Source organism: Opisthocomus hoazin, chromosome 6, assembly GCF_030867145.1.
Source record: "Opisthocomus hoazin isolate bOpiHoa1 chromosome 6, bOpiHoa1.hap1, whole genome shotgun sequence".
NCBI classification, from domain to species: domain Eukaryota; kingdom Metazoa; phylum Chordata; class Aves; order Opisthocomiformes; family Opisthocomidae; genus Opisthocomus; species Opisthocomus hoazin.
In genome coordinates, this window is record NC_134419.1 from 22723539 (window position 1) to 22867717 (window position 144179).

Here is a 144179-nt window from a genome sequence, read left to right on the forward strand (position 1 = left end):
CCTTTTTTGTCTGCAATTCCTCCCCCACCTTTGCTCACAACGAACTATCATGCCTGAGGAAGGGTACCACGAGCAATAATCCCTTATCCAAGCTAACAATTTAACTAACTTCATAACTGATACTGCAAAACCTTGTTCTTTCAAAATTCTCTGTAAAATCTCTTGATGGAGCTTTTGCTCCTTTGAAGCTGACTGTCCCGTCTTACCATTTCTGCAGCTGCTCACCTCCATCATTCCAGCAAAGGGTGATGACTCCTTTGTGTGTGCGCACGCATGCATGTCTCCCCTCTTGGTCCCAGCTGTGGTTCACCACCAGCAATAACCTCCAGTTTTGTCTGTCTTCATGTCCGAATATCTTTGTGTCCAAGTACCCATGCTCAGGCACCATTTGTGGTAAATGATTACATGGACCCCAATCTGTGCTTGATCAGAATGGATTTATTGCTCAAGTCAATACCTTATATACTAATACAATAGTTACTAGACCAAATCAGCTTTGGGTTCGTGGCTTTGCGGACGCCAGTTCACGGTTGCTGTTTTCCAGGATCTTATGCAGCTGGATGTGCTAAAACAGCTTATCTCATGAGAACAGCAAAGGGAGGAAAAGGATGCGCCTATACTTCAAGGTCATGCGAGAGCGCTGCTCTGTCTCAAGTTATACCATTTCCCAAACACGCTCATCCACCCATGGCACTGCTTATACAGACCAGAAACAATGGGGCTATGCACTTGCCTTGCCACCACAAAGTTCAAACATAGCCTATGGGTCTCTCCTGGAGGCCTGCTGGAGCACTGCCCCAGAAATGCAAATGTCTCTAGATAACTCCTACAAAGAACGGGCTAGCCTTGAAAGCCCTTACTCATTCTCATCTGCCCATGACACTGCTTACATAGGCCCACATACAATGGGGCTCCACGCTTGCCTTGCTGCTTCTACATTCAAACATAGAATCTGGGTCTCTCCCGTAAGCCTGCTGGAGCCGTGAGCCAGTGCGCAAATGTCACCAGATAGCTCCCACACAGAAGGTGCTATCCTTGAATGCTCTTGCTCACCCTCTTCTCCAATGGCACTACTTCCACCAGAACAGAAAGACAGGGGCTCTGCACTTGCCTTGCATCCTCAAACTTCAAACACAGCATCTCTTTCTCTTCTGCATGTGTCCTGGAACCCTGCCCCTCAAGTGCAAATGCCTCCGGATAGCTCCCGCACAGCAGGGGCTAGCCTTGAAAGCTCTTGCTCTCCCTAATCTGCCCATGGCACTGCTTGCACAGGTGCACAAACAATGGGGCTCCACGCTTGCCTTGCCACCTCAAACTTCAAATGTAGCATCTGGGTCTATTTGGGATATGTGCTGTACCCCTGCCCGAAAAGTGTAAATGTCTCCAAACAGGTCCCACATAGAAGGGGCTAGCCATGAAAGCTTTTCCTCTCGCTCATCTGCCCATGGCACTGCTTGCACATGCCACAAGCACTTGGAGTCCGTGCTTGCCTTGCCACCTCAAACTTCAAACATACCATCTGCGTCTACCCTGGAAGCCTGCCGAAGCCCTGCCCAGAAAGTGCAAACATATCCAGATAGCTCCCACACAGAAGGTGTTATCCTTGAAAGCTCTTGCTCACCCTCATCTACCCATGGCACTGCTTGCACAGGCCCACAAACAATGGGGCTATGCACTTGCCTTGCAACCTCAAACGTCAAACATAGCATCTGGGTCTCTGCCGGACACCTGTTGTAGCCCTGCCCCAAAAGTGCAAACGTCTCCACATAGGTCCCACACAGAAGGGGCTACCCTTGAAAGCTCTTGCTCAGCCTCATACGCCCATGGCACTGCTTGCACAGGCACAAAGAGTCCGAGGCTGTGCACTTGCCCTGCCACCTCAAACTTGAAACACAGCATGTGGGTCTATTCCGGGCACCTGCTGGAGCCCTGCTTTAAAAGTGCAAATGTCTCCAGATAGCTCCCACATAGAAGCTGCCGTGTTTGAAAGTTCTTGCTGACCCTCATCTCCCCGTGGCACTGCTCAAACAGGCCCACAAAGAATTGGACTCCACACTTGCCTTGCCACCTTAAACTTCAAATATACACCTGGCTCTCTCCCGGAAGCCTGCTGTAGTCCTGCCCTAGAAGTGCAAACGTCTCCAGGTAGCTCCCACATAGAAGGGTCTAGCCTAGAAAACTTTTGCTCAGCCTCATCTGCCCATGGCACTGCTTGCACTGGCCCACAAAGACTGGTGCTCCACGCTTGCTTTGCCATGTATACTTTCAAGTACACCATTTCTGTCTTCCCTGAATTCCCCTCGGAGCAGAGCTCCAAAATTGTGATCTTCCACATATGGGCCCCCTATACCATGTGCCAACAAAAAAACCTTTTGCTGGCCCTCATCTTCCCTTCACACGCTTTCACATGCCCACAGTTACTGGGGCTCCACACTTGCCTTGCCACTTAAACCTTCCACCCCAATATCTTTCACTCTGTGCACAGTCCAGCCCTGTAATCTTGAACTATAATCAATTTTAAATGCTCTTCCAAAACATTTTTTTAATCAGTCGGCGTGTTGTAGACCTAGTGTATGACTGATGTATGAAAAGCTGAAGTAAAGATTTAAAAAGTGAAATTTAACTTCTGAAATGAAAAAAAGCATGGCTCTTTAAATTTTAAGAAAGTTTCTTCCAATTTTGACAGGTGACTCATAAGGGTAAACATAATGTACTCCTCTCATCAGCTTTTTTTTGTAATTAATGAAGAACTGACAAATATTACTAAAATTTTAATTTCTGCTTTTTCAGAAAAGGTAGAATCTTTTCTCATACTCCACAGTGATTACTTTTTCAGGCAACATAGAATGCAAATTTCAAGGTTTTTACATACACATAGAAAGTAAAAGAATTACTCAAAAATACTTGCAAAAAAAGTCTTCAGAAGCCTATGTATAAAGGTTACCAAAGGCAACAGGTTTTTCAACACTATTTTCAGCTTATGAAAAGACAGTATGCATACTGAATGTTTACTTTCTTCACAGAATATTTGCACTTGTTATCTCAGTCATTGCTCCTGATCACTTCCACAAAATAATCTCACGAGAATCTAACTCTTCCAACAGATTGTAGATGGCCCAAAAATTACATGTTGCTTCTTCATACATGATATGCATTTATTCACTGTCAAACAATTCTTCAGAAACGTTTTTTAAAACTGCCCTACATTACATAATAAAAAGTTGGCTTTATTTCTCTCTTGAAGAAAAAAATAAGAATATAAAAATAAGTATTGTTTACAACTTTCTTCCTTGAGGGTTTTATTTAAATATTTTTTCTTTGCAGTCATCAGTGGCAAATGCTGACACCACCGCCTAAGTGTTTAACCAGGTGGCTATTAACTGGATTTTCAGAGGTCTAAAGCAATCAGTTTCTTCTGGAATCAAATTCAGGCCACAGCTTTCTTCTTTTCATGTAAACAACTCGGGTATTTCCATGCTCTAAGAGTAACTCTAATGTATTTTAAGCCATTATAAACTGTTGGTGTATTTTTTACTCCATTCTTCCTGGCATACAGACATTGATATCTCAAAATTACATACTACAACCCTGACAATGCTGTAGTATTTATGTAGTTTCATCAGCTCCTCTCATTTCCATGATTGAAAATGGAAAGTGTGATTGTAACAGAACATTAGTTGCATGTCTGTTAAAAAAAAAAAAAAAGAGAAAGCTGAAGAGGATTCAACATTCCAAGAAAAACCACATTGATTCAGCTCAAGTAATTAGAAGATGTAGACAATTTATCAAAAAGAGGGAGGAAAAGTACAATCAAACTGAGCCAGATTCACACTTCCTGCTGTGGCCGTATATATATTGCTTGTGTTGTTACTCAGGCATTAGACACTGTCTAATAACAATTAACACTGCTGATATGTGAAACGTCACTGGCATTCACTGACATGATTGAAAAACTTTAGTCAGGATTAGTTTCAGGTTCTCTCCAGATCGAGGAAAATATTTATGGGTCACACTGTGTCCTGGTTTTGGTTAAAACAGAACCGATTATCTTTTAGTGAATTTTCCTTACAGCTAAGTTCTTCTAAGTAACTGCATTTTTCTGAAGCCAAGTCCAGTCTGGGACTTCCTGGTGCCTGCCTGGCAGCCACTGCTGGGACACCAGCCTCCATGGCACCCAACTCCAGGAAAACTCAGTATTGATTTTCTATACTTTGGTTTATTTATTATTAGTAAAGCTGTTTTCATTTCCAACTTGTAAGTCTCTCTCCTTTTTTCTCCTTCTCCCTTCCCCTGGTGCGGAGGGTGAGTGTTAATAGCATCTGCCACTCAGTTTATTGCTGCCCTGCTCTAAACAGTGACACACTGACTTGTTTTAAGATCACAGGAAAGGACAATTAGATGTAGTGTTTTCATAGACACAGTTTCTATTCTATTTACTAATATGAAGCTCTGGTCTTCATGAAACAAAAAAAGCAACCAACCAGAAAAACCCAAATAAATCCCAAAGTAACAACCAAAACAACCCAAGCCCAAGCAACCCAACCCCACAAACCTCTTAAAAGAAGAAAACCTTGAGAATTAAGAAAATTCCTGTTGAAGACCCAGAAGTACGTGGCATACTGGTACGAATGCTTTAGAACAGTATCTGTGAAATCACTTATACTAACAGGTAACTAAAAACACATAGGTTATTTAATTATAAATGCCTTCATTAATGCTTATTTAACAAAAAAAATCAGTTAAATGAATTTTAAAGATGTATTAGTTGCAGTTACACAAAGATGAACACTTGCAAAAAAATTTGTACATTATGTTCCAAATAGAAATTATTTGTAATTGTATTTGACACAATAGATCAGAACTTAGATAGGCTGTTTTCAGTCCAGTAAAGCTGGCAAAAATCTGTCCTTCAGTTGGTTTCAGATTTGACCCAAAATTGCTGAGATTTAAGTGTTCTCCCACATCCAACTATTGTTGTGGAAAACAAAAAGGAAATAAAAAGAGATACAAGTGAGAGAAAGAAGAGAATAAAGAGAGAAAAGAGAGAAACAGAAGAGTCAGTACAGTAAAATTCATCTGGAAGTACTAGAAGTATGAGCTTATTCATGTTTCTTCACAATATATAAATGAAAGTATAAAAAAACCATGGGTATGCATGGTGTACCAAGTACCCCCTAATGTGATCAGATAAATTGCCCTGCCATTCACATTACTTTTATCAATACAGCTAGACAATCAAAATACCACTATTATGTTTAGAAGCCAGATATATTTAAGTCCTTTTGTACTGGCACTAATTACCTGCATAGTTATGTGGCAGTAAGTAGATGTGAATCCCTGGGGCCAAAGCCTTGACTCTGCCTTAAAATAAAATGCCAGTTTGCTGCTACTTAAGATCTGCAACATTGTTCAGCTGGGTAGCATCATCATCAGAAAAGTAAAAACAAACTAGAGGTATATTTCTCAAATTAGTATTATTAGTCCAGGTAAGTACTTGTAGCTGGAGCCACCGGCAATTTCAAAGACAGCATAGGCTTCAAGAAGAATGACAATCTTCTCCGGCAGAGCTGGAGCTGAACTTGGCAAGGGATGCGAAAAATAACAAGAAGGGCTTCTACAGGTATGTCAGCCGGAAATAGATGGTCAAAGAAAGCGTACCCCCGCTCAGGAGCGAGACCGGCAAACTGGTAACAGCAGATGAGGAGAAAGCTGACGTACTCAACAACTTTTTTGCCTCAGTCTTCACTGCCAACCTCTCTCCTCACCCCTCCCGAGTCGATGGATAGCATGAAGGAGACCAGGAGGGTAAAATCCCTCCAGCTGTAAGGGAAGACCAAGTTTGGGACCTCCTGAGGAACCTAAACGTACAGAAGTCCATGGGACCTGATGAGATCATCCCAGAGTCCTGAGGGAACTGGCTGATGTAGTTGCCAAGCCACTCTCCATGATATTTGAAATGTCATGGCAGTCAGGGGAAGTTCCCAGTGACTGGAAAAAGGGAAACATTGTGCCCCTTTTCAAAAAGGGTAGAAAGGAAGACCCTCGGAACTACTGACCTGTCAGCCTCACCTCTGTGCCTGGGAAGATCATGGAACAGATCCTCCTAGAAGATATGCTAAGGCACATGGAGGCCAGGGAGGTGATTCGAGACAGCCAGCATGGCTTCACCAAGGGCAAGTCCTGCCTCACCAACCTAGTGGCTTTCTATGATGGTGTAACAAGAAGAGTGGACAAGGGAAAACCAATGGACATCATCTATCTGGATTTTTGTAAAGCCTTTGACACGGTCCCCCACAACATCCTTCTCTCCAAATTGGAGAGCCATGGATTTGATGGGTGGACTGCTTGGTGGATAAGGAATTGGTTGGATGGTCGCAGCCAAAGGGTAGTGGTCAACAGCTCAATGTCCGGATGGAGACCAGTGACGACTGGAGTCCCTCAGGGATCCATACTGGGACCGGTGCTGTTCAATATATTTATCAATGACATGGACAGCGACATTGAGTGTACCCTCAGCAAGTTTGCAGATGACACCAACCTGAGTGGTACGGTTGAGACACCAGAAGGACGGGATGCCATCCAGAGGGACCTGGACAAGCTGGAGAGGTGGGCCTGTGTGAACCTCATGAGGTTCAACAAGGCCAAGTGCAAGGTCCTACACCTGGGTCAGGGTAATCCCCGCTATCAATACAGGCTGGGGGATGAAAGGATCGAGAGCAGCCCTGCCGAGAGGGAACTGGGGGTACTGATAGACGAAAGGCTGGACATGAGCCAGCAGGTCGAGAGAGGTGATTCTGCCCCTCTACTCTGCTCTGGTGAGACCTCACCTGGAGTACTGCACTCAGCTCTGGAGCCCTTAGCACAAGAAGGACATGGAAGCGTTGGAGCGGGTCCAAAGGAGGGCTACAAAAATGATCCGAGGGCTGGAGCACCTCTCCTATGAGGACAGGCTGAGAGAGTTGGGCTTGTTCAGCCTGGAGAAGAGAAGGCTGCGGGGAGACCTGATTGCAGCCTTTCAGTACTTCAAGGGAGCCTATAGGAAAGATGGGGACAATGTTTTTAGTAGAGACAACAGTGACAGGACAAGGGGTAATGGTTTTAAACTAAAACAGGGTAGGTTTAGGCTGGATATGAGGAAGAAATTCTTTACAATGAGGGTGGTGAAACACTGGAACAGGTCACAGAGAGGTAGTGGACGCCCCATCCCTGGAAACATTCAAGACCAGGTTGGACAGGGCTCTGAGCAACCTGATCTAGTTAGTGGTGTCCCTGCTCGCTGCAGGGGGGTTGGACTAGATGACCTCTAGGCGTCCCTTCCGACCCAAAACTTTCTATGATTCTATGAATCCCAGGTAGACAACTATGGACACATGGCATACTGCGGAAACTTCAGGTTCACAGTGCTTGGTTTGTTGTGCTTTTACCCTGAGAACTGAAGAGTAACTGCACAGGCTGTCACTCATAAGCTCTGCAAACATACCTCCTGGGAAAACTCTCACAATGCCTCCAACTCAAATAGGCAGACATTTTCTGCTGATAACCGCAAGCCAAATTCCCACTGCAGCAGTACTGCTAGCAACTGCATCAGACCAGTCAGCACTGCATGCTCCACTGATTTTACCATTTCTGATCAGTGCTGCTTTGTAGAAGTCCTGTAGCTCTGTTCCTTCTGGTTTCAAAGAAGGACTCATGAAATAAAATGGCATCAGGAAGACAAACAGGAATTGAGAGTCCCTGGATCCAAACCCAAGAGCTGCAAGATAGTAAATCCCAATGATAACTTAAGACAGGTGTCTCGATTTAAATCGCTTTCACAGGTCTTGATCACTGCTAGCTCAAGTACATAATATGGATCAAATTACATCCAAGTCAGAAAGGCCTATTTATTGAAAAATAAAAGCACAGTCCTCAAATCACTGCACCTGTAAGAGATCCTGGCTTGGGCTGGTCTTTTGCACAAGCTATATCAAAATGTTACCTACCTTCATTTTAGTTAAGGTGGCCCTCTCCACTTTCAGGTCAAATATTGCTTCTCAAATACGTGGATTTTGCCTACAAGTAAACCATTTTTCCACTCTATTTCCCAAAAGTGGCAGAGGAATAGAACACTGCCCTTGCAGCCTCTCTGCCCAAGAACATACTTGTTTCAGAAACTCACAGGCTGAAAATTAAAAATTTATGAAGCCAAAAGAAGCCTTCTAGTGGCAAATAAGGTAAAATAAAGTTGTCCTCATTGTTTCAATAGAATCTATGCAATTCCCTGGCAGACTACAAAGACAGTTCTCTAATCTACTAGCCAGGGTATTTCTTAAATAGCCAACATAATTTTGCTCTATTAAATGAGTGCTCGGTATTTTAGTTTTACACCGCAATGGAATGAACTTGTCAAAGCATAAACTCTGCTTCAAGCTCAAATTTAAAATCATGTAACAAAAATATCAGCAGACAATACCTGAACAACCTCAGTATTAAAAGATTTGGAATACTAAGTATCATGATGATAAAGGAAAGACTAATGATTCAGAAATCAATACAGAAGAGCAGCGAAGAAGAAAAAATTGAAGTTTGTTATTTTTGCTTCTTTGAGTACTCCAAAATGAAGTGTATTGTTAGAAATTCAAGCACTGTTTGTTTTCTTCTGGAGGTTTAAAAAAAAAAAATCCTAACATTTAATATCATGCCTAGATGACCTGCATTACACAGAATCAAAAAAGGCACAAATTTAAATTTATTTCTACCTTCACATCACTTCGTGATCATGGATGAGTCACACTTAACATTCTTCCTATTTTTGGGCTACGAAATCCCTCATTCATACAAAGTATCCCTTAGTCTGAAAACGAAACACGGAGGAACCCAAACACTCTTCAATTGTCAGTGAACATGCAGGGAAAAGCTGACACCCAATACAAAGGAATTAATCGAGAATTTATTCCAGATGGTTCTCCTCACTTGGCATACAAGTCATCAGAATAATCAAATAGACTCGGACTTTAATGGTATGGTTTTTTTCTGTAGTGCATTTTGGTTTTTGCTTCTAACAACCTGCTTAAAAAAAAAAGTCTGCCAGATGAAATGTTCAGCACAAACTGTAATCCTTACTATCTGTAGAAAATACGACTTAAAAAAGGACACTATCAGGTAATTCTTGTTTTAAATGTTTACACTTATAAAAATGCTTTGGAAGCTTGAAACTGAAATCCTTTGTAATAATTTTCTTCTTCCTACCTCCCTCTTTACATCTTAAATGCCTTTATTAGACCAAGACTATCAGAAATGATAGAATGCAGTTGCTGATTAAGAACATTAAAAAGACCACAAATGGATAAATTGTGGGCTTTAAAAAAAAGGAAGCTTACATGGATTTTTTTTTTTTAAACAAATAGAATGCATAGATGGCTATGGTACTCATCTGTCAACCATTACAGTGTCCACCTGAGGTAGCCTTTCTAAAGAATTACTAAACAAGCCCAAACATAATCTAAATCTTTGCATCAAAACCACTATCTCCTTGAAAGTCTACTCTCAATTTAATGCCAGTGGTAATCGACAACATAATACACTTCAAAAGCTTTTGAAAAAAGAGCAGGTACAGCGGACATAAATGTTAGTTCTAAATCTGCAGCCCTCAATGTACATTGTATGCACATAAATATCTTGGCTATAATACACATTCAAGATCCAACTCTAAAATCCATTCTATTCTGTAAAGCACAGCCATGCCAACTTTGGAATACAAACCATAATTTCACGTCTCCAAAATGAAAATAGAATTAGTGGCAGTTTATTGCCTCATACAAATTTAACCAACATGGCAACCATGCCAAAGGAATTAAAACATTTTCAGGACATATGTACAGACTGTACATTTCAGAAACATCTGAGCAATAAAACTGCAAGAGCAATCTCTGCAGTACGAATTAAACTAAACAAATGGTTTGAAACCGTCAATGCATTGAATGGGTTTACAAAGGCACTTCCCTACCCAAAAATAGGAAATGACAATCTGAAGCCTAGAGGGAGGTTGGAGAAGAGTGCTCATCAACTACTGCACAATCTCAACTTTAAGAAAAAATAAGCAGGATTTAATCAAACATTTATAGGATTCAATGTGATCCACTTCTGAAAGAGTTCACACAGTCTCATCTTTGTTTTTATGTTGCTTTTCTTGGCTCTCTCGTTCTGTACTTTGGCTCCTTCGACGGTCATGTTTGTCCGAATGGTCCTTGCTATCACTGTGATCATGTTTGTGGGAACGTTCTTTGCTTCTGCTACGCTTGCGCGATTTCTCTTTGCTGGGACTCTGGTCTCGTTTTCTGGACTTCTCAATACTACCTGTTCTTCCTCTGCTTCGGCTTCTACTTCGTTTATTTGACTTCTCTTTACTTTCATTTTTATGTTTACTTGACTTCTCTTTGCTCCTGCTTCTGCTGCGCCTACCTGTATTCTTACTTCGGCTCCTACTCCTATGCTTTCTTTCTCGGCTTCGACTTCTACTATGTTTTCTCTCTTTTTTAGAATCCCGCCTGTCATCCCGGTGCTTCTTGTCATCCTTGTCATCCTTGTGTCTTCTCTCTTCTATGTCACCCTTACTTTTCCTTTCTTTTGATCTTTCCCTAGATCGATCTTTTTCCCTCTCACTACCTCTTTCCTTATCATAATCTCTCTCTTTTTTCCGGCTCCGTTCATTTTCTTTCTCTCGCTCCCTATCCCTGTCTCTTCTATCTCCTTTCCTGTCACGACTTCGACTGCGGCTTCTGTATCTCTCCCGGCTTCTGCTTCGCCTCCGTTCTAGTGTGCGATCAGTACTTCGAGACCTCCGCCTTTCTTTTTCTCTCTCCTTAGCTTCACGTTCTAATCTCTGCCGTTCTCTTTCTCTTTCTAGCTCTCTATCAAAACTAGATGATCCATGGCCTTCCCGATGATGACTTCTGCTTCTGGATCTTCTGGGAGACCTCCTGGGACTGACGGATCTTCTTGGGGACCTTTTAAAATAAAAGATACTCAATATGAAACACAACCTTTTCAAGCTAAGGGACCCTCTTTACTTTCCAATTTATACTTCATGCAAACAGTCTTTATTTAATCTTTAATACCAAATACCACCTGATTATTTTAATCCATTAGCATCCATAACTGTTTTACCTGTTGCTTTAAAACCTATCTCCGTGAAAAAACAACACATTTCTGTAATAAGCAGTTCAACATTGAACTATTAAGATTCATTTTCAAAGTAACGTGTATATGACCTTGAACGTCTACGTTCTGCATGCCGGTCTATTTCTTCCATCCCCTCCTTGCCATCTTTCTTGATTTTTCTAGGTCTGCTTTTAATTTGCTGGTCAATAGTTTTCTGGACTGGCACAGGGATTCTTGGAAACAACGTGGAAAACCATTCAAGCTTAGTGAGGAAGGAACGAAGCATCTCCCCAATGGTCATAATGCAACCCCCACCTGCCTTCACATCCAGGTCCTAAAAAATACAAGCAAAAAATAACCTGATGGTCAAAAATATTTTTTACTGATTTTCAAAAAAAATGCTGCTACATTACTGCCCTCTTGAAGTCTATGATTATGAAAGTTTACTTGTCTCATATTCTAACATATTTCCTTAGAAAAATTCAAACTCTGCAACCTTGGATTTGGCAGTATGTTAGATAGGGAATGGGACTTAATATATATGCATGCAGGCACATACTTAATCCTGCAGCCATCTGGATGGTAAGGGACTGTCAATGAAGAGATTAACGCGAAATCCCCTTACACAGTCTGATTATATGGTATGATCTTGTATTTTATTTAAATGCCACAAAGTTCAGAAGTCCTCTCAAACTACATTTAATACTCCATTTTGTGGATGTACAACTGTGTACTATCATACCCAACCCTGTGGCCTAAATCATTTAAGAACTACATCATTGCCTATCTAAAAATGATCATAGAAAAACCTCCAGTACAAAATGGCATCCTAACAGAATTGGAAGCAATAGCAAACCAACTGCCATGAAGCAGTGAGGTTTCTAATTTAGAAACATGTAAAAAAATAAATAAATGAACAAATAATTGGAAACGCATAATCCATGATGACCATTGTCTCTGAAAAGGGTCATTACCGCATGAAGGCCTTCTTGCTATGCCCTCTCACAGCTCAGGACATGTTAGTCAGCTATTGTCAGTCCCAAACCTACAGTGCAAGCACACAAGGAAAGTGAGATTTGTTATCTAAACAGGAAGAGAAAATCTAAATGTAAAACTGCTTGCACTCACACACATTTAAGTGTTCAGATATACAGTTTTTCCAAATATAATCGCTGCAGAGATCTAAAGAAGAAAAAAAGGAGTTAAACGTAGCACCTGGAGAGTATGTACAGTTAAACAAAATAAACATAAGCAGCATTTTGAAAAGTAACTCTGTATCCTGGGAAGTTTTTCACAGCAGCATGACAAAAGATGAAACTCTTCCACATATTAAAGAACTGGAGAAAAAAAAAATCCTGTAGGTTTAAATGATTGCATATATATAAATTTGCTTCATCCTATTGAGCTTGACCAAGACTGGTAAGAAACTTAAGACAAGCAGCCCCAAGCACTTTTTCCCCACATAACACAAAGCTAGTGAAAGTGGCTGGGAAAGAAACACTAATTCTAAAAATATATTTAGAGATTTCAAACAACAATAAACAAATATATGCTGATAACCAGTATCTGCAAGAACTGAAATACATGAACTAAAAAAGGTGCTTTGAATAACAAACCAGTTAAGACCCACACAGTGAATTGCACTTGTGATCGCTTTACTGTCCTGGGAACAAAGTTGGTTGCGGTACCCTGAAAATGAAGCCACTTCAATCCTCCTCATAAGTTACAGTGCAACACTGTAGTGAAGAGTTCATATTAACTAGCATCACCTGGGAGGGAAGGAGGATACCACAGTGATGCAATGAAGATTTAAATGTTTTGATTTTTGTTACAAATGTACAATAATACAGGTTTACCTGAAACAACAGCTGTCTCCTTTGCAGTGTTTCTGATATTTAGCATGAAAGAAGCTGTTTAAAATAAATACACTGCATTGCAGTCGGATACAGGTATAATGAACACTATTTTTAATGCAAGTATTCAGACTTCATTTGCAACTACAACATTTGAAATTTCTTGAAGTAGATGCCTACTGTGACACTGAAGAGGGAAGTGATCCTTCTTGTCCCATTCTTAAATCTATGATATAATTTAAAACCTGTTCAATAAATACAAATTGCAACAGTATGTAGCAGACTGTACATTCAAGTTCATAGACCAAAAAAACTCACACACCAGCTCCTACTCTGTTTCTCCAGACAGTAAATCAGGACTATGGTACCAAAGGTATTCTCCTATCTGACTGCGTAACAATGCAGCCTCTTTACCGAACTTCTTCGGTTAGCAACTCATGTTTCTGTCTTTGCCCCATTAGTAAAGACATTAAGGTTAGTAGAAACAATGCCATCTTACACCGTAATTAGGCTGTTTGTTTCCCCTCTGAAGAAATCCTGGGTTTAGTTATTCCAGGACATGAATAACAGCCACAGAGATTTTTTCATAATATTTTCAAGGTGAATGCTGGTTTCTACTATATACTTCCCACTCTTCTACGTATGCATCGGTTCGCCCTGTCCCAGTAATAAATGCAAATTTAGCACTCAGGACTTACTATACCTTGCTTAAAAATAATTCTCCTTCTAAATACTGCACTCACGCAGCCTGCTGTCTGCATTCTGATTTAATAAACTTGTTTCACACCGCTTTGTAATATTTGACACAGTAACATCCTAACCAATGGAAAATTCTGTTATATCTTTGAAATCTATGAAAAATGACCCGGGTCCCAGCTCAGACCTGCTTCCTACACCTAATAAATAAAAGTATAAGAACATAACACTGCAGCATTCAAACTACAGAAAAGTTTATCAAATAGCATTTAAACCAAAAGTAGTAACATGAAAAGAAACAAAAGAAAACAAATTATTACCCTCGCCGACATACCTCTTCATCATCAAGAAAGGCTTCAAACCAGTCCCACAGATCTGTTGGTGGTTGTGTGTACCTTTAAGTACAAAAAGAATGTAAAATTTTAATACAGCTTTCTGCATATTAAATTAGTCATGAGTTGTTTATATTGACACTTACCTAATATACATAAATCCAAGAGCCCTAATATATGGAGAGTCAGTATGAGTTATAAGGCCCATCACTTGCTTACGAGTGAGTTTCAGTGTAAATAATTTGTAGAGCAGACAAAAGGCAGTAGACACAATTCCTCCAGTTCCAACACCCCGCACCTTTCAAAAGAAAACAGTTAGGTGACAATGCAGGAAGTCACAAAGACATTATCCCAAATCTACAAAAGAATATACGAACTAACACAGGATAAAATCTAAATCTACAAACAGACCTAGGTGGAAAAAGTAACACTACTTGCATCCACAGCTCTGGAAGCAAGGGGAATATACCAACTCTCTAATAAATACTTTTATATCCATTGACTGAGACAACATACATCAAGTTTTAGCTATGCTTGGGTAATTTATTTACCCAATAGAAAAATTTAAGCAGGCACGTACTTCTACTTACCCCTCCACACATCCCTGTCTGGCCTGCCGTTTTTCTGCTCCCCTTCTCCCATGGTTCAACGTGCGTAACCTGAAAGGATAGAGTGGGGGGAGGAAAGAAAGAAAATAACAATTACAACCTCCATAATGTTTAGCTGCCTATACTGATACCTGTGAATGTAACAAAGGTAACACGTAAGGGATGTAGATAAAAGGTATCACTTCAGGACATCAGAATCATTGCACTACCAAAGCAAGTCTTGGTTCTTTGTGAATAATTTGGACAGTTGTAAGATAAAAGACTCCCAAATAATTCCTTTAGGCGGCTGGGCTTTGGGAGAGCAGGTATGCAAACTACAGAGATAAGGAGGCTGCAAGATGATCTCAAGACCCCCAACGACTGAAGGACATTATCATCTACTAATGAGTTCTTGGAAAAACCAGTACTATGATAAGCATTTCTTGGAAATGTAATTAATATGTATGTTAACACAGCATAAATACTTACTAACTGTGTCTCTTCGGTGCACATGTTTGGAGGAGAGATCCCCCCGTGTGCCCGGCACCGTAATAAAGAATATCTACTTAATAGCCTTCCGACTATTGAGTCTTCAACTCTGGCTTTTCACGGCATCAATACAAACCTAATTTAAACAATGGATATCCTAAATCAATATTAAATAGCTTGTATTCTCCTACCAAACTCAAGATCAAGTCTGCTTTGTCATAAAAGCAAAGCATTTGGCTCTTTAAATTACCATATTAAGAAACTACAGCCAAAATCACAGATGTAGTTAAAAAAAAAGACACACAAAAACACTAAAGCAAGGAGCCATGCTTATTCTGTACTCCCAAGTACTTTCAAATACTTTAGGGCTAAACCCCATCATTACTATTTTCTATGGTGACTAAACAATTAGTCACCACAGAAAACTTTATTTAAACTGTCTCTTAACAAATTTAGTGATACCTGGAGATGACAGCTACAGAAGTCAAAATCTAAAGTCTTGTATTCGTAAATCTTATTTACGCAGTGAGCTTAGCTAGAGACTTCTTCTGAATATCACCTACAACTGGGACAAAAGAAAGATGTATATAAAGTATAGTATTTTAATCTAAAAAGCCAGTGTTTTTTCTTGTAGACTGAAGTGATGTTCTCAGATAAAATGGTTCCTAAGTACGAGTAAAGCTTGCCCAATTCAAATCTTTTGAGATGTACGTAGAGATGACCGCATGAACATAGTTAAGCAACACCATTCCTTTAAATTTGACAACAAGAATCGTAAACAAGAACCATAAAACTGCCTAAGCTACATCTGAAATAGTGAAATTCAGAGAAGTAACATCTGGCTCAAAAAACAAGTATATTTCCTAAACAAGTCAACTTAAAAAAAAAAATAAGTAAAAGCAAGACAAAAAAAGATACAATGGTGTTACACTGGATTGGGGATAACAGTTTGTGGCCAAGTTGTACTGTAGCTCACAAATTAAAATTCTTTAATAATACATGAAGCAAAACTAATTATGCACACAATCACATGAAATCAGAGACAAACTAATGGCTGAAGTTGCAGTCTTATCCAAATAGGAAAGATGAGAGATGCCAACATTTTAGAATTCAAAATCCACTATGACTTCCTGTATTATTAGCATAATATGAGATGTTCACAAATACTACATAAATAATACTGCACATCCTTCTGATTATTTACTGTTTTGCCTCTCCCAGCAAATGAAAAGTATTTCTTAGTCAAAGGATCGAGTATGACACTATCACAATGGCAGTCTTCACGTCTTTTTTAATTATGGCTACACTTACTGCCCACAATCAATACAAACATGCTCTTTTTGACAGGTATCAATAAAAAGCCCTGAAAACGATACTCATTTCAGAAAGCAATATTTAAAGCTTTGATCCTAGAAAGACTGCTGCATGTGCTTAACTTCTTGGAAGCACATAGATAAAATGAAGTTGAGGACATGCACATGGTGCTGACATCAGGGATAAAGAAAGAGGAAGTCATTCCCTTCACAGATACAGAACTGAAACAGGAAACCAGAACAAGTGAATTAATTCAAATATCTAGACAGAATCCATATCTTCAAAGATGGTCCCTGCCTATACAACTTAAGATCAGCTTTCCTGAGAATGCAGCACCCAGCATTCTTAATTTCTTAAATGAGCCACTTATTTTCATTCCCAAAGACAAATACACCCAAAAATAGACCTGCTATGGTGGGTTACGCTCTCATGCCAAAAAAAAAAGAAAAAAAAAAAAAAGCCAGCAATTTCTCAGTAATCTTAAAACTAAGTATCAATGAAGTACCTTAACCACCAGGTTAAGTTATCTTCTCCTTTGCATCTACTACTCAGGACTACGGGGCTGAGTTTTCTCTTTACTGAGCATGCAGTTTTGAGTCAGAATAACTGTCAAGTTCAGTAAACAAAACTTATTTATATTGGATCAATATGCAGATATTTAATGTATGTCAAAATTCTTCCCCAATTTCAGCTTAAGCCACTTATCAAATGAAACACTGAGACAAGCAAATGAACTATCTGACCTACTACAGTTGAGTCTGCCAATACTAAGACGATGAATCACATCAAATATTTTTACTACATCTGGAAGGGTCCATGTAAAATACAGTAAGCTCTCAAATTTCCTGACAATATGTTTCTTTTATAAATTTTTCAGCTTTTATCATCACTTTCAAAAATAAACTTCGCTGCTTTCCATTCAGGTAGTCAGAACGAATTATTCCTAGCTCATATGCAGCAAGTGGCAAATTAACTGAAGGGAAGCTTTGTCGATGATTTGTGTTACTCTAAGTATTAGGAGAATTAAGCAGTGCACTCCAAATGACAGAGCACAAGCAGAAGAGCTGCAAGCAGAGAAGTGCTGTCTTCACAAGTGCAAACAGCACCAAAAATCTCAAAATACTTCCGCAGAGTTATTTTTCACAATTATAGTGCTCTACGTAACTTGACTTGCCCTGGTTAAATGAGACAAAAAGGCTGCCTTTTTTTTTTTATTTCAAAGTATATTGAAACCCATTAACACAGTAACATTATCACAAAGAACCAATTCACCTGAGAAAAAAATCTTAATAACCACCAAGGTACAGCTAACTGAAGACAATAGCCTGAATTCTCTAAGTTTTGCTCTCGTTATCAGAACAAAGAATGTGGCTGTGTTGATGAGTATTAATTATGCATACCTCTACTCGGGAGACTGACTTAATGGAAGCTTCGCTCCAAAACTGATTCAGTTCTGCTAACAAAACAAGAACTGAGACATGGGTGCACTGATACAGACCGATTACCTTCCCAGAACATCAGACCTAACGCCAAGAGAAGCATACATTAAACTAGTTCTTGATTGGGTGCGGAGGCGGGGATCCTAACCTCTAAATAAGAAAGAAGGCCACATGCAAACTCCCGCTAAAGCCACCTACAGCCACCACCAAACCTTTCATGCAGTTGCGCGGCGCACTGGCAACCCCTGGGCCGAGAGGCGCGCCCGCCTCCAGCAGCGGCATGCAGCTCGGGCCCCCCCGCCCTCCCGACCGAGAGCGCAGCCCCGAGACGGCCATTTCATCCCCACTGCCCTGGCCACGCTCCCCACGTCAAAAGCAACTTCCGACTTAGTGACTCCAAATCCGACACAAAACACACTTCTTTTGTAAGAGAGAGAAGGCAGCACTTCGGATTCCCCCAGTTAAGCAACAAAAAAAAAAAGATACGTGCTCCCATACTTACCGTACGATAAGGGCAGGAAAGCAAGAGAGAACACACAGGCTGCAACCTTCTGAAACCCCAGCCCCGGGGAGGCTCAGGACAGGCGCCAGCCCAGCCCCGAGGCGTTCGCAGCCCCCAGGGCGCGGCCCGCAAGCTCACCTTGAAGTAGATCTCGTCCACCACTTCATGGTAAGTCTTGAGCTCATAGAGCTGCACCTTGAAGTAGGGCGACGACAGGATGTTGGTGAGGATCATGGGGTTCAGGTTCATGGTCTTCTCATTCCCCCACAGCGGCAGCACGTTGCCCTGCTTGCCTGAGGCTGCCGGCTTGGGGGCTGCGCTTTGCAGCTGCTGCTGGGCCGGCGGGACGGCGCCAGGCTGGTGCTGGGCCGCCTGCTGCCCCTGGCAGTTCCCGGCGCCAACAGCGGGGCTGTTGTTGGCCATGGCGGCTCAGGGCCCGGAAGGGCACAGCGGCACGCGGCCTACCAGGCGGACGACCGGCCGCGCCACACCAGAGCGCGGGCTGCCGGACCGGGCGCTGCCTCCGCCGACTGCTGACAAGATGGCGGACTTTGCGGAAGTGGCATCTTCGCCTTCCGGGGCCGAGCCGACCAATCCCCGCGGGGGAGCACAGCGGCACAAGGCGAGGGCGGGAGAGAAGGGAAGTGGTAGAGGCACCGCCTCTCGCCGGGGCCGAGCCCCTTTCCGCGGCCCGGCTTCGCGGTTCCTTCTCCTCGCAACTGGCCGCCTCGCAGAGGCGGGGAACCAGCAGCTGCCAGCTCACCCCTCTCATTTCCGAACCGCGAGAGTCGCGTTGTCCCTCACCCGAGGCTCACCTCAGCGGCGGGGCTGCCCCGAGCCGGGCAGCGTCTGACGGCCGGGCCACGGGCTCTCCGGGCAGGGAGACGCGGGCCGGGGAAGGCGACAGGACCCCGCCATGTGCTGGAGGACAGCCGCTGTCACTGTAAGACGAGATGATAAACTTGGAAATTAGCCCCATCGGTCACCCTTGTCTTTAGTAACGAGGCCAGGGCACAGCAGGAGCCAGGAAGCGTAGCACCGGCCGCCTGTTTCTGCCTCCGCACTAACGGAGACTTTGAGAAATAACGACAGAGGTGTTTGGCTCTCAGGAATCGTGGACGAAGAAGCGCTTATTGATGGCTGCACGGCCAGGACGCATCAAAGCCTGTTTGCTTGAAACTAAGGCTGGCAGTGAGGCCCCCTCCTCCGCCGGGACCAGGTAATGGCTGAGCAGCTTTCCAGAGCCTCATCACACAGCCAGAAAAAAGTAACCGTTCCCTGCTGCTAATTTCAAGCTGGGCACCTCTTTCTGAAATTAATAATACTACATACAGACTCCAAACAATCAGAATTAGGTTAATCCATTTGAAAACAAACAGCTGGATTTAAGAAAGTAGCTGTCTACATTTAAACGCTCACAGAAAATACAAAATCCTCCAATTTCGCTTGAAATGTATATCATAGACAAATTGAACTTGAATTTCCAGGTTATGTTTAACACATTATTCAGAGGTTTCCAACAGGTTTTGAATTACATGCTTTTTGCAAAAGCAAAACAAACAAAGAACTAGTTATGTACTTTGGTGTCAAGCTTTAACCTGAAGTACAAAAGGAGACTGAACACACGATTTAGAAGAATTGCCAAGAGATTCTGTACATCAAATGACCGTGCAAAAAAATAACTGGAAGTCCACCAAAATGACTGCAAACTGGTCATAGTGGGACAAAACACATTGGTGTACACATGCAGAAGGGCTCTGCATTGCTCAGCACATCAGGAAACAGGTGCAGAGAGAAGAATCCATGGAAACAGCATCTCTACATGTGTGCTATTTTAAAGAAATATAGATTTTTAATTTAAAAATTAGGAGATAAATAGTTCTGGAAGTAACATTAGAATATCTTCACTCTTGATTACACGTTGAAAACCTGAGAAACAGTAATTCATCTTCATCTTAGCAGAAAAGTGTTCTTATCAGGGCTCTTGACAGTTTATCTAAGCTGCCTGTTCTGCTATTTAGGCTATTCACTCCCCTTTTCTTGGAAAAATGCCACCAGCCTCCTTTCAGCCTCCTCTTCCCACCTCCACTGTTTTCCAGAGATGTTCACAAAACCTTCATTACTTGTCACAGGACTCTACCATCTTAATGCAGTAAATATCCATTTGAACATCTCATGAAATTAAAGAACTAATCACAAAACTAGTTCTAAACAAGTGTCCTAGCAGTGAAGTAATCTTGTTCTGGAGACAGTTAGCTCAAGTAATAACTTTTCTTTGAAGCAGAGTGGGTTTTTTGTTTAGGACACCCTTGACTCTTTGAGCACTTAATTTGTCTTGTATAATCTCTTCAAGACAGCCAGTATTTCTGTTATAATTTATAGTACCCTAATTATGTTCTCATGTATTTATCTTTTCCTGTTGGAATATTTAGTCGGTATGTTCCAAAACCTCAGTGTTTTTCCTCTGTGTAAGATAATGTTTTTGTACTTCTTCTGCAGTCCCTCTTTGGTGGCAATGCTGAAACCTTTGATATAGCTGCAACCTGTAAATCCATTTGCTCCAAATTAGATTTTTGTCCCTCAGGCACCCCAGATGGTCTTTATACAGAATAGAGCCAAAGGAAAAAAAAAAAAAAAATCAACCAGGATATGATTTTCACTTGCAAACTGCAAGGAACTACATAGAATTATAAAAACATAAGAGCATGATGATCTGTATGTAAGAGCCTAGCCTCACTTCTCATTCATACAGATTAATTCTGAATTTTCTCAAACAGGCCTAATCTGTCAGTTGAAGCTGAGAAGGACACTAGTACTTAGTCACTAAACGTCCTCTGAATCTGGTTTGAGAGGAATGGTTGTTAGCTCTAGAATTATAAATTAAGCAGTACTGCAGCATGTATTTTCCTGTCAAATATCAGTGTGCACTAGTGTTTTCTGGCAGTAGTGCTGCATTATATTTATTTTGCTATCACATTTAATTGTATGCACTGCAGCTTTAAAGGGGAAGTACAGGAATTGCATACAGTTGTCTTTCTCATCCCGGTTACTGAAGGATAAAATAAGTTTCAGCACTTTAGGTTTGTTTGATTCATGACTTTCTCCTGTGAGATGCTTTTATTTCAGCGCAGTCTTATAACTGGTTACTCTCTGTATGGTACAAAAGTAACATGCTTCTCTAAAAATAACCTGCTTAATTTGTGGGCATATTGAACTGAATACAACTTGAATTATCAGTTACAGATTGTAATGTGAAAAATACCTTTGAGCTGAAGTTTCTGAGGAACCCCATTGACTTGGGCCTCCTTTGAGCAAGGGGTTGCACTAGATGATAACCTCTAAAGGACCTTTCCAACATAAATTATTCTATGAATCCCGGAGACTGTTAAGTAGATGTACCACTGTGTAAGGAAAAAAAAACCACCCAAAACTTTAGACAGACTAAATCAAAGGACTTTTTTTTTTTTATGCAGTGAGAGAATAATAATAATAAATATTCGATGTAATGGAGAATAATGAGAAGAATTTTTCAGAACTTTTTTCAGAAGTAAAAATCATTTTACTAGACTAGTCAAAGGGTTTTAATGGGAATTATTCCCTACACAAACACAGTTTCTGTGCATGGCCAAACTGGGTTACGCCGGTCTTGAAATCTTGCTGGGGAAAAAAATCCTACAAAAATAATTGACCAGATGTTACACATACTTTAAAAGAAATTTCCTATATAAGTAAAGATCAGTAATATTACACCACTTATTTAAAACCTGTTTGCAATCCAAACTATGATTGAAATAGCAACTCTCAGGCTGTCTTTACTTGCATACACTGTTATTAGCACTTCACTGTTATAATAGAAGAAAAACAACTGTAAAATTGTACAGACAGCTCCCTATTTCTACTACTCGTAAACCAAATGAAAATAAAGAAAAGCTCATTGCTATTGTATTCCAAAACCTGAAAAACAAAGAAACACAAACGGAACAGAATTGAACCATTCCAATAACTTGAAATACCTGAAAAAAAATGTCTGGATTGCCAGTTTGCAAGCACACTTACGTATGTTTCTTAGCTATTGAGTAAACAATGCTGCTAACAGTGTATGCAATGCTTAAAATGTTAGCCAAGACTCAAGTTTATGCCATCACAGATATCAGCATATAAATTTCTAGTATTTTCTGAAAGCTAAACCAAAACACATTGAACTGGGGTCTAATTTAGTTAACACATCTTCTCAACACTCACTGCCACCATAACCCCCCTTCCTTCTTTTAGGTCCCATGCATACAAAGTACACAACCCCTTTCTATATGCCAACCCCACCCTGTGATTAAGCAAAACACTTTACATACTTGTGAACAGAAAAAGTAACAGGAAATTTGGAGCCATGTTTTCCTTTCTACTTTAACTGTGCATCCAGATGCCTGTTCTTTGAGAGACAACTCTTGCCCCAATGTGGAAAATATGTAATAAAATCCTGAGAAAGGCATCGATTTTCTTTTGTAGTCTTACCTCACTCACCCTGCAGAGCTCTTTTACCGCATGTCACAACCAGTGCAATAGCCTTCGTTTCCCTTATGGAGAGTAACACACACAGACACCCACCCCCACCCCCCTCCCGCAATCACCGTTTAATGCAGAGGGAGGCTGGCACAGGCAGAGATAAATACAACAGACAGAGCTTTGGATGCTCACGTTATACTGATCTATAGTCTTGCATTAAAGAGGATTAGAGGACATCCCCCTACATTAAAAGATGTAAATAAATGTTTTGCTCTACGGCCGTGTGGAGCCGCATCCTGGGGCGGAGGGGAGGCCGCGAGCTGCTGCTGCAGGGTAGCAGTTTCCGAACGCCGCCGAAGCGCGGAGGCTTTCCACTCGACGGGGCAGATACGACTCAGACATCCGTACGCACACGTACAGGCCCAGCAGAGAGTGAAAGGTAACCCCCTTCCCGCAGGCGCCCAGAAGAAGGCCTGCCCGCACGGAGTCGGACCAGCCCCTTTCAGCTCCCGCCTGAGGCGGCGCCGCGCCCCCTTCCCGCCGCGGCGGGCGGTCACCGTGCTGCGCGGCGGGGGAAGCAGTTGTTTGTGGGAGGCGGGAGGTCAGCCGTAGGGAGAGAATACGGAGGGAAAAGCGCGGTGGAGTCCGGGGTAAAGGGCAGGGGGACCCGCAGGGGCGCGAGGAAACGGCTGTCGAGGGGCCGGGGGCGGCACTGCGGAGCGCGAGGAGCAGCCCCTGGGAGGGACCGGACCTGGTGCCGGTAGAGGGTGGGGACCGGCCTGGCGCCGCGGGGCTTGAGGCGGCCCAGGCCGGGGATGCGAGGGCTGAGGCAGCCGCGGGCTGGTACGGAGCTTGGGGAGGGTTGGGGCGCAGCCCGCGGGCCGGGAGCGTTAGAGGATGAGGAGTTGTGGTGGGTGGGTGCCTGGGAACTGGCTCCTTAGCCGGTTACTGACTGGTGAGGGGAGTCCAACAGGTTCACTTTGCTCCAGAGGAGGCAAATGAGTGGCCTGAGAACTGAGCCTGGTTTTGTATGTATATATATAAAAAATATATTTATACTTCTGTATAAAAGACTTTATGGGGTGGTCAGGTTGTTAGCAGGCTCGGCCCAGTTGCTTTGGTTATGTTGAAGCCAATGCCCGTTAGACCTGCTAGTGAGCCCTGGGCTGCTGGTGCCGCCTGGGAGGGTGGCTCTAGAAAGCCGTGTGCACAGAGGACCACGTTTCTTCACTTACGTGACTCCTGTGGAGTTCATTCATCATTAATTAGGGCCTTATTTTTAGGTTTAGTGGGTATGTATCTTGGTAAATATTTATGTGTGCTAAAATGTACTTTTTAATAAAAGGTGGGAGAGTTGGAATGCACTAATGGTTATGACTCTAATGCCATGTTGGATTATGTTAGATTACTTACAAAATGCAGGCACTAATAACAAGTGTTACTGTTAGCTCACAGTAAACGTAAAGCAAAGGCCTAGCAGAACCTTTCCTCTTGCACAGCATAGTAATTACTCAGCTATTTCCTGCTAGTTGTTAGATTGTAGAAATTGTATGGAGCCATCCATACACAAATCTAGTTATAAAATAATCAGAATTGTAAGATAAAACAAATGGTAGATGAGAGGCAAGAAAGCAGGCATTTGAGCGAGAAAGGCACTTGCCAGGAAAGCTAAGGAAGATTAAATATATTGCAGTTGTGTAAACAGTATGTAGTTGTGCTGGATGGAGAGTTACAAATTATGAAACTTACATTTTTATGTTTGTGTAGGATTTATAATTGTTTATAAAAAGGTTATTTACATCATTGTATGTGGAGGGAGCAGCTAGTGCCTAATTTTGCTAATTCCTATGTTTTTGTCATTCTCTGACTAGAACTAGGATCAGGTCTACCCCTGCTTAATTGCGAATTGACCACCACTGAAATCAGCAAGCTCTGTAATTTGATATGTTACAAAGTGCTTCAGGAAATAAGACTTAACTTTTTTATTTTAGCATTAGCGAAATATTATGGATAAGAGCTTTCAAGAAGAACGGTTTACAGGAATTACTACATTTACACCTCCTTTGTACAAACAACGCTACCAGTTCATTAAAGATTTAGTGGGCAAATACAAACCTAAGAAGGTTGGTAATTTTTGTCTTTTTACATTATAAATTTGGAAAAAAAGTTAACTTTAGATATCTCAGGAAGACAGGAAATGCCTAGATAACCTGCTGACCTAATTATGAAAGCAGTGGAGGAGCTGTTGTTAAAACTGAATTGCCTTAGCAAACACTTGATGATCATGTTTTGTTTTTCAGGCGTGCATATAATTAATGTTAATTGGTGTGAAGAGGGGAAAGTCTAAGCATGCCTTAGCTTGTTTTGGAGAGCATATGGCATTCTGGTTTTGATTTAATGCTGAGGATTTTTTTTCAAGCTGTTTTAATCATAGCTTGATTTTGCTTTCTAGAGCTGTTTGTTCTGTATATGGTGCTAGGTTGACCTCATCATTCACATGGATATTCTCAGATGAGGAGTGACATTAGGAGTGTAGGATTATGTGAGGCTTTCTTAAGGTCTTGTCACACCCTCCTATTCCCTCTCCCTCCCCCACCATATATCAGGGCTCTTGTTTTGATACTCATCTTGAAAAGTTAAATTATTTAAGTAATGTTGTGGAGTGTTTGCTCTTTTCTAATATGTCCTTTCTCCCAGCACTTCCTTCCAAAATGTAAGAAGTTGAGAAATACCTCTGTCTTCAGTGTTTAACTCTGAAACTGTTAATGTCTTAGAAAGCATGCAAGAAATCGATGAGAAATGCACCTGCAGTGCGCTCACATAATCATACTTCTAGTAGCTAGTAAAAATCTAATCCAGTCTATAAGCTCATGGCACTATAATCTGCTTTTAAATAGAGTGTATTCAACAGTGTTGCATCTGTATTTAAAGGTTTGAATTTTCTGATTTAGGATATGAAATAGGGGGTGTGTAAACTACCTCGTTACCCACAGGGTAGAGGTAAGCCGAATAGAAACAATTCAGGATTTTCACACGGAGTACTGAGCAGTGTGCTTCAGCCTTGACTTCGCCTAAGAAAGAACAGGTTTGCGTACTCAACTACCCCTTAAGCTTACAGGAAAAAGTATCTATTACATACTTGACTTTGTAGCATGAATATCCCCAGCCTTCCCCACTTAAACAGTAGACTGAGCCTATAAACTTGTTTTGTGCAGATCCTTTGCTGCTAACCTGGCTGCTGGTGAGCCTGTTCTCGGTGTTTTGAATGGAGAGTAGGCCAGTGAAAAGCAGTGGTGAATGTGAAGATTGCTACAGCTTTAATACTTAAAAATCATACCTTACAGGTATTTGAGGGAACATGCCTTCATGTGGAAGACTTCGTCCGGAGTCAGTGGGATGTTCTACATGTGCTTTTTTATAGCTGTAATAAGAAAAGGTTGATCCATTTAAGACGTTTTGTAGGATCTTCATACACATTTTTAAAAAGAATTTTCAAATCCATGTTTATCCTGCTTGCAACTGTAAATTGTAGTTATGATTGTGAAATCCTTTATCATTAAAATTTTTTTTGATGTAAATATGGAATTTTTAATTTTATGAAAGTCTCTGATATTACTTGGAAATATGCAGTATTTACACATTGTTTAATATCTGATTTACAGGTGGCAGATTTAGGATGTGCTGACTGTACACTTCTCCAGATGCTGAAATTCTGCAGTTGCATTGAAGTATTAGCTGGGCTAGATATCTGTGCAAGTGTAATGAAAGACAAAATGTAAGCTCTTGCATTGTGTTAATTCAGGGTTTGGATTTGGCTTGACCTAGTGTCATGTTAGATCATTTCTTGTCAAAAATTTCTAAATTAAGGTAAATTCCAAAATGCCAGCTTGGCAAATGAAGAGCTATGCATTGTTGCTATTTAGTTATATGACACCTGTGTCTGGGGGCTGCTGGACTGTAGATGCCCATAAGATCACGGAATGTAGCAAAGGTTGAAGTCATAGAGTGGCCCTGGAGGTATGTACATCTGAGAAGTACGCTGTTTGTAAAGGTACTAACATTTTGTGTTAGTAGTATCTGTTCATACATGACGTTACTCTGGTATGTAAATCTAATATTTTTGAAATGTGCATGTAACTCTCTTTTAGTCATTATAGTGTGGACTTCCTTCTTTAGTACTAATCTTTTTGAAATGGCTCTAAAATGTGAAGTTTATGTGATCTTTGAAGCATGGGTCAGACTGGTGAGGAACACCAAAGTTTCTGTCTTGTAAGCTGATTAATACGGTTTCACTGAATATGTAGGATCTAGAAGCTGACATTACCACCTCTTCTTAAGAATGAAAAAAGTAGCCTTTTATTATACTTCATGTTTATTATGTGTTTTGTCTGATACAGTATTTCAGAATGAAATTTGCATATATATTTTAGTTCTCAGTCTGTTTTATTTGGAAAAAAAAGGTTAATATGCTTGCCTAATAATTTCCCCAAAAACCCTGTAAAGAGTGTATAAGCCAGACTTACTATGTGTCTAGAGTTGAGATACTATCAGAATTTCCTTTGCTTTTTCTGTCCTATTGTAGATAGTCATAAAAAGTGTTTGTATTAGAAACTTTTCTTTAAAATAGTTAACCTTTTTGAGATTTACAAGATATCTATGCAGGCTGTTAGCTAGTTAAGTTACGTGTGCAATTTATCCTGTCCAAAAGTCCTTTCTATGACATCGTGGTTTTAATACCTTTGTAGGCATAGGTTGTCTCCTCTTCCTGGTGATTATTTGCAACCGGCTGAAAGATCCCTAACTATTACCTTGCATCATGGTTCAGTTGCCCATAAAGATCCTTGCATGCTTGGTTTTGACTTGGTAACGTGTATTGAACTGTGAGTATTAGGCCAACATACTACACTTTTCTCAGTTATTAGGGTTCAATGTGGAATTTTGTCTGATCTCAAAACAGACTTGATCACACCTTTCAAGCATAAGAGTAGCAGAATGTGGCATCTTCTAACTTAAGAAGTTAGAGCGGCTTAAATTAACTGTACTAAGAAATTCAAGTGGTGGTAGTGTATAGTGGAAAAAGTATATTGATGAAAAAGTATAAAATGGAAGAGAAAATTTTCTCAGACAAAAACCTCTAAGCCTCCATTCAGCCACAGTGCCAGTGGTAGTATTGCAGAACTAGGCTTAAAATTACAAGGTACAGATACGGGTTTGGGTTTTTTTGACTGGTTGTTCAGAAGATTGAAATATAGTAGGGTGTTTTTAAACACATACATAAACTTATCCCTTACAGAATAGAGCACCTGGAACAATCGGAACTGAAGAAGTTTCCTGAAGTGGTGTTTGGTTTCATGGCTCCAAGCATAGTTGTGATCAGTACTCCAAATTCTGAGTTTAACCCTTTGCTTCCGGGAGTTACATTATTCAGGCATCCAGACCACAAATTTGAATGGAACCGAGCACAATTTCAAAGCTGGTAAGTTTATGGAGCATTGCATGCAGACAGCTTTGAGCATTCAGTAATGTGAGAAAGGAATAGCTATACGTTTTCAGAATGGTTTGTGTAGGTGGTTTGGTATCAGTGGAGTTTCACAGCTACTGATTTGGTGAAACATTTCTTTGCTGTTATAAATAGTTAAGCATGCTCTGTGGGTTTTACATTTTATGATGGTTGTTAGTTGGCGTGCTTTTACTGTAACTGCTCTGCAAAAAATACTTAAAACTTTTACTTTCCTTCTTGCGTATCTTCATTACAATTAATGCATTTGAAGTGTAAGGTATTAACCTCTTCATGTAATAATACCCTACTATAGAAATGCTTCAGAAAAACCTAAGAAATGCGCTCACTATTTATGGTGCGTAATCAAAGCACTCAATTAGTCCAGATATTTCTGTAAGTGTGTACAAGCAGATTTATCAAATAATCACAGTAGCAGAGCACACTGAATAAGAATAGTTCAGTGGATCATAGCACAATGAAAGATTTTCTGCAAAACATGTACCTGACATAGGGTTGCATGAGATGTATTTACTCTAATATCAGTAGATGTAATAAAAATAAAATAAAGAGGGAGTGGGATATATATCCTGTGATAACATGAACTGTCAGGCAATTGTGGAAGAAAATACATGGTACACTAAAGAATGCTATTACCTCAATAGCCAACTCTTGGTCTGAAATTGTGTCTTGGAAAATTTGCCCCTTAGATTAGGTTGTTTCTGCCATAGACTTTAAAGTATGCAGTGATTTTTCAGTATGTAGTTTTGCAAACCTTGAGGCATATATTTTTTCGCTAAATAATGATACTGAAACCTGCCTGCATTATTAGGTAAAGGATTAATACCTTGGAGACAATTTATATGACTTAAAGTACATTTAGATTCTGCTTTTGGATATATGTGAAATAAAAATATTGATATCACTGAAGGAGTGGTATTTTTTGAGCTACAAACATGAGAAAGTCGTTACGTTTGTGTTGTGAAATACAAGTACTGCAATACTCATAAATATCATTCTCTAAATGATATGTGATGTTAATTTAGTTTACTACTTTCTCATGGAGAATGATGCAGGTAGGTAGTGCCACTTTAGTTCCTTGCCCCATCACTTTTCTTCACACTGGCTGATGTACAGTGCTACAAGATTGGTTTTCATTTAGATGTCATGTATATTGTAACCTTAATTAGGTAGACTTTATACATTACAACAAACCTCACTTTTTTCCTGTTAACTTGTGTCTTGTGGTTTTGGGGTGTCTATATTTTTTTATGGGTTCTCACATAATTTTGTTCTCTAAAATTGGTAGGTATTAGCTCACTTTCAATGCATTTAAGGGAGTGAGTAAGCAGCTGTGAATATGGATATTCTATGCAGATATTTTAGAAATAACAGTCATGTTTGGTTGCCTAAATTACCAATACTAAATGATTCAAGCTTATCAGCACTTATCTTCAGGCAAGTGAGTATTATTAGAGAAATTATGCTCAAGCATTCACAGGCTCAGGGTCTTCTGTTAGAGAATGCATCTTTATCACATTAAAAGATGAATACTTAGTATAATTGGAATAATTTGTCTTTCTTAGGGCTCTAGAGGCTGCGAGACGCTATGATTACTCAGTGGAATTTACTGGCGTAGGGCACCCACCAACAGGAATAGAGAATGTTGGGTTTTGTACACAAATAGGTGTGTTTCTTAGAAAATATCCTCAAGCCAGTGAACCTGTTCAGTCTGAGAAACCCACTGAAGCAGTTTACAAAACAGTAAGTATTATGTCCTTCCTTTAGGAGGATGAATAAAGAGTAAAATTTTCTATGACCTGCCTGTGAAGATGTGGTCTACTATTGCTATCCAGTCTTAGCTCTGATTAACACGCACCATCAGATCAAAAACAGTCTTAAGTCCATCATTTGTGTTTCTAGTTGTATAAAGGCCTTTAACTTTTAGGTTATTTGTTAAATAGCAATGTGCATAATCATTCTTATTTTGACATACTGTTATCCTTAAAATGAAAATTCTCCTTTCCACCAGGTGTACTGTGATACTATTTTTATAATTATTCCTCTAATCATTAATTTTTTCATCATGTGGTTGTTGGGAGTGACACAGATTTTTCCAATACATAAAAAATAGAAATAATAAAAAAGGATTTCTAACAGACTGTATGTTTTGAAGAACTGCATAGTTTTGTCAAATATATTATCAGAAGGGAGGCATTTCCCAGAAATTGGATGGACAGGACCCGTTTTGTGTGGTTTGCCTTACTCAGTAGCATTTGATGTTACACCCTAATTTGGTGTTTTCAGGTAGGCAGTCTGGTTTTTGCAGTGGCATGGGATCTTGCCAAGTACCCCATTCTCCAGCTGTGCACATCAAATGTTTTTGTTTTTTAGCACAAAATAGCTTTCACTTCAGATAACATTTTTGTAAAGTACTTTGCTGTGTGTCACACTGACAGCGCCTAATGCATCTAAGTGCCATGTGGTGTAAATCAAAGGACATTTTTTTCAGAGATAACATGAAGTAATAATGCAAGAAGATAAATGTTTTGGGGTTGGGTTTTTTGTAGTCTTATGAGGCCTTAAATAGTGTTTTCCAGTGAACATATTCTGATATTTCACAACTTTGTTTAAAGATATGTATGTACCTTCAAGTGACTTCTGACCTGCAATGAAATGTAAAGTGATATTATAGGAATGTCTTTGATAGTTTTCAAGCTATAAAGACATTCTATGCAATTGAAATTTCACCTGTCATCTGCTGCCCTTAGTGGAATCATGAAGTGCTCATTAATGCTCAACAAACTTCGAAATACGTCTAAGTGACTCACGTACTAGAAATTGCTTTCATTATCTTCTGTTACAGGATCATTATGGAGGGAGTTTTGACATCAGTATCCTTTGAATTTAAGCAAGAGTGTTATATCTCATGTGTTTCTTGTCAAATCTGGACTATTAAATTAAATTTTATTATGTAACTAATTTACGGGAATAAATCACCATTGCAAGATCTAATCAGAAGGAAAGAAGAAATATACAGACTGTGAAATTTCAGTGACAGTGTGTTGATATAAAGCACTTACTAGTAAACTAGTGGGAATGAGATTGCCTGCCTGGTTTCCTTAATTGCCTTGGAATATAGCTCAGTGTAGAACACACTACAAGTTTACAGATTTTGAAGTCACAATTTATTTTTTAGCATTCTCTGCATATGTGAGAGCGTATTTAATGTCTTACTCTGAAATCAGAATAAAAGACATAGCTGCAGTCCCAGTTTCCAGATGACAGTTCAAAAATAGTTTAGCATCTACATAGCTGTGGAACTGTCACCAGAGCCTCGTGCGTAATGTGGAAAGTAAAAGAATGGTTAAAGAGTTAAAGAATTGCAGGGCTTCACCTTGCCTGATCTACACCTATAGCTTGCAAAATATAAGCCTGATTTTTTTTGAAGTTCTGTTAACTTATCCAATTGCCATTGTAGTTGTAATACATAAAATCAAGTCATATTGTCTAGTTTTTCTGTTATCTGAAAGTGTTTAATAAGCGAAACAGGATTAAATCAAAAATTATGTTCACATTTTAGAAGCTCTTTTTGATAGACAGATGTTAAAATCTGAGCCTGTGGTAATGCTAAACATTTTATGTGTTCTTGTATGTTATAAAGGTCTTCAAAGCAGTGTATCCAAGTCTTAAAGATGAGAAGTACCTGCAGAATGCAGTGGTCAGTGAAGTTATTTTCACAGCACAAATCATTAAGCAGAGTCTGCTGGACCATTTGATGTCAGAAAATGAGGGGTATAATCATGCTTCCGCTGAGAGAAAATCCAAATTCCGACCTTCAATGAACTGTTTTTCAGAAGATCTTGGAAAGCTGATTGTTGAAAAAAGCATAGAACCATTTGTCAATGGAAATGTGGTTTATATACCTCTTAAAACAGTCTTTTCTTTTCCCAAAGTGAATCGACTTTGTGGAACCTTTGAGAAGTTATATAAGCTTATTGCTGGCAAGGTCACACTAAGCAGTGATGGTTCTGCTCTGATGTTCAATATTGAACATGAAAATGAAGAGTATTAGATCACAGATTTCCCGTACAAAGTTTAATTAAAGTAATGACAGTATTTTTTTAGCAGCTGTCAAATGGTATGTTCCGTATGCTAACTAGAACCACAAAATCTTTTCTGAAACTGCTGGTATTTGTCCATCACTTCTCATTTGGTGAAGATGAGTGCATCTGACAAAGAGCACAGTAACTCATAGGGTTTTGAAGTAGAATATCAGGAGCTAAAAGGAAAGAATTAATTCCCATCAAGAAAAATTGTAAGTATTTCTGTTTGTTTTCTGTTACTGTATTGTAGCTGTCATGACTAGATTCTTTTTGGTAGTCTCTTGTTAGCTGCAAGGGTAGTTGATGATAACGCAGAACTATGTTGTTCTGAATAAGATGGATCACACATAGGTTTAAGGCAAGTTTTTTCATAATAGAATAAAATTTATAGATGCCTTTTTCAAGATGAGCACATACTGAGCCTTTGTGAAAACCAAATATTATTTCAGATAAATTGGGATATGCCACAAACATTTATAGCTCGGTAAATTCAATACTGGCATAGAGTGCCATGATGTTGGATGTACAGTGGAAAAAAAACCCAGGTAGGTTTAGCCCTATTGTTTTATCCAGTTTCTTGATAACTGCTGCTTGGGAAATGATTTGCATCCTGTAATTTTCCAGAAGCTGAATTTAATTAATTTGAAACTGGTATCTTTGTCTATTCTGTTTTTGAAAAAAATAAAAAAATCTGTCATTGTGAATGCTAAACTGGCCTCGGTGTATCTGAAAAATAAATTCTGTGTTTTCATGTGTAGCTGTTGTCCAGAAAGTATTGACATGTTCAGCAGAAATGAAAAGCACAGGTGTTATAGATGGTAGAGTTTACTGGCTTGGCCAGGATCACTTTTTCTTAGGTAGATCTGAATTGTATGTGTAAATGCACAGTAAGCAAATGTTAGATGATGGATTTATGAAGACAGAAATTTTGAAAGATGCACAGGATTGGCTTGTTTGTACAGAATTAATGAAGCAACATGCTGCAGTTGTTTTTAAGTTTCTTCACATACCCAAATATTTTTAACCAGTAATTTTAAAATCTCAGCTAAGTATTTCTGATGAGTAAATAGATGGTTGAGTAGAAGGCCTCATTCTGTGTAAGTTTCACAGTGTCATTGGCAGCTTTGAATGAGCTAGTGTTATCAGAACTGACTTCATGTTTGTAAAACATGAAAGTTTCACAACTTTCTGAAAATAAAAAAATTCTTTGTAAGGGCTGACTTTCTTAAAGAGGCTGCATTCTACCTTCTAAATTTTTGGAATTCACTTGAAATGATTAAGGTGAAAGATCAGGCATAAAGGGAGAAGGCAGCTGTAATTCTCTGAATTGAGAAATGGTACAGAATCTATAACAGTTTGAGTTTCAGGGAAAGAAGAATGATTTGCAGTGCTCTGCCATGCTGAATGATTAAAAAATTATTACTTAATAAGCTTTGTCTTTTGTGGGAGATTTTTTCCTCCTGCAATGAATAGACATGGATTATTAAAATAAATTTATCATTATTTCTAATTTTAAGAATTAATTTAATTAAAATTAATCTTTTATATGATATTTAGAATGTTTTCACTTTTTTGACATTGTTATATGAACTTGTCATCGTTGGAATGTTAAAATATATGTAAAATTCAAAATTGGTAAATACTCTTTGGACATTAATAAACATAGCTGTTTGAGAGCAGCATTGGTTTGTTATTAGAAAGTGTCTCTGCAGTTGACTATGTGGTTTACTATAGTTAGAAGATTTTTGAACCACAGAAGTTCTTCCTGTGTTCTTTCTTTTTGAAATGTTTTATCTTTAGCATACTTTATAGCATGATCACTTTTAAAATGAGAAAAAGGGAAGAAAAGGAGGACCTGTCAGATTTGGAAAAATATTTACCTTGAATTTTGTATTCAGGTAACACCTAATTACAGGAATGTCTTGCAAACAGACAAGACTGGAAACAAGTACATGTTTGTTTTTTCTCAAAACATTGTACCCTTAAGGCTTTGTAGCTATATTTGGAAAGTGGTTGATGTGAATATTTAGTGGACTGATGTGAAAGGGCCTAAACCGTAATCCAAATTTTAAAGGTTTCATGGAACTTCTCTGCCTTTGTGGTAACAGGGTTTAGTTTTTAATGATAGCTAGGGCAAATATAAATGCTTACATTCTTGCTTAAGCCTTTGCTGAGGAAAATCTAAAATCAAACTACAGATGTCTGGGCTTATCTGTTCACAGCATTCGTTAGTATATATACATATACTGAAACTGAAGAAGCTATTACATACCATATACAGAAATGCTATTTGGAATATATACATTTTAATTGAGACTGCTAACTCTTACTAAAACAAGGCACTCTATTTTGTGTGCCAGGTTTCCACTGGCTTAAATCAATTTTAATCAAGATTTTCTTTAAAGTACTGAATTAACTGTCTTTTCAGGAGCTGTTAAACACACTCATAGGATTCACTGTGCACCGCTCATCATTATCAGGCTGGTCTTTTGATTAAGCTGTTATGCATGTTTGTGAATATGTTATGCATATTTGTGAATACACAGTATTTATTGTGTCCCATTTAAACTTGCAGTTTGACCAAGGTCAATTCTGATGTCTCAAATCAGGATGCTGAAAGGAAGTTTATGAAGTGTTTTAGACTCGTGGCAATATCATGGACCAGGAGATTGTGTGTACGCAACAGTGGTGCATAGCCTTATTTTTCATCCACGAGCCTTATTTTCATTCATGAGATGTTTTCCTTCCAGACTGGAAAAGAACCATGTCTAAATGACAAGTTTTCCTTACAACATATATGTCACTAATACAGTGTGAAAACACAGCAGTAGAAAAAGCAAAGCATTTAAAAAAAAAATAAATCTCCTAGTGCTTATATTTTCAATTGCTGGTATTCAGTAAGGTGACTAGCATATATGGATGTTTTATGTACATACGTGTATACCTCATATTTCTGAGAGAACTCTCCACTGTGAGGTCCTTTACAGGAGGGTTTGTTTGCGAATGAGATTTGCCTTTTATTTCATATAGAAACTGTTGATTCATAAAACCAGAAGCGAGACAACAACCCACAAAAATTCTAGGATATTCTGCTGAAATTTTTGAAAATTTTTCTTCCTTTTTGAATTGAAATACAGCTGAGACGAGTTGGTTATACATAGTACAGTTACTTCTCTTAATGCTCACTATACAATTAATTGATTACTGAACTGAATGACAAATAATTTGTACTATAATTAGGTGAAACTTTCACCAATCTGGTTGTCTTTATGTAAGAACAGATGCTTACTGCAGTACCAAAAAGCTTCGTTATTTTGATTGCATTCTGAGAAAAGAAATACATATCACAAGTAGTTTTGTTAGAAAAATAAGGTATTTTACAAAATTACACAAACTGTATGAAAAGTTTAAGTAATAGTAAGTCTTTCCACAGTTGATTTTTATTTGTATAAGACTGACATACTACTTTTCTTCTCCAGGAGACAGATAAATAACTATGTACTAGTAACGGTGCCATTATATACTTTGTGGACTGGAGATGAAGTTTTGGTGGGGGGGGCGGCGCGGCGGGAACTCGCTCGCGGCTCGGGAGCGTGCGGCGCTGGTGCGGTCCGAGAGAGTGGGTCTGTTTTTTTGTCGTGTTTTCTCCTTATTTGTATCGTTGTTGTTCCTGTTCCCTCTGTTTGCTGTTCTGTTAAACTGCCCTTATCCCCACCCACCGGTTTCTGCCTGTTTTCTTTCCATTCTCCTCCGCACCGCGGCGGGGGGAGGGGCGGCCGCGTGGCGCTTTTGTTGCTGGCGGCAGCCGAAAACCAAGACAGATGCAAACTTGCAGTTGTTTGTCATTTTTACATTAAAAAAAAAGAAGTAATTGTTTAGAAACATATTGCAAGCTGAATACATGAGTTTATTGAATATCTGAGACATTTCCATTTAAATACAGTATAAAAAAAAAACAACCACCAACACATCCCAGTTTACTTTAGGAGGGTCTCCAGTATTCTTATAGCACTGTTTACAAAAAAGAAAATGCTACATCCAAATACGAAGGTTATGTTCTACTTAAAATATGCACAATTAGAGAATCACTTCATAAAGAGTTGTAACTCAAAGTGAGAACAATAAATTACTAGAATACAGTTCTATTAAAAGCTTGATTTCCATGTAGATTTCTCTCCTATTTAAAAGATCTGCTCGGGCAAGAAAATAATTGGTTTCTAGTAAACAGAATATCTAATGTATGGCAGTTAGCTGTGTCTTGTAACATAGAGTACACATCTGGGCTATGGAAATTCCCGTAAGAGTTACATAGGTGGCTGGACAATGCTATTTAACAGTCTGTTTCGCCTCAAACTATGCCTATTTTTCCTAGTAAACTTAAGTAAACTATCATCTAACTACTACTGGTTTAAATAGATCAACAAGTGTAGCAGTGTTAAAAGAGTACTGAAAGCAATTTATTCAAATTTCATGCATCTTTTGGCTTGCAGTAGGAGTTTTTTGGTACAAATTAGTTATATAACAGGAAGGGGAACTATCATGTTCTGAGAGAGAGTTGTATGCTAGCAGTTATGTAGTTTCTGTTTAAAATTCATGTGGAGGACAGAAATGGATAATACCACACTTCTATGAACAGCAGCTAAAATACAATCTTTGTGGTAATTCTTTTACCCATTAAAACACTTCAGAGAGACTATAATTAACAGTAGGAGATAAAGGTATCTAAGTACCGTAACTGAGAAATATCTCATATTAATCATTTAAATAAGAGTACTCAAGCTTTAAATTCTGAAATGTCCTTAAACACAAATAAAAATCAGTTTAATAACTCTGCTATATATTTATGGAAAACAAATCCTGCTTTTCCTGATTTAACCTATTAAATAGAGCCTACCTATACTTCAATAAAAGGACATCAAACATCACTCTGAGCAGAATTTGAAGCATTCAGAGCTTTAAAAAAGGGCCACACTATTAGTATTTTTCTTTAATCTGAGACTTACTGATAAACAATACAACTAATTTTAAGAAAATTAAGGTCATTTTCAGTTTACAATTAAATACAGCAGAGCCAAACCTGAATTAGGACTGTCACCTAACACATTCCTTTAAAAATCAATTCTTTTGTAATTCTCAATAAAAATTTTAAGGGATCTTTTCTTTTTTGCCTGTCAGGCAAATCACTGTTTGTGCAAATTTAAATACAGTACATTGACCTTAATGTAATAGAGGACAGATAGTGAAGGAAGAAGTGTTCAACAACTGCTGCACAGTAAGACTTTTTCAGAGTGCAGAGTATGTCTACAATAAAGTGCTTCTCTTTAATAAGTTACATCGAGAGTAGTACAGATATTTACCTAGTTTTAAAGCTTAAGTTGCTTAGTAAATTGTTAATCTGCCTGTACCTCCTCAATCCTGCAAAGCACAAACACAAGCAAAGCACTAACTGTGAAGGGTTAAGCTACAATGAAAAGTTCTAAGTGGTAGTAAACCCCTGACTAGGTTTGTAAACAGTACCATCCCACTGAGTCTCAAGGTTCATGTGTTACTGAAGTGACTTTGTGTGGAAGCAGCTTTTGAACTACAGATTTAACAATCAAGCGAGCCTTCTTGATAATACGCTACTGGGCCTTAGTATTTTGATGTGGAATCCCACTTCTTTTGCCACTTGCACAAAAACAGATGTCACATTTGATGCACTTAAGCCTCTAGACTTCATTTACAGTTACACAACTGATTACTGGCTGGTTTAGACGTATTCAGGGTTTTTTTTTTAGATTTGTGTGAAGTTTCCCTCTACTGTTCAAGCTTCCAATGAAGTTATGCACAGTACTCTTAAGAGAAGGTTTTGGTTATGTTAAAACATAGCCAGGCTCTTCTGTGGAGGCCTTAATTTTTATTTGATACTTATTTTGACTTGATAGAAGTAATTAGCTTCTGTAAGACTAAAATGGCAGGTAGGATCAAACTGACTAATTAATTTCTTCAGGTTCATTTAAGACCAACTTTTAGAACCTTCTTTAGAAAAAAGACTTACAAAGTACATCACCACAAGTGGTCTCCTGTATAAAATACTGAAATAGGACTCAATTAATCATGCTTCCAAAAATCTTTCACACAACTTAAAAAGTAATTCTACTAACATCAGGTAGAGCTTACAAAAACTGTGCAAGTGCTTGCACAAGATATACATAGCTAAACATTGCCTTCATACCAAAGAAGATGAAGCTCTATGAGCAAGAGGCTTTCCATTACTTTCAGAAAAAGATCACAGTGAGTTCATTTTGACTTTCACAACTCTTGCAACAGAGCAAACAAAATCAGAAGTATCAGTGCCAGAGCTCCAGGTTTTCCTCATTTGTCATTCTAGTCTAGCGTTTTATCACCACCTGCTCATATGCTCCGGATTCTACTCTGAAAGAATGTTTGAAAGACATTAGTTCAATTCCAATTTAAATGGAAGCTAAAGAATAGGTATCACAGATCAACAAGTTTACTGTGTAAAAAACCTGCAGCCAACCCACCCATCCCCCCAAACCCAACAAAAAAACCCCCAGATGAACAGCTGGTACCAGAACAGCTAAATGTGAAGGGTAGAAAACATGCATAATTACCATGCCACTGATAACCTACAGTTTAATGCGTTAAAGTGTTTTGTGTTACACTACAGTCAAAATGAAGAATAATAAATAATGTTACTGAAAAAGAAGTTACTATTGGACTTCTCTATACTTCCTTAAACATTATCTTTTGGGTACACCTCCCAACCCAGCTATATCCTATGCAGCTAATAATTTTTACATACATTTATACATAAATAGATAAATGTCTCCAAAAAAACAGTAAGTGATAGTATTGTTATATTAAGACACAAGAAATACGTCTTCCAGTCTTTTGTTCATGCTGAATTGTAAAGGCACAGTTACAAAACTGTCTCACTCCTCATATGACAGAGCATGTAGGTTGTTTTACATGGCAAATTGCAGTACTGGGTCAAAAACTAATTGGGCAAAGCTATGCCTTCGTATAATAGTTTGCCTAGAGTGTTCTGGAAACTGAACTGGGACAGATCTCTATGTGCTACTGTAGTGTGCTCTGTAACCATCCATGTTATGCTAGACAGAAATTAGTGTGCCAAATTTGCAAATAAGCCAATGAATTATCTTTTAACCATCAGTACTTCTTGCTTGTGCAAACTGTATTTGTTTTGTAACTCTCAGCACATTATCAGCTGCCTTTATACCTAATGCCAGAAGTACTTGCTGAAATACTAATGCTCTGCTAATTTAATCAGATAAAGAAAAACCTTAAGAGTTACCCTGGACTGCAGAATCATGGTATTATAGCATATTCTTACCTGTTTTTAATGTTTTCTCATCTGAGAGTACTCTAATAGATTCAGGTCAAGTCATATATCAGGGTATTTGAAGAGGGTTTAGAGAAGAAAAAAATCTCCATCGTTCTAAAACAACTACAGGAAGATAATCTGAAGCAGATTATTGAAGGAGAGAGTTTAGGGCTACCAATAGTTGAAAGATGAACAAGCCATTGAAACAGGAATGGTGTGCCCATATGGAAAGAGGAGGAGTTGTGAGCAAAACTGAAGTGAATAAAATGAGGCTTATTATCAGGAAGACATAAAAGTTTGATACTGTAAAGGTGGATGTGTAAAACTCTTAAGACTTTCTTCCAGCTCCAGGGAGTAACATAGTTAAATCTGTAGAGCTAAGATTTCAAACTGGTGCCTGTTTCCTGTGTCTATACTGAAACATTGCTCATATCTGAAAACTTTGGAACTGAGACTCTTCAAAACCTCTGAAAGTTAGAATTCTTACGGTTGACACATCAGTTTTATTTTGGAACTAACCTATGTGTTTTGTTTTAAAACCTGATGACCTAGTTCTTTTGGTGCCTTTAAATAATACAGAGTAGAAAGATACAAAGATCAAGAATGTATTTACAGAATATATTGCTGTATAAGATGCACGTTTTTTTAGTATTACCTATTGATTAGCTGTTCAGGCTACATACCTGTTAGGTAGATGATGGCCTCCAAAAGAAGTGCTTCCACCAGGTCCCACAAATAATCTTAAACCTTCTTCTAAAAAGCAAGGGAATTAAATGTTAGCTTCCTTTAATGTTGCCCTGGCTAAAAGTAAGTCATTTTAAGTCTACCAGTTTTGTAACTGATACTTTCAGATGCAGATGTTGTAAATGAAGAACCAAACTTCACATGGTATAGGTTGGAGGAACTACCTTCCTCATAGATTTGCCCCTGCTCTTTTCAGGTTTAAAGTAACTCTCTGGGAAAGTTAACGCAAGTCATGCAAGGGTCTTTTCAGCTTCTGGGAGAAAGGATGAAGCAGAAAACGTAGTGATCCATGTGCACAGTTCTTATGATTACAAACAACAGGGACTATGAAGAGAGTGGATTTTCCGAAGGCCTGTAATGTGCATCAGTTTTCCATAAACTTCCTTATTTATATCCATACCTTCTGCACTTGAGTCTAAACTGAAGTCTTGACTCTGGAGTATTTTTTCAACTATGTCATTGGCATCAACTCTGGTAGCATCGACCCTCTTCAGCTGTGACTCCACAGAGTCTTGCTTTACAGGGTGTCTGCAAAAATAAATAGAGCTCTTAGAAGTGATATAGTAAATTATGTTTTACTTCTGCTAGATAAGGCTTTCAAGTTAAAGTGTACCTGCAGAGTTTTTCTGTTGGTACTTCTTTAGCAGATGTATCAATATTCGCTTCAGTTACTTTTGGCTCAGTCTCTTCACATGGCTCTAGAATACTTCCAATTCTTGTTGAGTTACTACCCACTGAGGTGTTTCTCCTGTGGCAGAGTTCAGACAGACTGGATGATCTAGAATGACATGTGCTGTATCCTGTTGGGAAAGCGCAGGAGAGCTAGATTAGGTATGTTATCAACAGCCAAGGTCATTACTTGCATTTTAGCATCCTGAAAGCAGAATTTGTGTTTTGTCTTCTTATTTAGAGACTTCAAAAGCCTTATGAATGTATGTGCATACACCAAGTAGGCTATTTACATTGGGTTTTGTATTCTAGCACATGCTGTTTTCTTTTTGTTCTAAATAATGCTTGCTTCCTACCAAATACAATGACTTGGTGTCATTACTTCCCCTTCAGCTTTTAGAGCTAAGTCTCCATTTGTAAGTTATTTGTTTTTACACGTGGAAAAGCTGGAAATCTCATTCAGATATGTTAATTGGAGGGAGCTAAGGAAAAAAAGCTGTCTCGCACCTGAACAGATAATTCATTGTGCTTTTAAGAGCAAAATAATGTTACCCTCCCCACACCTTAAACTCCTAGGAAAAACTTTCAACTTCAAACCATTTTTTTAAACATATAAAGATAACTTTTTTCTTACAGTCTAAAACTGTGAAAGTAAATAAACCCCAACAATTCAGAACAAAATTGCTACCTGACAGTTTTGACTGCTGACTTGCATAGCTTGATGTTCTGGAATGTCCATATGCACCAAATTCATCTGGGACTGAGGCACTCTTTGATGAGACATCTGCAACATGTGCAGGTCAGATACTGTCACTAAAGCCAACTTTGTTATTGCTTTGCCTGTAATCTTGATTAGACTCAAATGTCAGATTTCCCAGAGGGATTACAGACTTGACACTGGTTTTCTACAAACCCTTTGAAGATTCAAGTGCTACAAAAATACCATGTATGTTAATGAATATGCATTCCGTAAAGAAAAAAAAATCACAGTACTTTTCTGTCTGAGTAAAACAGAGAGTACCATTGGGTTAGAAAGATCTGTATGAACTGTAAGTTTAGATTTGTCTACACTGTAGACATTAAAGAGATCGCCATACTTTCCATAATACCATAGTAGAATGGTGTGCGAGATGTTTTCTAGCTGAAAAAGTAGCTGTGGTTAAGACAACTTAAGATGTATTTAGGGTGAAAACTAATAAGCTATGTAAGAGCCTGAAGCTTGTGAAAAAACAAAAAACCAAAAGTCCCCTCCAAAATACCAAAACCCCTCCAAATTTCAACCTGTAATAAAGTGCTTTAACAGTATTTTTTGCTAATAGTCTAAATTTTAGAGTAACTACTTCAATTTTAAACAATACTTAGAACTTTCACCACTCAAAATTTACTGATTTATGCATATCCAGATGATTCATAACTTGAAAATCTAGGGCCAAATTAAATGCTCAGTCAAAACACAAATCCGAAGCAAATAAAGAAATGTGTCACACAGAAAATGGAAGATTTTAGCTGTTAAAAAGAAAGCAGGCTATCAATCCAATTTTTGTTCTTTCTTTACATTAAATAAACTGTTACAAAAGTAAAAAAGAGAGATTCCACTGACGTTGTCTAGGAAAGTGTTTGTCTACAAATAGCCAAAGAAGGTCCCTTTGTGGGCCAACTGTCAGCATCCATTTAAGATCTGAAGAATTTTGTACATCTCCTTGAAGCTATGAAGCCAGTTATGAAAGAATTGAGAAATTCAGAGCGTTAGTTTATACCTGCTGTCCCCAGATGTACTACTTCTAAGTTTTCTCCGCCTTTCCTGTTTTCATGCAAAGTTTCTGATTCTCCAGCAATTGCTATAGACATTGCTGTGGAAGGAGGCCTGGAAGAAGAGATGGTTAAGATTTGCTGTGCTTTTGCTGTAATGCCTCCAAATTGATTAGCACAGATTTTTTTTTCAAGTAAGTTGGCATAATTGATACTGTGCTTCTAGTTAATAGACTTGCAACTTTATTCTGAAAACATGCTGCCTAGCCCCCTGTTAAAAAGAAAAAAAACCCAAACCTTTTGCTATTGAACTTCAGGACATTTTACAGAATCCATCTGCTCAGTCCTTCAGGCTTCTGGGGAATCCCTGGAAAGGCATTTCTTTCTTCATGATTGGTGGAGTAATATGTGTTTATTTTGAAGTTCTGTAATTTTTTCTTTTAAGCATATAAATCACAGGACAATTTATGTGCTAAGAATATATATCATTCAGTTCTTCATGGAATACATGACAAGGTGGTAAGTTAAAAACCAAACCAACCCACACACCAGTTGGTGTACTTGGCTTTGCACAGTGACGTACTCCTGGCTTTGTTTTGTCTGTTAAAGTATATGAGGAGATTTTGGGCCGATAACTATCGTGCTCCTAATAAAGTGACCTAAGTCACCATCTCCATGTATTCCCCTCTAAATTCTGCCTCCTGCAAATTAAAAAAGTGTCATGTATGACATCATTTAAATATGGTTCAGCATTAAAAAATCTTTTAATAAAACTTACATGCTTGTTTGAGTTTATACCAAGAGCCAAAAGGACATTTTATTAAAATGAATAAACCTCTAAGTTTGTGTTTTGCTAGTGCAAAAGAAACAAATTAGAAAATGACAAAGTGAAAGTAATCTTCTCTTGCAAGCAAATACAACTAAAATACATTTTAAGATGTTACCTACTTTTTTTTTAATGCTTTGTTATTTTTGACTTTGGGAACAGACTGTTGGTATGCATACAAATGAACAGTTGTTGACATTTTTAGATTTGACACATTCAATAAATTAGTCACTTCTCTATGTACAGTAACATATCCCCTCTTATGTTAGGTTTGAAAGTAAAGAGAGGAAGAGAAAAGGCACTTCTGGAAATACACTGCTTGTGTGACTTAACTGCCTAACATACTTCTGAAAGCAAGAACTGAATGTTTTCAGGGATGTCACCCCAGATCAAGACTTCTAGGCTTCTTCATAAAATATGTAGCTGATTCCAGATTATGAAATTGTTTTCAGGTTTATTTTTGCTTCTACAAAGAACATCTGGGTTAGATAAATTTTTTTCTGTTTGATTTGAAAGTTTACGTTCGAGGAAATAGTATATCATCAGTTTGTAAGAAATTGCCAAGTCTGAATGATTTCAGTTAGATAATTTTTCCTAGGGAGCCAAAAAACTCTTTAGGTACTAATTTCAACTATTTTGGTACCAGCCAGTACAGAACAGAAATACATTGTTTTATTAGTACACAAGACTAATGATTGGTTAGTTGTCTTTGAGAAATTGTTTATCAGTATCAGCAAAGTATTTGTTGACAGGTCTGACTGAAAATAAATCAAGAAGTGCTAAATAACTAGGGATACAGAAAAGCTTTGCCCAATCAAACAAATTCAGATAATACCCTCTTACTTTTTATTCAGTAAGCACAAGACGATATTTCACAGTGTTCTATTCTTCTTATTGAAGGTTAGGAGAAGAGAAGAGGGAGGGCCTTTAGTGGTGCAAGGGGACATTGAAGAATTCCTGTGGTGAATCATCTGAGCTAGACTGGTGCAGGCAACATTCTCAGATCTCCTCAGAGACAGTGGTAAGGATACAGCCACAGCCGTAACGCACAAAGTCTCCAGTTGCTACAGAAAATCGTTCTCAATTGTCCGAATAAAACCTACAAATCAGGAGTTACTTCATACTCACACCTCAGACTGAGTTAGGAGATCATGCTGCTTTTCTTGGAGCTGCAGCCTAATTTCACTTCACAGTGAATGTTCCTTTTACTTAAGGAAGACTTCAGTATATGCTTACTGCTACAGATTAAGCCCATATGACATTATTATCCCACTTCATTAGATTATTCAGAGGGACACCTAATAAAAGATGAGTTTAAATTCAGTTTATGAGAGTACTTTGAATAAAAAAACTAATCTGTACTGAAGTAAAAGTGTTTTAGTGTAGCAGTTTGTAAGTAAGTACTATGTCTTTACAATGGAAGATATCTTTGATCCAACATAAGGTCTGAAAGTATAAATGAAGGTTGAGAACCTACACAAAAAGTTGAGATTGATGTAACAAGGGTGAAGCTAGCAGTTTTTTCCAGATTGTTTTCCTTAAGCTCATTTTTTCTTTTCAAGTTATATGTAAGACTTGGAACTTTGCCTTAGATTGTTTTTGAAAAGGCTAACATGAGAACAAGCATGTTGTCTCAGACCAAAGGTCTCTCTAGCCTTGCATCCTGTTTCTGTTAGCAGCAAACAGCAGATGCTGAGAGAATATGGCACACATCGTAATGTTTCTCCTGAATATTCTTCCAGCATCTCCTAATCTGTAGCTTAGGTGTTTCTTGAGCATCAAACGATGTTTTATACTTAATAGTCCTCAATAGTGTTTTTTTAATTCAGGAATTTGTCTTAATTCTTTCTTGAGCTTTTAGTATTCACAATGTGTAGCAGAAAGGAGTTCCACAGCTTAACTGCATGTTGTGGGAAGAAAATATGTCCTCTTGTTTTGATTCCATGTCCTACTAGTTTCAGTATAACAACATGGTCAATGACATGAAGAAAAATTTGAGTTAAACTAGAACTTAAGGGATCAAATTTATTTTGAAGTAATTATTTAATCAACCCCTCCCCCAAATATCTTGTGACAAGTAAAATACAACTATGTTGGTTTAAACCCGATCTAGAAAAAATTGCCATTTACTGTCATGTAGAATTAGAAAAGATTCACATTAAACTGAAAAAGCACGTATACGTCGAACAGCCCAGTCTACCAACATTCTAAATTACAGAAAAGTAATGGCATTAAGAGTCTTGGCAAGTATCAAGGAATTTTCCACACTGCATTCATAGAAGCAGATTCTGTACGTATCTCTAAGCCTATACTTAAAGTGAATGGCATTTAGGTTATTATAAAATATATCTTACAATACAAATGACATGTGAGCGTTCTTCACTTCCTACTGATCAGGATAATTAAGTCATGGTTAGCAAGACAGTGGTGTTCTCTGGAGCTAGGAAACTTGCCAATTGCACTGTTTCAGTTTAGTTATCCACTAAGCTTGGGTGCCTCATAACAAAACGGCTTATTAGTCTAGAAAGAAGGTAACAATTTCATCTTATTCATGACTAGGTTTTTCCCTATCACGCATGATTTTTCTGTCCTGTGGTTAGTTATGGAAGGTAACATGCTCTAGCAAACTATTACATTTCCTTACCTACAGATTAAGGACAATGAGGCCAAAGTATCCTGAATATATAGCAGTGTATTTTCCTAGCTACCTCCCCCCTCAGATGTTGCCTCTTGCATCATTTGCTAAGTTGCATAACATCTTTGGTAACTAAATATCTGTAAGCACTTTCTCTTGTACTTAGTCATATCACACTTCTGTTTTTCTTTTAAATAAATCTTCTAAAATTGTCTGAGACTTGTGAATAAAAGGTGTAATAGCATGTTTTCCAAACACAAGTATTAGTCAGATAACCCCATACAAGTATATTTATATAAGCTTGCTGCAGGGACAGATTCCTTTAAGTGTTTCTTTTGTTGTTTTTTTTTTTAAATTACAGAAGTACAGGCTAGTATTCTTTGCTTGAAAATATACTATTTAACAGCAAGGAGAACTATGGTACTTCTACTGCTATTTTTACCATGTTAGCAATTATTCACCTTCCATTCTGTTTTTTTTGTGCTCCCCCCCCCCCCCCCCCATATTGTTGCCAGATTGGAGAGATTTATAAACACAAATTAGAAGTGTAATTCTGAACATGGAATGTATGACTGAAACACTAACCCACACAGATTTTTTATAAACTTACATTTTAAAGCATGGGTCTCCAGACATTAGCTGCATGTTGATCAAAACCTACACATTAAGAAATTAAAACCCACTGTAAGAAAAAAATGGAATTGGTCTGTAATACATGGTCATGTCACTGAGTTATACTTGCCACAAATCTTACATTTAAATAAAATAAAATGGTATCATCATATATGCAAATAAACACGCCTATGCAAAAACTACATCTTTTTTCTTAGTACACATGCAAACAACACGAAATAGCATTTAAAGTAACGGTTGCATGTACAAGATTCTTCAAAAGCTACATAGATCAAGAAGAATCTTAGAATCATTAATAGTTAAAATGGCTTAAAGGGAAAACTAAAGAGAGAGGAAATCTAAAAAATTGATGAGCAAACAGAATATTGTTTAAAACAGTGGGTGCTGAAGTATGTTCTTTGCTGAGAGTGTTTAGCAAACTGCTAAAGAGAGTAGGACAAATTCTATTTTTGACTGCATGGATTTTAGTGATTCTGTCTAAACAATGCTGATGTTTTTACTTTAAATATTTTTCCTTACAGAAAGAGGTTCAGCAAATATGTTTTAAATTTCACTAAGTGAATAATAATAACCCTTCTTCTCTGCTTATTAGTTTAAATATGATAAAGGAAACAAATTACTTTGAGAATGGAGTTATCCTGTCTTGTATTTTTGGTATCATAACCTTCCAGTAAACAGCGACGAGTGGTATTTCCCGATCCAGCAAACTCTGCTAGATTTAGATTTGCAAATCCCAGCTGTTAAGAAAAAAATGACAAAGTTAGTAGTAAGCGTATTACTAAATGCAGGTACTTGTTACGTGCACAGTATTGAGTGCCACTCAACAGCAGTTTCTCTGAAATATGAATAAGAGGATGCCCATTAAAGAGAGTAACCCAAGGGAAAAAACAGAAAATAAACTTTGAGTGTCAAATTCTGCATAGCTCTATTTTCAGTTAAAAATTAAAGTCTCAAGATAAAAAAGAACAAAGAGAGTTTTCTTTATTTTTAAAAGTAAACACATGCAGAAGGCTTTGCTTTCATCAACCCTTTTCAACATACTAAATGGAAAGAAAAAACATTCTGGTGGTATAATATTATTGTATACTTATTAAACACACTGATTGAGAGTTCCACTGTGTCACTATAATGCAAATAATGAAATCATGGGTATTAGAGTACTATTCTGGGATTACTTTAAAAGGGCATACAATAACAAGAAAGAAAAGCTAATTTGTAGGCAAAATTAGTTACATCTCAATTTACCTTTGCATATGCCTTTCCTCCTTTTAACTCCTAGAAAAAAAGACATACTATTAAGCCATTAAAGATACCAACGGGGGTTTTTTATTTTGGTTTGTCTTTTTAGAAAAGCAAATACTAATCTTCATTTTAAAACAGCTCAACACAAATTTGCTAGGCTGTACTGTTGTCATTTAGAACTTGGTATTAATGATGTCCTCGATGCAGGCCATCAGGGGGCTGTCATCTTGCGGAGGAGGGGAAGGGCGAGTGTCTGATGCTGACCAGCATTTGGCTCTTGCAAAGTAGCCCCAGAGTTAGGAAGTGCTGCATGCAAAAGTCTGGTACTTAGCACAGTTCAAGGCTTCTAATTTTACTGCTGCTTGCTAGACGTATCTATCAAGGGCTAACTTTATAAAAGACTGATGAGTGGTTCCTTTGCCGTCTTGCTGGATAACTGTTCTTTTCAATAAGAACGTAAAAAAACATGAATTAGTCAAACTAAGGCAACTAATAAGATTACTATGAAATTTTGACTAGAAGAATACCTGACATGGTTGCAGCTAAAATTTGCTTTGTAAAGTTTATCAGACATTTAAAAATTAAACCAAAACAAGTGAAGAAAGAGCAGGGGAAGAGGAGAAGAGGGAAAAAGAGCTGCTTACCTTCCGTACAGACACCCTGCAAATGCAAGTATCCAGAATCCCTGTTGTGGCACTGGCGCTGATTTTACACGTAAATAAGAACTTTTTCTGCCAGCGGACACAGTTTGCCTGTACTACCTCCCTGCAAATAGAGCACATAGGCTTCGTATCAATTGCATACACGTTCAGGATCATAAAATGCAATAGGACAGCTCAAGAACACTGGTTCCACCGTTTGTAGAGGGGTCAACTGCGTGAAAAATCTGTTCAAAGGCCTGAATAATTATCCTTCCTTCTTTTTGTGTAGCAAGACTGTTTCAATAGTTCAATACAGAGAGAGGGAGCATCATACAAGCAGAACTAGATACATTTGAGGCCTGGAAAAGTACAAAGGAGATGAGGTACAATAACCAGATACAAAGTAATGCACCTGGGGCAAACAAGAATTTCAGCTACACTCTGGCAGCTTCCCATTTGAGATCAAAGTAAGACGACTAGTTTCTGAACAGATTTGTTCATTGCAGGAGGACTACAACCTGACGGTATGAAGCAGCTGAAAAAAAGGCAAAATGTAGGATGCTTTCAGCTATATTAATGTTATTATATAAGGCTCAAACGGAACACATTATTCTGTTTGGGTAACTCAGGTTGAGAAGGAACAGACTCCAAAATGAACAGGTACAGGGAGGACAACTAGAAAACTCTTATATGAAAAAATTACATATAGTAAAAATACATTAATTCAAACACTTTAGAGACCAAATAACTTTAAGTCAAATAAAAGTGATTAGGACCAAAATAAGGCATAATCAAACACCCATTTAAAACTGAAAATTACATGGTCTCAAACCACAGAGCAAGTTTCTAGAAAAACCTTCAAATAAGAGAAATAGGAGCAAAAAGTCTTACTGTTTTTCAAGACAAGTTTGGCCAGTTTGTCAGTAACAGGGGACATAAGGACTGGTGATTCTGAGGGACCTGCCTCAATAATCAAAAGCTCTTTTTCTAGTTCCACATTTCTAAACTCAGAACTTGAAACTGTGGAGAAACTGTGCTAATTTCTTCTACTGTTCCAATCGTTCAAATAATCTTCACATACTAAAGTGGTATTTGTCCTTTTCTTTCTCTTCCATTTTTCTAGTACATACATTCCTATGTTTTATATTAACTACTTTCAGCAGCTAATTATTCAAGATCCAGGCCGACATCTCTAACAGAGGTAGAATTCTGTGGTTCCACATAAGCTGGAATTTATCATCTGTGGAGAAATGATGACTCACAAGGCTCACACGAAAGCTCTGATTTGCTGTGCTGGTGAGATTGCCAGCTACAACACTCACTGGCACTATGACTTCCTAAGGTAGGAATAAACTAGCCTGCCTAAAATGAGTCAGTTCAACGACCGCAGCAGACTCACAGATTCTGATGATACACTGAGTCATATTCAAGCATATGACCTAAAAGGCACAGGCTTTGTATACCATGAGCTACCCACCATTTATCCATTATGTTTTATATTGTAAATTTTCCTGTGCTTTGAGGGGAAAAAAAAAAAATCCCAAACTGCCAGTATATGAGTTATTTAAATCCAAAATAGAACCTGAATTCAAAAAAGGCAAATTACTAATAGTTACATCCTCTACTGGAAACAGGCTCAAGCAAAAATTCATCAAGTAAAATAGAACCTTAAAAGCATATTTGATAACTGCTAACATTTGTTACACTTACAAGGCCTAGGCATAACTATTGTAGCACTTATGTGATAGTTGCTCAACTCTCAGGTAAAGAAAAGTCAACTAGACCCCCACCTGTCAAGCAGAACATAGCTATCCAAGTGCATGGGTATTTGGGGTCTGCATATTTGCACAGAATCACAGAATGGTAGGGGTTGGAAGGGACCTCTGTGGGTCATCTAGTCCAACCCCCCTGCCGAAGCAGGGTCACTTACAGCAGGCTGCACAGGATCTTGTCCAGGCGGGTCTTGAATATCTCCAGAGAAGGAGACTCCACAACCTCCCTGGGCAGCCTGTTCCAGTGCTCTGTCACCCTCAGAGTGAAGAAGTTCTTCCTCATGTTCAGACGGAACTTCCTGTGCCTCAGTTTGTGCCCATTGCCCCTTGTCCTGTCACTGGGCACCACTGAAAAGAGTCTGGCCCCATCCTCCTGACACCCACCCTTCAGATATTTATAAGCATTTATTACGTCCCCTCGCAGATTTCATGCACGGTACTTAAGGATGATGCTACTTCTGAGAACACTTTTTTTGGAGATTACAGTGATCCAGTAACTTAGAAATGAAATCTCCATCATTTATTTTTTCTAAAGTTCTCTTTTTTCTAAGCAACATTTTGAGCTTATCCTAAAAACGAAAAAATAAAAGGCCCTCTTCTCCCTTAAAAACACCACCACATCAAGATCAATTTTACCTTTTTCATGAGCTGTCTAGCTACAAATTTTTGCTTTAAATAGAGAAGGGATGTTTTTGTCACTATCTTAAGTCATTAAATTCACTTAGTACCTGGTCCTTCTGTCAACAGGAAGGACATCCTGTCTATCAGGATAGATTGAGAATGCTAGAAGCTCTTATAAAACAATACTGATGTCCTCTTGTGAGCACCAGAAGCAACAGGCCTAGAAGGGGATATAACCAGGGTCACTAGAGATGAGCCCAAGCCTGGCATGTGTCCTGGGTTCGGCCAGGACAGGGTTAATTTTCACCAGAAGCCAGGAGGGAACACAGCCAGGCAGGCTGACTCAACCTGGACAAACAGAACAGGGTATTTGACACCATGTGCCACCATGCCAGGTTCAGGTTGGGGGGAGCGGGGCGGCAGGAAGGCAGACAGGCTCGGGAGCACGCACGGCAGTGGACAGTGAGAGCGGCTCTGTGGGTTCTGCTGTTTTGTGTTGTGTATTCTCCTTATCTGTACTGTTGTTGTTACTGTTCCCTTTGTTTGCTGTTCTGTTAAACTGCCCTTATCCCAACCCACCAGTTTCTGCCTTTTTCTTCCCATTCTCCTCCCCACTCCAGCGGGGGGAGGGGCGGCAGAGCAGCCGCATGGTCCTTTTGTTGCCAGCCACAGACAAACTATAACAGCATGCCAGTGTCAGAGGTGAGATCAACAGCCCAGCTCAAGTGCATCCACACGAATGCACGCAGCATGGGCAATAAACAGGAGGAACTGGAAGCCATCACGCAGCAGGAGAGCTATGACTTGGTCGCCATCACAGAAACATGGTGGCATGACTCCCATGACTGGAGTGCTGCGATGGATGGCTATAAGCTCTTCAGAAGGGATAGGCGAGGAAAGAGAGGCAGTGGAGTGGGTCTGTATATTAGGGACTGCTTCGACTGTATAGAGCTTGATGACTGTTATGACCAGGTTGAATGCTTATGGGTAAAGATGAGGGGGAAAGCCAACAAGGCAGACATCCTGCTGGGAGTCTGTTATAGACCACCCAACCAGGATGAAGAGGTAGATGAAGTTTTCTACAAGAGGCTGGCAGAAGTCTCACAATCGCTAGCCCTTGTTCTCATGGGGGACTTTAACTTACCAGACATCTGGTGGAAATACAACACAGCAGAGAGGAAACAGTCTAGGAGGTTCCTGGAGTGTGTGGAAGATAACTTCCTGAGGCAGCTGGTAAGTGAGCCTACCAGGGGAGGTGCCTCGTTAGACCTGCTGTTTACTAACAGAGAAGGATTGGTGGGAGATGTGATGGTCGGAGGCTGTCTTGGGCTTAGCAACCATGAAATGATGGAGTTCTCGGTTCGTAGTGAAGTTCAGAGGGGGGCCAGCAAAACCACCACCATGGACTTTTGGAGAGCAGACTTTGGCCTGTTCAGGATGCTGGTTGAGGGGGTCCCCTGGGAGAGAGTCCTGAAGGGCAAAGGGGTCCAGGAAGGCTGGACATTCTTCAAGGAAGAAGTCTTAAAACGCACAGGAGCTGACTGTCCCCAAGTGCCGCAAGGCAAACTGGCGGGGAAGACAACTGGCCTGGCTGAACAGGGAGCTCTTGCTGGGACTCAGGAAAAAAAAGAGGATCTATCACCTATGGAAGAAAGGGCAGGCGACTCAAGAGGAGTACAGGGGTCTCGTTAGGTCATGCAGAGAGGAAATTAGAAAGACAAAAGGCCAGCTAGAACTCAGCCTGGCCACTGTTGTAAGGGACAACAAAAAATGTTTTTCCAAATACATCAACCACAAAAAGAGGGCCAAGGAGAATCTCTGTCCCTAATTGAATGCAGGGGGGATATTGTCAACAAGGATGAGGAAAAGGCACTGAGGTCCTTAATGCCTTCTTTGACTCAGTCTTTAACAGTCAGACTGGTTATTCACAGGATAGTCAGCCCTCAGTGCTGGAAGATAGGGAAGGAGAGCAGAATAAACCTCCTAGAATCCAGGAGGAAGCAATTAATGACCTGCTATGCCACCTGGACACTTACAAGTCTAAGGGGCCAGATGGGATCCACCCAAGAGTGCTGAGGGAGCTGCCACAGGAGCTGGCCAAGCCACTCTCCATCATCTATAAGCAATCCTGGCTAACAGGGGAGGTCCCAGATGACTGGAGGATCACCAGTGTAACACCCATCTACAAGAAGGGCCAGAAGGAGGGTCCCAGGAACTGACAGGCCTGTCAGCCTGACCTTGGTGCCGGGCAGTATTATGGAGTGTTTCATTCGGAGTGCGCTCACTGGGCATGTGAAGGACAACCAGGGGATTGGGCCCAGCCAGCACAGGCTCATGAAAGGCAGGTCCTGCTTGACCAAACTGATCTCCTTCTTTGACCAGGGACCCGCCTAGTGGATGAGGGAAAGGCGGTGGATGTTGTCTGCCTGGACTTTAGTAAGGCCTTTGACACTGTCCCACACAGCATCCTCATGGAGAAACTAGCTGCCCATGGTTTGGATGGGTGTACTCTCTGCTGGATAAAGAACTGGCTGAATGGCTGAGCCAAGAGAGTGGTAGTGAATGGAGTTACGTCCAGCTGGTGGCTGGTCACGAGTGTTGTCCCCTGGGGCTCAGTTTTGGGTCTGGTCTTGTTTAACATCTTTATCAATGATCTGGATGAGGGGATTGAGTGCTCCCTCAGTAAGTTTTCAGATGACACCAAGTTGGGTGGGTGTTGGGGTTGATGTAGCTTGAGAGTTAGCATGACTAGGCCGCTTAAGTGAAACAGTTAGCATAACTGAACAGGCTGCTGGAAAGGGCAGCTAAGAATAGCAATTGAGAAAGTTCTGATAGTGCACATGGGGTGGGTTAGCAAAAACAAGATGCGTTCAAGGACATGGAGGCAGTCTGTTGCTATTGGCATTAGTGCATAGTTACCAATCATAAGGGAATATGGGGTGCGTGAACAGCGCGTGATTTATGTCTGTAGCCTATCCGAATAAGTGTGATCGCGTGTGCAGATATGAAAAATATATATAACCACGCAAGCGGAGCATTAAAGTGAATCGACTGTGCATTGCATCAATGTGTGAGAGTCGTTCCTGTCCCTGCATGGATGCTGAAACTCAGCCTTGTGGTGACCCCAACGTGATACTGCAGCCAAAGAAGGCAGGGGACTGCCGACCGGCGAGGTAAGCCGGGCTGCCTGAGAGAGGCAGGGGCGGACCCACGGCACGCCGGGGGGCGTGAATATCAGCAGTATGGGTTCCACTGTATCAGTGTTGGACAAGGTGGCGCAGAAAAGCCTGCCAGAATTGGTGGATAGAGCCAATGTTAACTGAAGGAGAGATATCAGGACTATTATTGTGGTACCGCCGACGAAAGCTGATAGCAACGACAGATCGGTTGTTCGACTTGGATGTGTAGCAGAGAATCGGGGAGTCTGTGCAGGTCAGCAACAAAGAGGAGCGACAATTAGCCCCTGTTTTTCGGGCTGTCGAAAGCACGATCAGCTGAAAGGAACGAAAGCTCCATTAAAAGATTTTACAGAGAATTTTGAAAGAACAAAGCCTTGCAGCTTAAAATCCCCGAGGAAATCATTACTTGGAAATCAGTGCATACAGCTTTAAATGCGCTAAAACCCACAGAAACTATCTTATAAGTGGCTGCTGCTCCTGCTCCGTTATCTCAAAAGCAGGGACAGAGCCGCAGTCTTTTGAAATATTTAACCCCACATACGATGAAAATTCCTAAACCAACACGAGAAATGCGGGAGGTAAATCCGCCAGAACCTGACGATCCTTTATATCCAGAGAAATGGGAAGTGGCGTGCAAAACCCGGCACCCCGAAAGTGTACAACAGGGTCCCTCTACAGCAATTTGCATACCCGACCTGAGATCAAAGCAGGGTGAATTCCAGCATAAAACCGTGCAGTCCCTCAGACACAGCACAGCCCGCAGCACCAGCAGCCACCACACCAGACGGGTCAGGGAACCTTACACCTGGTGGGGCACACAGCCCCCTCTGGGCAACCAGCGGCGCGGCCCGGCCCAGAAGCGGCGTGGCGAGAACCATCTTCCTGACATTCAAGGCCTTGGTTGGAAAAAGTGTGTATAATTCAATTACTGCAGTAGAACTCCTTGTGGACAAACAGCTGGACTTTATTATCTTTCCAGGGTTCAGATGGCCTTTCTAGATGATGTTGTTCACTCTGTTGAACGGTGAAAATATTGACATCATGACTGAAGAGTTGTCCCCTCTATTTACCTTGTTAAAAAGGACTCAGATTTTTTATTTTCCCGAAGATTAACGCCAGAAGTGAAAACTGTTTTACAAAAAGTTTCGGATAAAATTGCAATTGCCTTTACTTCCAGAATTAATGTCAATTTACCAACAAATTTGTATATAATTTATGGGGTTTTGTTTTCCAGCCTTATGCTCTTTTAGGTCTGTGGTGTGCTAATGCGCAGGAGTTGAAGACTCTGGAATGGATCTTTTTCTCTCATATGCCCATGAAAACGTTCACCACAAAGGTAGACATGATTGGGTCCTTAATAGCATAAGGTTGGATCATTGTCAGCAATTGACACGACGAGATCCTGATGCTATTTACCTGCTGCTGGCTAAAGATGACTTTGTAGTATTAACTAGAGAATCCTTATTGCTGCAAACCGTTTTAGCTGATTATGATATTAATGTATGCTAATGAGTTCTCGAGAGTGCCTGCTTTCTAGGGCTCTGGGGTTAAGTTTTGGAGAGTGAATTATTTTGCTCCTTTCTGGTAACAGAATTTGAGTACCCAGGTAGGACCCTGCTCTTGAACATCAATGGTCCGAGGGATCGCAGGACCTCCAGCCGGCACCAAGGGATTCTCGGGGAGAACCTCTGATCCCTGGACCAAAAAGTTCTGAGCACAGACCATTAATAACACAAAGGCATTCTTCCAGTGTTATTTTTTTGTTGCCTGCCTGTTAGTCGTAGTGAAAGCTTCACAGCATTGGGCTACATCACTGGGGAGAAGGGAAAGTGCCCTTCGTAAAACAGAATTGAAAAGAGAGTACTCTTCCTGAAACTGAGGCTTGGGAATTTGTCTGTTAAATGTTGAATATTATTGTAAGTCATTGTCTGTTCCTAAGTCTTTGTAATATTTGGATTTATGCTGAAAACTTGGTGTGCCTGTGTGTGTGTGATCGCGACTATAAATGTGTGATTTTATGTGTTTGTATTTCTGTGTTCTGATGGATTTATTCTGTTTCTGTGATCTAACGGATTTGTCTGGACTAAGTAACTGCCTTTGTGTCTTCCAGTTTGGTAAATTCTGCAGGTATTGATTATTTCTGGTTTTTGACTTTAGACTGTTGTATTTGGACTCTGATTTATCGGGACTTCGGAAGCATTTGATGCAACAGGGAATAGATGTGGTGATGTCTGTAGATTTATGCTTTTATGTACATTGATTTTAGCCTATATAGTTAATGAGTCATAGTTCTAGATACATTGATCATTAACCTAGGTGACTAATATGGATAGCCAATACTGAATGTTATGGATGTTTGTATGTGTGATGAGTATACCATTCTCAGGCTAACTTGACCCTTCTTTACACCTGGCAGGTTATGGTATGCACTTCACATCTATATGTCTTTTTATTACAATTTGTGTTCTTGTGTTTGTTTTTAGTATTGCACTGTAGTGGGGCTGTTACTGGACCATAATGCCAATAGTGATGCTTACGGTGTGTCAATGTAGCACTTGCTTTAAAGTCATTAAATAAAAAAGGGGGAGATGTAGAGGAACGGGATAAAAGCAGATTGCTGTAATAAACAGAAGAGAAAAATGCTGAAGTAAACAGGACTTGTGGATGTGCTGAAGGAGCCGAGTACATGATCAGGAGTTAAAAATTATTTCAATGGCAACCAACGCATTTATCTGAATTGCACCTTAACACCATTGTGCATTCATTGTAAAAGAATCAATACCGTAAGTGAGATCTATTCAATCCACTTATATTGGTTCCGTGTATAATACGCATAACACAAAAGGCACTAGAGGCAACTGTAAAGAAAATTTTTGTGACGCAACTAACAGCAATTGAGCAAATGTTTTTAAAGCAATGATAAGATAGCTTAGCTTTTTATTGAAAGAAAAGGGGGGAGATGTTGGGGTTGATGTAGCTTGAGAGTTAGCATGACTAGGCCGCTTAAGTGAAACAGTTAGCATAACTGAACAGGCTGCTGGAAAGGGCAGCTAAGAATAGCAATTGAGAAAGTTCTGATAGTGCACATGGGGTGGGTTAGCAAAAACAAGATGCGTTCAAGGACGTGGAGGCGGTCTGTTGCTATTGGCGTTAGTGCATAGTTACCAATCATAAGGGAATATAGGGTGCGTGAACAGCGCGTGATTTATGTCTGTAGCCTATCCGAATAAGCGTGATCGCGTGTACAGATATGAAAAATGTATATAACCACGCAAGCAGACCAATAAAGTAAACCAACTGTGCATTGCATCAATGTGTGAGAGTCGTTCCTGTCCCTGCACGGATGCTGAAACTCAGCAGGTGGGAGTGTTGATCCGCTTGAGAGTAGGAAGGCTCTGCAGAGGGATCTGGACAGGCTGGACCGATGGGCCGAGGCCAACTGTATGAATTTCAACAAGGCCAAATGCTGGGTCCTGCACTTCGGTCACAACAACCCCATGCAGCGCTACAGGCTTGGGGAAGAGTGGCTGGAAAGCTGCCCAGCAGAGAAGGATCTTGGGGTGCTGAACATAAGCCAGCAGTGTGCCCAGGTGCCCAAGAAGGCCAATGACATGCTGGCTTGTATCAGGAATAGCATGGCCAGCAGGAGTAGGGAGGTGATTGTGCCCCTATACTTAGTACTGGTGAGGCTGCACCTCGAGTACTGTGTTCAGTTTTGGGACCTTCACTACATGAAAGACATTGAGGTGCTGGAGCATGTCCAGAGAAGGGCAACGAGGCTGTTCAGGGGTCTAGAGAACAAGTCTCATGAAGCGCAGCTGAGGGAACTGGGGCTGTTTAGTCTGGTGAAGAGGAGGCTGAGGGGGGACCTTATTGCTCTCTTACAGCTACCTGAAAGGAGGTTGTAGTGAGGCAGGTGTTGGTCTCTTCTCCCAAGTAACAAGTGACAGGACGAGAGGCAATGGCCTCAAGTTGCATCATGGGAGGTTTAGATTAGATACTAGGAAAAATTTCTTCACTGAAAGAGTGTTCAGACATGGGAATAGGCTGTCCAGGGAGGTGGTGGAATCACCATCCCTGAAGGTGTTCAAAAAAAGCGTAGATGTGGCACTTCGTGATATGGTTTAGTAGGCATGGTGGTGTTGGGTTGACGGTTGGATTTGATGACTTTAGAGGTCTTTTCCAACCTATGATTCTATGACTTGCTCATGCTCTCAACCTTGCTGGTACCCTAATGTTCAGGAGCTTGTTAAACTATAAAGACTGAACGAGAAGTGAACTTGAATGCAGATTAACTCAGTGACATAGTTGGTCAAGATTTTCTTTCACCAAAACCATCACATTTTGGCACACTGGTAGTATTTGTCCCCCCAAAAATCCAAATGCATAGACACAAAAAGTCCCAGAGTCAGCACAGAGTAGTTTCAGCACAGAGTAAGGATCTCAGTTTTAATGCGTCACTACAATTAAAAACCCTCTACATTAAGAGGATAATTAAAAAATGCTGTTGCCTAAACAAAGTGATTGTTGTAGCCACTTGTCTGTTTTACCGGACTTTAAAGAGCTACCAAAATTAAATCTTACCAGAAATATCTAATCAATACTAAAATGCATGGAATTTTACAAACCTTTTATAAATTTCAAAAACAACTCTTAACAATCCTTTGACTTAAGCTGTATCTCTAAGATCAAGGCATATCCGCTATGGCCGTGAATCCACAGAGAGCCTGCATTTGCACATTACCATGCATCCAATAATATCTGCAAAACAATGCAGTCTTGAGTATCCTTTTGGAAACTAGAAGCAATGTATATTTTCTGCTATTCATTATAAGGCTATAGAACGATGCTACAAGACTGAAAGCGTTCACTTGTCATCCATAAAGGTCAGGAAATCCCTTCTCATAGCATCTGCTCATCACACAAATAGGACAGTTGTCATCACCCTTACCACCCTTCCCTTACCACCCAGCATACCATTTGGACTGCCAGTAACAGAATCACTTCTCCTGTTCATCATTTTGCTAAGTTTTTACATCTGTAACATTTCAATTTATTTAGTAGTAATATTTTTTCCTACAAAAAAAAGTTTCTGTAAACTCGTAAGGTAAAGATAATGTGCCACAATCTTTGTACAATTCAGTATCATGATTCAGATTGTGTTTCTGCTTCTCAGGACAGTTTTCTATCAGTAACAGATACTGATGCTCTAATTCTTGTAAAAATAAAATCAAGTAAAATCAGGTATACCCCTTCCTCCTCATAATGTTGTCAAAAAAAGTATCATCAGTTTCTTTCACTGGCACATTGTTTTAAAAAACAAAATATTTGAAACATTCACAATATGAATGTACAACATGTACACAACCTGAAACCTGAAAAAAAAAACCCCCAACCAACTGCCCGCTCCTCCAGTTCTTCTGATTCCATTATAAAAAGAAAAACTTGACATATTTTAATGAAGGTAGTTTTTGTGTAAAGAAAAACACCAGCAAGTTATTCCCCTTGTGCTGAAAAAAAGTAAAATATTCAGAACATTTAACTTCAAAGAGTAATAACTAAGTTTATAAGATTCTTTGTTCAAGTGCAAGGCCTTTAGAAAATAAAGTTACATTGATCGGTTACTATGGAAATGAACCCAGGTAACTTCTTGGCCAGGGTGCCTATGCTACAGGGCCTGCTGGAGAGCTTTCTGTTATGAGTTGGTTTCCCATGAGCCTCACAGTTGCTTTACCACATGCAAAGCAAACCCAGTTGTTTTATGAATCAAAATATATCTTGGTTACTAAGTTGTATTCAAATATATACTAGGTTGTAGTGCTTTGGTGTAACTTAACAAATGCTTTCAGTAAGACCTAACCAAGAATAAATTGAACAGACAGGTATTTTAAGAGAAATTGATTCCAAAGTATACTTTTAAGTTACCATCAGTTTAACAAATTGTTTTTTCCTTAGAAGGACAATTTCACATTGACTAAATTTCAAATGCAAGATTTCAGCTGTAGACAAGTCTTTTTCTGTATTTATTTTATGTACTGTACACAATTGCCATTTAAAATGGTGAAGGTTTGGGTTTTTTTTGAAGGTGTTTATGACCAGCAGATTATTTGTTCATTTCCACATGGATAAAGGATATGAATAATGGCTTGTTTCAGCAAATAGCTACAAATGCAAAAGTAAATCACTTTTAAGGACCTTAAGTGTTGTGGGAAAAATCCTTTCTTGCTAAATGGAAAAACTTTAGCAGGAGAGGCTTAGAAATAAAGAAGCCAAAACTCCTTGTGGGCATTTACCAAAATACTGTGTTCCATTAATTAGAAAATTGTTTATTCAAATTTTGAATCGGAATTATTCTAGACAGCCAATTATAAAATAGCTTTTTCACTCCATGAGGTAAATGGCAATATTATTGTTATAATTATTACTTTTTAAAGCTGGAATTTTGGTGGGAGGATTGCTTTGGACTTCTAAGAATTGTTGAAGCCAGGTTCTTGGAGTCCAAAGTACAGGAATAAAATGCCTTTAGAAGAGTTATCTCTGATCAAGTGCAGCTTTCCCAACACTGCCAAAGTTTACTACATTTTACTACATTTACTACCTTGCCAAAGTTGCTACACAGAAATATAGTCTTCTTGTTTGGTTTAGATCCATGCAGCTGAAGTGTCAAACAATACGGTTTACTCATGTCTTTTCTTTTGATATCTCTACTGTACACACAAACAAAAATATAAACAAGATCATCCAACAAAGGGATCCTTCACTCTCAAATTAAACTAAAATCCTTACTGCTAAGTTGATAATAGAAGTAGAAACAAACACAAATAGACAAATATGAAATTAACACAGATACTTTAAAGCAAATGAGATCTAGTACAAACACCAGTACCAATTTTATTCAAATGTATTCTATGCATCTAATACACATAAATTCATACACGTAAGACACATGCTGCCCATGCATGTACCAATTCCAACATCATCGTCTTTAAAGAATGTTGAGCTACAAAGGAGCAAAAAAATAGTCAATAACTTTTCAAATACCAAGCTCTACTTGAAATAGTTCAGATGTTTCATAATCAGAATGCTAAACTTAGTTTCATATATATGCATTTCTTGAAGTTAGAGCTCAGACCATGATCTCCAAAAGTATAAACTGTAGTAATAAGCTTATGCAAAGCTTCAATTTATCTCTTATATTCAGGAAGAAATACAGTTTACTTTTCGTTTAATACTCTGTGTTTCCTCCATGCCTCAGTCATATAAGAAGATACATTCTATCCAACAAAAAACTTTTTTTCCTAAGCATTGCAAAAAAACCCCGAACAAAACCAGGCATTTACAAAGAGCTTCAATGCTTCACAAATTTCAGCACTAAGCAAACCAGCAAACAGCTGGCTCTGCAGGAACTGCTCCACTTGTTTACAGTGCACAACTCCCCAGTTAATTTGCTGTTAGTACATGCAAAACTAACAGAGCAATCATTTTCTATTCCATGTGTTTTTACTCATAATAAACAGGTTAAATCTCTAACTAGCAACATTTCACAGAATCACAGAATGGTAGGGGTTGGAAGGGACCTCTGTGGGTCATCTAGGCCAACCCCCCTGCCGAAGCAGGGTCACCTACTGCACGCAGCACAGGACCTTGTCCAGGTGGGTCTTTAATATCTCCAGAGAAGGAGACTCCGCCACATCTCTGGGCAACCTGTTCCAGTGCTCCGTCACCCTCAGAGGGAAGAAGTTCTTCCTCATGTTCAGGTGGAACTTCCTGTGCTTCAGTTTGTGCCCATTGCCCCTTTGTCCTGTTGCTGGGCACTACTGAAAAGAGCTTGGCCCCATCCTCCTGACACCCAACTTTCAGATACTTGTAAGCATTTATAAGGTCCCCTCTCAGCCTTCTCTTCTTCAGGCTGAACAAGCCCAGCTCCCTCAGCCTCTCCTCATAGGAGAGATGTTCCAGTCCCCTCATCATCCTTGTAGCCCTCCGCTGGACTCTCTCCAGTAGCTCTTCATCTTTCTTGAATTGGGGAGCCCAGAACTGGACAGAGTACTCCAGATGTGGCCTCACTAGGGCAGCGTAGAGGGGAAGGAGAACCTCCCTTGACCTGCTGGCTACACTCCTCTTGTTGCATCCCAGAATGCCATTGGCCTTGCTGGCAGCCAGGGCACACTGCTGGCTCATGGTTAACCTGTCGTCCACTAGGACACCCAGGTCCCTCTCCACAGAGCTGCTCTCCAGCAGTTCCACCCCAAGCCTGTACTGATGCATGGGGTTGTTCCTCCCCAGGTGCAGGACCCTGCATTTGCCCTTGTTGAACCTCATCAGGTTCCTCTCTGCCCAACTTTCGAGCCTGTCGAGGTCACGCTGAATGGCAGCACAGACTTCTGGTGTATCCACCACACCTCCCAGTTTGGTGTCATCAGCAAACTTGCTGAGGGTACATTCTAACTCTTCACCCAGGTCGTTGATGAAGAAGTTGAACAAGGCTGAGCCCAGTACTGACCCCTGGGGGACACCACTAGTTACTGGCCTCCAACTACCCTAAGCGCCACTGATGACAACCCTCTGAGCTCTGCCATTCAGCCAGTTCTCAATCCACCCCATCGAGCACTCATCCAGCCCACACTTCCTGAGCTTCCCTAGGAGGATATTATGGGAGACTGTGTCGAAAGCCTTGCTGAAGTCTAGGTAGACAACATCTACGGCTCTCCCCTCATCTACCCAGCCAGTCATGCCATCGTAGAAAGCTATCACATTGGTCAAGCATGATCTCCCCTTGGTGAATCCATGCTGACTACTCCTGATAACCTTCTTTTCTTCCACTTGCTTGTTGATGACCTCCAGGATAAGCTGCTCCATCACCTTTCCTGGGATGGAGGTGAGGCTGACTGGCCTGTAGTTCCCTGGACCCTCCTTCTTGCCCTTTTTGAAGATTGGCGTGGCATTGGCCTTTCTCCAGTCCTCGGGCACCTCTCCTGTCCTCCAGGACCTCTCAAAGATGATGGAGAGTGGCTCAGCAGTGTCATCCGCCAGCTCCCTCAGCACTCGTGGGTGCATTCCATCAGGGCCCATGGATTTGTGGACGTCCAGATCGCTTAAGCGATCCCTCACACAGTCCTCCTTGACCAAGGGAAAGTCGTCCTCTCTGTAGGCTTCTTCTCTTACCTCCGGGGCCTGAGATTCCTGAGGGCCAGTCTTAGCACTGAAGACTGAAGCAGAGAAGGCATTCAGTAGCTCTGCCTTCTCCGCATCCTCCATCACCAGGACACCCACCTCGTTCAGCAGCAGCCCCACATTGTCCCTAGCCTTCCTTTTGCTGCTGATGTAGTTGAAGAAGCCCTTCTTGTTGTTTTTGACATCCCTTGCCAGCTTCAATTCCAGGTGGGCCTTGGCCTTCCTCGTCGCATCCCTTTCATCTCAAGTATTTAATAGAAAACACATATAAACCGATCATCACATGGAAATAGATCTGCTTTGGAATACTTTCACTAACTGCTCGTTGCAGGCAAATGCAGAGTCCTAAAAGGGAATTAGCACTGTAAAGGGCAAACTGCATGACCGTAGCCAGCAGTTCGAAGGAAGTGATTGTTCCCCTCTGTTGAACATTTGTAAGGCTGTATCTACAGCACTGTGTCTGTTTTTGGGGCCCCCTCAGTGGAAGTAAGACATCAATAAACTGAAGCAAGTCCAAGGGACACGAGATGGGAGTCTGGAGTAAGGGATAAGGAAGATGAAGCACCTGATGCAGGAGAAGTTGGGAACATGGGATATTTACAATCTGAAGCAGAGGTGAAGGAAGATCTAATTGCTACAGCCATCTCTATTAATTTAGAGAGAAGATGGAGCCAGACACTTCTTAGTGAGGAGTGGAGAAAGGAAAAGCAATAGCAAGACAAATTTCAATAAAATAAGGGAAAATAATGTCCACAGTAGAAGTGGTGAAGCAGAGGGGGAGGTTCTTCCAGTCTACAAATACTGGAATCCTCATTCTTACAGATTTTCTAAAGTTGGCAAAGCTCTGAGCTTCCTGATCTAATTGAAGTTAGTCTTGCTTTGAGCAGGAAGTTGGACTACGTGATCCCTAGCACTCCCCTCCACCCCAAATTATTCCATGAACAGAAATAGTCCTTAAAATATGACAGCAATTAGGTGCTACAGTGCTTGCAAATGGCAAGTTTATGACAGCAAAATACTGTGCTCTGTGTACTGTGCTGAGGTCAGGGGGGAAAAACAAACCAAACAACATCACCAGCTACTTTAAACCAAAGTGCCTATTCTCCTGCACAAGCCAGACATATTAACCATAAAAGCTTTTCCCCCCACCCCTCCTCTTTAACAGACGCCTGTCATGTATCTCTTTTCAGAACTTTTTCCTGAAAAGCTAGCTGTTGCTGTATCTCTCACCAGTACTTACAATTACGGTAACAAAAGGCTTACAAGAACAAGCCCTTTTCATACCTGCAATAACCAGCTACTTCTCATGCAAAATGCAGTCTGTACAAACATTTTCTTATGTCCTACTGTAGCCTAAAGATGACTTTCTTCAGATCTGATTCTTTTTTTTAGTCTTTTGATTAATTCTTTGATTTTCCTCCATCCTTTTTCAGATATTTGATTTCTTCATCTGTAATTTCCCCACCATTACTGTTCCACCCTTATACATGAACTCTCCCATTAATACTTTAGCCCCATTTTCTTCCCCTGTCAACCCTGTCCAGAATATCCACACCAATCCTTGTACATCACGTTACCTTCCTCAAACATATTCTCTAAGTCTGTTGACTAAACCCATTTTATCGTAACTATTAATGAAAGGCTGAAGAGGTAAAAAGAAACTACATTAAACAAAAAAAAAGTTAAAATTTGTGTAGAGAACTTCCCCTTTTTCCTTCTTCCTCTTCACAGAGAAGGAGAAGGCCTAGAAGCTGCTCAACCACCAGTCTATTCACAACACAGAAAACACTAACTGGACATTCAGGAATCTGAAAAGAGCATTTACAAAATTGCAAGCCACGACTTTAATCCCATTGCCAATTTGTCTCACAGCACTTGAAAATTTACTTTGTTTCAGTTTTTCCAACTACAAATCCAGTTCCAGCCAAAAGGCTATCAAAAGCAGTATTATCCACTACCAACTCTGAAGACTGTCAACAGGATTCATACATCATGCAGGAAGATGGGAGTGATAGGCACAATAATTCTATGTGACAGGTTTATTTTTCTAACAAGTACTTCTGTTTAAAAACAGAAAGCTGGTTAAGCTGTGCTACTATCAGGAACAATTTTCCCTTTCAAATGCAATAGCAGCAACAGGAAAAACAATGACTAAAAAGCAATTTGAAGAGTCCAGTGAGGCAGAAAATGTACTTGCTGGAGTCACAAAAATGAGATGTAGTTTTAGACAGCCAAGAAGAAGGTAGCCAAGCATCACTAGCAGTAAGAAGTACTCATTATTTGGAAGATAAGAAATCATTTTCTACAGAAGACAATTACATACTCTTGCCTGTACCTATTAGATAAGAATATATTCATGTGAGTAATGCAAGCTCTCCGAGAATGCCTCTCAGGACTCAAGGGTGTGCTGTACATTAACAAACCTTCCCTGGAATCTGTTGGAGAATAAAACATTTTGATGGAATAGTTAATAGCGCTCAGCTGCCCCTAATCTCTATCTGTCACACAGATACCAATCATAATTAGCTGCTTTGTTTTGAACCTTATTTTGTAAAAGAATGACAAGAGAAACATCAGCCATCTAAAGTGTCAGAAATCAGATCTCAAAGTCAGGGGAATATGACCAAACCAAAGATGGCAGTTGTAAGAACACACCAACCAAGAAACTCTTTCCTTGAGTGGGGTGTGGGTGCAAACTGAGCTAAAAATGTTAACTACCAGGCTTACAGCTCCTGCACACACTCAAGAAATAAGATCCTTTACCTTCCAAAACTTCTTTGATTTCCTCATATCCCATCTGTTCTTTTGCTGCTGGTTGAGCAACAACTCAGCCTATGAGCAGTTATCTACTGTAGGGACCCATCAACTATTTCTTCAGTCTATTAAAATGAGGGCAGTTGCAGACATATATACTTTCAATGTATTTATGTCTGCATTAAACTAGCCTTGAATAAATATGCTTAGTAAGTCTATACCTTAAAATAGTATTTTTCTGTTCAAAATATTCATGGGTGTAATTTCTGCCCTGGAATAATCTTCTACGCTTTCATGGTGCAATAGACATTATGTGCACGATATTTTATGACCAGACAGTGTACAGATACATAGTATACTGGAACCTTCACAAGTATCCTGTATTACTGTATCGAATTTCAAAGAGAGAGATCCATTATCATTGGCCCAGGGAAAAACAGAAATGTAGAGAGGCCTTTCCACATAGGAAGCCAGGCTTAAGCTAGAAAGTTTTTTAAATGAGAATGAGGTTTGTTTGCATAACTTTGCATACATCCACAGTCTATTTGCTGAAAATCCATGCTTTGTTATAAAATCTAAAAATACTACTGTAAAAATCCAGAAGTCATATTAGAAAGCAATTTCAAAAAGGGGAGAGCAAGAACTACACTGTATGGCTGATGGGCAGCTTACTAAATCAAAAAAGCCCTCCCCCCTCCCACAACTCCCTTTTCCACATTGCAGAGTCAAACTTGTAACCCATCCATGCTCCTAAAAATTCCATGGTCCTGTTCTTGCACACACACTCAGACATTCCCCCCCAAGGTTTAAACATTGCTACTACTTGGCTGTTCAATGTCCTTTGATAGGACCAGATTATTTTAAAAAGTTGAACATTTTGTCAGGTAATCAAGCATTTAGCATTATAATACACATACCATATTTCTTACTCTTTCTCAGTAAAGGTCTGAGAAGCGCAAAAAAAAAATTTAGTAGCTTGAAATTTCTTCTCTCTTCTTTTTGTCCCACTTCGTCATTCAGAAGGATGATCTAGGTCCCACACTTCTGCAGGATCAAGGCTTTAATCATTCTTTCAGCATGATCCACACAGGGCTAAGAAAACAAGCACTGCTGCCAGCCTGTGGTTCTACGACATTTCTTTCTCAGTGAGTAAACTGGAAAGAAAATGCTAATAATGTTAGGCTGGTTTATAGCTTGTCGGTATGACTGCCCTTTTACTAAATTTTTTTATTATTATTTTTAAGGTAAGCAGCAGCAGGGTATTGGGTTGTATGAGTACCATCTTGAGAACTTAATTCTCAATAACTTCTCACCAAAAAATTATAGTTTATTAGACCTCAGCCAGTGACAAAAAATAAAAGCTACTAAGAAGACATGGTCAGTTCTTCCACATATTATACAATATTTGAGATAAGTTCTGAAACACAATGGAGTTCTTCAAACTTCTTATATACAAAGATCACTACTTTAAGGATATGACCGTCAGCTCACACTGAAATTAATAAACGCATGCAACTAGATGATGATGGCCATTAAAAAAAATTTGCAACTAACAAGTTTTGAAATGCTGCCACTCTGATGTTAATTTATTCCTTATTCATTCAGACCTTTGCTGAATCACCACTGTGAAAATCTATCTGTTAATTCTTAAGCCGAGAGCAAAGGCACTCCCTAAATTGGTATTGAAGGATCCCTGCAGAGGAATGCTTTACCGTCCTACTAGCATACCTCAACACTTCTCAGTCCAGTAGCAATGGGCCAGTTATACTCCTAGGGACGTTGAGAGTTGTTTCACTGCTGTTCTTATTTTTAAGCCATACCCGAAGAAAAAGAAAATGGAAGAATTTCAAAGCTTCTTTGACTCTGACACCATGCTTCGACACAATGTTTTACATCATCACACTTCCACTGACACTTCCTATGTACACGTACTATCTCCTATCACACATTTTTTACTGTAATACACTGTACTGTACCCATTCATAAAGATATGAATGTATGCTTTCAAGCTTTTAACTTTAGCATCATAAACAGGCAAGGCAAAAAAGGCTAAGATCAAAAACATCAGCTCAGCTGAAATCAACTCGTTTAAAATAGAGATACTGTCCAGAAGATGTCAGCCTGTGAAAGTTACTTCAAGGCAGAAGGGCTGCATTAGGACAGTAATGGCACATTAGTGCCTAAAATCGTGATTATCATCATCATCATCTATTACTCCTGAAGAAGTCACTCACAAGAAAAACGTGGAATGAAAAAAAGTCACAAAATGAGAACAGAACACTGATGAGTTGAAAATCCTCCAACAAGAAGAAAAATTAATCTTCAGTTATACACACTAGCACAATGGAATGGTTAACCAAGGAGGTTTTAGGCCAAAGTTCAATTTTTATGCTCTTTATTCTCCTTGATTAACTCTATTTACAGAATCAAAAGTAGACGATTTAGCAAGTTCTGTAACAGCAGTATTTTAATTAAAAAATAACTGAATAGTCATAGTTCTATTACCGGTTTATGTTTGTTCCCAAAATTCTATGAGACAAATTTCAGTAAACCCTTTCCGTAATAACATTAAAGTAACATAATAACCCATACAACATGAACAAGTGTGATGGGAGGGTAGTCTCCTCAGACCACGGCACACCTTTCCTGTTGACAAGGTTCTGTGTCTGCCTGGTACCTACAAAAAATTAACCCGCTTGCACTCTTTACCCATTTCCACCAGCAAATTGGGAAGCCACTGTCGCAGCAGATGACAGCTCTATTGCTGAGGCACGAAAGGAAAAAAAAAAAAAAAAAACAACCACCCATCTACTGCTGCGCTTGCACTGCAGAAGTAAGTGTGAACAGTCAGTAATGTGTATGACCCGAACACACACAGGAAATAGGACTTTTCCGTGAAACCGTTTATGTTAACTCCCCGTGTAAATATCCACAGAACTAAAGACAGCAAGTCAGCGTGCAACAGAATAAAACATTAAGGTCACACACCTCGCATTCACAGGGGACAGCTCTGACTTCAGGGTTAGTGGCAAGAAATTTCTTCCCCACCCGTCACCCATACAATCAGCAAGCTCCATAGCTCGAGGCATTATGGCACAAGCGACGGGTTTCTTTAGGAAAACCCTCACCCAGGCATAGATTAATTTCCCCTGTTATTCAGTGTTTAAGAGCCTCAATATTTATTTTGAAGCGTTACGACTTCAAGCAGCGAGCAGCCACGCAGGCGACGAGCCTACAAGTGCTCCCGCGCCAGTCCTCTGTTGCCGCCGACGCTGGTAACGCGGACGGGATGAGAAGACAGCCAGCATGCCCGGTGGCACGCCGTGCCACGGGAGCCTTCGGCGTCCATGCGCGCTCCCCTTCCCGCGGGGAAAGGCGAGCAGCACGCCCGCAGGCGCCGGCCGGGGACCGGAGCCGCCAGAAGCCCGCGGGCAGCGCTCCCTCGGGCCCCCAACCCCCGCCCGCCCGGCCAACGACCGCGGCAACCGGCGGAGCCCCAGCCCTCCGCCCCGGCGAGGAGAGGGCGGAAGGAGCCGCGGAGGCGGCGGCTGCCCTGCGTCTCGGAGGCGGGGGGGAGCGCGGCTCCGCGGACTGCAGCGGAGCCCGTCGGGACGGAACGGGGCGGCCGCTCGGCTCGCGAGCCCCGGAGGCACCTACCGGGAGGACTCCCCACTGAAGCTGCCCCCGTCCAGCAGCCGCACCTTGCAGAAGAGGACGCCGTTGACGAACGGCACGGAGGAGAGCTCGTCCAGCTCCAGCTCCACGCGGAACCTGAACTTCTTCTTCTTCACCAAGACGAAGGCCATGGGCCGGGGGCGGGCCGGGGGCCGCCCCCAGGCCCGGTCAGCGCCGCGCGGCAGCTCCCCCCCGCGCCGACCGCCCCGCTCCGCTCCCATGCCCGGAGCGAGGGCGGCAGCGCCGGGACGGGCCGGAGCGCCAGCCGCCCCCCGCTCAGCCCTCGGCGGCCGCGGCGCCTCCCAGCCAGCGCCCACACGGCGGCCGGCGCCTCCCCTCCAAACCCGCCCGGCCCCGCCCCGCCCCGCCCGCGGCGGCAACGGCTGGCGGCGGGGCGCGGGCGGCAGAAGCCGCTCGCTGGCGCTGCCGAGTCCCGGCCCGGCGTGTCGTTTCACGCAGGGGTCGGGCGGTGCCACTGCGAGGTCGTTTGGTAACGGGAACGTGGGGCGCCGATGTCCCGCGCGGCGGAGGGTGTCCGCGGGAGGGACGCGGCCCCGGCCGAGCGGAGCTGGTGCGATCCGCCCCCTCCGAGGGACGCTGCGGGGCGTGGAAAGCGGCTGCTCTGCTACCGTTGCGTCGCTTAAAGGTATTCTTTCGGAGACCGCTAACAAAACATTGTTGAGACGTCGAAACTTCAACTCTGAATTTAGGTTCTTTCTACTCTAATTCAAACCCTATCAGGGTCTTTTACAGCAGTTCAGCCTGTAATTTACAGTTAGCTCCACTTCTGATAGGTGCAACAGATGTTCGTAGCCCTGTAGAGAAGGGGGAATGCGCGCTCCTGTGTTTACATTTAAGAACAGTCCTGTGGCACAGATGATCACGGCAGCACACGTGCAACACTTATGTATAATACATAGCTCAACACCAGTATGTGCTCTCCAGGAAACAGCTGCCTCAAAAACCCATTCCAGGAGACTAAAACAAAGCGAGCTCCGAGCAACTTCCACCAGCAGATCAGTTTCCTCTTCACAGGGTGTTGCATAACAAAACCCCAACACAGAGTGTGTCTTTGCACAGCCAAGCATTTATTTACATGGCAAGAACAAGCATTTACAGGATTATGCATGCAGTGTGATGCTGAGCCCCGGAAATCTTGTGGCAGCTGGTGAAAGTCGCTGATGCCCTTCGCTCAGGATAAAAACATAATATTTCTCATGGAATACATACGTGATGAATACAGACATCACAATCAATGTGTGTGGCTAACTATACACTATGTCAACCGCTGTCCTGTAGCATGATCCTAGAAAAAAAACAAGTAGAACACTGTAAAAAGCATAGGAACAGAGTGCCTGGGAAAGACATGCTATTGCTTTTTCTGTCTTACACCATTCAGGGCATAAAATGTATTTATATACAGAGTTTTCCAGTAAAAAAACCTACAACAGTAGTTCTGACTCCATTATCACTTTCAAATTCCTAATAAAAACTTCCCTCTAAATTTCCCAACTGTGAAGCAATCACTGACTCCAAAAGAAGCTTTTGATTAGAGTGAAATGAAAAAGCATATTAATAACCTCTATAAATTATTAAAGCCTATAGATTAGTATATGCTCTACCCCTTGAATAGCCTCTAGTACAAGCAGGTTCCTCCATATAACTAAACTTCTCATGAAGTTGTAGGAGTTCATATGCTGAGTGCACCAACAGGCTGTAACAGGCCTGACCAGCCTCACCTGGGTCCTCACCCACACTCTGCCCAGGGGGCCTATTTAAGCTCAGCTCTGAGCTACTGGCCCTTGCTTGAGCCCTGTTGTAGCTCTGTCTGGCTGTTGGGTAGTTGTTATGTTGTAGACCTACCTGCACCTTGTTGTGGACCCTACCTGCAAGTCGATTTCTTAGCCTGGTCTCAGAGCTGTATTCTCATTGTAGATGTGTCTGGTTGCTCTTGCTGGACTGGACCCTGAGCTGTGTTCCCAGCATGCTCTCAGACCTGCCTCGCTGCTGTGGATGCCTGCGCCTCTTGCTCAGATACTGTAGGACAGGCCCTGGCTGGGGAGACCCCTGTGCCTGTTCCTGGGAAGAGGGCTGGGCCTTGCCATGCCCTGCTGCCCTGTGATAACTATTAAAGCAAAGAGAGGGTGGTTGTCCTATGTCTTTAGGAGGTTTGATTGAAAGGCAATTTCTATTAAAAAAAACCCAACTCTGTTCATGGGCTATATATATATTCTGAAACTGGTGACTTGAAAAAGTCTGCTATATTGAGTATAACCTTAATCAGCAAAAGTCAAAGCCAAAAGTGTCAGAAGTATAGATTTCAAAATATATTAAGAATCTTTAATCAAAAGATGCTTAAAATAGCAGAGGAGTCTTTCAAAAACAGATAAACGCTATAGGTAATGTAACAATCCTGTGCTGTCATTGATGTAAAGCTTCTACAAGTTTAAAGCACTGGTGTTTTGTATTAGGAGAAATTTGTAAATCTTTAAAGAAGTTGGATGTTACTCAAGCAGCTATGAAACCTCAAGAATTCAAGAAAAAACAGTGTTTTTCAAAATACCACAGTTACACCAGGATAAAACAAATAGTTCAAAAGCTGTTTGCTCTCCTGGAGAGTATAAGATTTCAGTCATGAAACTGCAGGAGTTCATGGGGAACTTCCTTTACGGACAGGTGATTCCATGGACAGGTTTTATTTGGCTTGTGTGGCAAGATTTTGGTAGCAGGGGGCTACAGGGATGGCTGCTGATAGAGCCAGTGCCAGCTGGCTCCAAGAGGGACCCACCATTGGCCAAGGCTGAGCCCCCCAGAGCAGGTGGATGCCTGAAGGAGGCTGTGACCTTGTAGGAAGCCTGTGCTGGAGCAGGCTCCTGGTGGGACCTGTGGACCCATGGAGAGAGGAGCCCATGCCGGAGCAGGTTTCGTGGCAGGACTTGTGACCCTGTGGGGGCCCATGCTGGGGCAGTCTGTTCCTGAAGGACTGCACCCCGTGGAAGGGACCCACACTTGAGCAGTTTGTGAAGAACTGCAGCCCACAGAAAGGACCCGTGCTGGAGAAGCTCATGGACAACTGTCTTCTGTGAGAGGGACCCCATGCTGGAGCAGGTGAGAGTGTGAGGAGTCCTCCCTCTGAGAAGGAAGGAGTGGCAGAGACAATGTGTGACGAACTGACCGCAGCCCCCATTCCCCGTCACCCTGCGCCTCTGATGGGGAGGAGGTAGAGAAAATCAGGAGTAAAGTTAAGCCTGGGAAGAAGGAGAGGGGAGGGGGGGAAAGATGTTTTAAGATTTGGGTTTATTTCTCATTACCCTACTTGGATTTTAGTGCTAATAAATTAAACTAATTTCCTCAAGCTGAGTCTGTTTTGCCTGTGAAGGTTAATTGCTGAGTAATCTCCCTGTCCTTATCTCAACCCATGAACCTTTTGTTGTATTTTTTCCTCCCCCCATCCAGCTGAGGAGGGGGAGTGATAGAGCAGCTCTGGTGGGCACCTGGCATCCAGCCAGGGTCAACCCATCACACAGGGAAAGCCCAAGTCTCTGCGATTTTTAAATCCTCCAGAGCACCACTGTATCTATCGTTATTGGAGACAGTACTAACGTGACCTGTGTTCATCCACTCTGCCTGTTTGCTTTCTGCAGCACCATTTCCCTGCTGGGTACTTCTATTTCTGATCTGTAGCTCTTCTTCCTGAGTAGTGGCATCAGAGAAACTTCAAAACATTTCCTGAGTTTGGCGTTAGATGGATCATTGCTCTTGATCCAGTGTAAAGTCTGGGCTACAACCTGTACCCAGATCAGTGCTTCCAGCAGCAATCGACTGTAAGCATTCTGTCTTGGTCACAAGAGAGATTAATTTGGATGCCTGAAACTAAATTAAACTAAAAAGTGATCTCAGTGGGAGCTAAACGCAGTGTGTTCAGCTGTGGAGGCCTCAGCACAGGAAAGACATGGACCAGTTGGAGCAGGTGCAGGGAAGGGCCACAAAAATGATTGGAAGGGTGGACCACCTCTCCTATGAGGACAGGCTGAGAGAGTTGGGGCTGTTCAGCCTGAAGAGCAGGCTCTGAGCAGACCTTACAGCAGCCTTCCAGCACCTGAAAGGGCCTATAGGAAAGCCAGAGAGGGACTTTTCACAAGGGCATAGAGTGATAGGACAAGGGGTCATGGCTTTAAGGTGAAATAGGGTAGGTTTAGATTAGATATAAGGAAGAAATTCTTTACTGTGAGGGTGGTGAGGACTTGGAACAGGTTGCCCAGAGAAGCTGTGGGTGCCTCCTCCCTGGAAGTGTTCAAGGCCAGGCTGGATGTGGCTTTGAGCAACCTGGTCTAGTGGAAAATGTCCCTGCCTGTGGCAGGGAGTTGGAACTGGATGATATTTAAAGTCCTGTCCAACCCAAACCATTCTATGATTCTATGTGGGTAGGCAAACTCTATAATCATGACACTTCTCATGCTGCTCTAAGAAATACATGGTGAAGTCTCAGTCCTCCAAATATGTTTGTATGTGTTCAGTACAAATCCACACGAGCAGTCCTTCTGATTACCCTCTGAATGATCACTTGCCTTCATGTGGCGTGGCTATTTAAAACTGTGCTGTAAATAAAGCTCAGGTAATGGCCCCAATGCTATGAGGTGTTCTGTGCTCTCCAAAATGGTGATGTCACAGGAAAAGTCAGAACACAGCTGAAGCATACCCAGCTTAACCTCCACTGACAATATTAAATCATGATTTCTTAATTTGTGAGCTATATTTACACATATTACAGCACCAATCTTTCTGAATTAAGACATAATACTTTTTTTCAAGCTAAACCAGTCCAATGACATGTGCTATAAAAGAGAAGTATTAGTAAAGAAAAATATATGAAAAAAAGAAAATAATCTGAATTTACCATAGCTTATTATTACATGATAGCAAGGTTCCAAAATGTTTGTTTTGAAGGATTATTTTCTAATGGTAGTTTAAAACTGAGCTCATTACATCTACATAATGGAGCAAGTATTCATTTTACCCTAAGCCAAGACAAACCACTCAACTTTGTCTGCTGCCTTTTACATCTTTATTGCCTTTGTATTGTTTAATTATATCCTCCTGCATGTCTCCTGGAGATTGCTTCTTCAGATGACATAAAATTTCTGGTTGTACTTAACAGACAATTTTTTAACTGTGTAGCAGAACTGGATTTGATCTTATAGTTTTAAAATTACTCAACTTCACTGCAGTCCCTGGAGTTAAGACAGAGATTATTGTTGGCTCATGCAGTAGCCTATTTTTGTAACTTTGAGATTCTGAAGTGTTTCCTTGCTCACAGAAAAAGAGCTACAGTATATAGAGCAGACACTGAATCATGCAATTCAGCTGAGTTATCTTTTAGTCTATTAATAAAATATAATGAGTCTACTCCTAGCCTCAGAGGTTTTGAAATATTTATAGCACTTCCTCTAAGTGGATAGTATTGATGTAATTGAAACATTTATTGTACAAGTATTGATACATATACTAATTAAAAGCTCTTGTTTTAGTAAGTTAAATGCATATATTTTCCTGATATGTTTTTGATGTTCTGATGCTAACCAGTGTTGATATCAGAAAGCCTTATAATACGCAATACAAATCATATAAATGTTACAGAACAACAACAACAAAAAACCAACAACTTATTTTAGATGTGTATCTTGGGCAAAGATATTTCTTGACTCAGAAGTCCTTTGTGGCTATGCAGTTCCTTCAAGTAAAGTAAATATCAGCGTGCAAGATGATGAACTACTCTAAACTCCTTTTCAACAAACAAGAACTCTAGAAATGATGCAGCCCCCAAACCTGTCATATAAGACCATCTGTAGAAGAAATGATAGTTTTGGTAGTGCTAGCTTCCAAGCAATAGGAAAGATCTTATTTTCTTGTTAGAGAGGTAAACGAGGCAGAACTCTGGAATCATTTGTGGTCACTGTCTCAGACATCACTGCACTAGGTTATTTAGGCCTGACTAGTGTCTGTATCTTTCAAGAAGTGCAGTGGCTTCCTCACAGACATGTATCTAATAGTTTACCTATCAACATATATACAGTGTCTGAGATTCTTACCTACTTTTCTTATCGGTACCAGCCAGTCACACTAAAGTCAAAGCATTTAAACCCTTTGCACAGCTCTATGCTACTTCCTCCATTTTCAGGGAGATCAGGGCAAATCTGGATGGCTCCATGAAAATGTGTTTCACTGTTGTGTCACATTGTGGATAAACAGTTCGACCAATGAAATACAACCTGTACTTCCAGCCTTCTGCCATGCATGCAAGTTAAAGCAGAATCTGTTTGCAAGTATGAATTGTCTAACCATCAAACTCTTATTATCTGTCTATTTTCCGTGGCCTACTTTTCCTACACAACTTCTAACAGTACAGCCCACACTATAGAAATCATAACTATGCAGGATGGACTTATGAAAGCCAAACCTGCCAAAACTAGCTTTTCTTGTAGCTTCAGGACGAACAAGCACATCTTTTCCTCTTTTACCTTTAGTTTTGGGCTGTTGACATTAACTTTTCAGAAGTGTTAACGACAACTACAAAGTTTTTAGAAAAAATGTCAGTATTCCATTAAGGTTCTCATCTTGGTCTTTTCTTTATGTCATTTCTTACTTTAGTTAATCATCCCCTATCAGACACTAATTTCAACCCAGACTGCAAGTAGATTATAGCGATATTCAGTCAGTCCACAAACTTGTACGTATTGCCACTAAAGTAACAGTTATATTATTAATAAAAAAGTGTATATATAATATATACATATTCTCTCTGAAATGATTACCAAAATATGGTGTCTGTCGTCATGCTGCTAGGAAAAATATTAACACTCAGTGCCTGGAGGTTCATATGAGTGCTTACATACAGCTTTGCTGATCAAGTGGAAACGATTAGCTGATGTTGAATGTCTAAGTGACGTTAGCACACGATATGGGGTGAAAGTGCCTGAGGTCAACCTAAGTGTATGTTTCAGGTATTTGGTGTTAATTTTTGAATGGTTCTGATTCATACATGGTCTTAATATACTAAGCACAGTATTTAGTATTATATTAATCTTATAAGAAAATAACTGTACTTTGTTAAGACCTCAGACAATGACGATGCTGGATACTAGAAACCTAGTGATGTGCAAAGGGAACTTAAGGTAGTACTGTTTCATTCCTACTTGTGTCATATTTCTGTGTATTGTGTTCAATAACTAGTACAGATAGCTATTACTTGAATGTTCTGATTAGTGATAAAAGTGAATGTTGCACTCTGTACTTTATTAGATAAAGATGTAAGGATGAGAGTATGAGTAGAAAAACAGAATCAAAGGCCATAGTACTTAGCAGTATTACATTGCTGGGATATGGTGACCTCAGCAACATTTGCGTTCTTTATTCCAGAAAGGAGTAAAGTATGTTCAGATTCTGCCTATTTCAACGCACAATGTTAGCTGTACTAACAAAGTAACATGTTTATATTTGGACCTGTCTTGTTTAACATATTTACCAGTTAGGTGCAGGCAGCAGGGTACACTCTCATCAAGTTTCCAGATGATCCCAAACTCTGGGAGACCACCTGGCATGCTTGAGTGCAGGCTGCTGTTAGGAGAGGCTGGAGAAATGGGGTGATAAGGACCTTATCACCTGTTAACAAGGACAAGTGTGAAGTACGGCACATAGCAAGGAATAGCTCCATGCAATGATACAGTCCAGGGAGCAGCTCTGCTGAGAAGGACCTCGATGTCTTGGCAAAGAGCAAGCTGAGCATGGGCCAGCAACATCCCGGGCTGCATTAACAGGAGCATGGTGAGCAGATGGAGAGAAGTGATTATCTCCCACTCTGCAAAAATTACACTGTATGTAGATACTCTAGTCCAGTTCTGGGCTCCCCAATACCTGAAAGACATGGATAAACTGGAGAGTTCAGCAGAGGGCCACCAAGATGTCTGGGGGCTACAGCATTCACTCTGTAAAGAGAGGCTGAGGAAACTGAGCTTGCTCAGCTGGGAAAAGAGAACGCTTTGTGGGGACCTAAAAGGAGGCCCTCACCCTCCTTGAACCTACAGAGAGTTTATAAAGAAAATGGGGTCATGGCATCAGGCTCCTTGTAGTGGAACATAGTGGGAGGATAAGGGATACTAGACACAAATTGAGAAAGGCTCAGAGTGAATCAAAATGGAAAAGGTTCCTCCCTGTGAGGACAGTCAAGCTGTAGAGCAGGCTGCCTGGGGAAGTTGTCCGCTCTCCATTCTTGGAGGTCTTTAAGACTGAATGAAGACCTGAGTAACTCTTGAGTTCATGGCTGAGCTTGCTTTGAGCAGAAGGGTGGACTACAGACTCCCTGAGGTCCCTTCCTACCCCTTATTCAGTGATTCAACAAACCTATAACACAACCAGGTAGTCTTTATATATTCAAATCATAGTAGTGTCTAGCCCTTATTCAAACACCTGTTAGTCTATGGTCAGACAATGTAGCACATTAGCTTTACTAATTATTCCTTGAGCAAGGCTAGTAAGTTCATGCTACAAGGCTGAAATACACTTTCTAGGGTTGCATATTGACTGAATACGCACCAGGAAAGCAAGAGTCAGTTCAGTGGCTCTTGCTTTCACTGCAGCTCTCTCATGGAGAGCCTACTTGCTAACATTTTCTAGCCATTTGTTCTTATACCAGCTGTGTCCTTTTGCATCTACTCCACTGATTTATTTGTGAAGCAATTATGCAGCAAAAACCCTCGAAGTTTCCTTTCAGTCTTTGTGCTATTAGGCCAAGCAAGCCAAGCTCTTTCAAAGACTGCCTTTAGGCTAGAGGCTCTTCATACAGCTTCAACTCAGACCTCAACCGCTGGCGACTAGAATGAGCCAGCGTATCCAAACTAGGCCTTCTGCAGCGCTGTTGGTAGTTCTCTGCTTGCACTGGAAACGCTTAGCCGGATACAGCCGTGTCAGTACGGGAGGGAGAGCTGAGGCCAGCCTAAGGACCTGCAGCTGGCACGCTCTTCCCTCGGCTCCTCGCTTCCCGCCTCGGAGAGCGAGACCACCCCTTGCGGCGCTCCCCGCCCCCCCTCCTCCCCGCCCCCGCTGAGGCAGAGCCCGGCTGACTCCTCCTCTGGCAGCTGCGGGTGTTGGCAGCGGCATAGGCGGTGCTTCCTGTCCGCGCCCAGCCAGCGGGAGTCGAGGGGCGAGAGTTCCGCTTTCCGTACCGCACGACCACGCCATGTTCCAGCTCCTGCGAGGTTTCGCGTTGCCGGCGGTCGCCTGCGACGGGGGCAGGAATGGCGACTCCCGCTACGCTAACCTCTTCAGGAAGCTGGACCTCAACGAAGATGGGAGGGTGGATATCGCCGAGCTCCAGACGGGCCTTCGGGCCATGGGCATCCCCCTGGGAAGAGAGGCGGAGGAGGTAAGAGCGGGCCGGGGACGCGGCGGCGGCCCTTCCCCGGTCTGCAGCCGCCTCCCCCCGGGGCTGCCTCCCAGAGGAGCTGGTGAGCGGTTTGTCTCCGGCACCCCGCCGCCGTGGGGAGGGCGAGGCGTGGGCAGGCTTGGCCGCCCCGCGCCTGTGAGGGCTGGGGCGCTGCCCGGCTGGGGCTCGCCGTGATGGTCCTGGAGCCGAGGCAGCACGGCGGGGACTGCTGCAGACCTGGGAGACGCCTCCGGGGGCTTTGGGCCGCTCCTGGGTGAAGTCGGTCTCGGGCCTGCCTTTTTCTTAACCGGGTACGCGCTGCCTGCTCCCGGACCTGCGTTGTACAGGCACGCGTCGGGGTTGTAAACGAAGGATCCGGAGTGCGAACGCTGTTAGCAGTGCGGCTGCCGGCCGTTCGGTTGCCAAGGGGACACGGCCGGGTTTATTTGTCATGTGTCGACTCTTGACTTGCTTTGACTCTTTGTTGCGTGATATTTGATAGCATATTGCTCCTCCAGCAAGGTGAAGGATGATAATTTACAGCTTTTGTCTGTCACTCCACCTTTGCCTTGTCTGGGTCAAAATAAATTAACGTTTGCTTTGGGCAGCGGCTAAGTAAATCTGTATAACAGTAGGTTGCAGTGTCAGAAGTCGTTACTGAAGCTAGGTCCCCATGAACACATGGACATGGAAATGGTACTTCTTGGCATGGGCTGTGTTGGGTACCAAGGCTGAGTTACGCTAGCAAACCTGACCTGTACCCGGAAGAGAAACTTCTCTTACATAGTTGTTTTGAGTAATGCCCAGGATCAGAATATAAAATCATTTAATATGCTATTCTGTAGGCATAAATATTTTTGTTGTAAGGCAAGCCTGTGCTGAAAAGGCATGCATAGGTTCAGTTACGCTGAACAGGTACAGCTGAGATCTGTCCTGGAGCTATTACCGTAACAGTCCTGTTCTTTGTTTCAGTATAAAGATTGGTTAGATGGCATTCTGTTGCTGTCCCTGTACTAGCCGTTGCATAGTTTCTGAAAGAGGTTCAGGAACTTAAATTTTGACTGTAGTGTTAAGAGGTATGTTGGGTCAGTAATTCAATTGCAATGACCTTATATTAATTGTGGGACACACTGCCAATTCTTTCCCATGGTCTCATTATTTGGTCTGTATTTTACCTTTTTTTGGTATATTTAATTCTGTGTCGCATACACTTAAGGGAAAAATAACCAGCAGACCTCGAGTTGAATGATGCTTATGTGAGAGTATAAATGAAAGTGTGCTTTCACTTCAGTATTACTGCTGCTGAAAATCCTCTTTAGAATAAGTATGTTTTGTGTTCGCAGTTTTTGATATATAAAGGAGGGACAGTTTGGCCTGTTTGCTTATCTGTGAGTTGTCAATATTAAGAGCATGCTAGTTACAAACTTCAGTCACACGTTGTATACGCATTGCTGAAAACCTGTTGTACCAGTTTGACTGTAACAATTTGGGGTTTTTACTTACATTGAACAACAGGAGAACAGGTGACCAGTTAATTTTCTGGCATTTAATGAGGGTGGTCTTCCCACATAATTCACTGAAAGCCCTGAGACACAAGTGGCATCCTTCTTAAGTTTTGAGCAACTTAGAATTGAAGTTCCAAGTTCTTCCTCAAGATCGGTGTGGTGCCTTTCATTAATAGTGCACATCTGAGTATATGTCAAATTCTTCTTGGCTGCTAGAGGATAAACTGGAAGTGAAATCCATGAAATCAATAGAGGTAAGCTAGACTTACCTGGATGTAATGGAGAGCAGGAACTGGCTGTCTTAATTGCTTAAGAAACACAGAGTAAACAAAATAAGCCATGAGTTGTGATGTGCGTTTGAGAGGGTGGAAGAATTTTTGGAGTGCACTGAAACTTCAATATGCTCACTATTTTAAACTTAATGGCGGGCATGGTTTGGACTAGAAACTAGACTAGTTATATATAACTGTTAATAACTGTACTTGTTATTATAAGAGAGCCTTGGTAAGATCTGCCTCCAGCTTCTTTCCTGTCTTTACATAGCTAATCTGCTTCCTGTACTTTCTTGCAGCTTGAAGCTGCCTTCTCCCACTTCTTTCACTTCAAGGTCTAAAGTGTTGTTGAATTCAGTAAAATGTCTGTTTACTACTTTGTAAAAAGGTATTTTATTGATGAAGTCAGATATTGAATCATCATGTTTGCGTTTGGAGAGGCAGAAGTAGTCTTAAAATTAATGAGTGAGGAAAGGAGATGTGGAAATACTACAAAATGTGGCAAAGTGTTAGCTACTGAACTGCTCAGCCCTGCCAGCATAGTAGCACTATGAGGTGGGCAGACCTTGGAATATCCCAAAGCAGAATAGGCTTTCGTGCGTGGTGGCTGGGTCCGTGTCTCAGGCCTGGCACTACTGCTAGGTTCTGGATGCAGATCTCGGTTAGGTTTCTAAAAACACTCTTGCAGGGCTGGCTTCCGTTGCATGGGATGAAATCCACCTACACGGGAGTGTTGGTCACCATACTCCTGGGGGGCACAGCTGCTTCCTGGTTAACTTCTGGTAAGGGCCCATGGGAGTGTTATGGTGTTTCACTGGAAAGTCGGTTGGTTCATCCTAAGTCATCATCTTCATGGTATAAATTAGTGTTTGTTCTACTGGTATTACTTTCCTCTTGAAAGGTAATTCCTCGCTAGAAGGAATATGCATGTCTTTAAAAGATACAAAGCTGCTGTCCATTTGAGTAATAGACTACTGGTATGCTCTTTTTATTTCACCTTTCATCAGTTGTTTAGGCAGTTTTATTAATGTTTAATGTATGATGAGGCACTTTTTAGGAGCAGTAACATTGTGGATACGAGAATTGATGTGAAACTATGTGGTAAGCTTTGGAGATAGCTTGCATGTCCCTCTAACGAAGAATAATTTTTTCCCCATAGCAAGGCATCATAGTACAATGTGGCAGAAGCTCCTGACTTTTCCTACTTGACCTGACTCCTGTCAGTATCTGACAGACAGAAGTAAACCACTGGAAAATCCGAAATGTGTGCTGCTTAGAGGCCGCCAGGATGACTCCTGTTTTATATTGTAGTATTATTACCCGCCAGGAATGGGTAACTTTGCAAAGCTTTACAAAAGATTCCTGATGTAATATGTCAACACCTACGAAGAAGAAATTAAGTTTGGTGACAGTATCAAATGGCATTCTACAGGCAACTTTAACAGCTATTGTACAATCACTTTGATTAGTGGAGTTGTCCAGTAGAGACACAAAATAGATGCTGAGGTCAAATCTCAGATGATCTCATCCTGTGTCTTCAGAATGCCGTCTCTTATGCGGGAGTACCATAAATGGTGCGAGTAGTTGTATGAAGTACTATTTTTGTTCACCTTTTCCTTCTGTTGCAATCAGTCCTTACAGTAAACCTTTAGGAGGCAAACCCCATATTTCAAGCTTTGGTTTGCAGTGGGAACAGACAAGCATTGAAATTCAGGTACTATTTATACATTGAGTACTGGAGCTAGGAGTAGAAGATGTTATTGAAATTAATAACTGCGTTCTGGAAACATTAAAATGATCTTTTTTGACTGACTCTCTGTCAGGTCTTGACATAAGTTTTTGGCTACATTAAGGCTCTTTAGAGGAAGAAACAGTATGATGAGACACCTCTGTGTGGTGGAAACAGGGCCCAAGGAGACTAAATTCTCAGCAGTTGGAATATAGTCTGTTTAGAGTAACCAACTGTGTTTATGAAAATTTGGTACAGCAAAGTCTAAACATACTCAGAAGACTTGAAGTGTGTTGCTGCATTTAAACCAAGGAAAATTCAGAATTCTGTTGAGTGAGGCAGGCCCCTGTGCTGTCTTAGTGCCGCATCTCAGTGCGAGAGGTCAGGTGAGAACAGGGCCAGGTGTGCATTATTTCCTTCTGTGCTTTCCTCTGGCCTGTGAAGACTAGGACTCGATAGTGCTTCAGGGCTTGAAACTTAACATGGCTGCTCTTAGACCAGAAAGCACCTTAGTGACTGAGCTAAGTATGTTCTTGAATATTTCTCCACTGTTTATTAAGATTTTTTTTGTGCTTTTCTTAATTTTGGTAAGATCCCTTACATGGCGAAATTAGAAGGCTAGTAGACCAACTTAACAGAGGCCTTTTCATCATGTTGTAGCTTGGCTAGAAATATACAAAAAGTGCTAGTTGTACTGCAGCAAGTTCTTAGAGGCAACATGGGCATTTTTGATCACACAGTATATACTCTTAGAAATTATTATGAGAAGTGATATGCAGATTCACAGTCTTACAAGCTTCAGCACTTTAGTGTCTGTTTGTCATTATGTGAAGTGAAGCTTTCTCTCACCTTAATAGTATGCCTAAAACTGGTACTATAGAGTAGATGCGCATCTTCAACTTTTTACCAAAACAGATGTCATGTCACGTGATTGTGGAAAACTGGAATTAATTCCTTTAAACTTTGCTTTTCAGGTCATAATAGGTGTTATGATTATGTATCATTATGGGGACTTATTTGCGAAATACCACAAACATCTGGAGTATTATATCTGACTTCAGTTGTAAGCAATGTGTAAGCCATTATTTCATTTGAATGTGTACAACTTCAGAAGCTTTTAACAGATCCAACGCTGTAGTCTCCAAGTCTCCATGTGACTTTGGAGCAAGTCACATGCTTGCATAAAGAGCAAGATGAATATGAGTTTGTTTTCATAACACTTTAAACATCCAAGGAGATAAAATTATTTTTTTTAAATACTAACTTGGTAGGTTTACTCCTGAACAGTGACAGTGTACAGTGAATGATTAATTGTTCCTCTTGTTGCTGCAAAGTGCAAGAATGCCAGGCACCAAATATGGGAACCCCCACCCCTGGAAGATCTCTTAATCACATGTTGAAATACTTTGCTAAATCCCTGTCTTGAGAAAGCAGTGTGTCCCAGGTAAACAGACAAGGTAAACTGGTGAATCTTTTAAGATGACTGTAAGGTGAGGGTGCCTCTGTAGCAGAGTAGTCTCATTTAATGGAAAAACTCAGTCTACCAAGTATGTTCAAAGTCAGAAATACTAGTGTAACTTGCAAGGAATGGTGACTGAAGGTACAAGGGATAGTTTGCATCTCACATTTATGCTGTTTCAGATTCTTGGAATCTAATTCATAGCTATGAGTTGAGAGAGTTTGAGGGAGCACCCTTCTGCAAGGCATATTGGAGAGCATACTCATGACGTGCATCTCTTCATTTATAGGCATCTCTTCATTTATATATATAAAATTGTTTATTTTATATCTATAAAATGATTATAGAGGTCCTGAAATGGACCACCGAGAAGACCACTGCTAGTGCTTTCCTGTTGCAGGGAAGAGTGGTGCTAGGGACAAAGAACAGGAAGAGGAAGCTCTGCAGCTGATAGCAGCGTCTCTGCCACTGCCAAGGATGCAAGTCTGCTGTACTGAGATGGGAGGCTCTGAAAGTGTCTGTCTGTGGGAGGCTTCAAGAGCCTGCTTGGGTACTGTGTACATGTTGGTACCCCTTTGGGAGGGAAGGGAGTAAATATGAATGCAGCATTTGAACAAGTTGGGAGGACTTTGGATGCAGAGCAAATTACTGTTTTGCCCAAAATGCAGTGTTGTGTTGGATTTCTGGAGGTTAAGTGGCAGTCTAGTTTGTTAGTGTTATGTAGACTCACTGGTTGGGATATAATGCTGTGTGGACACATCCTCAGGCCTTTTTCCTTTATGCTGGATTTATCTCCCAGCTGATGCAGTTTGACAAGACCAACTTTAATAATTTTTACTGCTGATTTTTGAGTTATTGTTGTGTGTCATAAATTTGCATAGCCTTAACAGATAGAGAGAGGAAAAGAACATTAAGTTTTAGTATTGTAGGGTATGTATCCAGTAAAGAGAGAAGAGTTGCGTATACTTGAGCTGTGACTGAATTCAGCTTCCAAGAAGAGTACAGTCTAATAGTTTATAATTGTAGAATGCAGAATTATGTGAATGACTAGCACTAATTATTTTGGAGGTGAAGAGGAAAAGAGCAGGAAAAGGGAATATGGTGATTGATTTTATATATAGTACCTCTGGTTTTAAAAGAAAATGTGAAATTTGTGAATGTCTGAAGACACGATGCTGTTCTTACTGTGGTGCTGGTGTTTTTTCTATGCAGTATTTGTAACTGTGCCCTTTGGAACTCTAGTCATAGATTACAAAACACTGAATTGCTAATCGCACCAATTATGTGTCTTTAAGTGTTGTATTTTTACTGGTGTCTTGTGGATAGCATGATAGGAAGCCAGAAACACCCAATAACTTCTTGATGGATCACTTCCTTTTAAACATTCTTTACAGTGTATTAATTAGCTGAAATGACAAGCTAACGAATAGATGATTGGTAATAATTTGTACTGAGTAGCCCCGTCTTTCATGCACAATTCAGTTTTGTAACCAAAATGTGAAGGCTTATGCACAGTACACAAATAATGATACTAAGTAGTATAAAAATTAATCTGTGAATTATAAAAGAAAAGTGTACATAAAAGCATTAAGATTTCTAGTGTCTTGCATTCTCTGACTTTACATTGTGGCTATGAATGTGTTAAAGTTCTTTGACACAGAGTAATCTAATAATTCATCAGGCCTGTCACAGTGTCAGGATTTTTAGGTGTATGTAAAGCCTGTCTGTAACTTTTCTGATTTTTTTTTTTTTATTTAATTTTTTTTCAACAGACCTGCTGGCTTAGGTTTCCACACAAAATACAGAGGTCTTCTGCAGGAGTAGGATTTCAGCACTACAACATGCTTTATATAATACAGAAATTTAAAAATAAAAATCTTCAGTGTTTCAGTCTACTTGTGGCCTTTCACATTGGTGTTGCCTTGCTGTGCAGGACTTTGAAAGCAACTGTATTAACAAAATACACAGCAGAAAAAGAACAAAAGTAGCAGACTAAAAAATAAAAAAGAAAAGAAAAGAAAAAGGCAGTAGTGTCATGACCAAATAGGTCACCACAGGAGCATTGTAATCAGTATGTGTGAAGGCCTGCATAGTGTGAAAAGGAAAGACTGTCTGAACTGTATTCCTGTATCTGTCAGTAATTAGCAATTCTTTATGTGGTCACCATCTCATTTTATCTAATGAATTATCTATATTGCTGGGGGTTAAAGTTTTTAGACAATGAGATAAGAAATGGCACGCCTAGAAAAATAAACATTTTCCTCTTGGGGCTGGGTCTACGTAAAGGTGAGGTGATCCCACACCTTGTCTGTAACAAGAAATGGCAGGTTTTACATGGCAGGCACACTGAGCATTGTTTCCCAGGACTTCCAAGTGAGGACTGGCACTTAGTTTGGTTCCTGCTTTATTGTTGTATGCATGCCTATTTTAAAATGCACCCAATTCTCCTCCCTCAGAGAAGCTGGTGAACCAGAAAGTGGCACAGTGACAAGTGGTTGTAACTATGCAAAATCTGGTAGTATATTAAATGCAGAACAGCAGAGTTAGATTCCTTGTTGAACTGAAGTGAGAGTGATTGAATGTTGGAACAGGTTGCCTGGGGAAGCTGTGGAATATCTATCCTTGGAGATGTCCAAGACTTAATTGGATGTGGTCCTGCACAACCTGATCTAACTAGATTAGATGTGCTTTGAGCCAAGGTTGTGCTCGATGGCCTCCGGAGGTCCCTTCCAATCTGAATTACTTGGTGCTGTGAATGGGCAGTTTGTACCTGGGAGTTAGTGTGCCAGACTCCACACAGAATGAAGTACATGGCTTCCTACTGGCTGTGCTTACGGAGTATATAACACCCTGCCCAAGAGGCGGTTTCTGCCCCCCAGGTGGAAGGCAAGCTCCTTTCAGCATTCCTGTTTGTTCCACAAACTTGCAAATTACCGGTTTTAATCTGAAACTTTAACACCAACGTAATTAGTACATTTTATAGACACAAAGACGCTTTTGTTTGTATGAACTTTTAGATTTGTAATGTGAGAAAAAGGCATATGCCTGCTGAGCAAAAGCATATATTTTTGTTTGCTTTCGCTTCTGTTCTGCTGCACTGAGAGTGGCTGAGACTGTCTTGAAGTCTGGAAAATAACTGTAAAAACTAAAGTAGGGAACGGAGAGTATGTTTGTGCTTATCCTTTTCTAGTTGTTGCAATACAAAATCCGCTCATTTGGCAGATGAAATGGAAGGTGCCCCCCTTCACACACCCTAATTGCCAGCTCTTTAAACCTGCTAGGAATTTCTGTTTTCTTTGGTTCACATCATCCTCAGCAGTGCAGATTTTGTAATTGGAATTTAGTTTAAGTTTTGTCTTATCTGTGAGCCAGAACATCACTTGTTCTACATTTTTTTGTGTAGTTCAGATAGCGGTAGGGGGCAGGAACAATTTGCATTGACTAGAATTCACTCAAAGGGTGTGTGTGACTGCCACGTAAAATCGCTTCTTTTTCAGTAGCTCATGGGACTCTAGTGGGTCACTTGGATCCAATGGTATGAGGTGCCGTGCGTGGAGTACAAGATGAGTTGAGATTGCAGTGTCTTTGATGGGGGGACTCTTTTCTGGCCGAAGTAATTTTTAATGGTGGTTTTTGGTTTGGAGTTTTTGTTTGTTTTGATTTTTTTTGAATGATTATTAGCCTTTCTATATTGGTCTTAATTCTTAATCTTAATTCATAAACTTCAATAAACACAAACTATTTTTTTGATAATGGGAAATTCTGAACAGCTGTAACCGTATTGGCAAGGGCATGAAACTGAATTGGAGTACATTTTTGTTGACAGGTTATTAATAGGAATGACAATCAAGCTGCACTTACGAATATGCTAAGAACACTGTTTTTCTAAGCTGTTACCAAACACCTGTATCTGACCTTGTAGTAACTTCAGTTGATTTTATTGTGCATAGTTTACTGCATTATGGAAGATAAATAATTTGCTTCTTATTTCAGTGTGGAGTACCACGTCGTCTTCCTGCCTTCCATTGAGAGGGGAATAATGGTATGATAATCTTACAAATTTAGGTTTTTTGAGATTAAACATTAAAGTACGTTTCTTTTACTGGAAGGCTAGGAAAGACAAAGGAGGCAACATAAATGTATTCAGATGTCTTCAATTTTTTTCAGACACCTGCAACAAATACACCAAGGTTTTCAACTTCCTTTATGTTAAGTTTCTGTAGGCTAGAATTTGTTGGACTTTGGTCTCTTGAGGACTTCTGCTAATTAATGTGGAGTAAACAAAATGATTAAAAACAGATTTTGCAGATTGGAACAGCCATGCAAACCTTGTTGAGAACTACTTTATTCAGAAACTACAGTTGCACAAGGCAGTCTGCAAAATAGAAGGTATTTGGAAGATTTTTTGACATATGCTTCACGTGTACCCTGAAGTGCTCTGAAACTTCTGGCAAATTAATGAAGAGATTGCGCTGTCAGGTTGGTGTCTTGTACGAAGTGATGCCTCCATAGGATTTCACACATTGAGGGAAACCACGGGGACTGATGCCCAAACAAAATGATGAGGCATAATTTCCCCTTAAAGCTTGTGTTCTAGGGCAGAGTTTTGGGGTGGGTTTCCCTGTCTGCTTCCTGCACATCCTGCCAGAGGAGACAGCAGAGCTCTGGACATGGGCGATGGACGGAAGGTGCGTGTGGCAGTGTGCTGTGGGCCTTGCCTCTCCTCGGCCCCGCTGCTCTCTGCGGCCCTCCAGTGCAGAGCAGCCCTTGCTCTGGCGTAAAGCCCGAGCTAATAAATCCTGCAGAGTTTGATAGCCTGGGCTTCCCTCTTCTCGGGGCTTTACCTTTGAAGACAAGCCTCAGCAGTTACAGGCTGATGCGTGGGGAGGCTGCTGTGATTTCCCTTTTTAAAATAGTATGTTTTCACACACAAAGATGGTAGACTATTCTTGCCTTTGTTGATGGAGAAGTGCATGCCTAGGCTATGTTTTAGACTTGTTTCCCGCAGTGCTGGCAATTGTATGCCATGCATTCATGCGGAAATGGAAAATAACTGTGCTTCCGTGTGTTACAAGTCTGTTGTTGTTTGTTTTAAATTTTTGTCAGGGCTTCAGTTTGAATGAGAAAGCCCTGCCTTCTCAAACCCTGTGGGGTGGAAGTGCTAGTCAGGCAAGACCTTTGCGGTTTTTTTTTTTGTCAACAGTTAAATAGTTAATTGTTATTTGTATTTTTATCTTTGTAGTTTATAATTAGTAGAGCACTGGATTAAAGAGGATAGTTAACACCATATTTGTTTAATTTTACTGATGTATTGACAAATTTTGTGTATAACGAGGAAAGTCACAGGCTTGAAGTTCTCTTTCATGGTTTTGTCCTGTCCCCCACCTTCTCCACAAATTGTTTGATACCTGTAAGTGTAACTTGCCAGTGCTGGTAAGAAATCTTAAAACCTTTGAATAGGAAAGTTAAGTAAATAATAAATAATGCTTTCTTAAATCTGCCTTTAGTGCTGAGTGTTTTCTCTCTTTATGAAAATGAGTGTGTTAAATTCTGAAACCAAAATATAGCTCTGAAGTGTATGCTTAGGTGTTTTCCTGATTTGACTCCCAAAGTGGCCAATATGATGCTTTTTTTTTTTTAAGCCAGGGGTCTGCTATAATTTGGAGAAGTCAAATGTTGAATTTTCTCTCAACAGAAAATTTTTAAAGCTGGAGATACTAACCAGGATGGACAGCTAGATTTTGAAGAATTTATGCAGTATCTTAAAGATCATGAGAAAAAGATGAAACTGGCATTTAAGAGCCTGGACAAAAACAATGATGGTATGGCTTGATATATTTTATTTGTTCAAATGTTGTTGGAAGAAACTGTGCATTAAAAGTTATCTTCATTTATATTCTTTGTCTAAACTGGAGACAAAAAGTTGCAAATATGGAACTCCTGCTTCTTTTCTTTAATAGGATCAGAATTATAGTTTACTATAGATTGGAAAAAAAAATATTAGTCTTTTTTTCTTTTCACTGTCTTCCAGGTCTGTTGATTTGGGGCTCTTTGTTCCTTAGATGGAGAAACTATAAGGAAGTTTCTAAGTATCTATTAAGATAAAATAATTTTTAACTCATTGAATGTTTGCATCTCATTTGGTTGCATGATTTTAATGTACTTAACTTTGCTCAGTCCTTGTAGTAAAATATATCATCTGTGTTTAAATTTATTTTAAATTATCTTTGCTATTGTGTAGGTGTTACAATAAAACTTAGTGAGCTCCAGTGTGCTAAGTGTATTGAGCTCCATATTTTAAATATGTATCATCTTTCTTTTAATGTTTCAAGGAAAAATTGAAGCATCAGAAGTTGTGCAGTCCCTCAAGATATTGGGTATAAGCATTTCAGAAAAGCAGGCAGAAAAGATCCTGCAAAGGTCAGGAATTAGTGTTTCTTAAAGTATTTTAAGCTTCTTTGTGTTGTTAATTATTATATTTTTATAATTCAGAGAACAGGATAAATAACTTCAAAAGGTGTTGATACCTTCAGTGGTGCCTTTATAGGAAATCTCACATATTCCGTCTGTTCTTGGGTGATAGTAAGTCTAGTAACTATTCGAGCATCTGGTTCTGGGAGGAGAATGTTATCTCATTTCCTTGTAAGTGGTGTTGATAGAATGAAGCGTTATATTATGTTTTTAAATGGAATATGCCTGATGCACTTACATAAGAAAAACATAGTATTGAAAGGCCTTGGCAGGTTCAGCCTTGAAGTCTCCATATGGAATTTGTAGTCAGTTGTCACTGATGTGGCGGCCGAAATTAAAAAAAAAACAAAAGGGGGGGACACAGACGGACGACAAAACCCCATCCTTACTACTGTTTCCTTATATAGTTCGATTTCTTTTCAGTATTGATGCTGATGGGACAATGACAGTAGACTGGAATGAGTGGAGAGATCATTTTATGTTTAACCCAGCTACAGACATAGAGGAAATAATTCGATACTGGAAACATTCCACTGTAAGTTCAACTTTTCTTTTAACTTAGCGCAGCTCTTAAGTTCATCTCTGCTGGGTTAATTTAAATACTGAGTATAACAGCTTCACAGTTGTTGTTTCAAGCATACCTGTATTTGTTTGACTTTGCTTTTTAATTTGTACTGTCCTGTTTACAAGCAGGATGGTGTGATGTGAGTTTCTTCTGAACAAAGAACTTCATCTAAATTTGCCAATAATTATCAGTAGTTCTTAGGAAGGGATCCTTTTCTTTATTTGGAGATATTCCACAGAAAGTTAATAACCACAATAATAAATATTTTTCTTTTCATATTACAGTACATTCTTATGTTCAGTGCTTTTGATGTGTTGAAACAAACTGTGGAAACATTTTAAATGTTTCTTATGTTGAAATCAGTTCAGTATTTGCATTTATATAGTAATACTGTTGTTCTCATAAAATCACTTGTGTCATTAGTGATGATGTTCTGTGCACATGTTCTCACACTATTTTGTGCTATAGAACTTAAAAATGACAGAATATACAGCAATAGGCTATCCACTGTGCAGATAATTTTTTTAAGTTACTATTGAATGGAGCACTTGCCACCTCAGTGACTTTTAAGAACAAATAAGTTAAGTAAACCAATAGTAATCCTGTTTGCTAAATACCCTTGCTGTAGATAGTTGGAGTAATCCATAAAGTTAGGTAAAGACATATTTCGTTGAATATAGTGACACCATTTATATCGTCAGGGATTAGTCAGCATTTCCATAATAAAAAACAGTGTATGAGATCCGAAAGCATGGAGTGTTTCACGCTATACAACCTTAATTCAGAAATGCTTGCCACAAGGGAGTTAGCTCCCTCTTTGCTGAAGAAAACACTTGAAACACTGCTATGAGATCAGATAATCCTGGTCCCAGCTTACTCAGTGGGGAAAAAACCCTTTGCTTTAATAAAATGCTTCTTATTACTATTATTAAATATTAAATCTACTTTTTTTTTTATTATGGAAGGTCATTAGCTACCCTCAAGAAGCAATTCTAGAAGTCTCTTGTGATCTTGCAGTGTTGCAGTCAACTGGTGACCCAGTTACCACAGCAAACAAAATCGAGCTATACAGCAACACAGTTGGTCTTTCAGATAAGAGCAGATGTGAAGACCTCGCATGTCTGGCTGGCATTGACAGCTCTTCCAGTTCTGTTTTTATTGTAAAATTTTAATTGATGTCACATTCTTCCAAGCAGATAGCTGTATTGGCATAGAATTATTATGAGTTGGTAGCTGTGGACTTTGTTATAAACACCCTCAAATTTAGCTTTTTTTCTTAGTTGTGTTTAGGGCTTAGTAGACACAAGGTTTAAACCCTGGTAGGTCTGCATAATATCTCTAAGAGCGTTGTTTTTATATTTTGAGAGTTCTGATTGATCTTTTGATGATTCCATATAGTTGAGAAACTTGTAACACCTTACTTGGAAACTACGAATGTCAGGAAGATGAAAGGATTTTTCAGTTAATCTGTTCTGTGTTCAATATCCAGAATAGTTGGTGCTTATCCTGTTTTTCCAGTGGCTAGATCTATAATCTGCATCCTGCAATTCTTGGGCTTCAAATGACTAAGACAGTATTCTGTCTACTCAGCAGATGAGGAATACAGCATAAATTAGGGACGTAGTGTCTACAGTTAAAACCAACAATAGTTAAAAAAAGTTTATCAGTTAACAAGCTTTCTGGTCAGTACTTACCAGTTATTAAAACATTCTTCTTTATAGGTTTAATTTATACATAATATTGGCTTTGCATTATCTACAGTATATATTTTCTCATATCATAGTTATAAATTATATGAAGAGCAGAGACTATGTTTAAGTGATATGTGAGATTTCCATAGTCTTACGTCTTGGACAGCTTTATCACTAGAGCCTATAGTAATATTTTTTTTTATCATATTGGATGGGAACACAGACATGCATATCTTAATGAAATTTCAAACTTGTATAGCTGAAAAAAGTCATTAATGTGCCTTTCAGTGTAAGTGATGATGAGAAAATTTATAAAGCATGAGTCAAACTTGTCATTTTATAAGGTAATATACAGCAGTTACCGGAAATAAAATATTTCGATATATCAGCTATAAAAATACTACTTTAAAATGTTAGGGAGGGTGGGGGGAATTGGAAATCCCATGTATGTGTGAATAAATTACCAAGAGAGAGAAATCTCGTGTTAGCATCCTTAAGAGATTACCAGACTAATCCCAGAAGACTGTCTGGTGAAAGGTTAGCTGCAACATTACAAGCATTTGAGCTTTAGTGCTGACTGCGAAGGTCTACTGGTTATGACAGAATGTGTTTGTTTGGGCCATACTCAAGGCAGAAATTTGTCAGAATTTTTAATGATGATGGTGCAGTCTTTGAAATGGTGGGTCTTTGGTGTTATTACTCAATATCTATGTAGAAGTCATTAAAAGTTGTTATTCACTGAGTAGCAATTCGTAATTCTAGATATGGAAATTAATAGAAATTACAGATACGGAATTATGTTAATTATAGAATGGAAATTAGATATGTTTTATTTTTAACTAGTATTCTATTTACATATTCTCACTTGGTAGGTTAATGTGGAATTAGAACTATTGATAAAATTGAGATGATGGAAGAAGAAAGCTATTTTCATGTATTTGCTTTGGATTCTAATAGGTGTTGGATATAGGAGATAGTTTGACTGTTCCAGATGAGTTCACAGAGGAAGAGAAAAAGACTGGACAGTGGTGGAAACAGCTGTTGGCAGGAGGAGTGGCTGGTGCTGTCTCTCGAACAGGTACAGCACCATTAGATCGCCTTAAAGTGATGATGCAGGTAGGTGCAATGTTCAAGAACTTTTTAGTTTCCAGTGTATTACTTCAGTTTTTAGAGAGCTGTTACGGAAAAATCATAGCCACGTACAATAACTAAATTCTGGAGGTCTAGTTATGTTTTGACAATTTACGTATTTTGTGTTAGTAAAAAGTTGCCAATATGACTATGGAAAAGACAAAAATGTAAACAAGATATTACAGTACTTGTGCCACTGAAACAAGGGGGTTTTTATATAGTGGATGTGTTTTTGCTAGTTGATATATTTAAGTAATTTAGTACTTAGGTGATGAACTTTGTAATCTTATCAGAGCAGTGTTCTTTACTGTAACTTTGGTTTATTTTAGGTTCATGGTTCGAAATCAAACAAAATGAATATAGCCAGTGGTTTTAAGCAAATGGTGAAAGAAGGTGGTGTCCGATCCCTCTGGAGGGGAAATGGTGTAAACGTTGTGAAAATAGCTCCTGAAACAGCTATTAAGTTCTGGGCTTATGAACAGGTAGGATGATAAATCAGGAAAGAAAATAATGGCAGATATAATGCTATATCACTCTCACTGCTCGCATTATTTGCACTGTTATATAGGAGTTCTATCATGGTTGGAGATTTTGTTGCAATAAATTAGTGACCATCAGATTTAAAATAGTCTATTTATTCTGTTAATAGGATACTTGGTATTAGGCAGATTTTGCCATTGTGTTATAAGCAGTGTAAAACTACATCTGTCATAGATTTTTAAACTGTCTTCCAGTCTGCATAGCTTTATGTGGAGTACTGCATTAATATCTAGTTTCTTGCTTCGAAGTGACAACCAAAAACTTAGCATGTTATGCTAGCTGAACTTATACAGGATTCTTCTTAAGTCAAATATCATGGTGCTATGCAAGATGCCCTCATCCTGGATTTCAGTGTTATATTTACCTCTGAATTGGCTTTAAGCATCGTGTTAAGACCTAATCCTACTTTGGAAAATGAACTCCAGTTCTGGTGTCTTTATTTTTCCTCTGTGGGGCTTGCTAGTGCCTCAGGTAAGACTAAATGAACGTATTGCACACCTCTCTACAACGGTGAAGTAAAAGCAGCAAAAAGTTGAGTAAACTTCAGGATATTTTAAGACTGAATGGCAGATTTTAATGCCAGAGTAACTTTGAGCACATTGTTCCTTACTCTTGCTCTGCCTTTTGGGAGCTGATGCTGCATTCTTGCATGATGGTGTCTCTTGTCTTGAATGACACAATGTGTACAGCTCTCTAAGTGTCTCTGTGAACCTGCTAGTTGATCTTTCATTCTTCGATTGGAGAACTGGATCTGCAAGGGTGTCATGTTCCTCTTTGTTATCTGGGGGTTGGTCATACTGTGGATACCCTTGTGTTGGCTGTCTGTAGAATATTTGACAGTATTGTGAGTGGCTGAGGTGTTTAATATAAAGGATTATTGCAGGCTGGAATATTTATCGTATTCTTGAGAATCTTAGTCCACAGAGTTGCAGTGAGTATAGTGTTAAGCTTGTTGGGTTAGTAAATGTAACTGTAAATACATGAAAAAGTAAATACAGCTTGAAAAGACATTTTGTACTGTACTCTTGCCTCTCCTAAACAGCATACGATGTTTATTTTGTGTGTTTTAACTATACAGTATAAGAAGATACTCACTAAGGATGATGGAAAGTTAGGCACTATTGAAAGATTTGTATCTGGTTCTTTGGCTGGAGCAACAGCACAAACTTCTATTTATCCTATGGAGGTAAGTAACAGAGAATCTGCTTCCATTGGAGCCTCTGCCAAATGTCTGGTTCGTTTCCAAAGTAAACCCCATTTTGCTCTTGAAAGTATTGTAGGAATTCCTCTGTATTCCTATATCCTATTTTATTTTTACTTTGGCCTTCCTTTCAGAATTTCAGTAGTAGGCATTTTAGAATATACTATGTGCTATTTGATACTTGTCATTTTTCTATATATTTGGCCTGTATAATATTGTCTAAAGCAATGTTTAAATAAAACCTAGTTCGTGGAAAAAAAAATCCAAGAATGTATTTAAAATTAAGCATGTATTCAAGCTATTTTCTAAACTGGGCATAAATCTTTTTCCCCACTGTGCATGTAAGCAACGAATAGTCTTGTCTGTAGCAGAACTGATGAACTTCTGTTGCATTGTGATAGGGAGCTGGGTCTGATTAGGAGATCAGTGTGGAGGGAGAATATAACAGCTACAGTTGAGGCTGGGTGGATTAACTGCTTTTTCCTCTGTAGGACACGTTTGTCTGTGGTACTAAAGAAATCTAGAAAAGGAGGCAGGAGACCCACATGGATGAGCAAGGAGCTTCTAGCGGAGCTCAAGTGGAAGAGAAAGGTCCATGGAATGTGGAAAGAGGGACAGGCCACTTGAGAAGAGTACAGGAATGTTGTCAAAGCATGCAGGGATGCAACGAGGAAGGCCAATGCCCACCTGGAATTGAATCTGGCAAGGCATGTCAAAGACAACAAGTAGGGCTTCTTCAAGTACATCAGCAGCAAATGGAAGACTAGGGAAAATGTGGAGCTGCTGCTGAACGAGGTGGGTGTCCTGGTGAGGCAGGATGCAGAGCAGGTGGGAGTTACTGAATGCCTTCTTTGCTTCAGTCTTCAGTGCTAAGGCAGGCCCTCAGGAATCCCAGGCTCTGGAGGTAAGAGAGGAAGCCTGCAGAAAGGATGACCTCCCCTGGTCGAGGAGGACGGTGTTGAGGGATTGCTTATGCCATCTGGATACCCACAAATCCATGGGCTCCGATGGAATGCACCCACGAGTGCTGAGGAAGCTGGTGGATGACACTGCTGAGCCACTCTCCATCATCTTTGAAAGGTCCTGGAAAACAGGAGAGGTGCTCGAGGACTGGAGAAAAGCCAGTGTCACTCCGATCTTCAAAAAGGGCAAGAAGGAGGACCCAGGGAACTACAGGCCGGTCAGCCTTACCTCCATTCCAGGAAAGATGATGGAGCAGCTCATTCTAAAGGTCATCATCAAGCAAGTGGAGGAAAAGAAGGTTATCAGGAGTAGTCAACATGGATTCACCAAGGGGAAATCATGCCTGATCAATGTGATAGCTTTCTACGATGGCATGACTGGCTGGGTAGATGCGGGAAGAGCAGTGGATGTTGTCTACCTTGACTTCAGCAAGGCTTTCGACACAGTCTCCCATAACATCCTCCTAGGGAAGCTCAGGAAGTGTGGGCTGGATGAGTGGTCGGTGAAGTGCATAGAGAACTGGCTGAATGGCAGAACTCAGAGGGTTGTCATCAGTGGCGCTGAGGGTAGTTGGAGGCCTATAACTAGTGGTGTCCCCCAGGGGTCAGTACTGGGCCCAGTCTTGTTCAACTTCTTCATCAGTGACCTGGATGAACGGACAGAATGTACCCTCAGCAAGTTTGCTGATGACACAAAACTGGGAGGAGTGGCTGATACACCAGAAGGCTGTGCTGACATTCAGCGAGACCTGGACAGGCTGGAGAGTTGGGTGCAGAGGAACCTGATGAAATTGAACCAGGGCAGGTGCAGGGTCCTGCACCTGAGGAGGAACAACCCCATGCATCAGTACAGGCTTGGGGCGGACCTGCTGGAGAGCAGCTTTGTGGAGAGGGACCTGGGAGCGCTGGTGGATGACAAGTTGACCATGAGCCAGCAGTGTGCCCTGGCTGCCAAGAAGCCCAACGGGATCTGTTATAGTTTGGCTGTGGCCATCAACAAAAGGGCCACGTGGTCGCCCTGCTGCCCCTCCCCCCGCTGGGGTGGGGAGGAGAATAGAAAGAGAAACAGGCAGAAACTGATGGGTCAGGATAAGGGCAGTTTAACAGAACAGCAAACAAAGGGAACAGTAACAACAACGGTACCAATCAGGAGAACACACAAAACAAAAGAGCAGAACACAGAGAGCAACTCTCACCGCCTACTGCTGCCGCTTGCTCCCGAGCCACGACTGCCTTTCCGCCGACCAGAACCCAGCATGACAGCACATGGAATAGAATACCCTGCTCTGTTTGGCCAGGTTGGGTCAGCCCACCCAGCTATGTTCCCTCCTGGCTCCTGGTGAAAATTAACTCTGTCCTGGCTGAACCCAGGACAGATCCTGGGGTGCATTAAGAAGAGTGTGGCCAGCAGGTCGAGGGGGGTTCTCCTCCCCCTCTACTCAGCCCTAGTGAGGCCCCATCTGGAGTACTCTGTCCAGTTCTGGACTCCCCAGTTCAAGAAAGATGAGGAGCTACTGGAGAGAGTCCAGCGGAGGGCTACGAGGATGATGAGGGGACTGGAGCATCTCTGCTACGAGGAAGGGCTGAGGGAGCTGGCCTTGTTTAGCCTGAAGAAGAGAAGGCTGAGAGGGGACCTTATAAATGCTTATAAATATCTTAAGGGTGGGTGTCAGGAGGATGGGGCCAAGCTCTTTTCAGTGGTGCCCAGCGACAGGACAAAGGGGCAACAGGCACAAACTGAAGCACAGGAAGTTCCACCTGAACATGAGGAAGAACTACTTCTCTCTCAGGGTGACTGAGCACTGGAACAGGTTGCCCAGAGATGTGGCAAAGTCTCCTTCTCTGGAGATATTCAAGACCCGCCTGGACAAAGTTCTGTGCAGCCTGCTCTGGGTGACCCTGCTTTGGCAGGGAAGGTTGCACTAGGTGATCCCCAGAAGTCCCTTCCAACCCCTAACATTCTGTGATTCTGTAATATATTAACTGTTCCAGGGTAGATATTTTGCATCTTGCTTTTTTTTTTTTTTTTTAATAGAAGTAGGATAGGATGTACTTCCTTTGCTGCTGGTTCACCAGAAAGTTTATCTTGTTTTGCAAATAACTGGAATATATGCTGGGTCTGGGATTAAACTAATCAAGGTTTGGAAGTAGTGGAAAATGTAAACTAAATACTTTTTTCATGGGGAGGAGTGTCAGTAGGAGTAGAACTTAGCTGTTTTCGTTGCTGATAGTGATAATGATCTCTCTTTAAATAGCATCCTTGCTGTTAGAGCTGCTGAGCTAGCCCGAGTACAAAGGCCGGTTAAGTTATAGAGTAGCTGAAATGTTACGTAGATCATCTGGATTACACTGATCAATGGGGCCAGATGAACTATTCCATAGTAAGATGCTTTGATCTTCCTAACAAAGATATAATACTGTCCTAGAAGTGATTTTTAGGATGTTTCTAAGTAAAAGAGGAATGCAAAGTGCTAGGAAACTCCTGAACAAGCTGCAGTTTTATGAGGCTTTAAAGTAGGCCAAATTCTTGCTCAGGAAATTCCCTCTGTGGTTTCTTTTGGACACTGTTATTAATTTCTTTGTTGTAAGATGCTATATAGACTTACTTGCATTATTAATCAGATGCCGTGTTTCAATAGTGAGATGCATTTTTCATATCCCTGAACTGCCTCTCAAAGGGTTGTGCTTTTTGAATGATTATTTTCTTAATATGCTTTGCTGTTCCCAGATCGGAAGTGTGATCTGCTAATATGTTAATTCTCTCAATTATTCTTTATCTAATGTTTTTATTAAAGCCTACACTGTTGCCTTCAAGTTGATCAAAATCTACCTGTTTTACTCAAGAAAAGGAAGCTAAAATGCAATTTACAAAGACTGATAATTTGTAAGTTAGTGTATGGTAGTATGTGTGCTACTCTGCACTAATGATAAAACCTGAAGGAGCCTGCTGCTAACAAGGCCATAACAGTGGTATTCACAAAGGAGATCTGAAGTACCAAAATGCAAAGCAGTTCCAGACAATTGAATAAGCAGAGAAATACTGTGTTTTCCTGCATTTGTAAAATACATTAATAAATAAGTACTATTTATTATTATTAACTATTATTATTTACTATTAAGCTCATTATTTTTTCCCCTTTAGGTTTTAAAGACAAGACTGGCTGTGGGTAAAACAGGGCAGTATTCTGGGATGTTTGACTGTGCTAAGAAGATCTTAAAAAGAGAAGGTTTAAAGGCCTTCTACAAAGGCTATGTTCCTAATATTCTGGGTATAATTCCTTATGCTGGCATTGACCTTGCTGTTTATGAGGTGAGTTTAGATAAATGAATGCATATAACTTTCATGAGTTAATTTACAAAAGGGATAAATACTTTTTAGAGTAGCTGTATAATTAGTTAGATTTATAATAAGCTTGTAGTATTACAGTTGCCTTCAAGTTAGAATAGACAAATGGGAATTTCCACTAATCTTGCTGGACTTTCACATATTTTTTTGGTTGGCCCTCCTGGAGGAGTGCCTGTGCCAACAGGCCTTTACATGCAATAGTACCAAACAAGAAATCTACTCATAAGGCAGGATTATACAGACCTTGGCATTACAACATGCTTGCATATGTAAATAACTCTGGACCAGAACATACCCATTCTATAGCAAATATGGGTGTTAAAAACCTGATGTGATACTCATGTTACCTATCCTGCATTTATGATACTTAATACATTTTTTGCCACTTTCTCTGATTTATAATTGGATTATAGTAACCTGAATTTCTTGTGTGTCTGTGCATGTCACCAGAATTCTTTGTGGCTGACATAGTTGTGAGGAGTTTGAAACACGGCTGTCTTTCCTTTCAAGAGGAACTGACATCTCTTACACACATCATCAACAATTTAAATGTTTTATCTACCTTAGATGCTAGGTTTTGCTTCAAAGTGTGTTAAGTAACTGAGATGCACAGACTAATTTTTTTTCTAGTCTAGACAAATCTTTTTGTGACACTTGCAATAGTAATCAGCAGGATTGCTTGAGCAAATGTTTTCAAACCAGTATGGAAGTTCTTTTCTACAGTTTGCATGCTTGCTTCTGCATGGGGTGATGCACGCAGCTGTACAATCTTTTGTTGCACCCTGTGGGGTGCTGAGTCATGTTCCCCTCCTTCTCCCCCCCAAAGTATTAGCAGGTCTAGAACATGGGCACTGTTCCTGCTGCTGGATCTTCTAAGGATTTCTCTTCTAGGCACTAATTACTGCAGTCTGGTTAAAGTCCTTACCTGTGTGCTACGGTGTTTACCTGTGCACTTTAAAAATAACCATGTAGAACTGGGGTAGTGAGCTTGGTGCCTTTCAGGACTGAGCCTATAAGATTTTTTATGAATAAAGAAGTATTTATTTACTTTCTTCAATGCAGATCTCATATCTTAATATTGAATTTTATATCTTGGCAGCTTTTAAAGAGTACATGGCTAGAACACTATGCATCAAGTTCTGCTAACCCAGGTGTTTTTGTGTTGTTGGGATGTGGTACTGTTTCCAGCACGTGTGGGCAGTTAGCCAGTTACCCTCTTGCTCTTATCAGAACACGCATGCAAGCTCAAGGTGAGTCCTGTTGTACTGAAAATGTTTCTGTGTGCTCACATCATCATTTGGGGTAGCTGTAGCAGACACATGGGAATAAAAAAACCCAACTTGGAAAACCAAGGACTTCTTTGGATAATTCTTCTTAGCATTGGTCCATTCTCCTTATTACCCCCAACATTGTTCTTCATCATACTTGATTCACATGTAACATTTCAGACACTAGTGCTCTGTGTGCTCTGAGAGACATATTCCATACAAGACTACTAGGCATAGAACTCCTGTCATACTCTGGGAGCAGTTTTCTAAAATTTAGAATGTTTCCTAAATTTTAGAGGTAAAATGAAAAGGACTTGCATCGTCCTGTCAAGGCAGACAGCAATGTTTGCTCTGGAGGACAGTTCATAAAGACAGTTTCATAGCTGAGATTTTTATTTGATAGGTTTGTTCACAGACTTAAAGATAGGAACCTAGATTTCCAAAGGAATGCAGGTGAATAATGCTTTTCAGTGGGATTTAGACACATGGCTATCTCTCAAATATCTGGGATTAAAGATCTCTCCTCTCTGTGAGGACTCAAGTTTTAATCAGTGGCCCTGGAGGTGATAGTAGGGCCACCACCCAGCTATTTAATACTTGCTTAAGAATTTTAATACCACTATAACTGTTGTGTAACACGTTACCTTTTTGTTCTAGCCTCAGTGGAAGGAGCTCCACAGCTAAACATGGCCAGTCTCTTTCAAGGAATTATTTCTGCAGAGGGAATCAGAGGACTTTACAGGGGCATAGCCCCTAATTTTATGAAAGTGCTGCCAGCTGTTAGCATCAGCTATGTTGTATATGAAAAAATGAAGCAGAATTTGGGAATAGCATGAAATGAAGGAAAAAGGTGAGATGCTTCTAATGTTGTTGGAAACACCAGAACAAAAATGATTTCTGAAGTAATCTGCTCTCACAGAGACAGATCTTTATGGAGAGATGCTGAAACTTCTACTTTTGCACTTAAATGGGGACAAACTTTCTTAAATTCTAGTTCACCTCTTCTAAACAGATACCTATATTGCACTTTAAAATGTCACCGAGTTTAAAAAAAGAAAAAACAAGAAACTATCTTTTAAATCAACAATATGTTTATATCTTCAGAAAATCATGCAGATTTTTCTCATTGGCTTTTTTGTATTTGTTTTCTCTAAATGTGTATATGGCTTGGATCAAACCAAAGGTTGAAGTTTATACTGCCTTGATACTGAACATATGAAAGTGACTTTTTGTTTTGTCACGCTGCCTATACTCAAGCAATTCACAGGCAACATTTTACACGCCTAGAAGTAAACACTGTTGTTATTTTTGAAGATTTAAGTTCGTAAAGACATGATCTTAGATACAGACAAGGATGGAGTAACACATTAAAATGTAGCCCATCACTTTTATCTTCAGGCTAGCCTTTTTTTCTTTTTTTTTTTTTTAAAGAATAAGAGCCTGAGAAACTGCTGTTCATGGTATCAGAATACCTCAGATGGATTTACATGGTGTTTTTGTAATGCAATCAGTGATTTTCATAACATGCTTCACTGGACCTGCTTTTCATTGTACTTGTAAATACTAGCATCATTAACCATGAGAAACTTTGAGTTACAGCTGCATGTTTTATAGGATCATAGTATACAGGAACAGAAAAAGCTTGGTTACTAGATCCATTCCATACAAGTGCAAGTTACTGTTTAAAAATGAGATGGAGGATCCAGTGTTAAGCTGATAATGACCGTAACACAGCCAATAGCAGAGCTCATCTTAGCTGCCTCGGGGAGAGAAATGCTTCTCATTTTGGACTTCCCATTCTTTCCCTTACTCAGAGGGCTACAGTCCACTATAGGCTCTTAGCCAATAGAGGATTGCTTTATTATGTAAAGGTTTTACAGATTTGTCACGTGAGATAAATCCTCATTCCCTCACAGTTTTCTGTGCATGCTGACTGTGTGTGTTAAATTCAGGGTAATATAATGAAGCATTTGGTCCAAGTGACCAAATGGGACTGCTGATCTCAGGTGCCCATCAGATTGATGTTAATGAAACAAGCAAATCACAGAGAACTTGTTAGGGCTTGAGAAACAGCTCCTCCTCAAAAAACAAAGCAGCACTTTCTCAGTGTAGAAAGTAAGTACAGGTACCTCCAAAGTGACTGCCTTTTTTTGGGGGTGGTGTTGGTGCTGCATTTCAGTTGCCTTCAGGCCTGAACCCTGAAACAGATTAACAGTTATTGCCAGACTCATTTGTTACGCTCTTTCTGCTTTCTGCAATGTGTGGTGTCTTAATTGGTGTAAATTCAGGATTATCTTTATACTTATCTTGACCTTGTAAAAGTAACTACTTTTAGACTACTTCCTGAAATTGGATTACTGAAGGAAGAATTTTGTTCCTATAAGGTCATTCAGATTCTCTTTTTAAATTTTTTTTAATGATTTTTTTAACAAACAAATAAGCAAGCAAACATGAATAACTGCCTGAACCTCCCTTGTTCTACATGCAGGAGACTATTTGGGCTGTATTTTTCAAAGAGCAATCAGATGTAAATCTGTGTTCAGTGCTTCCATGGCTGGTGTTTATTCTCCATAAACTGATATATAACCACTCCATAAAATTTGTGTTATATTATTTTATCAGATTTCAGAGAATGGCAGCTTTAGCTGTGTCTTTTGGCTTTCCCTTTAGGGAAACCTTCGACTTTGCACTTTAAAAAAAAAAAAAAAAAAAGTCATTCTGTCCAAATCATCCATATGTGCAATGTCTTTCTGATCCAAACATTTCTTGGTTTTGCCAGCATTCTTGTATCTTTGTGGTATTTGTGAAGTCAGTTCCCAATCATTTGACTGTGACCAATGAACAAACATATTGTGCGTGTGATGCGAAGATGACTTTAGCAGTATCTATCTTCTAGACTTGCTCCATTTTGTTTATAGTGTGCAAGTGCCATTATGAGTATTGAAAATTACGGTAAAGATGTTTTCAAATGTTGAAAAGGATACGATCTCTCAAATTTAGTTTTTCGTTATGTGCTTTTATGATGACTGTGTTCAATTGTGTATTCTTTGTCTCTTAAACATATGTTTACCTTTTTAGCTCTATAAAACTACTAGTTTCTAATAAATATTCGTTTCCTTATCTGGCTGGAGTGTATTGATGTTTTTTTTTGTGGCCTGATAAACAGATAACACTTTTTTGTTGTACTATATGCATAATACTGAATGTGAAAAATGAAGGTAATTTATCTAAAAACAAGTTTGAGCCTAGCCTACACTTTGCCAGTACACTGATATTTCAAAACCTAGTTTGAGATTAGTCGATTGTTGAGCTGTTTAAAACTGTCTCATCGCTTAATGGAAGATCACGTAATGTTTAATATTTTTGCTTGTTCATTGAACAGTATTACACCATGATTTGCTTCTGTGTACACTGTGTGACGGAACTCTTAATAATAAGGACAAACATATTTGCTTGTGTTCTTTATCTTGCTTTGGTGTTGATCTTACTTGTTAGTCAAAGGATCAATATAAAATCTTTTCAAGGGAATTGACTTAATTTACTCTGCATGTGTAGCATGACTATCCTACTAAAAGCATGCTCAGTAGCCAGGCTGGACAACACATGAGTTTTTCACAGCAATCCTTCAAATGTTAAAGATAATTGTAAACAAATTAGGGAGGCTTTTCTTGTCTCCGATTCCTGGAAATACAGTTCTTATAAGATTATCAGTTTCCTTTTAAATAACGGAAGAGGTAGATGCTCGGTGTGTGGTTCCTGACTACAGAACAATCTGACATTCGATTCTACTTAAGGCAAGGATGCTTTTAACTGGAAATTCTCTGGAATTGGAAAGGCTGGATTGTGAAAGATCTCCGTCACAGTGATCAAGTGGTAAGGTGTGCTCTTGAAGGTGTCTTGAGTTGGATGGTCCCCTCGTCCCCTGCAAAAAGAAAATCTAAACTGTTACAAAATGTAGCACAGGTATTTAGAATATTGCTTTCAAGTTAGCCTGTTGGGAAACTGAATTATGCAGTTTTTTTATCAAAGACTGGTCCTGATAAGATGCTTTTTCGATGTATAGGAGTTGTTACACAGGCAGTAGGTATGATACTTGGCTTTTGAAACAGCGCACATCTGCAGTGTGTGTAATACCATTATTTCTAAGTGCTTGCAACTACATGCAGATTATGTTAAAATAACACTGAGGCAGCAAAAACACAGGGACAAGCTGTCTGTTTAGGATAGCATACTTCTCTCCTTAAAAATATTTTTACTATAATCTTGAAGTTTGTGTGTTGGCCAAGGGAAGTAGAATGCTAAGCAAGTATATCAACTGTTTCTTCAAGCTTGTTCCTTTAGTTTTTAGTGTATTCCTCCAATGTATTTTCATACTCTGTTGAAATAGTGTGTTTCCGTAATGCATTCTGAGTTCTTAAATTAGTGGTGAGGATTTGTATGTTGCTGACTACTTTTGTCCCATCTTAAAAAGTTTAGTTTGAAACTTGCTAAATTCTGTGGTCCAAAAAAATCTTTCACATTTCTTCTGTATCTTATCTTTTCCTAGGTGCTTAATATTTTTCAAAATGTATGCAAGTATAGTGCCTGTAGATCATATGAAAAATATTGCCATTCAACTTGCTACTGCCTCTTTAGTTAAAGAAACTGAGGCATGTAGATGTAAGTCATGTAGTGTCATCAGTAAGTTAATAAGAGGTTCAGGAATTGTGTGTCCACATCCAAACTGATTCTGAACAACTCTTAGCTTTTCTGGGGTGTTCCTTGAGCAAATGATTCTTCCTGCGCATAGGCCTATACATAAGAGCCCCCAAAGGGAAAGGAAAAGCTTTCGTTTTCCTTTCCAGGTAGGTATGGGCTGTGACTGCTATTCAGTAGCGTTAACACTAGAAAACACTGCAGAAATGGCTTGGAATTTAAAATAGGGCTGCCAATGTGTGTCTTCCCCTCTTGACTGTGGTGGGCTCCCTGGCAAGATATGCCTGCTACAGCAGTGGCATTCCTCACAACAGGACCAGCCCAGGCCCAAGCTGTCTTGCATACCTGCTGGTGGCAGTGCTAGCGTGAATACTGTGTATTGAAAGACGCTTGGCAGCTTTGCTTTCTGCATAAGAACACCGGCTGCTGCTGCACTACCCAGGTGAGGGGGTGCAGACCTGCCTGATGCCCAATTTAGCCTTCTGAGGCCCAGGCTGAGATGGTGCCTGTTCTTGCACTGTTTGCTTTCAAACGTCTGAGCTAGCTGTACTTGTTGGTATGCAGCAGAACATACTGGCATTTTTTCCCTTCTAGTATTTGAAGGTTAGAGAAGGTATGGCAAGAAGTGGAGCATCTCTCCTACAAGGAAAGGCTGAGGGAGCTGGGCTTGTTCAGCCTGAAGAAGAGAAGGCTGAGAGGGGACCTAATAAATGCTTATAAATATCTTAGGGGTGGGTGTCGGGAGGATGGGGCCAGACTCTTTTCAGTGGAGCCCAGCAACAGGACAAGGGGCAACAGGCACAAACTGAAGCATAGGAACTTCTGTCTGAACATGAGGAAGAACTTCTCCACTCTGAGGGTGATGGAGCACTGGAACAGGCTGCCCAGGGAGGTTGTGGATTCTTCTATGGAGATATTCAAACCCTGCCTGGACCAAGGTCCTGTGCAGCCTGCTCTGGGTGACCCTGCTTTGGCAGGGGGGTTGGATTAGGTGATCCCTAGAGGTCCCTTCCAACCCCTACCATTCTGTGATTGTGACGTGTGTTGCAGTATGTGTGACGCTGCTACACGTAAACTACTAAAATATGAAGGATGTCTTAACTTGCCGGCTATCTGCCATGTCAGGAGGTGTAGTTTTTAAATGCTTCCCCTTCTGATGTCTCAGTGGTCTTGGGGATGGCTTTCAAGGCTTGCATTAAGACAAGACGCTGATCTAAACTGTATGTTGTGGAGAACATAATTGGTGAGAACTGGATATTCAACACAGTGATTTTTGAATATTAGAAGTCTTGCTGTGTGAATTACATCTAACTTCTAAGCCCTTCTGGTGTCTGAAAATGTGTAGAAAAATCAATTTTTTTGTCAATATTTGTGCAATTCAGGGTAAAAATTATTTGTGTTCTGGCAAATAACTGTGTGAGTATTGTGCACCTGAGCTCTTAGGCTCTGTGTTGTCTTTCCTAAAGGATTAACAGAAGTCTTGTATCTACTTTGTAGGTGTATGAAAAAATGTCATAGTGTGTGTACACACACATACGTATTCACATACGTTTTTTTATATATATGTGTGTAAAACCTTTTATTCTCTGCACCAAATTTGTGTATCTCCTTTGTGCAGTAGTTGGAGCAGCTTCCAATGGCCTTTTAGCTGAGTGTTCTTGAAACTGAAACTGCCACGCCTGCAGACCTTTCCCCTGCAAGCTGAAAGTATGAGATCGAGGAGAAGCAGCCAATATGTTCTCTTAAATAAAGTGTCAATAGTACTTAGACTAAAATCCAGAATGTTTTTGTCCCCTCTAGGCTCATGTAAAGCAAAATATCTGGTATCCATCCCATTGAAGTAGGTGTAGGCAAAAAAAACATTAAGTTGAATGGTGGGAGTATGGTAGATGAACTTTTGGAATGGGTACTCCTGCCATCTTGAAATAAGCTATTTGCTAACACGTTGGACCTGTAGCTTAGCTCTTGCTAAAGCACTGATACGGAAGTATGCTCTCTCTCTTTCTAAAGCAAATGCCATATGTTTTTTAATTGTTATTATCTCGTGTCGTGCATGAACCAGGCTCTTCCCGACGAGCCTGAACAGCCCCTGTTTTGACTGCGTTTGGAGGAAATGTGCGAGATTCAGATTGAATTCGAGCAGTGCCACCTACTGTCGTGTTGTAATACTGATTTGTAAGAGGGAATGGCTTTTCTAGACTGAACATTTCAGTTCGTTCCATGGAGTTCTCTTTACAGCAAAGGAAAAAGTTTATAACAGTGCAGGACAAATCCATCTGAGCCATATTTTTAGTGGCGATTGTGGCAATGTGGCCCTAATACAATGTGTGGGAGCAATGCACTCTGGTGTGAATTACAAAAAGCAAGAATCATTCTCTCTGCTTTGGGTAAGGTATTGAAAGAATCTATAGCACATATCAATTGACATGGCTATTTTTACTTTTAATTAAAACCATTTCAAATAGAAGATAGAGTCTCTATAATGTTACTTTCTTTTTGCTTTCATAAAGTGATTTTTGTATGTCAACATCTCTTAGTTTCTCAGTAAGATATACTGGCATGAAGGGTAAAGGTTCTTTAACCATTCTTACTGGCTTATTACTGAAAAGAGATTGGTATGAAACTAACTGGATTCTTTGAGGAGTAAAAACGCTATTCTGTATTCCAGTATTTCCTGATTATGCTGGTATCACTGAGAGTGCCATGTTTGCATTTCACAACATTAAAATACCATCTAACTGCGCATAGGTAGAACCTTTCTGGTGGTTGCTCACAAAATGTTACAGATTTCCTGACTACATCATGGTGCAGCCACTGATTTGTTTTGTGGACACAGTTGCTATACACTTCCAAGCTAAGCCTGTTCGGACATAGTCCAGCTAGCTCCAGCACTGCCCCATTCATTTCCACCTTTGCACTTAAATGGCCTTCTGTTTACCCTATAGCCTATGTGTTTGACACATCTCCAGGCTCCTTATCCTTCACTCCCAATCCAATCTAATATTCTAAATCTATTTTGTTGTAGGAGTTAGGTTTTTGCCTTGCCTTCTGTGAAACCAAATATACCTTCATCAGTAATTGGAGAATATTGGACAAATTAGTGATTGTCTTGAGTTTTTCCTCCCCCTGGAACAGACTGTGTCCTGGAGGCCAGATTCCACATCAGTGAGCCCTGCCAGGTCCCTTGGGAGACTGGGAAGTTCAGTCGGTTGTTCACGTATGTTTGTGGTGCTCTGTGGAAGAAACGTTTTGCATGTACCATCAATGGCGGCTGGCCAGTTTGCACAGGCCCAGTTTTCTCTGAACACCTCAAAATTTGTATTCATTTGTGCTTAGCACCTTGACTTCCACGTTCAGTCCTTGGATTATTTCTTTGTTCTTTTCAGTATTTTACTTCAGTTATTTTGGGAAATCAGAGACAATGCTTGAGCAGGGTTTAAATAACACTTTGCTGTGGGAACTATTGAATTGCTGTTACCGCTAGCAAAGGGTCTCTGATGGTATGTTCCTGCAACCTTCCATATGTGTCAATGCCATGTGTGATGCAGACTGGTAATGGGGCCATTTTGCTTTCCTTACTTTAATAAATTCCTTTAACTTTAGCTGGCTTGCCATGTAGATGCAAAAGCCTCTGCCTCTTCCAGCTGTTCCATTTGTTGCCTTGATACTTCTACTGCGGATTAGTGTATGTTTGCACGGCGCTAGCTGGGCACCTACTATGTTAACATAGCATATAGCTTCATGGATTTTAAAGTCGGTACTTTTAGCTCATCTTTTATGACCTCCTCCAGTAATTGCAGGCTAAATAGCTTCATCATCATAGTGGTGTTTCTGCCTCTGTCACGCTTCTTCTAGTGTAAAAATACTCGGCAAACCTTTCTAATAATTTGGGCCTGGTGATAATTGACTAAAGGAGTTCAGAGGCTAACCCTGATACTGCAGGGATAATTTTATATGACTTAGTTTGTAAACAGAATTTTTTAGTCATCTTAGTGGTACAGATTACTGTCTCAATCCTAGCAATGTCTCTGAAGCCATCCTTCTGAAAATAGATGCATACAAAAAGTGTCACCTTTCTTCCGTAAATATTAAAGCTAGCAGTTCACATTTTGGATGGGTCTGAGATGTAAAGGTTCCTACTGTCAGCTCAAAGGTTGCCTGCAGTACAGCAGGAAGAGCTATGTCGTAGAATGTCTTTCACAAGTTTGTAGCTTCTTGTATCTCCCTAGCTGGACAGATTTTGCAAAGGTTTCACTAAGGAAGAAAGAATGAGATATAATTACAGATTTTGACAGGGATGAGGAAGGATATCAAATTCTGACTCGTCCATCACCACAGGTATTTACTTCTGTTATGAACAAGATAATGTTACTCTTTATGGGTTAGGAAAAGGTTGTGCTATGTGAGTGAAAAATTGAGTTCCCCAAAACTCCTTGACTTGCTCACACAAAGCCTTCTGCCTCTGGGATGGCAGCAATAATGGGCCGTCTGATTGTAACCCATCCTCATTAATGTGTTTACTAATGAACAAGTGACAGAGCGCACATCTGATCCATCTGACACATAAATGTTTAATTTTGCTTTTACCAGTCAGCCAGAGTTTGGCAGAAGATTGGTTTCTGTGCAGCAGAGAAAATGATGCTAGTGCAGTGTCGCATTTCTCTCCAGGGAGTTGGAGCTAGAGTTAGGAGCACTTCTGAATCAGTCGCGACACTGCCACTCCCTTGATGTTATTTTGGCTTTGACATCAAATGTTGCTCACTAGTCCCTTAAGGAGTGTCTGGTTTCAGACTGCGTCTCCAGTCTTCTGTGCTTTCTTTATCCTAGAGGAAAAAAAGATAAAGGAGAAGATTTATTCAGTATTGTCACTTGTTCCTGCAGACTCATACTTAATGTCCAAACCTTGCTGTGAGGCATTTGCTGGGCTGTAATCTAATGGCACTCCTCATTTCCGCAGTATGACAATAATATTAATAATACAATAGTATTCTGATGAAAAATTAAGACCTTAGGCTACAACAGGACTTGTTAAAGTAACACAAACTTTATCTGCAGAGATTTTCTGTTAGTTCAGCCTTTAAGGTAAATAATACTACAGTGTGAAGGAAAAAAACCCTGAAGCCTGATGTTAAGTGGGAAAGTGATCATATTCTAAATGAAGCTGATTGCCTGCATTGCCTGCTGGGATAAATTCATGTTAGTCTTAAAGATACTCTTTCATCTCTGAGAAGAAATTTGGCTTCCTGCATGATTATTGCTTTTACCATTTTTTTCTAGTTTATTTTTAGTTGGCAGCAGTGTTTGTCGCCCTTCTGTAGCAATTTCTAATACTGCAAATTAAGAGTATGTACATTTCTTTCTCCCTCGGAGAACACTGAGAACCCACTGAGCTGCAGTAGTAAGTTTTGCTTTTAAAGAAAAAGAGAAGCAAGATACTACAGAGCCTAAAAATTTAAAACATTTTGGTTACTTGAACTTTTGTTTTCTCATTATTTGTACTCTCTGCCCATGGAGAATATGTGTGGATCGAGAGATCTGGGTGCTCTCTCTGCGTTACAGATAATAATATTCCATTTTTACATAGGGCTTTCCAGGTCGGAGCCTCCCAGTGCCGAGGCGGGGTGGCAGCGCTGTCAGCAGCCGCTCCTCGGCCTTTTTGCCTGTTTTTCATTCTGCCCAGGGCTTTGTCGGGCAGACGCGCCCAGGGCCGGTAGGGCGCACCGCGGGGCCCAGCAGGGGGCGCTCCTGCCGCGGCCACACGGGCGGGCGCAGGGGGCGTCCCGGTGCCGCGGCGCGAGGCGGGCGGCTCTGCGGGAGCCGCGCGGCCGGGCGGGCCCTGCCCCTCGTGCTGCGGTCAGAGCCGGAGCCCTGCTGGCGGAGGGCATCGAAAAGACCTCAAGAGAAGGATTAAAAAAAGTTTCCGGAGGAGGCTAGTTGTAAATGACTTGGAGAACGTCTGTGATTTGTGGAATGCCCGGCTTCGCAGCAGCCGGTGCCGCAGTCTGTAGCCACCGGTCTCCCGATTGTGCAAAGGGGTTGTACCGCCAGGACGGGGAGGGGGGGAGGTGAGTGAGGGCAAGGTGGGATCGAAGTGAGCAAATGAAATCTGAGGCTGAAGGTCAGAAATTTTTTCCTGACAGGGCAGAAGTGTCCCCAAGGGATTCCTATTGCTTGAGACTATTTAAAAATAGAACAAATCAAATCTATTGCAGCATGTATCACGGACAGTCTTTTAGTGCTATAGGTCACTTGGGACTGAAATAACTACAAAGACAAAAGATTTTTCACTGTCCTTTAGCAGTCAGCAAAACAGCATATTTCACCACCAGTCTCTGTTCTATGTCAATTTTCTGCTGGAATTTGAGCACCTGGGATGCCCGAGCTACACAGGCTAGAGCCTAAATGAAATACATAGGCAAATGTAAAATCTCAAATAAGCATTCTGGGCTGAAATCTGATGTTCATGGCCAACCACAGTTACTTCTCATGAGAAAGTTTTGGTGAATAATTTGATGTTTTATTCTTGTTAGTGAAGTGTTAATATGAAAAAAACAAACCCAATGTATGTAAATTATTTTTTAGTAATTCTGTATGTTCATCCACTTGAATTTCCCAATGCGCTATAAAAAAAGAAGTCAAACAGCATGCAAGATCCCAAAACTTCTGGAAGTTTCCCAGATGCCAGAAGTTGCCTTTCATGTGGTTTGCTCTATGTAAAGATGCTAGGGCTGGAGTTTGCCACGAAAGCTGCATTGTAAGAAGCCAGTGCTCAAGGCAGCGCTATCCCCAGAAGTTGTTGCTCTGTGGAACTATTTGAAACCTGTAATTACACGCTTTTTGTTTAGTTTTTAAGTACTTGTTATTAATATTTGAGATATGAACACTCAAGGAATTTATAATGCAACTGTTGAGTATGGGTGTTATAGTTTAGCTGCGGAGGGCAACAAAAGGGCCACGTGGCCGCCCCCTCCCCCCCCCCCCCCCCCCCCCCCGGGATGGGGAGGAGAATAGAAAGAAAAACAGGCAAAAACTGGTGGGTCGGGATAAGGGCAGTTTAACAGAACAGCAAACAAAGGGAACAGTAACAACAACGATACAGATAAGGAGAAAACACAAAACAAAAGAGCAGAACACAGAGAGCAACTCTCACCACCTGCTGCTGCCGCGTTCGAGTGAGGAGTCCGGTGAAAATTAACCCTGTCCTGGCCAACCCCAGGATAATGGGCCTTACTTTAAATATGATCAAAGCTCAATAAGAGCCTTCCAGTGGTGCTCGTGGGCTCATGCAGGCGAGGGCTTTACCCCAGTGGTTCTGTCTGGAAGTTGCTTTCCAGAAGGGAGAAAATTACCTTTCGTGTCCTCTCTAAGTAAGCTTCAGTTTTTAAATTCTTAGTGCCTTGATGACTTTTAACTGCTTGTATGAAATGCTGAATGCTTCCTTAGGGAGAGGATGTCACATGAAAAGCATTCCTCCGTGCTCCAGACAATTCACTGGAGCATCAGTGGCCAGAGCCAGAGCAGGCAAGCAGGGTAGGAATAGGGCTAGAGTGTCAGCTGCTTCCTCACAGTTACCGCTGTTTTCTCTAGGCTGAAGTTCAAGAACCTGCTTAGAGGGTTCAGGAAGACTTACAGCATGAGTAGCTGGCATGAGAATAAGGGTTGTTAACCCGTATTCTTGAAGCAGTTTATAGACCATTGCAGGCTGCTACATTAGGCAGCTGTCTGCTCTTCCAGTTTCTTGAGCCATGTGTGAAGCTGCTTATATGGGATTGTAGTGTTCTGCTTGTATTTGGTACTTAACAGTAGGAACCAGTGCATATGGTACGTATACAGTGATCAATGGAGTTAAAAGAAACAGTTTGTAGGAAGATTTTACTTTTTGTCACTTATATTTTTAGCTTCTTAGCTGCCAGAGAGTGGGTTTTTTCTCATTTTTAGGGATTGCATATTTTGATGCATCACCATCTGGTTATAGAATTAAGACAGAAGAACTACTGGAGAGAGTCCAGCAGAGGGCTACGAGGATGATGAGGGGACTGGAGCATCTCTCCTATGAGGAAACGCTGAGGGAGCCGGGCTTCTTTAGCCTGGAGAAGGCTGAGAGGCGACCTTACAAATGCCTACAAATATCTCAAGGGTGGGTGTCAGGAGGATGGGGCCAGACTCTTTTCAGATGGTGCCCAGCGACAGGACAAGGGGCAATGGGCAGAAACTGAAGCACAGGAAGTTCCGTCTGAACATGAGAAAGAACTTCTTCCCTCTGAGGGTGACGGAGCACTGGAACAGGTTGCCCAGAGAGGTGGTGGATTCTCCTTCTCTGGAGATATTCAAACCCTGCCTGGACAAGGTCCTGTGCAGCCTGCTCTGGGTGACACTGCTTTGGCAGGGGGGTTGGACTTAGATGACCCACAGAGGTCCCTTCCAATCCCTAACATTCTGTGATTCTGTGGTTCGGCTTCAAAGAGGTTTCAAGAGTTTAAGTCAGTAATAAATATTTCATTAATTTGTCTTAAATTGACAAAGCGAGGAAATTTACAGTGTTCAAGATTAAGCTTTTAGCTCATGTTGTTGAACCTTGGTTTGCAGTTGTGTAGCAGTACCTAAATATAAATAGTAAAGTTTAAGGTCTTAAACTCCTAGTGGAAAAACTTAAAACCTTCAATGGAGACATAAAAAAATGATATAAAAATTTGGGGGCATTTTGAATAAGATCTTGTGCTTATTTTCTATATGGTTCTATAGGCAATCTCCTCTAAAAAGTGCTCATTTAAAGAGATAGAACATAAGCATCTGCCAGCAGATATCAAAGCTGAGAGACTGAAGCAGCCTTTCTCTTGTATCTGTGCACGTACAGACATTTCAATATTTGTCTTTATACTGCTTATGTCCTGTTGGTTTCTAATAGCTTATTTCCTAAGTACAGGTCAGATGTTTTCCTTTTCTAGTGAAAAAGGCAATTTTGATCTTCTGTGTTGTAAAACTTACTAGGGACCTTTGGAAGAGATTTCAAGCACTGAAGTGGAATATGTTCAGCACCTTATTTGTCCACCAGTAGGCAATGGCCTTATAAAGCAACTTAAGCCAACTAAAGCTCTTTTTCCCCAGTGCCTACAGCGTGTGCTCTCTGGGGACGAGTCCAAGGGCTGAAAAGTCCTTTCTTCGTAGACTAGCTCTACTCACATTGAGTCACTTCGGGTGAGTCTGGATGGCTTCTGTATGCAGGGTTTTTTTTGTGTAGGAAAAATGTATGAATATTCCCTCAGGTTTTAATTAGTGCAATTCTTAGTTATTGAGAATTTCAAGCAAAAATCATCAGGTTCTCAGAGAGTATTCAAATATACTCCTTACATCTGATTATTCAGTCACACTTCTTATAACTGTCTGGCTGAAAACCCTTTCTCCTTGCTTGCTATTTGCCCGTGACTGTACTGTACCTTTGTAATAGGGGAAACTTTTTGCTTTTAGTTTTGCTTAGCTGGATGTAAATTAGGGGAATTTCTTTGTCCGTTTCTGTACACAACAACTGAGTTTCTAGTTTCTAATTTGTAGGGTTTTACTAGCTGTAGTGGTGAGGTAAAGATGAAGAGCTTGAACAACCAGCATTTGATCATGCTTTAAATACTTTCTTTGGTAATTTGTTTAATCAGTAAATGGAAGTCTATGACATTTACTGGGAAGTTTCTCATATGGTAAAAATGGGGAATGAAGACTTAGAACAAAGTGTTTCCATCAGGACAGTACTAACGAGCCTAACGATTGGGTGGGATAAAGATACATGCAGCAGCTTTTTGTGTTCTAGATAGAATATGTGATGTTCTGAAATGAGGAGCTGAGACAAACAAGTGTCAGTGAATAGGTATTTAATGCATGTGGGGGAAAAAGTAGATTAATTGCTTCTGGTTCTGATTTTCAGGTTTACCTCCACAAAAGGAAGACCACAGTAACATCTTGAATTGTGCTGTGAAAACAACAGTTCTCCTTCATTAATAACAATAGCTCATATTATTGCTTTGAAATAATTTCTGAAAACTAATTTTCTCTTCTAGTCTTCATGTTTGCTCTTGGAGCTTCTAGGAGCTCAGACAGTGGAAGTCAACACACTGATCCCATAAACAGCTTCCATAATTTTTCTGCACAGGTTCAGGTGAGCCACCTGAAGTTTGCTCTGTGAGTTAGCGTATGAACAGGAGCTCTGAATTTAATTACAAGTTATAATTCAAAGTTGCCTGGTTATTTATTTAAAGTAGTTTTTTAAATTTAATGTCACGATTGAATAAATTTATCTGCTCCTGGTTCACATAGCAGCTGCCTTCAGCTTTATATCAAATATATAGGATTTGAAGGCTTTCAGTTGAAGCCTCCCTGATTCATCTGTCGATTTGTGGAATTCAAACTTTTCTGAAAACAATTGTTTCTAGCCTGCAGAAAATATTTTAAAATATGGCCTGCACGTTGGTTAGCTTTCTGTCAAAGGCAGTGTTATCACTGGGAATTAGGAGTAAAGGTATGTGTACCAACACAGCTGCTGCTTCATTTGGGCGGTGTCAATTGTGTCGCTTAGCTAGACATCTATTACACCACACAGTGCTGGTGGTATCTTGAGATATGTCTATTAGAACTACATGAGCTAGCCATGGAAAACTTTCAGTAACTGTTTGATGTGGACTATTTATCTGATAGCAGTTGCCTAGAGAGGGAATTACAGGAAACATGTATGAACGACGTTGCTGTCTGTCTTCTTGAAGATTACCTTAGCTATGAAGGTGAAGTGCAAGTGAGTTGGAGATGTGCTTCCTTTAGCTGTGTTTGCCACATCCCTCCCTCAGGCAGTGTAAAATAGGTATATTTAAATAGTTATATCTCTGTGTATTGACACTGTAGGTGATATTCAGAGATAAAGGCACTGCACACCTGATGAAAATTTTGCTTGGTGAGGAGAACTAAAATGCCACTAAAAAATAAAGCCATGACTATAATAACATTTTGAACTCCTACACTTCTTCCCATCTATCCCAAGCCATGAAGTATTCCAATGATATTTACATTAAAGGTCAAAACTGAATTATGTTATGTTGTATAGCAGATGGACGTTTTGGTGGATGGAGAAATTAGGTAACACTCCCAAAGTCACAAGAGAAGTTGGTGACGGCCAGGAATAAAAGCCACACATGCTGACAGCCAAGTCTGTGCGAGCCACAAGACCATCCTTCCTCCTGCACGCAGAGAAGCCTTGGCACAAAAGGGAAGTACTTTCTGTGGTTTTGGAGAGGCTGTTCCGGTGATTCTGACATTATCAGCAGAAGGACACAAGATACTCCACTTTTACACAGAGGGCTGGCTGCAAGGGTCTTGCTGTAATTATTTTGTCATTTTGGCTGCTCTCAAACTGGACTCCTTTTCCAAGGGTTACCCAAATACTCCCTGTGTAGGAGGAAGGTATAAGACCAAAGATGAATCAGGCACTCTTGAGCAGAGTACATGGGCAAAGAAAGAGCTTACAAGACTGGTAAAAAGAAATGTTCTTTAGTGCCAGCTTTTAAATCTAGCGCTGGCATAACTCATGGAAAGTATCAGTATGTTCAGCTATCTGTTTTATTAGCAATTCTCAAATACGCTAATTTTTTCCATGGTTAACACCACTTCCCAATTTTCAGTAGTCATCTGTCAAGCCGTCTTGTCTCCCTCCACCCTTCCTTCAGTCTGCACTGATAGTAATTCCAGCAGCAACTGGCAGTGTAAGTAATAACACCATGTAAACATGACTGGAGAAACTGCAGCTAACACTTAACAGCAGTAGTTTGAGAGAATCAGCTGTGCACTAGCCTGGGTTATACTGGGTGGATGCAGCTGAACTATTTGGGATGAGGAGAGAAAAGGCAGGGAACACAGCCCTTCCTGCCCCACAACATGAAATGGCTGCTGCCTTGGGTGGTTGCAGCACCCAAGGTTGCTGTGGAGAAACAGATTTTCCTTTCTCTGATAATTTCTGCAGAACTGGGGGCTAGATTGCAGAAGCATCAGGGTGGCTTCTGCAGAGAAGCATCACAGTCATATGCTAGGTTTTATCAATATTAGAAGTTGCCTAGTTCATATTTCTGTAAGTAATGGAAAGAAAGTAGTAAAATAGCTTTCACTAGAAGTCAGTGTTTATCCACAGAAGTGTTTTGGGAGGTGAAGGAGGTTATTGGCCCTTTTATTTTATGTTAAATAAACAGTGTGATTCTGCAATTATTCTATATTTTCATCTTGGAGTAAGGTGGGAATGATAAAAGAAGTGGTGTTTAGTCATCTGTCAATTAACATGAAATGCTTTCTTGCATATGCAACAGAAGTAAAAAAAAAATTTTTTTTTTACTTTAAATCACTATGTAACATTAATACTGCAGTACTGACCAAAGGCCTTAGCTAGGCTGGAGGTCCCATTGCTTTAGGTGTTGTGCAAACAGTAAATAACTATTTCTACCTTAAAAATCTTAAAAAAGTTGACAGTATTTTTAGACAAGACTTTCTGCAGGTGCAGAGAGGGGTCTTGCTCAGCTGTGACTTAGGAGTAGTCATCTTGAAATCATGAAGAAACCAAAAGGTAGAGTAAGTGCAAATGAAAAAGAAAGTTGGAGAATCGGAAGGAAAAAATGCATTTGTGGAATAAAAAAGACTATAAGTATGAAAAAGTGCTGAGCATGACTTGTTTCGGTGGAAATTTAACTCGTGTAGCAGCCATAAAAGCCAGACACATTTGGGTTCCCAAATGTATGTCATGCTTTGGTTGGTACTGCAGCTTCTGATGTGGGAGTCCAAGAAGTCTTCTCCAAAACAACCTGAGCACTTACGTAGGTAACTTCCCCTGAGCTCTGCTGGTGGTGTATTGCAGTGAGAGAAAAGAGACTCTCCTGAGTATTGAGGCCCAGATTTTTTGAGTGTTAGATCCCTGAATCTTATTGAAATGAATTCTTGGGTTGAATTAATTTTTCAATTCTCTCAATTCTTCAGCCTTTTAATACTGAGTTTTCAGTGTCTTAGTACATAAGAAAAAAATCTGTGCCCTACTGCAGCATCAAATTGGATTCATATTCACATATGAATACATATGAACATATATGTATGTACATATTCACATATGAACAACCCTTTGGTGGCTCTTCTGTTAATGTTGCTCTGATTAGCTGTAAGAGATTGAGCAGATATTCTTGAAATAGGTTGTTCTTAAGGGCCTCTCTGATGTTTATCCTCTTACAGTATGGCACAGCTGGAAATGGCGATTTACTTTTGTAACAGGTTGACCAAAGATCAGCTGCAGTATTAAAAGATTAGTACCCACTTAAATTCCAGTGAGCTGCTCTGTAATTAACTCAGCATGTTTATGTGGATTTTCAATGTTTGAATGTCTCTTGTTTACATAACATTTTATTTGAAGTGCAGCTAAAAAAAATCTCCCTAGATTCTATTAATTTATACTATACTTTTAAACACTTTGACTTTAAAGTTACAATTTATAAAATGATATATATATTTGGACATCTGGACAGTGCTTCTCTAACAAAGCAAACAAGCCACTCCTAATAGATTGCAGTGCTTCCAACCAGAACAAATGAGAAATATGTGGACTCAGTGATAAAAAAAACAACAGTTAATTTGTTTTTAAGGATAATGAACTTGATTCAGTCTTACTTATTAATGTCCTTTGTACCTACAAAATTGTATACAGATGTTATAACAATGTTTGTATTTATCTAGTGACCCTGCTGTAAACAGCTATCACTGTAGCATTGCAGATCCACTTCTATCTCATTTTCCAAATGCTTAGCTGCTACATGATTTGTAATGAACCCAGGACCATATTCTGTGCCAGCTGAGAGTTAGCAAAACTCAGAAAACGTTAAGTAAGCTGCATGTAGTATTAAGCACAATGTCTCAAAGAATCTGGGAGAAAATGAACTCAGGTGAGGATTTCCTATCTAAACCTGCAATACTGTCTCTGTAGCAGTTTTTAATCCTGCATTCTTAACAACATCATTCAACATAGGCCACTGTTATGGGGCAACAACAGTAGCATTACAATTCTTAGCCTTTAATTCATTAGGTGTATCAGCACCCTCATTCCTCGCTGCCCTCTGCATTCTTCAGAGTTACGGAGATGAGGGCTTGTGTGGGGCTTATGCATCAGACAACAAACTTTCTGTATAGGAATTGCTAGGCAGGAGACTCAGCAGTTTGTGGTGGGAATTCTTTGGTGTCTTGAATTCTGATGGGTCTTTTTCTGCTGCCCTGGATACAACAGTGCTTTGCTTTGACATTACTTTGTATTGTAGCCATGGTGGATGCTATAACTCTCTCTTTCTGCTGAGAAAATATGGTGTTTTCTCATTAGTTCTAGTCAGTTGTTTAATGTTAACTTTTATACATAAAATAATTTATACAAGAAAATTGAAAAATGCTTTTGCCCTCAGAGTGAGACTATCTTTCTTTAGACTGTGAGCAACATGAATAGGAATCATAGTGTTTGTCTTTTGGCCTTGGAAACTGTTATGTTGTGAGCAAGAGTTATTAGATGCTTGAGTTGACTTTGTACTGTGTCCACAGCCTCTCTGTGCCCAGTACACTGTGAGGTGAACAATTACAAACCTTCTATGGATGCTGCAGCAGCTTCTTTTGAACTGCAAAAATTTGTGCCAGATCTGCTCAAAATAAAGTGTGCTGGATTTGGTCTCTTGTTCTGTGTGTGAGCAACAGTTGAAGCTGAGTGTGTGCCTTTCCTGCAAAATCTAGAAGATGAACTGGTAATTTAGCTGGTTTTAAAGCACTGGATATTTTCGTGAGAGCCTATATTTTTTCATCCTTTAAACAGCAGCTTCTCTGGTTCATGTATGATAAGAAGCGATACTATTTGTAACCACATGCATTTGCTTGGTTTTCTATGGGTGGTTTAAAAAAAATCTATTACTGGAGACTTGTTTTCCTTGTTTGCATGGCTGGCTTGTGAGGGCTTTAGTCGCTTGGTTCAGGTTTGCTGATGCCCCACTTTGCATCCAAAATGTACTGGCGAAGAGCACGAAGTGGTTTTCCACTTCTTCCCCAGAGACTCTGTGGAAGCTTCCGCACTGGCTAAGCCTACCCTTCAGCATATGTTTAAAAAAATAAAAAGCAATTACCCCTGTTGTCAGGCAGCCGATGAGTAATGCACATCCTTGCCTTGGAGAAGGTTCCTAGACCCTGTGATGCTCCTTGTGTATGGAAGCTGGGCTCATATCGAAAATAAAATCCAGGATGGTGCCATCAGCCTATGATTGGCTCTGGATGTTGAAAAAGCGTGAAATTTAATGGACTAAGCTCTAAAGTCGATAAAAGACTGTTTAGCCCTTGCCAGACTTGGCTTGAGATAAAAGTAACTGTGGATGATGTATTCAGTTGGGAGGAATCACCCGTTGTGGAAAGCATATTAGCATTTTGGATTTATATCATTTGTAATTCAACACTATGTATCAAATGATAGCCAGTAATTTCAGAAGCAAAAGTAAAATCCATGTAGAAAATGATTAAGCAACAATATGTCTGGGGGCAAGACATTTTGAATAAGTAGCTGGCCTTTGTCCTTGCTTAAATGTTTTTAAGCTTTCCAGTGTTATAAGTGGATTGTAGATATATTTATGTCCTGGTTTTGGTTAAAACAGAACCAGTTCTCTTTTAGTGAATCTTCCTTACAGCTAATTTCTTCTAAGTAACTGCATTTTTCTGAAGCTGGCTGCATATTTTACAGAGAGTGTCCTCTCCAAAGCTGAGAACACCTGATGTTTGTAGTTACACTAAGCTAATGGTAGGAATGTAGAAAAAGGCCCCTGTTTATTACTATAGCAGCCAAGGTCACCAATAGATCTCTTAGGTGCTGCAAGTGAGGAGTTGTAAAGGGTTGTACTTGCGGGGAGGGGTGGACAGAACAGGTGACCCGATATTGACTGATGCGGTATTCCATATGCCATACACCTCCTACTCAGTTTAAAGCTTGGGGATCACGAAGGACTCGCTCTCTTCGTCCATGGCCAGCTTCCGAAGAGGACCCTACTCGTTCTCCTGCCTGTGATCCTGATCCAGATTCCAATCTGTGCGTTCCTGAGTCCAGCTCCTGCCTACTGCTGAGGCCAGTCTGGGACTTCCTGGTGCTGCCTGGCAACTGCTCATGGGACACCAGCCCCTGTGACACCCAACTCTGGGAAACTCAGTATTGGTTTTGTATATTTTGCATGATTTCTCTTATTATTACTAGTAATGCTGGCTTATATATTCAGTTTATATGTCTCTCTCCCTTTTCCCTTCCTCTGGAGTGAGGGCAGGGGTTAACAGAGAGCGTCTGCCACTCAGTTTATTGCTGCCCTGCTCTAAGCGGCGACAGATTTATTTATTGTAATGTGCATTGGTATTTGCTGTCAAACAGAAATCTTGAGCTAATGTTAAAGCTTGTTAAATAAGATGCCGGGAGAGATCTATCACAATGGTTACATTTTTAACATGAAAAATAGATTTTATTCATTGTACATTAGAAGGAAAAAAAGCCCCACATTGCTGAGATAAATAGATCAGTCGAAAGTCAGTATTAAGTTACATAAAACTTAACTTTGAATCATTAATGTTTAGTCATGTTGTAAGTATCTGAAAACGGAGCTTGATAATCAGAAGACCCGTTAAAATGTCAAGCATCTTTAATAGTAGCCACTACTCTGAGCCTTACACTGAAGTGTGAAATTCCACCTCTCATGTTTCCTGTGTTGAGATGAATTGTTGAAGATATTTACTGTAAATTTTATAAAAATAACTTCATGTACCTAATTGTTAATTGCATTTTGCTACCATGCTGCAACAGTGTATAAGGCCTAGTAACTGAACATCAGACTTATGGAGCTTTCACTTGGCTCAGCAGAAACTCTTCTCCCAATCTATTTTAATTGCAGCAGCTGCCTCTCTTCTGACAAAAGCGTGGTTCAGGAGTTGGTTTCACAAACGAGTTTCTCCTGCCCTCCCCAGGAGGAGAGTACCTGGGAGACTCTGACCACAGGATCCCCAAAGGGCTTAGCACATTGAAATGCAGAGAAAAATGAGACTTCTTGTGCTGGTGACAAACCTGTACCTCTGAGAATTGTGTTGTGTCTCTGAGCTTTGTAATCTGGAAGTGAGAGTAGAGGAATTGCCGCCTCCTTCACAGCTGGGTCAAATGAGTGCAGCAGGGGCTGGCTGCATTGCTTCCTTAATCATCCAACTGCCTGAGAGCCTGCACCTTCAGTCTAAAGGAGTTTGTGGGGTATCTCCGGTTATCTTTGCCTCGCAGTAAGTCCTACCTCTGCCAACAGACAGTCACAGCATCAGGGCTCAAGGTATTTATATATCAGTCAAAAGAAAAAAAATTTTGTAAATTTTTGGCAGTAACTGGTATCCTTCTCTCTCCTCAGCTTTTTCCACTTCTGTGTTTCTGTGTCCCATAAGGCTTATTTTAATCTTTATTTCGCACAATGATGCTGTGAGATGATAGAAGTTAAAAATTTTGATCAGGACCGGAACAGTTATATGAAGAATTACTAAAATAGAGGCCTATAGAGCGTTATTTTCTTTCCCTCCTAAAATCGTTGTGTGTTTATCCACCACTGCCACCACTAAATTTAAAAAAGAAAGAACCAAAACAAAGTTTGCCAGCTCAGGTGAAGAAGTGAAAAAGAGAGTTGAGAAAATGTTGCCTTGTGTACCTGGAGCTGCAGTACTGAGCATCACACGGATACTGAGATACCTATAGATAGAGATACATATTGTTATATATATGTATATGAATTGCAAAGTATTTGCAAGTATCAACAAAAGACTTGATTGCAATTGAAATTGGGGAATTCCTGGTCTTTTAGTATAAGCGACAAGTGATTTAGGTCCACAGGTGTAAGTTGCTGATGGCTCTTAGGGGCTGCACCTGGCTTCCTCAGCAAACCTATGTGGACAGCTGCTCCAAAGAAGCATCTTCTGAAGCTATTTTAGTTACTGTCTCAACTTCCCAAGCTATGTCTTGCCATCTGTTTTTGCTAGAATTATAATCATAGCGTAAGGCAGAGGTGCGTGCTGCTCCTGGGCAGCTGGCCCTCACAAACCTCAGGCTGGCCACCTGTACTGTACCTTCCTCTGTGTCAGGAGAGCTACCAGAATGCAAAAACATCCTTCTCGTAAAGATGTACTGTTTCATAGAAGTTAAAGAACACCAAGCAAGTGTGCTGCAAAACTGTAGTAAATAACATACGCATGCTGCGCTTGATTCTCGCTTACGTTAGACTGCATGCCATCATTCTCATAGGGGCACAGCAAGATGTGGGAGTGGAAGCTGCCACCAACTCAAAACCATAACACTTTGCACATTGTTGGAAATTACTAATCAAGGTGCAAAGCAACAGCTTTCAGAATGTGGTCTTGAGTTATTAACAGAGCTGTGGTTTTGCTAAATCAGAAACGGCACAACTGTTTATTTCTTCTTGTGATCCAGTGGACTGGTGGAAATAAATTTACTGTCTTTTAATCTTTTTTGTAACCTCGTTAATTTTTAACTAGCTAGCGTGCATCTTGGGGCTGAATCCTGGGCTCTGCTTTAATACAGCTAATGAAAATTGCCACTCCTATTTGCATCATTAGCCTAGTGTTAGTTAATAATACTTAGTATTTTGCACAGTCAGTTGTATTTTCAAAGCACTTAACAGTTATTAACTAATTAATCCTCACAACATGCCTGTGAGTTGGAAGGTAAATAAATATTAACATTCCCCTTTTAGCAAAGCGGGAACCAAATAGGAAGATTAAGTGATTTGCATGGACTTAGTGGCAGAGCTGGCAAGAGAACTCCTGTGCTTTAGTGCTTGTGCTTATCCTTCCAGCCCCACTGGTGCAGTGTAATTTAAAGCCTTCACAATTATCCTGTGTAGCCTTTCCAATTACTTTAGTACCTTTTCAGATATTAAGTTTGTCACATTTGTAGTCGTAACTACTATACTGAAGGATTGTTGTTGCCCAGTGGTGCAGACCTTCCAATGTCCCATCACGCAAAACATGGGCAATACAAGGAGGGAAGCTACAGCTCCCTTGTACTTCCCCCAGTAAATCTGTGCCAGGCCTGTATTTAGGATGGGACTGTTCAGAAGAAAAATCCTGTGCCTTTTCACCAAGCCTGATTAAAATCTATGTAATACCTGACCATTGCTTTTACAGAACAATATTAATTATTTATACAGCTGTTTCACTTGATGCTGAATCAAAGCTGGAACACCTGAAAATATAAGTCTTGCTGTGGAGACAATTCTGTCACTCACACTCAGTCTTCAAGGAATATTTATGAAACTATGGGAATTCTGTCTGATATGCTTAAATATAGTGAATATTTTAAAATTATGTAAGTTATTTTAAGCAGTGTAAATGATTTTTCCTTTAACCAAGACCCTATACTTTCCTCAAAGCTGCTGTGTTCTGCAAGCAGATCATGTCTTTAATGACTACAGAAGGCTCTGGGTAAGTTCTTGAATTGACAAAGCCTACAAAAAAAAATGTGGTCTAAATACTAAAATATGTTTATGTTAGTGAACATAAAGAATGCCATTTTTAATGGATATGTAGTTCAAAGCTCAGCTTTCGCCTTGTCAGCCTCATCTGATGGGGGAAAACTCATTTCCACCCTTTTACTAGGAAGGGAGGGGTCATGGTAAAGGATGAAATGGAGTCCCACCAGGGCCTTGGCAATAGCTTTGGCCACACAGTGACAGATGGAGCACGATGATGTGCTCCAGGATCCACTCCAGCAGCTGCAAAGAGCTTGCATGGCTCAGTCATAGCTCTTCCTACCCTGAGACATCCTTCTGATACCTGTAAATGTAAAATTTCCACTTACTAGAGTGATTCTAATTAAACTAAAGTAGATCCTTGCTGTTTTGAAAAGACAGGAAAGCGCTAAGATAAAGAGGCTCCTCAATAACACTACTTAGACAAACTTGACTTGCTGTTTTGGGGGGGGATAGGAAAGCTCTAAGATAGACTCCTAAATGTTATTTGGACAGCTCAGCCTTGGGAGGGCAGATGCACCAAGCTACAGAAATAAAGGAGGCACCAAGAGGGCAACAAGACCAGAGCAAAACAACCTGGAAGGGCACAGTGTACTGATCTTAGAACTGAGTTTGCGCAGAAACAAAGGTCAACCAGCGGTCACTGTGATGAGGAGTATAAGCCTTCATCTTGAGACCCCCAAAGACCACCCGAGGACGCTAACAGACATGTGTGAAAGACATTAACATATGCTAATTTGTTCTTGGGGAAAGTCATGAATATGCTAAGCATTTCTTGGAAATATAATGAATATGTATATTGTGATTGTATTTAACCTGAAATGACAGGGTGTTTGGCGCGCACGTTTGGAGGAGAGATCCCCCGTGTGCCCGGTGCCGTAATAAAGAATACCTGCTTAATAGTCTTCTGGCTATTGAGTCTTCAACTCCGGCTTTTCACGGCATCACTTCTCTGTGTTCCCTACGCTGTGCACTTTGGAAGTGGTGAAGGCTCAGCGATGGCAGCTCTCTGCCACCCAGGAACACACTGCTGGGGGTAGAGCTGGAATGTGATCCCCTTTGGTGGCAATCAGTCTAACATGGGTACAATGAATGAGGAAACATGGCCCTGTCGACCTTCATACCTTCCGCTGTGACAGCATTCGATCTCTTCTTTCTGTCTACTCTGAGACACATCCTGGGGGCGCTTTCAGAGCTGAGAGAATTAATACTGTAATTCTGCTGAGCTTTTAAACCTGAAGACAGAGATATTTGTGTCTTTTGTTCCTTGTGGCCTTGCTGTTCGTACTGGTCTGTAGTGTATATGCTGAAATGTTAATAGGTGCCGTGATGTAGCAAGACCCCAAGCTGTGGGACAAAGAGGTACCAGGTAGAGGATTCTCATGTCCTACTGTCAGCTTATCCTGGTCACCACAGCCTGCCTTTATCTGAATTGTTCCTCCTTATCATTTTGACATCTGTGAGAGGAATGGGCAAGAACTGAGCTCAACATTTTGTTGAGATATCCTTGTTTCACACTTGTTAAGAGATGGGTGATCTGCCAGAAAACAGGTTATAGCAACTGGAAGAACAAGTGGTTTTATCTTGAATGTGGCAAAAGCTTTCAGAGACACAAGGTGGAGTCAGGGTACTTTGGAAAATGTTTTAGTGTTTTCTAAAGACTTTCTGAACACTTTTCCGCCTGTACTCGGCACTGGTGAGGCCACACCTCGAATACTGTGTTCAGTTTTGGGCACCTAACTACAAGAAGGACATTGAGGTGCTAGAACATGTCCAAAGAAGGGCAACGAAGCTGGTGAAGGGTCTAGAGCACAAGTCTTACGAGGAGTGGCTGCTCTCTACAACTATCTGAAAGGAGGTTGTAGCACGGTGGGTGTTGGTCTCTTCTCCCAGGTACCAAGCAATAGAATGAGAGGAAGCAGCCTCAAGTTGCACCAGGGGAGGTTTAGATTGGATATTAGGAAAAATTTCTGCACCAAAAGGATGGTCAGGCATTGGAATAGGCTGCCCAGGGAGGTGGTGGAGTCACCATCCCTGGAGGTGCTAAAAAGACATGTAGATGTGGCACTTAGGGACATGGTTTAGTGGTAGATTTGGTAGTGTTTGGTTATTGGTTGGACTCCATGATCTTAAAGGTCTTTTCCGACTTAAACTATTCTGTGATTCTAGACAGAATATTCAGTTTCAAAAACACTGAAAATCTAACCCCCCAAAATCATGTTTTTGCTTTGAAAGTGACTACTTTGTTGTAAAAAACAACATATAAGGTGGTTTTTATGAAATCCGAAGCTTAAAACTTGTTCAACAACATATTTGCTTTAACTCAGAATGGCATTTTGGATATTTTTTCGTGTTCTTCTGATAGTAAGAATACTTTGCATCAAATGAGAATGCTTTGGATCTTTGCATTGATCCCAACTTTTTGGTAGTTCAACCACTAGTCCAAAAACTATGGTTTGTGTATCTTGGCTCTTAGTCCAGTTCTTTATCGCAAGCATCTAGGTGCAATTATTCCCATCTTTTTTCCATTATGGTTGCGTTGCTGATGAGCTTTTTTGCTCAAAGCAGTAAAATACCCATCTATTGCTTGTGCCAAATTGTTTTTATATGGTGGCTGGCAAGTGAGCTTTAGGCTTCTTTCCCAACTTGTGTTGTAGGAGCTTGGAGACACCTGCTAAAAGCCAGGTGAGTGGGAGAAGGGCTATGTCGTTCCCTCCTGCCATCCACCAGAGAACTGGGACATACAGTATGTCTGTAGCATGACATACCCACCATCTTCTCCATGGGAATTCACTCGCACTTAGAGCTGGCTATAGTCTGATGTTGCTCATAGAAACACTCGAAAAACGATCAAAGCCTAGAAAGGTCATGTGGAAATGGTACCAGTATCCCTCTGTACAACCCAGAGGAGTTAAAGAGGATATTCATCTCTCACTGTTTAGACCGTAGTAGTGTGCATTTTAAAATTGCATTTCAGATCACCATTCCCATGACTCCTGCTGGCATCCTGATAGCCAGTGAAATGATCTGTGCTGCCAGAGGCAGAAGGACAGGGTGTAGAGAAAATGCAATGGCTTCTTACAAAATGCTCTTCTGATTTCCCACCCACCCAACATCAGAAAATTATTTTCTGATTCAAATACATATTTGATATTCTATACTTTAAAAAATTCTCCCTGCTCTGTTAAGCCAGTGTCAAATCTCAATGGAAGCAGGCTTTGTGCTGCTTTTAAGAGTCCACACAGCTGCACTTACAAATTACATCATTTTTCACGAGAGTAGGTGCTGTCAGCAGGATCCTCAGAAACTGTGGGCTGAACAGATCGCTTAATTTTCAGCGTAATAAAACTCTTGCTATAACTAATGAGTTGGTTTTTGTGGTTTTTCAGAGGAGCAAAGTGATCCCAGTTATCTTTCTTAGCAAGCTGTTCCTTTCCCTTAGCAAAGCAGGACAAGTATTTGGCAGGGGCAGCTACAGAGCTGCCTGAGGGCTCCAGGTTAGAGCTAGAGCTGACCAGCTGTGGACTGTACTAGCAGTGCCTGAGGCAAGATGAAAAATTTGATTAAAAGGAATTTTCAAATGCAGTCTTTTGACCTGCAGATTTCTAGCTATGAGAAGTAGGGTGGGAGGGAAGTGAGCCTTAGGAAAGATGGCATGGCTGTGGTGTTCAAGTACCCCCTCGCTTTCTGGAACAAAGACTTTTTTCTTGCGTGTTTTTCAATCTCACGTGAAGGTAAAGTCCTCCTTTGGCTGCCTCATCACCAGTCATGGGTAATGCATAGTAACAGAAAATTTAGCAAGTGTGCAATCTGTAGTCAGCATGACACAACAAGTCTTGCATCCTGTTTGCCATAGGCATTGCAAAACTGTACTTAAAATGGCAATTGGAAAGTGCAGAGTTTCCAAAATGTTTTTTCACTTTTTCTGCTTTGATCCGTGACTACCCCCAGAAAGCGGACACTGTAAAGATGCTCTTGATACTTTTTGTCTTTGTTTCCCAGCTTTAGCACCTGAGAATGTGAGCATGGTGAGTGCTGCCTTATTTCTTCCTCACATGAGCAATGGCTGGAGCTGTGATAATCTCTCTTTCATGCTGTCCAACCCCAACTACTCTCCTTTCACAGGCACATGCTATTTGGCTGATTATCCACAGCCAGTCATCCAGCTTTCCCCGGTTACTGGTATGTTTTGAACAAACACAGATGAGGGGAAGTATGAGACACCATGTTAAAATGTTTCCTGCCTGGTCCCTCAAAAAGGGTCCTTGTACAAATGCTTAGCATACAGGTCATATTTGACCTTCAATCATCTGTCATTTTGTTGTAAGAAAGCATGCCATCATTTGCCACCGTTTAAAATAGACCCAAAGGAAGTCAGGGCTTAATCTTAACCTCAAACACATTGAGCCCTGTATTTCCTATCCAGCCATGCACCGTGCTATCTGATTTCCTACACCTCAAGCCTGCTAAGTTTAGTTCCTCCCAGCCAGCTGCTAAGAAGGAAGGGAAAGAGTGTTCACTGTGGATAAAGCATTTGCTGTCTGTAGCTCTCCCAGCCTTTACATGCTAAGTGGTAGACAACAATACAGTTTTGAGGTTTCTCAGTTTGAAGAAAAAAAAAAAAAGAATTCTTTTCCCTCTTTCTCTTCATTTGTCCCGTGGGTTCATAAATTTAAATCTTTGATGCCGTGCTTTCTTGGGCTTCTCTAGGAAGAATGTTATTACTTGCATGCTTAGGCATAATTATTTAGCACTTAGGAATATCATGTGGTTAGACCATTGCTAAATTCAACATTGGAGTGTTATGCATTAATTAACGTTATATCAAATCCAGTGCAGTCACTTAGGTCTTTCATCTTAGAAAGTAAATGAATGAGTAAGGATATAGAATGTATATGATGTACTATACATGTGTGATTTCCTCACCAGAAATCTTTATCATAGAAGGTAGCTGCATAAAATAGCTGCAACAAAACTAACCTATTTTCCATTTCTATCGGTGTCATTCCTTGTCCATATACTTCAGGCAAACAGATTTTTATCACTGGCTGATTTTTTTTGTGGAAGTAGTATATTGGGCCTTGCTATAAAAGGCACAGACCTCTTTCAGTAGCATGTCTGCTAGAGACCTTAAGTATTTACTAACTCAGTTGCTTTCCCCCCCCGATTTTTAGCAGAATTGTGATACTTCTGATAGAACTGTCCTGCTGGGTACAGTATCTGCCATGTCTGGCAGCCACATTCCACAATGCACCGGGGGTTCAGCGTCCATGAGCTGGAGCTGGCCATTTGGGGAGGATGCCCTGCCGTACAGCTATCTGTTTTCACCGTGAGAGCAGGGCACTTCCTGGCAGAATTTTGGTTTTGGATGATTTACAAAGCAAAAATCTGAGCAACATTAATATGTCTGTGAAACCTGCAGGACTGGGAAAACTCACACTTTTTCCCACTTGATTCTACTAAACATTGGTTAAATTCCTCCTTTCTGTTCTTTTCACACATTTCCAGCATTTCAAATAATGGAAGAAAAAAATTCTGCTGATGGAAAGGATTTATAACACCATTACAAAAAGGCAGAAGAGCCTGAAATGCCATTACAAGAGGCAGAAGGGGCTGAAGACCTCTCGGTGTTACTATAGAGGTGCTGTTTTCCTTTCCTAGAGTTGCATACAGTTTTAGCTGAGTTGTTCTGATGTCTCCATAACATCATATCTTTCCACCCCTCCTTGGCCCTTTCTTTTGAATGGCAGCACTCATAAATTCAGTCTTAAATTTGGTGTCACGATCCACTTCTCTTCACACCAGAGTGAATAAAAACATCCAGTTGAACCTAAAATACAATAGACTTCTGTAGAATATTGATGTATGACAAGAAAAGAAAGGTTAACATCATCAAACTTAGAGCAGGAAACACTACCCTTCATTTTTATTTTAATACATGGATGTATCTCATTCCTCCCCACCATCACTCCCCAAGTAATTACCTAATTCTCCTCTTGTTTTATCCATTTTAAAATGAGATAATTCATAAGCTTCAACACTCCAATTTTCAATTAGATGCAAATTGGACCTGATGTCTGCATACATTTTTAAAATGAAGCAATTAAATGTGTGAAGGAAAAAGCAAAATGCGCAGTTAGTACAGAGCATTGTCCTACAGATAAGGACAGAAAGTGCACAGGATGGGGATGTCAAGCAAATGCTTAAGAAAATATTATCTAGAATATATAATTGAACTCATGCAATCCAGTCATGAAGACAGAAGAACCTGATGGTACTGCTATATTAGCCTACTCAGAGATGGCTGAAAATATAAGCTAATGGCTCCAGAAAACTACTATAACACATTTTTGGCCAATCAGGACTGGTTAATACAAAATTCAAATCTGAAGGTCCTTCTGAGCCAAAGGAGACTCCTGTGATGAGGAAGCTCCTAATACACTGAATAACTCTGGCCAGTAGTTGCCAAACTTACTGTGATACCAAATGAGAGTGGGGATGTATTTCTCTGATTATTCTCACAAGTGTTGGGATTCATAATCTGCGATCTTTCCTTCAGCTAGTGTGTACATAGCCCATCTCACTGGCTTTAATGGAAAGTACAAGTAATACTCAGCCTAGTTAAGGATGGCTAAGTAGCTCAGATTAAGGAGCTTTAATAAATGTTTGCTCCAGGTCTAACTGTGTTGGTAGCAGCATCTCAGTGACGCTTCCCGAGACTGTAGACTTGGAGAACCGTTTATTATCCTTGTGTAATTCCAAAGGTAACGTACTGTAGGTTTCAACAACACCTTTTTGTATCAGTAATCTTAACACTTCATCCATATTTCACTTAAGAGATTCAGGAACTGACACCTCCATTCTCTGGAAAAAATGATCAGCAGGAAAGGCCAAATCCATCCGTTTGTCTGTCATGTGTTGAGCAAATGATTCTGACACCAGGAAATGTGCAGCACAACGCGTGCATTTTGTAAGTGTGTGGGTGCAGCTAGCAGGCGTCTTGTGCAGTCAGTGCTTGGGAGTGCTGACAGCACCCTGCAGATAGTCGTAGTGGGCTGAAAAGAGGATAAACGATTGCAATAAGCATATAATTACATTTTTATATGCATAAATATATACATTAGTGAAGACTTGAAAAAATCACCATTGATCACAGACGAATGTATTATTTAAGCAACATTTTGAGGTGTAAATAATTTTTAAACTATTTTAAGAATACAGTATTTTTTTAGGATGATAGTTCAGACTTTCAAGGCACCTGTGGTGGGACAGAGGAGCTGTGCAGGCTGACTGGCAAGTTATTGCTCTTGCAACTGCTCTCTCCTTTGTAACAGGAGACAAGCATGGTGCCCTGTGCCCACAAACGGAAAGGCAGTTTGGAAAACTGTAGCAGAAAGACAGCCCTGGACATGGCCAGGAGTTATGTGATTCCCTGGAGAGGTGGGGTGAGGTGAGAGAGTAAAGAAGGGAAGAGGCTGGTGATTCACGGCTGTCTAAGGAGGACAGAGTGATGGCAGATGAAGTCGTGGAGGGAAATGCTAGGAATAGTCATGTAACATGGCACACTTAGCCTCATCCAGCTTGGGTGTGGATCCATAGACAGGATGTGCAGACTCTTGGCTGTCAGAACCAGGCTGCCTTTACACAAATGCCATGCTGCTTGGATACTCCTGTAGTGAAAATACAGGTGGAGGCTGTAGGTCCCCAGCACAGTGTGTCTTGCAGCCACTCATAAGGCCTGGCCAGCTGGTGACCCGGGCTATGACAAAGTGCCCAGTCTGCTTCTGAGGGGAGGCGAGCATGCAACAAGCTGGTATAAATACGTCTCTGGCTGACAGAGAAGACAGGTTGCCAAAACAGAGTTTGAGAAAAATCTCTGTGTATAAATCAGTTCCTTGAGGAACTTTAGGAGACCACTGAATGTTGGGTTTTCAGAGACATCAGCTTCTGCCTCTGCTCTTCTGCTTATGGCTCAACTCTCACTCTTCTTCCCAGGTCCTTCAGCTGTTCTTCACGTTGCTTCACTACATGGGGAGAAGAAAATCCCACATTGAGATGCCCTAACCATCTTCCCACCATCTACACCTTTCTTGGAAACCTGCCCTGGTTGTCTAACGCAGCCACAGGCAGGCCAGAGCAAGCTGGGGCCTCTACCCCCACCGAGCTCTCTTCCAGTTTTGCCTATTCTTGCACCATTTGTGTTTTGGTCAGCATTTGCACCCTGCCTGTGGGTGGGAGCAAGCAGGGGCAGCAGCCAGCTCACTGCCATAGGTCGCATTCAGGACTGTCACTCAAGGGGGTCCTCATAGAGATCGCAAAGAGTGACCTTCAGAGCTGAAAAGAGCATGGCAAAAGGTTTTTGGGACCTCTATAGGGAGTGATGTGGAACATTTATGTGTGTACAGCATCTAGCTATCCGTTAGGAAAAAAACATGAATAACTGATGGCAGGGCAATGTTCCCGACATTACCCTGATGAGTTACTGTGCTCATTGCATGACGTCCGTGCAGAGCCTTGACCAACAGATGACTAAGTATCATCTGTTTCTCTGTTATTAAGAAGTAGGTGAATGTGTGCATTTCACAAAGGAAGGAAATGATGAAATTGGGGTGACATACTTGGAAAGAACTCCATTTCAAAACCCCCTTTTACTTTTCAAGGCAAAGGAGTTGCTGCTAACAACTTCAGGCAGGGTTGGAAATAGCCAAAATGGTAAGAAAGCAGTCTTTTGCTTTTAAGCCTTTTGGAGTTATGATGGTGCGATAGTGATAGAAGTTCTACTGTGCATGTTCCCAGTGTAAAGCTGTGGAGGGGGCAGAAGATTTCCTGCTGCCTTTAATAAGAATTGGGTAACTCTTTGAACTCAAACACGTGCCCAGCTGTGCTCTGAATTTAGAAATCAGGCATTGCTCCCAGCAATGACTTTTTAAAAAAGTTATTTTCTTAATGTAAATCATCTCCTAAGGTGACCTTGTGTGAGGCAGGTCAATACAGGACTGCTGAAAGCAGCACTTGCTCTCAGCAGAAATACCGATGCCAGAGTCAGGCAGCCACAGCCAACCCCAGCCCTGTGGCAGCACTGCCCACACCTGACCCTGGCTGCTCATCCTGGCCCTGGGGAGCTGCTGGCCCCCTCACAAGCAAGCGAGTAATGCGGAGGGTGATTTGAACCCATGGAGGTCCCGCGATCGTACTAGAGCAGCAAGCTCTCGGGGAGACACTGCAGATCATTGGCTTGCTGGGCTGTTTTGGGATATGGGCTCACTGGGACCTCCTGAGCAGGAACGATGATCTTTGATTAGTCTGTAGCATTGCTGCGATGCACGGGATGGCAGGCTGAGCAGTCTGTCCCGGGCAGTGCATCGAGCATGATGCACGGGCATCGCTCACCAAGGGTTATTGTTCTCTGTTATTTTAAATATGTGCAGGGACAAGAGAAGCTTTTACTATTTTAACACTATCATGATGATATATGCAGGCTTAACTTCTTTATGACTTCAAATATTCTTATGAAAAGCACAGTAAATAACAGAAATGCAAAATAAACTCAAGAAACTTGATAGCCCTTGCGTCACTGTAATTTCCATTATTTCCTGGGTTTGTCTAACGCAGAAATACTGCAGGAACTGCTTTTTCATGTGGTATTTTTGCTTCCTCCCCCAGCAGAGTGGAAGCATTACACAATAACATGCATAAATGAGAGAGGGACCCACGCCGCTGGTGGGCTGGGCCATGGGAGCACTGGATTTCTTCTTTCTATGGCCGTTCCCAGCTCTGCAGCGGAGGGGCAAGAGCTAAGGGCTGGTATGGCAGCACTCGCCAGCTCTCAGCAACTGGGAATGCCTGGTCCCCTTTGGGGAAGATGGCAGGGGAGTGGGAGGGTGGGCTGTGGGCTGGCATGGAGCTGGCAGGAGGGCACTGCCATCACTTTTTCTCTCTCCTCTTTACTCGATGCCTCTAGAGAAGCTCATCAACCCAGGTGTCACTTTGCAGCTTTAGGCCAATTTTTACTGTATCTGAGTGAAACTGCCCAACACCCACACAGACCTTAATAAACACCAGGAGGTTTGGCCAATTCCTGGTGTGCACATTATCATTTTGAGATATTTTGAGATCTCATGTAGAGATGTGAAATTCCTGCAACCTTCCTCTACCTAGGCTGCACACTGACCAGTCAACATTCCCTTTGGCAAGCCAGAGCATATGCATTAAATCCGGCACTAAAGCTCTGCTGATAACATGATGCTTATTAAATAATACAAACATTTTTCCTGTTTGCCAAACAGTGGGGATCCCTAGTGCACACTGGGGAGACATGAACTATAAAGGCCTCTATTCTTTTTTAATTAGGCCATATCTAATTAAAATGATTGTCTGCCATTACTAGCATTGATATTTTCCAACTCAGCATGAATCATGGGGCTGTATGGAGACAGATTGCACTGCGATCTATTTGGGTTGTGTTTGCCTGTGCTGTGCAATTGTCCTTTATCTTCATAGGCAGGCAGTGTTTGTCTGAACTATTATTTAGCATTTACTGCCAGCCGTCCAGGCCTCTATGGTTCCACTTATAAATTAACTGATTAGCCTATTTTGCATACATATGAAATCTGGGTTTGAGATCCAGTTTGGTGCTCTGAACAGACAAATTAATTTGAAGGTAGAAAGTAGGACTGTCCCTAGAAGTTGCTGACGGGGAATTTAACAGCTCGAGATGCCAGACTAGTTCAGTAGTCAGCTATTGCAATCAATGTGAAAACACTTGCAGTCTTTCTATTATCTGGGTGGGAACAGGAACCACTGCATGTTCTTCAAGCAGCTCACTCAAAATCAGCCCACAAGGAGTGACTGTTTTGGAGGGAAGCAAAGACCTTGGCCATTAAATGGCATAGGATGCCACGGGCAACCCGTTAAGGCCAAGGTTAGCCAGCAAAACCTACTGGAGAGTGTTGCCTCTGAGGAGCGAGAGTGACCAAAAGCCATGCAGGAGTGATGGGAAGAGGCAACGGGCTGTGGCGGCACAGGTTTTGCCTACATTTGCCCAAGGAATAAAAGTGTGCCTGAAGTAAGCGTGGGGTGCAGCAGAGAGTCCCTGGGGGAGTGCCGGGCCCGGGAGGGAACCGGCCCTGCTGGTTGGTACAGGGCAGGGGCGGTTTGCAGGCAGCGGCTCTCTGCCTGCTCAGCGGGTGAGGGACGGGGCTGTGCTGGAGCTGAGGGGGTGGGATGTTTCGTGCTCAGGAGAGCATACGGAGCTTCCCATGGAGCTGAGGGTGATTGCCACAAGCTGAGCAGTAGAGCCTGGAGAGATCGTGCTGGTTTGGAAGGATCGTGGCTTGGAACTTGCAAAGTAATGCATGAGTGCGTGGAAACCCCAGATGTTCAGGCTGACAGCTGAGTTCCCAGGCATGGAGGACTGAGGTTTTGTAGGCTATAGGGTTTAGAATTGCCACTCAAAAGGGTCCTTTCAGGATGTATGTCCACACTGGAAGGACATGTAGAGGGGAGCAGAGTAAGCCCCCATGAGGGCCAGTGCTACTGAAAGGAGGCGGGCAGCAAAGAAGTGCTTCTGCTGGGAGGTGTGCAGGGCTGCTCCCCTTCTCTCCCAGATCTCTGCTTCATCCATCCCCCCACATAACCCTTTGGCTTTTGGCTTCCTCAGTGATGTTACAGCATGTTGGGTATGAAAGGCGGTAGAGATGTGAGGGGTGAGAAGCGGTAGAGGACATGACAGCAGGACGCAGAGTGAGGAGATACAATGGCAGTGACACTTGCTGATGGAGCAACTTAAAAGGCTCAGGTCTGCAAATTACAGCTTGTATGGGTAAGCTGAAGCTGTTGCTGGTGTCAGTGCAAGGTTTACAATCAGATTTCAGCTCTTGTTCTTTCTCACTTTCACAGCTAGTATTTTTGGTAAGTTTTTCTTCCAAGGGTAATTACACTGCATGAAACATAGGTATGATGCTGTTATTGTCTTTCCTTTAAGTCAGTATATCCCACATAAGACATGACAAGACACGGAATTAGGTTAAAATGAAAATCTTACCATATCAATGTAGGTTTTTAGTATAGGCTTGTCATTCTGAGATTATAACATGTTTATTTTGAATACTGTACCTAATACAAAGAAGAATGTGATACCTGCTCTGTGAGCTGATACTCTAAAAGACAGTGCCTTTTAAAAAAAAATATTTTCAGCTTTATTTTCTAGGTGAGGAACTGAGACACAGAGAATCGTATTACTTCCATGTCATGCAGACTAGGAATTAATATGTGTCTTGAATTTCCAGTTTCGTCTTAACCACAAAACCAAATTTTCTCTCTGAGTAGGGATGGTTTGATCTGGATTTTAAAACATTTCTTGGATGGAGTGCTAAAATAACTTAAAACTCTTGCTGTGTTGTGGTTGCTCCCTAGATGCTCGGGCAAGTAGCTTTATGGCTGTAGCTTTTTCTTCTCCTGTTGTGGATCAAAATATAACTTGTCTTACCTCGTGCAAGACAGTCTTTGCTACGAGTGCTTTTTCATTGTACCTTGAAGAACAGCAGCATGCATCAGCCAAATGCAAGCTTTGCACTGGTGGCAAAACAAAAATAAAACCACCTGGCTCTTTCTCCTGCAGACAAGCACTGTGGTAATTAATGTGAATGCAATTATTTGTCAGCTGCCACTCCACTGACTTTTCTGGGTCATTCCTGTGGTCTTGTTTATTTCTCTTTAATTACATGATAGGGGAAGAAGAAGATGAAGTTGTACATGGGACAGGGCTGGTGGTTGCCAGCTAACAGGGATGAGATTTGGAATAGTGTTTTCGTCTTGTAGAATGCAAAATAAGTCAATGATCTAACATCCAGGTTAGATCCTGCTGCCATGACTGGCAGCTCAGTTTTCTCTGAGCTTTTACTGGAGCTAAGGGTTTTCTGGGATGCTGCCATGCTGAAGCTGCTGCTGAACCATCGAGACTGCCATTCGCATGTCCTTCTGGAAGCCTGATTTACCTTCAAATTTAGGAATGCTCTAATTGTACCTCAAGAGTTGAAGGCAGTATCTCTGACAGATTTTTGTAGGGGCTCTTATTTTTGCCAGCAGAAGGTATTGGGTTAGATTGCCTGGATCCCAGTCACTTTTCAGCGATTTGTTTCTCATTTCTTAATACAACAGTATTATTCTGGATACCTGAACTTCACACACAGGAAAAGTGTTGGGAAGAGGGTGTTAAAAATGAAATTAGGGCATAACAAGTTTATACTTGTTTCTTCTGCTCTTTCCCCTTCGTGGCTGTAAGAGACAGGAAATTGAGCGAGACAGACCTTTGGGCTGGGCTAAAAAGGTCACTTGCCTCTTCGCATCTCACAAAACCAAGTTCCCTCACACCCGAAGCAGGACAGCATCGCTTACCCACTATCACTCGCCTGCATGGTGTCTGGGTTTGCTTTCCTTCCTGAGCTAAACACGTGAACTCAAGGAGAGCTCACACAACAAAGCACAACAGAGAATGGTTAAACCTGCTTGTTTAGTTTCATCTGGTTTGCAGCCAGGCTAAAAAGAGTTTTCAGCCTGAAACAGCACCTTGTAGCAGAGGATTTACTTTTGAGCACCTTTGTACACAAAAAGGTTGCAGTTCTTCTGAAGAAAGATACCTAGCTCAACTCTGCCGCTGCTCTGGTGCTCCCTATCAGCACTGGAGAGATGGACCTGCCTTTGATCACCTGGGTTTTGGCCAAAATTATCTGCATCTGAAAGGGAAATACTGCCAGAGCAGTTAAATTTAGCCTTATTAATTATTTCTGGCAGCTCATGAAGCATCAATTAGACAAGGATTTACATTCCCCAATGATTTTAGCATAATTTTCCCTTTCAATCTGTTTTAAGTCCTAAATATGCAATCTGTCTATTAGAAGATGTTCGCTTCCCCAAATAATTTAAATTCATGTTATTTCAAGAATGAGAAGAGAGGGTTTCTTTACTGCAAGAAATCATTAGTATATATGCTTTTAGCTTGTCTTTTTTATTATCTTTACACGTGCTACCTTTTGTTTGATTTCTTCTGTTTACCTACTGCCACACTCTAGAGACCCTTGAACGTTAGCTCTTTATTTGTCAGAATTAACATAGGAAAAAATGTGGGGGGTTTGTGTTTATTTTTGTTTTCCAAAGTCAGGAGTACAGCTCGACCACAGGGAGGTGTTGCTGTGTAACCACTCATTAGAATTGCACCAGGAGCAGGAGAGCAATTCGAGTGCCTGTAAGGCAAAAGGAACTTATGCAGAGGTGCAGGGCTGCCCTTGCTTGCTGTTAACCCTGCTGGGTGATCGGTGCTGCGTGCATCAGAAATGGCAAGGCCATGCAAATCTGTTCAGCAGCAGAGCTGTGTTGTCACCTTGTCCTATGGTGCATTGTATAGAGCAGCACTGTGTGCCAGCCTCATGCCCTGGGTGAGGGCAGGACCTGCAACAGCCTTATGGTCAAGTAGTGGCTTTTTTCCGTGTGTGAAAGATGTGTGAGTAGCATTTCTATAGTTGACATTTCTGTTGTATCTAATACCAGGACTGAAGGAATTTCTGTACTGGCATCCATAGCGGAACTGAGCATTGGGAATCAAAGACGGTATTGAAAGCAGAATTGTTGCAGTGTGCTAGCATCATGACTTTATATCATTGCCGTGGAAAGTAATGTGATGATGAGTGAAAATCATTCAGGTTGCTAATCTCCTTCCTCCCATGCACAGTCTGTATTGAACTGATATTAATAATATTAGACTTCTGTTACTGTCAGTGATAAAAGCAGATCTCTGTAAGCTGATTCAGCCATAAAAAAGGTAAAAATCTATCTGCAGTAACTGAGCAGATGAGTAAAAGGAGGTCTCAGAGCTCAAAGCCTAATAACAATGTTTAGGTGAGTTTTGCTGAAGTCCCTCTGCAGAGCAGGATTGCTGCTGCCCTGGAAGTTAAGCACTCACTTATGCTCTTCGTGTTTGCCAGCACGTCAGTACAAGGACAGTACCGACTTTTAAAAAGCACCACATCCGTTATAGCATTTTATAAATAATCAGAATTTCCAGACATAGAAGGGCTAACAATTTTTTAGTAATGGTAGATTTTCTTTGAGGTAGAAATAAAATCGCTATCCAGGGATCTGCTGGCTGAGATGGTGAGGCATGCAAACATGCTCTGGAGAGATCAAACACATGAGGTTTTACAGACACCAGATACCTTGCCAGTTAAGGAAACTGCTCTATCCCTGCACTACAGTTTATATCATAATTGCATTAATATTTGTAATAGCTCGGTGGGTGTAACTGTGAAGTAAATATGAACAGGTAAAGCATGTGTTGAAAAGACAGAAGCAGATGTTTCACATAGCTTAATAAACACGTTCCCAAGTTGTCACTCCTTCATCCTCTATATCCACCCCAAGAGATTCAAAGTATAATGTTTGTTTGTAAATGTGTTCAGGTGTGAGTCAGTAAAAGGAAAACAGTGCAGTATGAAATAGTAAATTGCACATTTATACGCTCATCTACCATAATATGCTAGGATTTTTCTAGCTAGAAAAATCATCACGATATCTTATGAAGGAGCATCATGCCCTTCTCTGTACACTGCAGGCTCCTAGGTTATTTCTCTGTGGAAAATATACAAATATAACACTCATTTCCTTTGTAGTCATACCTGCCACCCTTATTCTTACAGTTTCTGATGATAACTACCTTAAAGTAAGAGCTGGTATTTCCCAAGGAGTGCTTCCTTTATCTTCAACAATAGATTTATTTAAATATCCAAAAATGCTTGTTATGACAGTAAAAAATATTTATCTCCCTAAATTCAAAACAAGAACCTTTTATTCCTAATGTTTCGAGCACTCCTACATCAAGGAAGCCGATTCTCTGTCGATGTGCACTTTGTGTAGCTGTCTGTGCTCGTGCAAGGCTGCATACACCTGTTCTGCCTCAGCAGCCTGTGAGGTGTCCAATGGTACCCAGAGAGGTGAGCGTTTACAGTCTGAAGGAGCAGAAATTACATTTTCCTGAGAATTTGCAGCTCTTGCTTTCAAACTTTAACTAACTTTGGTAAGTAAGAGTGGACAAAAAAACCCCACTTGTCTTTTTGAATAGCACTTTAAAACTATGTGTGGAGAAAGGCCAGCTTTTAGCTGTGTTAACATCTCCTCAAGCAATCTCTAGCACTGTAGCTGAAAATTTCATGTGAAGTTTGTTGTTGTTGTTGTCTGCAACATTCGGCTGCAGGTTATTACCTGAGTTTGTTATTGTTGTTCCTGCTGAATCAATGGGCTTTTAGAGCTGAAGATAACACCAAGAAAAGGGAAAGTGTTCCCTGTTTCATACCCAATGTTATACTTGGCAGGCTGAACCATGCAAGAACGTACCAAATGCACATGATGAGCAAGGGTCAGAAATAGGTTATTACCCATGCTTCAGGAAGAGTGTGTGTCAAAGATGCAGTTGGCTTGCATGCAAAAGGAAAAAAGCATCCCTGGATCCCCTGCAATTTCAGCTGAGGAAGGATGCTGTCACACACCAGTAAAAACTGCCTGTGCCCCAGTAGATAGTGGACAAACCCTTATCTCTGAGCTCATTTGCCTGACCTTGCATTTAAATATTTCCAATTTTCATTTATTTACTTTTTGTTAGAATAATTATTTTAGTTTTTGACTATCCAAATGGCGTTTTACTTGAATCAAGTGCACTTGCGAGGCACTTTAAAGGCCTGCTCCTCCACAGCCATTTCCAGAGGTTTCTGTGCCTTTTGATTTTTGAGAAATCCTGGGTTGGTCTTTGCTCTTTCATTTTTAAAGAAGTGCCTGGTGATTGTCATCTGTTGTGTTTAGGACTCAAGGTCAATACTGCCGAAGCGAGATCATTGAACATTGATTGACTTCAAGACAGTACACACTTCACTAATATGAGTTAGGTAGCACCTCATACTAATAGTGTTCTTAGAGGTAAAATTCAAGGATTCAAATAGTCTCTTCTTTATTTTTTAACGTGAACTTTGTTTCATAAGTCAAAGTCTTTCCTGTGACAATCCTGTAAAGCCAAAGAAGCCAAAGAGCTCACATGATGAAAGCCAGACTGTTGCAGACTCACACCTGAAGTGCAGTACATAGGGACCGTTAGTTTGTGGTGTAATTTCTGCCTTTGCAGCTTGGTCCTGAGCAATAATTGTCCTGACCTTGTATCCAGCAAGTTAGTTTGTCCGTGGGATGCAGGGCCTGGCTGGCCATGCCCATCTTGGGAATGGGGTGGGAGACTCCAGGCGAGGTGTAGAGGATATGCTGCCAGGGAAAACATTGCACTTAGAAACACCATCTTTAAATAACATGTCTTACTTCTGTAAACTTACTGCACCATTACATCAGATGCTTTTTCTTGTTGGAAGGTTGAAGGCAGTTAATTTGTAAGAAATACCCCAGTATTTCTCTGAGACTGATAGGGCTATGTGCTTTGTGCCAGCATTGTTCAGTCACCTGTATCAGATGTCTTTTGTTCACCTGGCTATGCCTTGCAAGGGAATACTGACTGTCAGCTTTGGGATTTCTCTGGGGAGCGTTCACTGTGATTGTAAGGCATCAGGAAACCTCTTTTTTTCTGTAGAAAGATGATGGAATTGGCAAACACTGAATAACATGATCAAATCATTTATAAGTGTGACTTCGAGTTTGTTGCCTTTCTGTGAGCTATTTATGCAGCATATGTTTGAAGGCAAGCTGTGAGTATTATACAAAGAAATCTGCTAGCATGCAATCTCCAAGAGAAGATTTAAGATTTAATTTCAGGCAGGATCTGGCTTGCAGCAGTGAATAGGAAGAACTGTTACACTACTCTGACAGCCATACTAAACATTTAATGTGTTTAATGCTTATATTTCCATGTTACATTTCTGCCATGGTGAAAGGCATTTGCATGCATGGACGGCATGAAATGCCTACTGATCTGAAACCATTTTTTGTCATTAGCTGCAGAAGCTGAGGTGAATTTAACAAGGAACATGGAAGCTTCATCTCACTCACTAGTGTTTATTCCCATAAGCCAGTGATCTGCATGGTTCTGCAGGTGAGCTCCAGTGAAGCAGCTGCTCTCCTGTGGCAGCAGTGTCCCAGGACTTTGGGGTTTTACCCTGGAGCTGAGAGGCAGCAGAGAGATGAGAGAGAGGTCTGGTTTCCATCTGCCCACTCTATGTGAACACGAGGGAATATAACTTCTCTTTCTCTGGCTACAAACCTGGAATGTA

The 144179-nt window shown here is 40.8% G+C and overlaps 4 protein-coding genes across 15 annotated transcripts; 2 read left to right on the top strand and 2 right to left on the bottom strand.

Moving 5' to 3' along the window:
- Positions 1-8907: 8907 nt before the first annotated feature.
- On the bottom strand, positions 8908-18891 carry PRPF38B (pre-mRNA processing factor 38B). Its single transcript, XM_075422224.1, has 6 exons — positions 18490-18891; positions 14611-14679; positions 14167-14318; positions 14023-14083; positions 11250-11473; positions 8908-10985 (listed from the first exon to the last, which is right to left on the bottom strand). The coding sequence occupies exons 1-6, from the start codon at positions 18772-18774 to the stop codon at positions 10133-10135; spliced, it is 1644 nt and encodes a 547-aa protein (XP_075278339.1). The 5' UTR covers positions 18775-18891; the 3' UTR covers positions 8908-10132.
- A 587-nt stretch (positions 18892-19478) lies between these two features.
- Positions 19479-33895, top strand: HENMT1 (HEN methyltransferase 1). 6 transcript variants are annotated; one of them, XM_075422233.1, is made up of 7 exons: positions 19479-19570; positions 24843-24974; positions 26514-26626; positions 27597-27731; positions 28145-28327; positions 29935-30112; positions 32013-33895. In XM_075422233.1, the coding sequence occupies exons 2-7, from the start codon at positions 24858-24860 to the stop codon at positions 32421-32423; spliced, it is 1137 nt and encodes a 378-aa protein (XP_075278348.1). In that variant the 5' UTR covers positions 19479-19570; positions 24843-24857; the 3' UTR covers positions 32424-33895. The 6 variants fall into 6 exon arrangements, with proteins under 6 accessions (XP_075278348.1, XP_075278347.1, XP_075278353.1 ...); XM_075422232.1 differs by lacking the exon at positions 19479-19570 and adding an exon at positions 22003-23290; XM_075422235.1 differs by lacking the exon at positions 19479-19570 and adding an exon at positions 23394-23452.
- On the bottom strand, positions 21987-70337 carry EEIG2 (EEIG family member 2). 6 transcript variants are annotated; one of them, XM_075422226.1, is made up of 12 exons: positions 70099-70320; positions 48945-49065; positions 48304-48333; positions 47679-47795; positions 47036-47082; positions 42973-43079; positions 41904-41999; positions 41160-41346; positions 40947-41074; positions 40486-40555; positions 26189-26272; positions 21987-22023 (listed from the first exon to the last, which is right to left on the bottom strand). In XM_075422226.1, the coding sequence occupies exons 1-12, from the start codon at positions 70245-70247 to the stop codon at positions 21987-21989; spliced, it is 1173 nt and encodes a 390-aa protein (XP_075278341.1). In that variant the 5' UTR covers positions 70248-70320. The 6 variants fall into 6 exon arrangements, with proteins under 6 accessions (XP_075278341.1, XP_075278343.1, XP_075278345.1 ...); XM_075422229.1 differs by lacking the exons at positions 21987-22023; positions 26189-26272 and adding exons at positions 36341-38868; positions 39812-39940; XM_075422228.1 differs by lacking the exon at positions 48304-48333.
- An 8921-nt stretch (positions 70338-79258) lies between these two features.
- Positions 79259-104803, top strand: SLC25A24 (solute carrier family 25 member 24). Of its 2 annotated transcripts, XM_075422240.1 has the most exons (11): positions 79324-79534; positions 88493-88541; positions 90195-90321; positions 90832-90919; positions 91394-91505; positions 94184-94342; positions 94687-94839; positions 95976-96083; positions 100203-100370; positions 101506-101656; positions 102332-104803. In XM_075422240.1, the coding sequence occupies exons 1-11, from the start codon at positions 79407-79409 to the stop codon at positions 102508-102510; spliced, it is 1422 nt and encodes a 473-aa protein (XP_075278355.1). In that variant the 5' UTR covers positions 79324-79406; the 3' UTR covers positions 102511-104803. The 2 variants fall into 2 exon arrangements, with proteins under 2 accessions (XP_075278354.1, XP_075278355.1); XM_075422239.1 differs by lacking the exon at positions 88493-88541 and having other exon boundaries at positions 79259-79534; positions 102332-104802.
- The last annotated feature ends 39376 nt before the right edge of the window (positions 104804-144179 follow it).

What these genes read in the sequence shown, in the direction of transcription:
- HENMT1 (XM_075422233.1), top strand. Translation starts at nt 24,858, where the DNA reads ATGGATAAGAGCTTTCAAGAAGAACGGTTTACAGGAATTACTACATTT. An exon ending in TTGGTAACGTGTATTGAACT is followed by an intron (nt 27,732 to 28,144) that starts GTGAGTATTAGG and finishes TATCCCTTACAG; the next exon opens with AATAGAGCACCTGGAACAAT. An exon ending in CGAGCACAATTTCAAAGCTG is followed by an intron (nt 28,328 to 29,934) that starts GTAAGTTTATGG and finishes TGTCTTTCTTAG; the next exon opens with GGCTCTAGAGGCTGCGAGAC.
- EEIG2 (XM_075422225.1), bottom strand. Translation starts at nt 70,337, where the DNA reads ATGGGAGCGGAGCGGGGCGGTCGGCGCGGGGGGGAGCTGCCGCGCGGC. An exon ending in GGAGACCCATGCTTTAAAAT is followed by an intron (nt 43,080 to 47,035) that starts GTAAGTTTATAA and finishes CTCTTCTTCCAG; the next exon opens with GCCTCCTTCCACAGCAATGT. An exon ending in CCAACAGAAAAACTCTGCAG is followed by an intron (nt 41,075 to 41,159) that starts GTACACTTTAAC and finishes TTATTTTTGCAG; the next exon opens with ACACCCTGTAAAGCAAGACT.
- PRPF38B (XM_075422224.1), bottom strand. Translation starts at nt 18,774, where the DNA reads ATGGCCAACAACAGCCCCGCTGTTGGCGCCGGGAACTGCCAGGGGCAG. An exon ending in AGACAGGGATGTGTGGAGGG is followed by an intron (nt 14,319 to 14,610) that starts GTAAGTAGAAGT and finishes TTCTTTTGAAAG; the next exon opens with GTGCGGGGTGTTGGAACTGG. An exon ending in CCTTTCTTGATGATGAAGAG is followed by an intron (nt 11,474 to 14,022) that starts GTATGTCGGCGA and finishes TGTATTTTTTAG; the next exon opens with GACCTGGATGTGAAGGCAGG.
- SLC25A24 (XM_075422239.1), top strand. Translation starts at nt 79,349, where the DNA reads ATGTTCCAGCTCCTGCGAGGTTTCGCGTTGCCGGCGGTCGCCTGCGAC. An exon ending in TTGACCTTGCTGTTTATGAG is followed by an intron (nt 100,371 to 101,505) that starts GTGAGTTTAGAT and finishes ATATCTTGGCAG; the next exon opens with CTTTTAAAGAGTACATGGCT. An exon ending in AACACGCATGCAAGCTCAAG is followed by an intron (nt 101,657 to 102,331) that starts GTGAGTCCTGTT and finishes TTTTTGTTCTAG; the next exon opens with CCTCAGTGGAAGGAGCTCCA.